General features: G+C 37.9%; 3 protein-coding genes, 1 long non-coding RNA gene and 1 pseudogene across 5 annotated transcripts; 2 read left to right on the top strand and 3 right to left on the bottom strand.

Moving 5' to 3' along the window:
* Positions 1-13,154: 13,154 nt before the first annotated feature.
* LOC141632537 (protein FAR1-RELATED SEQUENCE 5-like) lies at positions 13,155-17,101 on the bottom strand. Its single transcript, XM_074445078.1, has 7 exons — positions 17,065-17,101; positions 16,902-16,973; positions 15,590-15,706; positions 15,404-15,500; positions 14,784-15,277; positions 13,462-14,544; positions 13,155-13,222 (listed from the first exon to the last, which is right to left on the bottom strand). The coding sequence occupies exons 1-7, from the start codon at positions 17,099-17,101 to the stop codon at positions 13,155-13,157; spliced, it is 1,968 nt and encodes a 655-aa protein (XP_074301179.1).
* A 9,061-nt stretch (positions 17,102-26,162) lies between these two features.
* Positions 26,163-27,507, bottom strand: LOC141632536 (uncharacterized). The gene is made up of 2 exons (XM_074445077.1): positions 27,471-27,507; positions 26,163-26,851 (listed from the first exon to the last, which is right to left on the bottom strand). Exons 1-2 carry the CDS (start codon positions 27,505-27,507, stop codon positions 26,163-26,165), a joined length of 726 nt encoding a protein of 241 aa, XP_074301178.1.
* A 29,514-nt stretch (positions 27,508-57,021) lies between these two features.
* Positions 57,022-57,671, top strand: LOC141626690 (uncharacterized). The gene is made up of 3 exons (XR_012536280.1): positions 57,022-57,163; positions 57,289-57,381; positions 57,467-57,671. It is a non-coding gene; the product is annotated as an uncharacterized LOC141626690 (long non-coding RNA).
* A 9,449-nt stretch (positions 57,672-67,120) lies between these two features.
* On the top strand, positions 67,121-84,642 carry LOC141633212 (pentatricopeptide repeat-containing protein At4g39620, chloroplastic-like). 2 transcript variants are annotated; one of them, XM_074445662.1, is made up of 3 exons: positions 67,121-67,576; positions 81,977-83,376; positions 84,415-84,642. In XM_074445662.1, exons 1-2 carry the CDS (start codon positions 67,226-67,228, stop codon positions 83,201-83,203), a joined length of 1,578 nt encoding a protein of 525 aa, XP_074301763.1. In that variant the 5' UTR covers positions 67,121-67,225; the 3' UTR covers positions 83,204-83,376; positions 84,415-84,642. The 2 variants fall into 2 exon arrangements, with proteins under 2 accessions (XP_074301763.1, XP_074301764.1); XM_074445663.1 differs by having other exon boundaries at positions 84,372-84,642.
* A 2,461-nt stretch (positions 84,643-87,103) lies between these two features.
* On the bottom strand, positions 87,104-104,774 carry LOC141632535 (uncharacterized; annotated as a pseudogene).
* Positions 104,775-144,179: the final 39,405 nt, after the last annotated feature.

Below are 144,179 nucleotides of genomic sequence, written 5' to 3'. Positions count from 1 at the left end.
AGTGTGATAACGTATATAAATCTCTTATAGGTTCACAGGGTATACTTAGTATTTTATCAGTTGATTAACGTTTATTAATAACGGTTGGCTTGCTAGAAGTTTGACGTTATTATCATACTGATGGCGGTGATCAACTGGTCCCTAAAAGTCACACCTAAAGGATGTGTTTGAGAGATGTGATTATATGTAAATATAATCACATTGATGCCTTATATGACTAAACGGTTAGTCCACGTATTTGACTAAAAGGATAGTCAATGTGATGATGACACGGTTATTTAATACAATTAAATAATATCAGCTGAGACGAATTAATTGTTAATTCGTAAATTGAATATAAACAGTTATTTTTAATTAATGTATATAATGTTAGCTTAAACGAATTAAGATGTTAATTCGTAATTAAACGTAACCAGTTATATTTAATTAGCAAATTATAAATATGCGATATTTATAGTTAATGTATATATTATACGAAATTGTCATATTAAATATTGACAGTCCGGTATTAATAAATCGACTACAAACTGTTGTGTGTGGACTTATTAATACATGACGACACAAATGACAATTGAGATATACACATTTTATACATATTGATAACAACCGAAAATAAGAAGATATTCTCCTTATTTCTTTCGGTTGTTACATGAAAAAAAGGAAGAAAATATCTTCCCCTTATTCTCCTCCTTTTACACGGTTAAGAGTAGAGAAATGGGATCATTTTTCTCACTTCCTTTTTGACCTAATTCTCTCATCACAAAAAAAAACCCTAAAATCATTAGAAATTAGGGATCTCATTCTAGCAAAAGGAGAGGCATTTCTTGAAGCATTTTGGGTGCAACGATTAGAAGAATATCGATCTCGATATTTATTCTTAGGCCTAATTGCTAGGACCGAAGGTTGATTATAATCTCTATTCTTTTTGTTTATGCAATTTCGTTTATGACTCGTAATTTCATAATTATAATTTAGTTATAATCCGAATTTCTTGATGAAGTGTACCGATATTTCCTACAAGAGGTATCAGAGCATAGGCCACGAAATTATTTTTATATGATTTCCATAAATGAATTTAAACAAAAAAAAATTTGAGAAAAAAAAAATTCGGCCGAATAATAAAAAAAAATTTGCCGAGACTTTTTTTTTGGTTTTTGATGTTTTGTTTTCATTTTGATTTATTGATATTGTTGTTTTAATATGTTAAGATGATAATATGATAAATTTGTAGATGTTTTGATTTAATAAGAATTAAATTAAAATGGAAATGGAAATCGCTTTGATTGATCTTGTTCATTTGTTTTGCTATATAGTTTTTTTGGCATACATGGTTTTAAATTATTGTTTAGAATCATGAATCATTAAATTTAATAATGTTCAGATCAATTGTGATGAATCAAATATTCGGATAATCGATTTAATCATAATTTGGATATTATTTTTAAGAGGTTAAATTGAATCATCTAGTTTGAATCTATATTTAAATTAAAAGTTGATGATTACGCCAATCTTGTTATATTAGCAACATTAAACAAATTTGTTCATAAAAGGGGTCAATTTTCGAAAAGAAAAAAAAAACTGTTTTTTTCGATTTTTGGGCAATATGCCGCAAGCCATAAAAAAAATTGTTTTTGTTTTTATGGTTGGAATGCCGAGGGCATTTTAAAAAAAACTGTTTTTTTGTTTTTGTTTTTTTTTAGCAATGCCGAGAGCATTTTTTTTAAAAAAAAAAATTTGTGTTTTGGCCATTAATAATTATACATTAAATTTATAATGTATGATTATTTGTTGTGAAAAAGTTCACAAATTTTAGATACCCAAATTATTTTAAAGAGGTTTAAAATAATGTTAGATTAATTCATATTATAAGTTAATGTGAATCAAGATTGGAATTATTGTGAGTAATTGAGGAATTATCACATAATTTTGATCATTTTAAATAGGTGGTTTGGATAAATTACTCTACATAATTAAGGAATTATGTCTTGAATGATTAATTTATAGTTGATGCATTTTTATTTAGTTGAATGATTTGTTGAATGGTTTATTTTACGTATTTTTGCAATCGGTTGTAATTTGTATTACCTAGTGTGGCCTTAGTTGATTATGTTTTCGTAATGATGGAAACATAATCTTAATGTAATTTGGAGATCTCGAATCTCCTTTTGGTTTTCTTTAGTATTATGTTTTTGAAATTAGAATTAAATAGGTTTATTTTGTAATTTTATTGTAATTTTGAGAAGACTAAAGATGGAGATTGGATTACTCACTCCCGCTACATGGACCAAGATGGAACATGAAGACAAGCTTCTCGGGTCCAAGGATGGATTCCAAAGTTGTATTTATGTTCATTTTGGTAGATAGGCCACACTAGGACTTTGTTTTTTATTTTACGTTTTTCCTTTCATGTTGCTTTTCATCGCATGATAATTAGTGCATCATATTCCGCCTAAACCAAACCACCTACTAATATGCATGAAAATTGACTCATATAGATTGAATGTTAGTTGTCATGGACATAAAGATGTCACACTATTTTAAGCCATCATCTTAGTTTATTCATTCTTGCATGCTAGATATTAGTTCACTCAAAATGAATTAAAATAAAGTTGATGAGATCTTCCTCTATAACTAAAATTGAGACTAGTCTTTATAAGGGCAAACAACTATGAATCCCTTCTTCGTCGGTAGGCATATAGGACCTTATTCTCCATGTGACCCCTTCTACGCTGGGTAAGTAGTTTGTGTTGACTTATTTTACCTCAACATTATAATCCGAAGAGTTTCTCGTGATTATGATGGACTAAAGATAGAATTTACAGAAATTTATCAACCAAGAATTCTAACAGTAGAATTAGCCAAGAGGTTGGCTTATCAATTTACAGATAATTGAGTCTTGGGATCATTTATATAATTCTTGAGGGAGGTTAATTGTATAAATGCCTGAGTCTTCGCTTATAACAGTTTTGCATTAGACTTAAATCATAACGATGAGTATGCTTATTATGTTTTTATTCTTCTTTTCGCAGTGTAGAATTCGTTTTATATTGATAAGACTGCTTACAACAAATGGCTGGAAATAATGATATCCCTATGCCAAGTGCCACACTTGCACGCGAGTCCTAGCTCAAAACTTTCATGGACCACATGAATCAGTCCACCCGACTGAAGAATGACGGGTCCAACTTTGCGGACTGGGAGGCATCATTAAGGAATGCTGCCATTGCTGACGGTAAGCTCAAATACTTAACTGTAGGAAAGCTAAAGTTTAAGAAGTCAGGAAACGGTAAGAGTGGGCCTGGTGAGACTAGTGGATCAGAAGGCAAGGCAAATAGCAAGGACGGTAACGTTGAGTGCCACCATTGTCACAAGACTGGGCATTGGAGGAGGAATTGTCCCGTGTACCGTGAGGACATAAAAGCAGGCCGCGTCACTCCTGTTGGTATGTCATATTATATTCATAAGATTGAGATTAACCATGCAACTTTCGGAACTTGGGTACTTGATACTGGTTGTGGTTCTCATCTGTGTAATCATTTGCAAGGCCTAAAAAACATCAAACCCCTCGCAAAGGGTGATGTGGACCTGCGAGTCGGGAATGGAGCAAGAGTTGCTACAATCTCAATGGGAACATACGTAATCCAGCTCCCGAGTGGTTTTGAGTTATATTTATATAACTGTTACTATGTACCCAGTTTATCTAAGAATATTATTTCTGTTTCCGTACTTGACAAAGACGGTTTTTCATTTTCAATAAAGGACAATAGCTGTATTTTCTCTTTTAATGAAATGGTTTATGACAAAGTAGTTTCCATGAATGGAATTTATATCTTAGATCAAACCACAGATATATTACATGTGAATAATAAGAAATTAAAGGTTGGTGACAAAGATCAAATTATCTATGTCATTGTCGAATGGGACACATAAATGAAAAACGTGTAAAGAAACTCATTGAAAGTGGAACAATCTCCACATTTGATTTCGCATCATTTGGCACGTGTGAATCATGTCTTATCGGAAAAATGACTCGAATTTCCTTTAAAGGTGTTGGAATGCGCGCTAATGACCTGTTAGGACTCATACATACTGATGTATGTGGACTTATGTCAATTACCGCAAGAGACGGCTATAGATATTTTATCACTTTCACGGACGATTTGAGTAGATACGGATATGTCTACTTAATGAAGCATAAAAGTGAGTCTTTTGAAAAATTCAAGGAATACCCGAATAAGGTTGAGAAACAACTAGGAAGAAAGGTTAAAGCACTCCGATCAGATCGGGGTGGCGAATATCTTTCAAATGAGTTTGATCACCTTAAAGACTGTGGAATAATTTTACAGTTAACTCCACCTGGAACACCACTATTAAATGGTGTGTCCGAACGGATAAATCGAACACTACTTGATATGGTTCGATCCATGATGAGTCACACGGTAGTACCTGATTCATTATGGGGTTTTGCTCTTTTGTCAGCTGCTCTTATACTTAACCGAAGTCCGTCTAAAGTTGTCGACAAGACTCCATATGCAATGTGGAAGGGAACGGTCCCTAACTTGTCCTTTATTCGGGTTTGGGGCTGCGAGGCTTATGTCAAGTGGAGATACGAGGATAAGCTCGGCCCGCGATCGGTCAAGACATACTTTATTGGTTATCCAAAAGGAATGTTTGGTCATTACTTCTATTCACCTACCGAACATCGAGTTTTTGTTGCGGCTAGTGCGAAGTTCTTAGAGAAAGAATTTCTCGAGAACAAGTCAAGTAATAGAACCTTCGAGCTGTCGGAGATTCAAGAACCAACAACCGAGGAATAGATGGAGGAAGATGTTCCTTCAACTAATGATACAGTTAATATTCCTTAGGAACCTAGAAGGTCGGGTAGAGTCTCTAATCCTCCAGACAGATACATTGGTATGGTCGAGGAAAATGATGTTTTGGTCCTAGAGAGTAATGAACCCGCTACCTATAAAGGTGCCATGACCTGTTCCGACTCTAAGCTATGGCTTGAAGCCATGCAATCCGAGATGAACTCCATGTATGAGAATGACGTATGGGATCTTGTTGATTTACCTAACAAGGTAAGACCTCTTCAGTGCAAATGGCTTTACAAGATAAAGCATTCTGTAGAGGGGCAACCAGATACATATAAAGCACGACTAGTGGCAAAAGGTTTCACTCAAGTGCACGGATTGCATTATGATGAAATTTTTGCACACCTAGTTATGCTGCGTTCCATTCGGATAATCTTAGCGATTGCCGCTTTTCATGACTATGAAATTAGGCAAATGGATGTGAAAACCGCCTTCTTAAACGGTTATTTGGAGGAGGAGTTGTACATGGTACAACCCAAAGGTTTCATAGATCCTGAAAATTCTAAGAAAGTGTGCAAGCTTAAACGTTCCATTTATGGACTTAAGCAAGCTTCTCGGAGTTGGAATCATCGTTTCGACCAGGTGATAAAAGATTATGGTTTCACTCGATCGGTCGAGGAACCATGCTTATATATCAAGTCGAGTGGGAGCAAGATTGTTTTCTTGACATTGTATGTCGATGACATACTCTTGATTGGGAATGACATTCCTCTCTTATCTTCGGTAAAAGGATGGTTGAAGAACCATTTTCAGATGAAAGATATGGGTGAGGCACAACGCATATTGGGAATCCGTATCTATCGAGATAGATCACGACGGATGTTATCATTGAGTCAGGAGTCTTATTTAGATAAGATTCTTGAAAGGTTCAGCATGACCAACTCCAAGAAGGGGAACCTTCCAATGATGTCTGGGATGCATTTGAGCAAGTCTCAGTCACCTAGACACCTGAAGGGGTCGAGCGCATGAGTCGTGTTCCTTATGCATCATCCATAGGATCAATCATGTATGCCATGATATGCACACGTCCAGACGTGGCATATGCATTGAGTATGACAAGTCGGTACCAAGGCAATCCAGGTGAAACACACTGGATAGCTGTTAAAAATATCCTTAAGTACCTACGGAGGACTAAGGATTGGGTATTGACTTATGGAGGAGATACTAAGCTATGTGCAATCGGTTACGCAGATGCTAGCTTCCAAACAGATCGAGATGATTCGAAATCTCAGTCTGGATTCGTCTTTACTCTTAATGGTGCTGCGGTCAGCTGGAAGAGTTCCAAACAGGATGTTGTAATGATTCTACTATCGAATCCGAGTACTATGCCGCTCGAAGTATGGGAAAGGAAGCTATATGTATGCGTCAATTCTTACAAGGACTAACCATAGTTCCTAGTTCGAATAACCCAATCACCATCTATTGTGACAATAGAGGTGCCATCTTCCTGGCCAAGGAGCCTAAGTCTAGCAACAAGTCTACACATGTACATCGGAAGGCTCACCTGATCCGTGATTACGTGGAGCAAGAGGAGATAGTGATTGACAAGATTTCTTCGGATGACAACATCGCGGACCCTCTCACTAAACCATTGAAATATTATAAGCATGAAGGGCATGTTATTTCCATGGGAATTAAACGTGTTCCTGAGTTGTACTAGTTGCTTATGTATTCGATACATTTTCTTTTTCCATATGCTATTTATAACTTCATCGTATTATTTCATATTTTGTTTTTCATGTGGATTGTACGACAACATTGAACGCCACAAAGTGAACTGAATTACATTATATTTGTTTTGGTCCGTAATCGCCTACATGAGTTGATAACTCTGGCTATTATATTGTGAAGTTGATTGATGGTGGGTTCAACGAGCCATAAGTCAAACGGTTGGCTGATCGATCACATATGCGAGTTATAACGATACCTCGTAGGACATTGTGAGCACGTAATGGAGTCCTAAATGTTTAATAACATTCGGTGCCAGGACGTGGATTGGACGTCCATTGTGTTCCTAGAGTCGATTTCTCAGGGCCACTCGAGGAGTTGTAACTGAAATGCATGGCTATGCTCGAATGATGATTCATTTATCAGTTAAGTTAATCTCTAGTCGGGAAAACCACTCTTGATATTGATCACTTGTAAAGTACGATCTTTGTGAATACAGATTTTGCAAATTGTTTTACATTGAGTGGGAGAAATTTTAGGATATGAGAATCGGTTATCGCACATACACTTGTGAGGACAAGTGGGAGATTGTTGGAGCTTGTGTCCTCCACAGTTAGTGTGATAACGTATATAAATCTCTTATAGGTTCACAGGGTATACTTAGTATTTTATCAGTTGATTAACGTTTATTAATAACGGTTGACTTGCTAGAAGTTTGACGTTATTATCATACTGATGGCGGTGATCAACTGGTCCCTAAAAGTCACACCTAAAGGATGTGTTTGAGAGATGTGATTATATGTAAATATAATCACATTGATGCCTTATATGACTAAACGGTTAATCCATATATTTGGCTAAAAGGTTAGTCAATGTGATGATCAGACGGTTATTTAATACAATTAAATAATATCAGCTGAGACGAATTAATTGTTAATTCGTAAATTGAATATAAACAGTTATATTTAATTAATGTATATAATGTTAGCTTAAACGAATTAAGATGTTAATTCGTAATTAAACTTAACCAGTTATATTTAATTAGCAAATTATAAATATGCGATATTTATAGTTAATGTATATATTATACGAAATTGTTATATTAAATGTTGACAGACCGGTATTAATAAATCGACTACAAACTATTGTGTGTGGACTTATTAATACATGACGACACAAATGACAATTGAGATATACACATTTTATACATATTGATAACAACCGAAAATAAGAAGATATTCTCCTTATTTCTTTCGGTTGTTACACAAAAAAAAGGAAGAAAATATCTTCCCCTTATTCTCCTCCTTTTACACGGTTAAGAGTAGAGAAATGGGGTCATTTTTCTCACTTCCTTTTTTACCTAATTCTCTCATCACAAAAAAAAATCCTAAAATCATTAGAAATTAGGGATCTCATTCTAGCAAAAGGAGAGGCATTTCTTGAAGCATTTTGGGTGCAACGATTAGGAGAATATCGATCTCGATATTTGTTCTTAGGCCTAATTGCTCGGACGGAAGGTTGATTATAATCTCTATTCTTTTTGTTTTGCAATTTCGTTTATGACTCGTAATTTCATAATTATAATTTCGTTATAATCTGAATTTCTTGATGAAGTATACCGATATTTCCCACACCCAATCCAACCCTAAACCCTTTCCCGTCTCGTTTTAGGATACCCGCCCCCCGTTTAATCCCTTTTACGTACTAGGTACGTTTCGAAATAGTCTTAGGTTCGTTTTACATATATTGTGGGTACGTTTCGTCTAAATAACCCATTCCAGATAACAAGGGAAAGGGTTTAGGGTTGGCTTAGGCAGACTAATCCAACCCTAAACCCTTTCCCGTCCAGTTTTAGGATACCCGGTCCCCTCGGAAAGGGGTTCACCCTTCCCCTTATAGGGCATAGTTTACGATTCCCGTTTCGATAACAATGGAAAGGGTTTAGGGTTGGACTAGGCGGACCTGCGTTAGGGGAACGCCTAATCCAACCCTAAACCCTTTCCCATCCCGTTTTAGGATACCCGGTCCCCTCGGAAAGGGGTTCACCCTTCCCCTTTTAGGGCTCAGTTTACGGTTCCCGTTTCGATAACAAGGGAAAGGGTTTAGGGTTGGATTAGGCAGACCGCTAACGCGGGTCTTCCTAATCCAACCCTAAACCCTTTCCCGTCCCGTTTTAGGATAGCCGCCCCCCGTTTAATCTCTTTTACGTACTAGGTACATTTCGAAATAGTCTTAAGTTCGCTTTACATATATTGTGGGTACGTTTCGTCTAAATAACCCATTCTTGATAACAAGGGAAAAGGTTTAGGGTTGTTGGATTAGGCGGACTCGCCTTAGTGGTCCGCCTAATCCAACCTTAAACCCTTTCCCGTCCCGTTTTAGGATACCCGGTCCCCTCGGAATGGGGTTCACCCTTCCCCTTTTAAGGCTCAGTTTACGCTTCCCGTTTCGATAACAAGGGAAAGGGTTTAGGGTTGGATTAGGTAGACCCGCGTTAGCGGTCCGCCTAATCCAACACTAAATCCTTTCCCGTCCCGTTTTAGGATACCCCGTCCCCTCGGGGAGGGGTTCACCCTTCCTCTTTTAGGGCTCAGTTTACGGTTCCCGTTTCGATAACAAGAGAAAGGGTTTAGGGTTGGATTAGGCGGACCCGTGTTAGAGGGCTGCCTAATCCAACCCTAAACCCTTTCCCGTCTCGTTTTAGGATACTTGCCCCCCGTTTAATCCCTTTTACGTACTAGATACGTTTCAAAATAGTCTTAGGTTCGTTTTACATATATTGTGGGTACGTTTCGTCTAAATAACCCATTCCCGATAACAAGGGAAAAGGTTTAGGGTTGGATTTGGCGGACCCGCGTTAGCGGTCCGCCTAATCCAACCCTAAACCCTTTTCCGTCCCATTTTAGGATACCCGGTCCCCTCGGAAAGGGGATCACCCTTCCTCTATTAGGGCTCAGTTTACGGTTCCCGTTTCGATAGCAAGGGAAAGGGTTTAGGTTTGGATTAGGTAGACCCGCGTTAGCGGTCCGCCTAATCCAACCCTAAACCCTTTCCCGTCCCGTTTTAGGATACCCGCCCCCCGTCTAATCTCTTTTACGTACTAGGTACATTTCGAAATAGTCTTAGGTTCGTTTTACATATATTGTGGGTACGTTTCGTCTAAATAACCCATTCTTGATAACAAGGGAAAAGGTTTAGGGATGGATTAGGCGGACCAGCGTTAGTGGTCCGCCTAATCCAACCCTAAACCCTTTCCCGTCCCGTTTTAGGATACCCGGTCCCCTCGAAATGGGGTTCACCCTTCCCCTTTTAGGGCTCAGTTTAAGGTTCCCGTTTCGATAACAAGGGAAAGGGTTTAGGGTTGGATTAGGCGGACCCATGTTAGCGGGCTGCCTAATCCAACCCAAAACCCTTTCCCGTCCCGTTTTAGGATACCTGCCCCCCGTTTAATCCTTTTTACCTACTAGGTACGTTTTGAAATAGTCTTAGGTTCGTTTTACATATATTGTGGGTACGTTTCGTCTAAATAACCCATTCCCGATAATAAGGGAAAGGGTTTAGGGTTGGATTAGGCGGACCTGCGTTAGCGGTCCGCCTAATCCAAATCTAAACCCTTTCCCGTCCCGTTTTAGGATACCCCGTCCCCTCGGAGAGGGGTTCACCCTTCCTCTTTTAGGGCTCAGTTTACGGTTCCCGTTTAGATAACAAGGGAAAGGGTTTAGGGTTGGATTAGGCGGACCCGTGTTAGCGGGCTGCCTAATCCAACCCTTAATCCTTTCCCGTCCCGTTTTAGGATACCCGCCCCCCATTTAATCCCTTTTACGTACTAGGTACGTTTCGAAAAAGTCTTAGGTTCGTTTTACATATATTGTGGGTACATTTCGACTAAATAACCCATTCCCGATAACAAGGGAAAGGGTTTAGGGTTGTATTAGGCGGACCCGCATTAGTGGTCCCCCTAATTCAACCCTAAACCCTTTCCCGTCTCGTTTTAGGATACCCGGTCCCCTCGGAAAAGGGTTCACCCTTACTCTTTTAGGGCTCAGTTTACGGTTCCCGTTTCGATAACAAGAGAAAGGGTTTAGGGTTGGATTAGGTAGACCCGCGTTAGCGGTCCGCCTAATCCAACCCTAAACCCTTTCCCGTCCCGTTTCAGGATAGCCGCCCCCGTTTAATCTCTTTTACGTACTAGGTACATTTCGAAATAGTTTTAGGTTCGTTTTACATATATTGTGGGTACGTTTCGTCTAAATAACCCATTCTTGATAACAAGGGAAAATGTTTAGGGTTGGATTAGGCGGACCCGCGTTAGTGGTCCGCCTAATCCAACCCTAAACCCTTTCCCGTCCCGTTTTAGGATACCCGGTTCCCTCGGAATGGGGTTCACCCTTCCCCTTTTAGGGCTCAGTTTACGGTTCCCGTTTCGATAAGAAGAGAAAGGGTTTGGGGTTGGATTAGGCGGACCCGCGTTAGCGGGCTGCCTAATCCAACCCTAAACCCTTTCCCGTCCCGTTTTAGGATACCTGCCTCCCGTTTAATCCTTTTTACCTACTAGGTACGTTTTGAAATAGTCTTAGATTCGTTTTACATATATTGTGGGTATGTTTCGTCTATATAACCCATTCCCGGTAACAAGGGAAAGGGTTTAGGGTTGGATTAGGCGGACCCGCATTAGCGGTCCGCCTAATCCAACCTAAACCCTTTTCCGTCCCGTTTTAGGATACCCCATCCCCTCGGAGAGGGGTTCACCCTTCCTCTTTTAGGGCTCAGTTTACGGTTCCCGTTTCGATAACAAGGGAAAGGGTTTAGGGTTGGATTAGGCGGACCCGTGTTAGCGGGCTTCCTAATCCAACCCTAAACCCTTTTCCGTCCCGTTTAAGGATACCCTCCCCCCGTTTAATCCCTTTTACGTATTAGGTACGTTTCGAAATAGTCTTAGGTTCGTTTTACATATATTGTGGGTACGTTTCGTCTAAATAACCCATTCCCGATAATAAGGGAAAGGGTTCAGGGTTGTATTAGGCGGACCCGCATTAGTGGTCCGCCTAATCTAACCCTAAACCCTTTCCCGTCTGGTTTTAGGATACCCGGTCCCCTCGGAAAGGGGTTCACCCTTCCCCTTTTAGGGCTCAGTTTACGGTTCCCGTTTCGATAACAAGGGAAAGGGTTTACGCGGTCCGCCTAATCCAATCCTAAACCCTTTCCCGTCCCGTTTTAGGATACCCGCTCCCCGTTTAATCTCCTTTACGTACTAGGTACGTTTCGAAATAGTCTTAGGTTCGTTTTACATATGTTGTGGGTACGTTTCGTCTAAATAACCCATTCCCGATAACAAGGGAAAGGGTTTAGGGTTGGATTAGGCGGACCCGCGTTAGTGGTCCGCCTAATCCAACCCTAAACGCTTTCCCGTCCCGTTTTAGGATACCCGGTCCCCTCGGAAAGGGGTTCACCCTTCCCCTTCTAGGACTTTGTTTACGGTTCCCGTTTCGATAACAAGGAAAAGGGTTTAGGGTTGGATTAGGCGGACCCGCGTTAGCGGTCCGCCTAATCCAACCCTTTCCCGTCCCGTTTTAGGATACCCGCCCCCCGTTTAATCCCTTTTACGTACTAGGTACGTTTCGAAATAGTTTTAGGTTCGTTTTACATATATTGTGGGTACGTTTCGTCTAAATAACCCACTTCTGATAACAAGGGAAAAGGTTTAGGGTTTGATTAGGCGGACCCGCGTTAGCGGTCCGCCTAATCTAACCCTAAACCCTTTCTTGTCCCGTTTTAGGATACCCGGTCCCCTCGGAAAGTGGTTCACCCTTCCCATTTTAGGACTCATTTTACGGTTCCCGTTTCGATGTAAGGGAAAGGATTTAGGGTTGGATTAGGCGGACCCGCCTAACCCAACCCTAAACCCTTTCCCGTCCCGTTTTGGATACCCGCCCCACGTTTAATCCCTTTTACGTACTAGGTACGTTTCGAAATATTCTTAGGTTCGTTTTATATATATTGTAGGTTCGTTTCGTCTAATCCCTTTACGTACTCGGTACGTTTCGAAATAGTCTTAGGTTAGTTTTATATATATTGTAAGTTCGTTTCGTCTAATCCCTTTTACGTGCTAGTTATGTTTCGAAATAGTCTTAGGTTCGTTTTACATATATTGTGGGTACGTTTCGTCTAAATAACCCAGGTACGTTAAGTAACGACTTTAAATTACCAACTCAAAAGCTGGCATCTTAGGCAATGGTACAATTTATCCACCGAAAATGAGAATACTGATTCAAATTGAAACATAACTAATAGACGTTACAATATACGCCAACAACTAACATCAACAAAATACTATATTCATTCAAATTAAAGCTTCCTCCTACATTTGGACAGTAACAAATGTAACAAAATACAATATCAAGGTCCCTAAGCAAGACAAACTAACTCAGAAGCTCGCATCTTAGGCAATGGAACAATTTATCCACCGAAAATGAGAATACTGATTCAAACTCAAACATAACTAATAGAGGTCACAACATACGCCAACAGCTAACATCAACAAAATACAATATCCATTCAAATTAAAGCTTCCTCCTACATTTGGACATTAACAAAATACAATATCTTGTGTAGTCAACTGTTACACCCTTCTGCATACAATTGTTGCGCATCCCAGTCCACAAATGTTTCATTGACAATACCTACATCATCAAATCATGTAAAATATCATTAATACTTTGTATATATGCCCTCTTCCACTAATATGTAAATTTTAAAAAAACAAGCAAATAAAGTACCTGATTATGATTATGAGATTACTTGTTAGCAAGTTGACTCTGGCAATTTCTACTATCATGGCGTGCCATTTCCCCACAAGCACGACATTTTCTAAGAGGCTTAGCGTGCTCCTCCATTGCCTTTTATTTTTAAGAAGTCATACTTCTACCAGATCCCTTATTTTTTGCTTGATTTGGAGGAAGAATATGAGCTTTAGTAGGTATTTTAGACCCAAGAAGTGTCTCGATTTGAGTTTTCTTACTTTTTGACTTCCCACCACTACTTGAAATCATTAACTTCTCATTGAAACTCTGAAGCAATTCGAGTAACTCATTCTCCTTCTCCTCATCATCCTCCACAAGTGACACTGCAGTGAACACCCCTGACCATAATTCACTGATAGTGTTTTGTCTTGTGTCAATTAACGCACAATCAGCTTCTAAGGACGTCCCTACAACATTAAACATAGGACGAAATGTTGCATAATTGCTCCACCTCGGCAATAGATATTCAGAAGGTATTTCATCAAACCCCTTATTATGCAACACCCATACACAATGTCTACAAAGTATCCCAAATCTCTGAAACCTCTTGCATGAATACACAAAAGTTTTCCCATCAACATCAACTTCATAGACTTTCTTGCTCTCACGATCCATAACAAATAAATGCTCCACGTCACTTTCCTTCGTGCTTTTGTTGGCCTCATTACAAGAGTAGCATGCACCTTTTAACTCTTCTTGAAAATCATAAAACACCGGTGGTGTGTAAAATTCAGCACACTTCTTTTCTATAGAAAGGGGAGTTAACAAGATAGGAGAAGAGTTTTTAGAATCAGCAGTTAGCTTAGAATACTTCCAGCGTTGAGCATCCCTTGCTGACTGGAAGCGCATCCAAAACTGAACAAGTGACAGGTTGGGGTTGGTGAAGTTGCCGAAGAAACTATACTCTGATTCTGACCTTGAAGTTGTCCTCAGAAGCCCACCCATATATGTTTCCCGAAAATATGCAGGAATCCATAATTTGCGGTCCTCAAACATGGATTTCAGCCACTCATTTCCAGTCAAATCATGTTTTTCCATAATTGAACACCAGCTCGACTCAAATTCAGTTGGCTCAATATCTTCATTCCAAACAATAGAACTTATTTCTTTTAGAAAGTTTATGTCTTTGTAAATGGTTGAACCAACTTTGTCAGGCAATTTTTTCATGATATGCCACATACAGAATCTGTGTGTTGTGTTGCCTGAAAACACATTTTTAACCCCACTTTAATACCAGACATTGGTCAAGAATAAGAGTAGTAGGATAACACCCACCCATTGCCTTCATAAAATTGTCAAAAAGCCAGGTAAAAGACTCTTCATTCTCCCGCATTATCAAACCAAACGCATAAAAAGTGACACATTTTTTATGGTTGTCAACCCCGTAAAAGGACAAAACACCATACGATATTCATTAAAATCGAATGTGGTGTCAAAAGACACAGAATCACCAAAGAGTGCATAGTTCTTAATTGCAATTGGATCATTAAAACCTTAGTGAGTCTTTTGTCCTCATCAACATCAAAATCAAAGTAAAATGAGGGACACCTAGCTCTTTTTTGCATGAAGCCCTCTATCAGCATTTCCGCATCATATTCTTTGATGTATTTCTTTACATCCCTTGAAAAATTCTTAAAATCTTCTAAGGAAGCCCCTACGTTTTTATATCTCCTAACATACTCTTTAAACATTCGAAATGTCTTCACAGGCCCCTTGTTAACACGTGAGTTATCCATTATCATTTTCTTATGCACAAGGTTGAGCTTCCTAAATGACTTTAAGTGAATCATTCTGGCTGGAGTTACCATTGCATGTGAGTGCACCTCGATAAATTCATACACCTCATACTCACCAGTAGGAAGTCTCTTAAACTTAATCTTGGCAGCACACCCAACTCTTGTTATTGCCCTCCTCCTTTTTTGCCCACCATGTTGCCTATTACCTTCTTTGTTACACACACAGCACTTATGTGTAGTAACTCCGTCAATGATTTTACTTGAATCCAATCTCGGACTAAAGCCACAAGCTTTGGCATATGCTTTGTAGAAATCCAAGCCTTACTCCAAATTCTCAAATTTCATTCCAACAAATGGTTTAAGCTCTTCTGAACAATGAGGCACTCCGTGAATCTCACTACTAGAAACAACTTCCGGGCTATCTGGAACACTCAAATTAACAACAATTACTTATAAACTGCCGTCTTGCTTCATGCTAACAAAATGCAATAAATAAAACTAAATGATTTACCTGGCACATCATTCGCTAATGGCACATCATTCACTAATAATTGATCTGGACAATTAGTAAGCAATAATATATCTTCTTCTGGATTTGTTGAAATATCCATGTCATTAGTATCACCAACTATAGTCAGTAAACAACGAATGGCCAAATGAGCACTTATTCGCTAATAATTTTGAAAAATGATGATTGTCCTAGCTCTAACTAATGTAATTCAACAGCTAAAATTGTCACAAGGGAAAGGGTATTAGGAAAAGTAACGAGGGAAAGTGTACGAAACAACAAAATTGCCAACATTGTCATATAAACAGGCAAACACCTAACTTTAACAATCAATCAAATAATCAATTGTTCAATTAACACAGCAAAAAAAATTAAAATTTCGTATGTGTCATGTCTATTCATGAACCCAGTTCTTACACACAACCAATCTAAGCCCAGGTGACCCTTTACAGTACAACAATCTAATATCAGAAGTAACATCAAATCCTCTACCAATTGCTTGAATTGCATTACATCAAGTTGTTAATAATGCATCATAATTTCCACATTTTGTTAATGGGTTTTCCATTAATTAACAAGATTTATGCAAATAAAGTTTTGATCTTTTTTAGGATTTGGGATTAGCAAAATTCAGATTTTTGCTGAATTTTTGAGTTTTATTTGTGGGATTTTATTAAAAAAGTGTGGACTGTGAAAATGAAGGGAGATTTTGTCTAAAGTGTGAAGCTTTTGACTGTAATAATAACCAACTTATCATGAACCCAGTTCTTACTCACTTAAGAACCATGAAACCCCAAAAGCGTTTGCGCTCCTCAAAGGTTGATAGGTTGAGTGAGATGCCTAATCAAATTGTTCGCAGTCGTATTTTGAAATATTCGACCAAATTTAGTTCAACAATCAACAACATATAGATTAAACCTTAACCTAAAACAATAATCGCTCCAAATTCATCTTGAAATTGTTCAATTAAATCACAGAAAACATGATCAATTAAACATACATTAACCTTAACCTAAAGAATTTTTCAAGTAATTCACACAACGATTGTTCGCAGTTGTATTCGGAAACATTCGATCAAATTCAATTCAACTTATCAACAACATATCGCTTCAATTAAATCACTCCGAATTGTTCAAATAACATCTCCTAGAACAACAATCGATCAAATTAAATTAAATTCATCAATCAACAACATATACATCAACATCAACCTCAACCTAATAAGAAAAATTGTTTCAAATTCATCTTAATCAATCAAACAAATCAAACCTTATAAAATGCAGAATCAATGCAAAAAGAGTGAAAGAATTCATACCATCTACCATTTGGGAATCATCTTCATCATTTACGGTTTCAGTTACTAAGGCATGTTCTTGAGTACAAACATCTGCAATTAAAATCACAATAGTATCTTAGTAAGTGTATCTAAAAATCTGCAATTAAAATGTTCATCGCACAAAAAAATGAAGAATTCGTACCTGAAGTTGAAGAACAATTGGTTGAGACTGTTACCATCTTTGAAGAATTTAACCCAATTGAAACCCTAAAAAAACGATTTGAATTTTTTGGTTATTACAAACCCTAATTTATCAAACAATTTGAAATTTCTGCATAAAATTAACCTCTTAAACTACTCTACAATCCATATATGTGCATTGATCTAAAATACCAAACCAATTAAATGTAAAATTTTCAATTAAATTATTTTATGAAAAAATAACAGTAATTGAAGCTAACCTTGTTTGATGAATTAATGATGAGCTGAATGTTGTAAATCTAGAAGCTTGTTTCGTAGAGGATAGTGATGGTAGAAACTAGTTTAGCAAGAAGAGAATCGCGAGAGGTTGAAGAAGAAAACCATGGAAGCTGTTCTTCTTTTGTGGAAGAAGATAGAAGCGCGTAAGAAGATAACGATGTATAATGGGTTGGTTCGTATTTGGTTGCATCGTAAGTTAGTTCGCACGGATCCCGCCCCTATATATATATATATATATATATATATATATATATATATATATATATATATATATATATATATATATATATATATATATATATATGTATATATATGTATATATATGTATATATATTATCATAGTTGTAGAGGCAAGACCAAAACATGAGGACAGACGGAACACTCAATTCCACGGAACAAAGCACACAAATATTTCGAGATCGACACATATTAAAAACCAAATTTAAAAATTCTACTCATATACACTGTCTCAAATATACTATTCCAGTTTTTAATCTAACCATACAATAAAATTGTCCCAGTTCCATATAAGTGCATAAGAACCGTTAATTTACGATAAAGTCGAAATTCATTAATAGTCAACATCCAGATAGGCCTGAGGGTACCAATACTAAATAAGTTTTTCTTTACTCTTTCTTTTTATTTAATTCTTTTATTTTGTCTCTTATTTAGTTTCTCTATTTTATTATAATTTGTATAGCTAACTTTCTTTTCTTTATCTTAATTTCGTCAAATATATAATATTATACTCCCTCCATTCAACTCCACACTACACTTAACCTTTTTACACAAGTTTTAAGAACAACTTAAACAATGAATAAAAGGACATCTACTTGTGCAAAAATCTGCTTTATTAGTGAAAAGTGTTTTGTATTAAGAAACTAATTAGGTGGTAAAATTCCCACCAAAAATTACAACACTTCAAAAACCTCACCAAATGGGTTGTGTTTGAGAGTTTCCCCCAAAAAAAACATCATGTCCAAAGGTGGGTCCTTTAGAACTAGATAAACCTTCCCTAAATAATTACATACTCACACAAAATTTTAGATGAATAGAAATTACACACTACACTTGCTGAGTTTATTTAAGCCAAAAAAAATTACAGAGTGAGGTAAAATCTTACACACCATTAAGGCAAAATTACATAACCTAAACCAAAAAATTACAGCAATGGGAGCCAAGTGCCTCTCTGAAGATGGAAGGCATGAAGTTGGAATCTATCTACTTCAACGATCGCACAATGGCAAGATATGACGAGGTGTTATGAGAGAAGAAGCCACCAAATGGAGTATCAGCACAAGATTAGTCGGTAACATCTGGAAACTAGCTAGTAAACCAAGGTTAGTGGGACAAAAGTTTGATGTCAAAAGCAAGAGAATGGGTAACCATAGCAGGAAAAGAATTTTACCTGATGTAGAGTTCATAAAAACCATTGATGTTGAACTCAGGGATACCATGTACAGAGTTTCAAAAGCTACCGGTGTGTCTGTTGGGACAGTTCATTCATGGATTAAAGTGGGCTTACTTAAACCTCATTCAAGCCCATGACATCCCCAACTTAATGAAGCAAACAAAATTTAAAGACTAAAGCATGCATTAAAATCATTAGTCATTGAAGAAGTTCAACAAGATGCATTAGACCTTAATGTCATACCAGCCACTGAAATAAAATTCAGTGAGATGAGCCACATTATCCATATGGATGAGAAGTGGTTTTTATCACATATGACAACAAAAAAATTTATCTGGTCAGCGGAGAGGAACTTCCATACAGAAGTGTTCAATCAAAGAGGTACATCACCAAAGTGATGTTCATGTGTGTAGTTAGTAGGCCCATAAACTCACAAGAAGGAGAGCTATTGTTTGATGGGAAAATATGAATGTTCCCTTTCACAAAACAGCAACCAGCAGCAAGAGCAAGCAGAAACAGACCAAGGGGGACTTTGGAGACCAAATCAATTGACTCAATTACAAAGGAAGTCACAACAGCTTGCATTATTCAACATGTTACACCAGCTATTAAGAGTAAATGGCAAGAAGGAGTAAGTAAACACATTCTTATACAACAAGATAATGCAAGGCCACATATTAAAAATAATGAACCTGAATTTATGGCTGTTGCAAACACAGATGGTTTCAATATTGAGTTGGTTTTCCAACCTCCTAACTCACCTGATTTGAACACAAATGACCTTGGGTATTTCAAAGCCTTACAGTCATTACAAGCAACAAAGAAAGCAAATTCAGTAGATGAACTTGTGAACTCAGTTATGTAAGCTTTCAATGATTACAGTCCAACAAAACTGCACCATATTTTCTTAACATTGCAATCAGTAATGGTGGAAGTGATGAAAGTTAAGGGTCATAATAATTTTTCAATCCCCCATATGGGGAAGGATCATCTTGAAGCCATTGGGGAGTTGCCAAGAAATTTAATGGTTAATGAAGAATTAGTTAGAGAATGCATTAAATATTTGCAAGAGATAGGGCAAGCACAGGGTTTAGAGTACCTAATTACTCAATTAGGATACAATGTTCAGCCTATGGTAGTTTAGGTAATCTGAAGAATGTATTACAATGTTTTATGTTTTGAAAAATTGATTACAGTATAAACATTTTCTTAGTTCAAAAAATGTTTAATTTGTAATCACATTTTGATCAATAAAATGTATGAAAGATTAATGAAGTGTTAAGTAATGCAATGTTTATCAAATTTTATAACAGTCTAATGAGTTTGTAATCCCATTTTATAACAGTCTAATGACATTGCAGAGTTACATCAACTCTCAGGCCTAAATGGCCTCATTATTGAGTTGTGTCGAGTCCTACTAAGGCCTCCTAAACACACCAAATATGGTAGACCATGATGAGTACATCAATTCAAATGAGATAGCACACACACCAATAAATTGGTAGACTATGTGGTGCTCTCAGTAGTTATATAAAATGGCCTAGTCTTATTAGGGTGGGTTCATTAAGGGAATACAGAGTGAGGCAACAAATCAGAAATGTGAAGTGTGGAGTTTAATGTATAGATGCTCTCAAACCAGTAAAGTATATCATCACTGAGCTACATCTCACTCCAACAACAACAAATTGACATTGAGTTGTGTCATGTAATAGGGCCTCCTACACACACACCAAGTAACTTGGTATACCATGTGCTGGCATCATAACACACACAACAAGCTCTCAAACCAGTAAGGTATTATCATCACTGAGCCACATCTCAGTCTAAAATATGGACCATCATTGATGTACACACAACAATAGCAAACTGACATCAACTCTCAGGCCTAAATGGCCTCATCATTGAGTTGTGTCAGGTACTAAGGCCTCCTACACACATACCAAGTAAGGTAAACTATGCAAACACCATGAATACAAATGACTTAGCACTGCACACACACCAAATATTTGGTAGACCATGCTCAGTACATGAATACAAATGGCTTACAGAAGACACCTATAACTTGGTAGACCATGTGGTGGCCTTACTACCTTGAATCAATGGCCACCTACCTAATGTAAATAGAATAAGCTCTCAAACCATTAAGGGTTTATCATCACTGAGCCACCTCTCAGTCCAATATGGACCTTCACTGAGGTACACAGAACAATAATAAACATTAAATAACCAAAAGCAATGACAAGTACAGAAGCCACCATAAACTAACAAGAACATAATCAACCAACTACAACACCCAACTGAACTCAAACAACAATATACCATCAACTAGTAGACAAAGCCTAAAACAAAAAAAAAGAGGCAATTTAACAGTAGCAAAACAGAGGCAATTTACCAGTAGCAATATAGGCAAGTTAAGGACTAATCAAAACAGGGGCAATTTACCAGAAGCAATAGATGCAATTTACCAGTAAGAACAGAGGCATGACAACAACTAAAAAACTTATACCACAACTAAAAATTACAGCAAACATGCCCAAACAGATAGCAGAATATGTAATGGAGTAGCAATAGACTATAAAAAAAAGCATAAAAGTAAATCAGTCAGAATTATACCTCCCTATTTAGACGATTTATTGAGTATTGCCAAGAATCTCTCCTCATACTGTCTCATTCCAAATGAGCTTCGTGTTTCAGGGAGTGGCTCAAATTTTTCAGGCGATTTCCCAGAAGATGTACAACCATCATCAACCCGTTTTCTCTTTTCAAGTTTTGCTAAGAATCTGTTAGTATAGCTCTAGAATTTAATGGTGCTATTTGATTCAGGAGCAGAATCAACGTCTTTAACATTTTACCCACCAGATCTGCAACCATCATTAACATCGGAAATGTCATCGTACTCAGGAACCCCATCTTTAGGCTCAGGAACCACATACGAAGAGCAAGCGTCATCAAACTCAGTTTCACCAACCTGAGTGCCTAAATCAGACGGTGATAGTGATTCAAGGACAATCGGGTAAAAAGGTGCTGAGATCTGGCCTGGCGATTCTTCTCCTTCATCAACATCAGATGACCCAAGCCTATACCAATCGAGAACACACTGAAGACACTCTTGGCCGCAGTTTGCATGCGGAGGAGCCATAAGTTTGTGAAGATACAACGAATACAAGAGTAAATATAAGATGATGATTCTCAGAAAAACAATAAGGTTCTTTCAGAAAAGAGGGAGATGTTATTAGGAGATGAAGATATTGTAAAATGGCGAGATGTTACAGAGAAGGAGACGAGATCCAGAGAGATGGAGAAGAGGAAGGCGGCAGTGTGAGAGAGAGATGGACTTAGGGTTTGTGAGAGAAAGATCTAGAGAGTAAGGTTTTGAAGACGGTTGGTGGAAATTGGGAGGAAATGAGATAATGAAGACGGGTTGGTGGGTGATGGGATGAAATGAATGAAAAATTGAATGTTAATTTTGGGTTGGTTCAATAATTTTGGAGGGAGTCATTAGTAAATGGATTGGGTTAGGGGATATTTAATTGGGCTGGTGAGTGATTAGGGTGAGTTTTGAGTGATAAATATAATGGGCCTTCAATGGCATATTGTGTAAATATGTGGTTTTTGTTAGGATAGAGTTGTCATTTTTTTTCTTTTATAGAAAGGTGTAGTGTGGAGTTGAATGGATGAATATGGTATAAGTATAGTGTGGAGTTGAATAGAGGGAGTAAGTAAATAGTAAAGGCCGTCAGTTTGATGGGCGATCTGGGTGCCTAACACCTTCTCTAATCGTACCTTTACCCCTGAATCCGCAATCTTTGGTTCAGACCGGAGTGACATATCAATCCCCATTCCAGGGATCAAAAGGGGCTTTTTCTGTTAAACTTATTTTTGTATGTTTTTTTATAAAACCTACTGGCGACTCCTCCATATTATTTATTTCAAAAAGGGAGATTTTTTCAGGAATCTCACAGTGGCGACTCCGCTGAGGACTTAATAAGTGGGTAAGACTTGAAATTTATTTTTAATATTATATAATTGACTTTTTTTATTTGTAATAAATACGAGAACCGTGTGTTTGTTATGAATCATATTCACCTCTTAACCATACCATGCGTCAAATTTCAATTAACTTGGTCGTCGCATCCGTTGTGCACAATAGTTTGAGAAAAGCAATTTATAACAAGGATTAAATAAGCCAAACTTAGTGGTTTTACATGGTATCGGTCGTGCATGCTACTATGCTAGTACTGTTTTCTTTTGTGTATTACTAGATTATATTCTAACTTTTTCTCTTCGTGACTCCGTATCATTTTACTAATATGCAAGCATCAATGTTACGATCTATTTTCTGCACTATGTCTCCTTATATTCTCTGTTTTGTATATTATTCGAGAAAAAAAAGGTATAGGCTCTCCGTAAGTCAATATTATGTCATCTTAAGCTACCCTAATTCACACTCGGTAAAGTACGATGTATACTTAGAAGGTTCATTCGACTGACTAGGTCTTACACGTATTTTCCACCTCATGACGTCGTGTTTTGGCAACTCGCCTGGTCCATATGACTGGGTGAGCACAAAAGCGAGAGATACCCTCTGGTATTTTAATGTTCTGAGTACCCAGTTTCCAACCCGTAAACCTAACCAAAGCCCCCGTAGATCCTTTGTATAGGTCATGTTATCATGTGTGTCTTGTTTGTTAGTTTGATCGAGAGATAGAGAAGTGTATTAAGGGTAAATTGTGATTGATATTCATGAGGAGATTGATAGCCAATATATAATACAATAACAACTTATTGTTGACAACTAATGCCTAAGAATCAGGAAGATATATTGACTAATAATGGGTCAATATAACAAGCTGATATTTGGCCTAAAATATGGCTTCGGCGGAGGAGAGCGAAACAGTGTGTTGCTTTTTCGTCTTCCAAGAGACGGGTGAGTCCCCTAGAAAAGCAAACCAACAACGCGGAGCTTGACGGAGTCCATATAAAGATTTTTTTCAGACGACAAACCTTCCCATCATGGCCACGGCTGAAACCCGAAGGAAGTTTCTTGTATACCTCTTCATGCAGATCACCATGCAAGAAGGCGTTATGCACATCCATTTGATGTAGCTCCCAATTTTTTACGGAGGCAACGGCAAGAAAGGTACGGATGTTGACCATCTTAACAACCGGGGCAAATGTTTCCCCATAATCAAGTCCTTCTACTTGATGATTACCAAATACAACAAAACGGGCTTTCAACCGTTCAACGGAACCATCGAATTTATACTTAATTTTATAAACCCAACGACAACCAAGAGCTTTTTTATCGGGTGGTAAATCAGCTAATTCCCATGTCCCATTAGATTCAAGAGCATTAATTTCATCTTGCATAGCTTTACACCACCCCTCATCACGAACCGCAATATTAAAAGACGGAGGTTCAATGCATGCGGTTATAGCAGCAAGAAAGGTGCGATGCCTACTAGAAAATTTATTACAATTTACATAATTAGCTAAGGGGTGAAGAGTACCTGAGAGGGATGAGGGAGATTTTGGTGAACTTGATGGAGATGGATTGTTTGTTGTGTCGAGAATGTAACCGCGCAAACGTGAATTTGGAAATTTTAGCCTATGACCTCGGCCCAAATCAACAGGAGGCTCGACAACCGTTTCAGTAGCATAGGATCCGTCGGAAGCAGGAGTAAGGGTCTCAACAGAAGCCTCGGTGTTAGGTGATACGGATTCTGGAGTACGGGACCCGTCAACAATAATAGGGGACTCCGTATTTGGTGCGGGTATGGTGGGTGTAGTAGAAATTAATGGGTCTGAATCATGCTGGGAAGGTGGAGTATCATCCATATATATTAAATCATTAGGATCCATGAAAGTAGTGATGTCACCCGTCTCAGTGAAAGGAAAAGAATCCTCATAAAATGCCACATCCCGAGAATAAAATATCTCACCGGAATTAATATCAAATACTCTCCAACCTTTTTTATTGTGAGGGTATCCTAAAAAAATGCATTTACGACTCCTTGATGCAAATTTATCACCTTGAGTTTTTTGATTATGAACAAAACAAAGGCACCCAAAAACCCTCAAATTTGTATAAGACGGTTGGACTCCAAATAAGATTTTCATACGGAGTTTTATTATGAAGAATGGTCGAAGGTGTGCGATTAATTAAATGAGCAGCTGTAAGAACACACTCACCCCAAAATTTTGTGGGAAGATGACCTTGAAATAATAATGCCCGTGCCACATTAAGAATGTGACGGTGCTTACGCTCAACGCGCCCATTTCGTTGGGGCGTGCCGACACAGGAAGTTTGAAATTGTATACCCTGTTGTAAAAAAGTCAGCCATGTGATTAAACTCGCTCCCATTATCACTGCGCACCACCTTGACCTGTTTAGAAAACTGAGTCTGAACCATCGATAAAAAATGCATAAAGAAACCCGTAACTTCTGTTTTAGCAAGTAATAAATATACCCAGACGGAACGTGAACAATCATCCACAATGGTCAAAAAATATTTGGCACCACATGTAGAGGGAATACGATAAGGTCCCCAAAGATCACAATGTATCAATTGAAAAATTTCAGAAGCAATATTATCACTAGTATGAAAACTAGTTCGTGTCTGTTTAGCAAGATGGCATACATCACACGCCATATTATTATGAAAAGAAATTGCGCGAGCTAAAGGAATTAATTTAACCGTATGATCTCCCGGATGACCAAGTCGACGATGCCATAAATGGTACTCCCCTTCCGTGTTAACAGAATTCACCAAAGGAAGGGATTTTATTGAAGAAATTAGAAACAGTCCATCATTTAGTTCACCGGCTGCAATCATCATCCTCGTAGAACGGTCCTGTATAAGACAACGATCTTTAGTAAAATGCAAGACATAATCATAGTCAGCCGTTAATTGTGACACGGAGAGCAAGTTACGCGTCAAGTGAGGAACAAATAAAACCCGACGTAGAATTATTGTATCATTAATATAAACAGTACCCATTTTAGAGGCTAGTATTCGCTTCCCATTAGGCAAACCTACCGCCCGTGGTGGAATGACCATGGTGTCAGAAAACAAAGACAAGTCACTTGTGACATGATTAGAAGCACCAGTGTCTATAATCCAAGGAGTGCACGTACCAGACAATTGATCCGAGGAAGCAAGTGAGGCAGTCGTTTGAACCGCATTAGCATGAACGATGGGTTCTTGTTGAGAACCTGACCCACTTATGCTAGGTCCTGCCCCACCCCTGCTACGACGGAACTCGGCCAAAGTCCGAGGCCGACTTCCCCACCATTCCAGGAATTTGTTCAATTTAAAGAAACAGTTTTTAACGGCATGACCATTTACCTCGCAATGAGAACAGAACAACTTACGCTTCTCCATTTTGTCTGCCTCACGAATTGCTTTCTAGTCAGTCATAGTGCGCGGAGCCCCAGAAACAGCAAAAGCCGCCACATTAGTAACTTCAGTGGGTGGAGCATCGTCCTTAAGAAGACGCTCAGCCTGTAAAACCGCATGGTACCCGCGATTGAGGGAAGGCAGGGGAACCAATTGAAACTGTTGATTCCTAAGAGAGCCGTATAAGCTACGATCGAGACCCATAAAAAATTGATGGAGTCTCTCGTTATCTTGCCGTTTAATCGCATTAGACGATATATCACACAAACAACGACCACACTTACAAGCAAAAGGAGGCTCGTGAATAGCGAGAGCATCCCAAAGAGTCTTTAATTTGCCATAATATTCAGTTACAGACATACCTTTGAGTTGCTTGCAATTACCGAGATCCGTCTTGAGCGAATGAATAGAAGTGCCATCAATTACAGCAAACCGTTCTTCTAATTCTCTCCACAAGACAGAAGCATCTTCAACCAAGGGGACGCTGGAAAGAACAGAGGGTTTGATCATATTACGAATCCAACGAACCACTGTACAATGAACGACCTCCCATTGTTCGAGCATCTTTGCTTCAGTCGGTTTTTGGATAGAGCCGTCACAAAACCCGAATTTGCGACGGGATTTGAGCGACATCCGAATATCACGACTCCAATCTTCATAATTGGAACTCGTCAGAGAAATACTAGAGATTTTAATCCCTGGAATATCATGGGAACCAAGGTAAAAAGGAGATAAAGGATCGATTTTGAATTCGGGGGTAGTGATTAGAGGTTGTTCACTGGGGTTGTTCAATGTCGTCACCAGCCATGGTGATTGATTAATTTGATTTTTTTTTATTTTTTTTGAAAGGCAATTTTAGAATTTGTAAGAAAAAATTATCTGGCTCGATACCATGTTAGTTTGATCGAGAGACAGAGAAGTGTATTAAGGGTAAATTGTGATTGATATTCATGAGGAGATTGATAGCCAATATATAATGCAATAACAACTTATTATTGATAACTAATGCCTAAGAATCAGGAAGATATATTGACTAATAATGGGTCAATATATCAAGCTGATATTTGGCCTAAAATATCTCATACAATATCGTCTAACATTGTTTGTTATAATATTTAATTCTAGGTATGGTCTTGTATCTGATTATACTGATCAACCCATAAGCGTTAAAAAAAAATAATAGATCTATGCACTCTTAGTATTAATAGGTTTTGTTTGCTTCTGTGATTGCGGATGGAAGATAGGCTTCGTCTATTTGTGTAGAATTAGTGTCAATAACAACTTTACAACTAACCCAATGTACACTACTAATATTACCTAGTGGCATATAGAATATCACCATTGCATCATGCATTTACTTCAGATCTCATAGTATAAAAGTATGTATTAGTGTCTAAGTTGTATATAGAGATCATCTAATATTGTCTTGTCTAAGTAGGAAAACATATTAAGATAACCACGTATATAAGGTAGAATGCATTAATAACTTCGTTACCTTAGTCATGCGTTAGCCGTCATACATATAGCATCTTAAGCATGTAAATTTCAGCAAATCTTTCCAGTTAACAAAAACTTTTTTGACTTGATGTATAAAATACGTTTTTTTTTTTTTTTTTTCCAAACAAAGGGGTCAATTTTTGCAATACTAGTAACCACAAACCAGTAGATGCATGCGTTAAAATTGTACGTGGGTCTCATCTATGCTACTATAGGCTTTTTTCACATTTGATCATCTTACATGTTATTTTCAAAAAAAATTTGTACTCTTGCAATTTATAAAAATTCATTTCTTTATGATAATTTTCCATTATTTTTAAACTCATTTGTGATACATGTAGAAACTCGTATAAGTTGTCATCACACATTGAGTCTTTCCATCAATTTCCAAATCTCTCCCAGATTTTTACTTTTAAAGTCATGTCAACCGGTCTAAAAAAAAAAAAGAATAAGCATAAACATGTCAATAAAACCAGAAAAATCACTCTTACAACCAATTTTATAACTCTGTTGCTCGCATTAACAAATAAACGTGTAGTTTATATCAAGTGTCTAATTGAATGTAGGACTATCCTAGTCCTTTTTGAGTTGCATAAATGAAAAAAAAGAGAGCATATGTCATTTTTATTAGTCACTTGTTCTACATTTTACCCTTAACTAGTAGAATAGACTCGAAATACTTTAGGGCATATCTCTTTAGTGTGGATCAATCGGCCTCTTAGAATCAGCCTGAATGAGGGCGTGCATTTGACCATCTTTTCAACCTTTGTGGTGTGATAATTCCTTGATCGCCGTGTCTCTAGCTAGGTGACCTATAGGTTTGGAGACTCAATATTTCTACCTGATCTGTCAATTTTCCATATTTCAAATGATTACCAAATGTGCACAACTTGCTTTCTTCCAAATTTGTCAATTTCTCATATCTTAAATGACTACCAGATGAGCACAAACTCATATGATCGACCATTTTATCAAATATTATCATTCACTCCCATTGGTGCTAGGAAACTAGCTCGAACATATTCAAACCAGATTCTCAGTACACCCGTGTCCAAACATACCAAATAAGACACGGGAGCGCGCTTTCCGTCTCCCGTGTCGTTTTATAGGACCACTAGTCCCTTAGAATGAACTTAAAATGTGAGTCCAAGTACCAATACAAGCTCAAAATACTCATACTAAAGGCTCACAAGTCAACAAAAAATCCAGCCAAAGTTGCAATCAACTTTAGTGACAAAAGTCTCAAAAATTCACAAGACCCAAAAAATAGGATCTCTAATAGATACAAATCCAACGACAAAAGTCTCAAAAAGTCAAAGACAAAAGCATATGATCTCAAATATATACAAATCCAGTCTCAAAAATTTTCAGTCCAAGTTGCAATCAAATTGTAGAGTAATCACATTTCATTTCTCAGAAATTTACAATTCAAATTCCAGAGTAGTCATTTTCCCTTTCTCAGACGAGTCAATCCACAGTTTCATTGTCTCCATTTTTCTTGGGACGATCCTTTCATTCATTTAGGTGAGTGAGAGAGATGCATAGATCTCCAGTGTCTTCTAACACCATAACACCTTCCCTGATCGTACCTTTACCCCCACAGACCGGAGCGACGGATCAGTCCCCATACCAGGGATCAAAAGGGGCCTTTTCCGTTTGACTTATTTTTGTATGTTGTTTTATAAAACCTCCTCCTGACTATTTATTTATTTCAAAAAAGGAGATTTTTTTCAGGGATTTCACAGTGGCGACGCTGCTGGGGATGTACACTACTCCAGTGGCACCTTTTACTCCATTTGTCACCCTCGTTTAGCATTTAAGATTTCGGGGGATGTACACTAAATTTATACGGTCACATAAGTATTTTGTTTCTATGGTATTAGTTTTGCTTAACTAATAGAGCTTGTTACTTTAAAGAGGACAAAACTCATCAAAATATGACTCAAATTAACAGGTCAAATAAAAATGAAACATATTCTCCACATCAGAGATATTTCCAAAGTAAAAATGTCCAGTCAGTGTCCAGTCTTTCTACTTGGATCACATTTGGGTCAGACCCCATCTTTTTCAAAAAAATCTTTTCAAAAATTCGATAATCATTTTAAATGTTATCGAAAATACTCCATTTTTGCATTAATCATACATGCATTATGTCCAAGACATGCATTTGCATTTTAGGTGTCATATATTTGTCACTAACTACTCCCAGTTGACTACTTTATTATTCATCTTCCAGATTCATCCAAAGTGGGGGTTTCTCATAAAGTCTCATTTTCTTGTAAAATAAAATTTTGCCAAATTCAAATTCAATGATTGTGAAAAGTACATCCAGCCTAATCTTTATGCGAAATAAAATTTTGCAAATCTCCAGCCATTTCGTGAAATAAAATTTTACGATTCTCAAATCTAACTTTTTCGAAATAAAATTTTGAAATTAAACTTAGTCGGCAGGCCCTGACATGCATTTTGAGTTCTTAAAATAAAATTTTCTGAACTTGCGTTTTTGCGAAATAAAATTTTGCAATTTTCAAATCAATTAGTCGGTAGGCCCTGACATGCATTTAAATTCTTAAAATAAAATTTTCTAAACTTGTCTTGTTTGCGAAATAAAATATGGCAATTTTCAAACTTATCGGTCGGCGGGCTCTAACACGCATCTAAATTTGTATAATAAAATTTTACGATCTTATCCATCCTTTTCAAAATAAAATTTTGAATCATTTGGTCGGCAGTCCCTTACATGCATATGAGTTCTTAAAATAAAATTTACTGAATTTGCCTTTTTGCGAAATAAAATTTTGCAAATCCTAGTTTGTAAAATCAAATTTTACATTTTAATCCCTTTTCAAATTAAAATTTTGAATTCCTCAGTCGGCGGGCCCTGACATGTATTCGAGCTTGTGAAATCAGATTTTGCGGGTTCACTCTTAAGTAAAACAAAGTTTTGTTTAACCAGTTTCCAAACCAGCTAAACAAAGTTTGGCTATTCCAGATTCCAGATCAGCAAAACAAAGTTAAAGTTTTGCTTTACCAGATTCCAAACCGGCGAAACAAAGTTTTGCCATTCCAGTTTCCAGATTGGTGAAACAAAGTTTTACCAGCTTCATTCCAGATTAGTAAAACAAAGTTTTGCTAAGTCACTCCCAGTTAGTAAAACAAAGTTTTGCTAAGTCACTCCCAGTTTCCAGCTACTCTAGACAGGTAAAATAATAGGCTCAGGTACGTTTCTTATCCTTTATCTATCCCGACCGGACTACTTTGACCTTCGTCTTACTCAAACTCGGTCAAAGTGGGGGCTTCTGTAGACACCTCAAAGTTGTCTACTAGCCTTACGCGTATCCGATGATGAGGCTCAAATTTAATGACTAAATGAAAATTTACAATGTCATAATTAATGGTTCTTTACGCTTATTTTCCGAGAAACCACTAAAAATGGCATAAACCACTTTTATACCATCCACTGTTATCTGCCTAACCGACTTAATTCGTATAAATAAACCAAGCCGACAATACACCACTTATCGACTCGAGAGTTAGTTGCGTGTAATCATGGACGTTTTACTGATGACAAGGATAATAATTCACTACTGAGTTGGTCCAACAAAGTACGATTACTTGAAAATAAGCCCAAATTAATGCCCAATAATGTACGGATATTGCGGCCATCTCAAAGCCCCAAGTGTAGAAATCAATTACGAGGCCAATTCCTAGTCTTAGCTGAGGAATTCCTACGTGTAAAAGAATTTGTGGCTCATTATGATTCAGAGGAAGAAGCAAACAAGTGAAACCGAATAACAGAGCAAGCCTTAAAGTCGATCTTTTTATGACCTCATATATACTCCTATTTTATCATAGTTGTAGATGCAAGATGAAAACATGACAGACGGAACACACAATTCCACGGAACAAAGCACACAAATATTCCGAGATCTGACACATATCAAAAATCAGATTTAAAAATTCTACTCATATATACTGTCTCAAATATATTATTCCTGTTTCAAATCAAACCATACAATAAGATCGTCCCAGTTCCATTGATAAAGTCGAAATTTATTAATAGGCAACATCCAGATAGGTCTGGGGTACCAATACTAAATAAGTTTTTCTTTACTCTTTCTTTTTATTTAATTCTTTTATTTTGTCTTTTATTTAGTTTCTCTATTTTATTATAAGTAAATAGTAGAGGCCGTCAGTTTGATGGGCGATCCGGATGCCTAACACCTTCCCTGATCGTACCTTTACCCTCGAATCCGCAATCTTTGGTTTAGACCGGAGTGACGGATCAGTCCCCATTCCAGGGATCAAAAGGAGTTTTTTCCGTTAAACTTATTTTTGTATGTTTTTTATAAAACCTACCGGCGACTCCTCCATATTATTTATTTCAAAAAGGGAGATTTTTTCAGGGATCTCACACCGAGGTAGTATGCATCAAAGATACCATAATGAAACAAGAAATGTAAATAATAAAGTTTAACCAAGGTTATAAAACCGAAACCTCAAAGTGAAAGTAAAATACAACTCGTCTCAAACTAGCCAAAAGATAGTCTATTAAACAACAGCAGAAGCTAATGTGAAAGTGTCGACATCGTCCAATCCAAACCTGCAAGTAAGCTCAAACATCAACACCTGCTAGCCTCACTGCTCACCATTTGCCGGAAATATGAAATGGATCACCACAATTTTGAAAACATTGAAAAGTCAGTACAATTGCACAATTAATCACAACCACACACAAAAGTAAGCAACATAAGATAACACAATCAATACTCCAATAATTAGGGCTGAGCAAAAAAATTCGTACCTCTTTTTTAAACCGAAACTGAACCGAATCCCGATTTTAAGGACCCAAAAAATAGGGTTTTTTCCGGTCCGGGTGCCCGAACTGCATTTTTTAAAGTAAAAACGGTTCGGTTTAGGGTCTGGGAAATCGAAAACCGGAACCCGAATTGTAAACCGGTTTAACTTTTACTAAAACAAAGAAAAAAAATGAAGAAAAATATACGACTTAACATTCTCTCAAAGTTCAAAACCCTTTATTTTCTAAATCTTACGCGCCTCACTCACTTGTCTCTCACCATTGCACTATCTTTTTCTTAGATCTATTCATCAAGTATCAAGATATCACCAACTAAACTTCAAGATATCACCAAACAAGTTATATCTATCTTACTAATTCATTTTTACTGTTTTTCCCTTTATATTTATTTATTTTTCGTTTTTTTTTTCGTTTGAATTGAATTTATTTAGGGCTTTTTTGTTTTTGGGTTGTAATTTTTGAACCTTATTTAGATGTCTTTGGACTTTGTTATGTATGTATGTATGTATGAGGACTATCACAGTATCAAGTATATGTAATTTTTCCCTTTGTAGTTTTTTCACATTTGACAAGAACGAAGCAGTTCAAGAATCAAATTGGCAGAATGGCAGAAATTTAAAATTTGCCTCTGGAGCATTAAAGCAAGAACCGGGTCAAAACCCGGTTCGGTTAAACGGTTTTCGTATCCGGTTTGAAAAATCCAGAAAAACCGGTTAACCGGATTAAAGAGGTGCGGTTCCGATTTACGAAATTTAAGGTTTTTGAAACCGGGTACCCGATCCAGAAAAACCGGCTAACCGGATTAAAGAGGTCGGGTACCCGGTTTTGCTCAGCCCTACCAATAATCCTCCAACTCCATACTTACAAATGCCTCTCATCACAACGAGTAGCCGAGTTCCTATTGCAACAGGTAACCCACCCATGCTGATGTCAAACCACAACGTGGACATCGAATTCCCGCTCATCGCAACGAGCGAACCCAAGGTCATTAATGTGCCCATCCTCCTTGTGACGGGAGTCACAAAGAGGCGAAAACAAGGAGGTGAAACCATCTCCCGACATGGCTCATAATATCCAACCAACATCTCCGATAACCACATCACAATGCACAATACTACAATCACAATAAACACGGTGTAATACCCCCATACTCTAAGTGCCTTACTGATACCGACGTCAGGTACCAAAAATAAATACCTAGCTACTACTAACAGAAGTCAGCGGTAAGTAGGGTCAATCTCCACAGGGAGGCGGTCACTATCTACTCGTCAATTCGGTCTGTCTATGGTCACAGGATGGGGGTTTTAATTGATTTAACTAAACTAATTAGATTAAGGCAAGAGAAAAGGTTAAGAGGAATTAACAAGAGAGAGAGAGAAAAAACTATGATTATCGGTTCATCAATGAATGTCAGTTAATTGCAGCTAAGGTCACAGATCAGTCGATGTGTCGGTCTAAGGGGAAACGAATATCTCCTTCCGGTCTCAATTCGCCCTAAAATACTATTAGCTTAGCTTCCGCCCTCACTAAAGCATCATATTGTTCACTGTGGGTCTCACCCCTTCCAACCTTCCGGTCTAGGTCAAGGCTTACCAAGGTTAAAAAGGTTAAATGCATCGATTCAAATAGCTAGATACAGTTTAAGGCAGTGATTAACAACATAGACTTAACAACAACGAACGATCTGTAAATTAATTAACAATTAATAACAATTCATCGACTACCCTGAATCCTAGCAGGGGAATTAGCTAGACATAGTAAATAAGAAAGGAGCAATACAAGGGATAAAAGAATAGCAAGCATTAAATAAAGAGAGTAAAAGGGAAAGGAAAATTACAGAGGAAGATCCGGAAAATAAAGAGAAGGAGAGAACAGTTTTTAATGATAAAGATGTGTTAAGATATCCCCCTAAGTGATTGTCGTCTTTCCTATTTATAGGAAATACATTTTTATTTGACCTAGAAACGAAATAAAGCTAAAAAGCCCGAGCCCATTAGGAAACTACTCGATCGAGCCATTTGAAACTGCTCGATCGAACAGAAACAAGCTCAAACCTTTCGATCGAGTAGAAAACCTACTCGATCGAGGAATCCCAAAATAACGCAATTCGATCGAGTAAATATAGTACTCGATCGAGGTCTTCTTCCATTCAAAAGCACTCGATCGACCTCAAAAGCCTTCGATCGAGTGATATCTGACTCAGCCAGCTACTTGTTTCATTAGTTTCAGCCTCGACTTGTTTATTTAGCTTTCGAAATGACTTCACGCATCCCGTAACAGCAGTATTTCCGCTCCAAATCTACTCATCCTCCAAATGCATGCAAAACAGGCGATAAAAGGCTTGATTCTACCACTTTCGGGTCCATTCCTGCAAATAAGGCAAAACAAACCAAAGTAGCATATTCGGGGCATTTCGTAGCATAAAAATACGAGGATAGCATAGAAATACGTGCAAAAAGTGGCCTAAAAAGATTATATAAAATACACGTATCAAATCTCCCCAAACCGAACCTTTACTCGTCCTCGAGTAAACTAAATGCAAACTAAGGAACGAATAAGAGAACTCAGAGCTAGCTACAAATGCCCACTTTAACCAATTTAATGCAGCAAACTAACATCTATAGCAAAACAGTCCAATGCAAACGAGTTATATGATGTTTATAATAAAGCTGAACCTTCGACCTTGCGAGACCTTTAAAATTGGACTCTCACGGGTCACTCTTCTTTCATGAAGCAAAGGGTGAACATATGAATGTAAGAGATAAAGAAATATAGTCGCTCCCTAAACTACGACCCACATAAACATGCATGCAATCTAATATGATAGACAATTCTAGCTACCGTACACACATTCCAACCAAACAAGGTCTGTCACAGCCGAAGGCTTACAAAAGTATGGTAAAGTGAGGCAATGGGTAAGAAAAGGCAAAACATTTATGGGAATGTGGAGGTATAGGCGGCCAAGTTAGTACCTAAATAGAACCATGTAACAACATCCGATTCTCACTCAATTATAGAATTAAGCATATATGCTCTTCACCCGGCACCAAAACTCACCAAACCGAACTGAACATACTCCTCAATAGATATAAATAAAGCATAGGAGCAAAAACCGATCTTATAATCAAACATCTTTTTTTTTCTTCAATTTTTTCTTCCTTCTTTTTTTCGGTTTCTTTTCCTTTTTTTTTCCTTTTTCTGTTTTTTTCATTTTTCAATTTTTTTTCATCTCATCCTCCTTCTTTCCTTTCTACCAACTCCAAATTGATATAATACAAACCAAACTTGGCACGATGAAATATATACCACAAAACAATCTAAACTAGCTTGACAAGGCAGGCTAAATTTGGGATGTAGTTAAGGGTCAACAGGCAAATTTGGCTAAATGTGGAGTTAAATGGGTAAAAATGAAAGAAAAGGGAAATGTAAGCACCTCCCTGCATGTGACACCAACCACTAACCCGAATGTGTGTAGGCAATAAGCAATTGAATTTCATATACGTGCAAATTAATGAACATGTTATGCAAGGAGTAACTACTCACAATCCTACATGAACTGGTCATAAATGACACCAGTTTATACGGCTCTAATTCGTTAGAAATTATAAGTAGGTTGCCAAAATTATCAGGTCAAGTCTATATGTTCAGCTAAATTTAACATTAACTCGTAGATATGCAATAAGACAATGCTAAAGATATTAATGTGTGCAAGGCTTAAGCAAAAGGACAAATTATAGTGCAATTTCATCATTGAAATCGACCATCCCGACTCAACCTACATGCTAAAATAAACATGATTTTTTGATATTTTGATATTTTTAAATTTTTATGAGATTTTTGAATTTTATAAAAATGAACAACAATGCATACAGAAATTAAACGTGACAACATAAATGCAGTGAAAACAATATGCAGACACTGATATGGATGCATAACCTCCCCAAACCAAACCGTACAATGCCCTCAATGTACCTAAAAATAGGGAAAGGAAATGCAAACTAAAAAAAAGGAGAGAGTAGAGATGCAGAAACTTACAAGATAACGCGAAGTAGGGACCTCCCCAAACCAGCCAGCAACGTGGGAGGTCGCTAATAGCTGCAAAACAGCGTCGTAGGAAGAGAATCAAGTCAAAAGCACTCGATCAAGAGAGTAGATTACTCGATCGAGTGACTTGGGCATCTAAAACAGTTCGAACGAGGAAGTATGACTCTCGATCGAAAGATCATCTTTGGCAGGTACTCGATCGAGAAGAATATATGCTCGATCGAGTAAAATCAGCAGCAAAAGGGTTCGATCGAGTACATAAGATACTCGATCGAGCCATCCGTGATAGATTCCTGCAAAAACGCAATAAAACAACCCGCGAAACTAACAAAACAAGCTTAACTGATCCAGTCTATGGTATGTTAACCAATTATTACAACGCAATTGAAATGTTTATCAAAGCAACTAAAAATAAATATCCGGGTTGCCTCCCGGGTAGCGCTAGTTTCAGACAGGTCCCAGCTCGACCTTCTTTTCTTAAACCAATCGCTCCAGTTAGTCAGAAACAAAGCAGTTCAAAGCTCCAAGCATTAGATCATAAATCTGCGCATGTGCTACACAAGAGCATAAGTAGCACCATAATATGACAATAATATAGGAAATTAAAATGTAAAACCGTTTAAGCCTAACAAATTTCCTATGACAGCTCCTAAATTTGTCCACAAAATATAGGAGCTCAAGAGCAATTAAGAATAATCTAAGGCACCGTTTCAGTTTAACGAATTTTTGACGACAAAAATGGTGAAAATTTAGTAACTTATTCGTCTATACGGGAGGGGGTCGAGCATCGGAAGAAAAAATAGGAGTCATATGAGATAGCGTATTAGTAATACCAACAATAATGAAATTATCGTTAACTACCTCAATTTGGTTGCTCTCACTATCGGAATCGTTGATAAAAGAATGTATTACCTCTTCCATGCTAGGAGCAATTACTGACTCAGCTGTCTTCTCATTCCCCTTCTTCGTGGGTTCTATCCCATATATCGCAGCCTCTAGCGCGTCCAGCTCGCCTTTGAAAAGGGAAGATTCACCGTAGCCATTGTCGTCGTCAAAATTGTCATCCAAAACGAACCAAGATGACGTTGCATTGCTCTCCATGGCCAATATTGTCGATCGAGTAAAGATAGGACTCGATCGAGGGCATTCCTCAATAATTTTACTCGATCGAGTACATGAAACAGCTCGATCGAGAACTTCCTCAAAACAGCTGTTCGATCGAGTGGTAAAATCAATTCGATCGAACCTTTCCTCAGATATTTCGCTCGATCGACCACTATAATCAATTTAATCGAGTACTAGTCGTTGTTCAGTGCAGAAATCTTCGAGTGGTGCGTTGTTTTCTGATAGATCTTCGTAATCCGAGTCATCCAAATCATCAGTAGCATCAGGCAACTCGGGTCCTCCATGGGAAAGACCACTCTCGGTGTAGGTAAAGTATACCTTCTCTGGTTGCCTAATCTTCGACTCAGCAACTAGCTGAGCTATTTGAGACTCCAGCTCAATGAGTTGAGCTTCTTTACGTCTATCGTCTTCTTGCAGTCGGAATGCAAGTGTCTTAACCAAAGATTTCAGCTCAACAACGGCTTCTTTCTGTTTATCAAGACGAGGAGCTTGTTGTTACGGTGGCCAGACAAACAGAGGCTTTTGATAGCCTCGTTGATAAGGTAGGTGTGGTGGCACAACTACAGTGGAATGGCTAGCTTGTCTATGCTGCTTGAACGCATAGACCTCGTCATTTCCCGCTAACCAAACAGCTGCATTGTGCCCAGCAGCACCATATCTCCCACAATAAACCACCTGATGCGCCATAGAATGGAACATAGGTGGAAGGTCAAAGGTATTCAAGCCTTCCCTTTGACGATCTTTTACCTAGAACTGTCTAGGTAGGACCTATCAAAATAGCACTAAAGAAAAAGATGAGAACGGCCTCAAGGGATAAATCCCTTGAGGCTAAAGACAGACAAAAATAACAAGCAAATAAATAGTTGCCTCCCCGGCAACGGCGCCAAAATTTGATACCGTCGTCAGGTACCAAAAATAAATACCTAGCTACTACTAACAGAAGTCAGTGGTAAGTAGGGTCAATCTCCACAGGGAGGTGGTCACTATCTACTCGTCAATTCGATCTGTCTATGGTCACAGGATGGGGGTTTTAATTGATTTAACTAAACTAATGAGAATAAGGCAAGAGAAAAGGTTAAGAGGAATTAACAAGAGAGAGAGAAAACTAGGATTATCGGTTCATCAATGAATATCAGTTAATTGCAGCCAAGGTCACAGATCAGTCGATGTGTCGGTTTAAGGGGCAACGAATATCTCTTTCCGGTCTCAATTCGCCCTAAAATACTATTAGCTTAGCTTCCGCCCTCACTAAAGCATCATATTGTTCACTGCAGGTCTCACCCCTTCCAACCTTCCGGTCTAGGTCAAGGCTTACCAAGGTTAAAAAGGCTAAATGCATCAATTCAAATAGCTAGATACAGTTTAAGGCAGTGATTAACAACATAGACTTAACAACAACGAACGATCTGTAAACTAATTAACAATTAATAACAATTCATCGACTACCCTAAATCCTAGTAGGGGAATCAGCTAGACATAGTAAATAAGAAAGGAGCAAGAACAAGGGATAAAAGAATAGTAAGCATTAAATAAAGAGAGTAAAAGGGAAAGGAAAATTACAGAGGAAGATCCGGAAAATAAAGAGAAGGAGAGAACAGTTTTTAATGATAAAGATGTGTTAAGATATCCCCCTAAGTGATTGTCGTCTTTCCTATTTATAGGAAATACAATTTTATTTGACCTAGAAACGAAATAAAGCTAAAAAGCCCGAGCCCATTAGGAAACTACTCGATCGAGCCATTTGAAACTGCTCGATCGAACAGAAACAAGCCCAAACCTCTCGATCGAGTAGAAAACCTACTCGATCGAGGAATCCCAAAATAACGCAATTCGATCGAGTAAATATAGTACTCGATCGAGGTCTTCTTCCATCCAAAAGCACTCGATCGACCTAAAAAGCCTTTGATCGAGTGATATCTGACTCAGCCATCTACTTGTTTCGTTAGTTTCAGCCTCGAATTGTTTATTTAGCTTCCGAAATGACTTCAGGCATCCTGTAACAACAGTATTTCCGCTCCAAATCTACTCATCCTCCAAATGCATGCAGAACGGACGATAAAAGGCTTGATTCTACCACTTTCGGGTCCATTCCTGCAAATAAGGCAAAACAAACCAAAGTAGCATATTCGGGGCATTTCGTAGCATAAAACTACGAGGTTAGCATAGAAATAGGTGCAAAAAGAGGCCTAAAAAGATTATATAAAATGCACGTATCACTTACCAGGACCACTTAAGGCATGGAAGGGCTACCATCTCGGTTACCCGAGGTAATGTATATCAAATAGACAATAACGAAACGTACTTTCTTAAATATAATTAAAGTGATACAAGTCCAAAACCAAAACTGTTCAAAGAAATACAACTGTTCCCAAAAGCTAATTCAAATGAAATAAATAAATGTTTAACACACAGCGGAAGACTTCTAGACATCTCGTGGAACTCAACCCAGCTATCTCATGTGCATCATCTCATACGTGCTCAATAATTGCTCACCATCCCCGAATGGATCACCACAGTTTTCAAAACATTTAAATGGGGTAAGTTACTGATTACACAAAAACAATACAGAAGATACAGTACATAATCATCCAATTCTCCACATAACTCCACATACCTGACTACACACTAAAGTGTGTAGTCCTGCCATAATACCCGTCGCAACAAGTATTCCACACCGCCAGTGGGGGACCGCAGCCGTTCCCACCTAAGCCTCGCTCATCTCATCCGAGCGATAACGCATGTTCCTTAATGTGCACATCCCCTTCTGTGGCGGGTTCCATAGAGGGCAAATCAAGGGCGTGAAACCACTCCCGCAAGTGACTCCACTCAGCCGAGGGTGCACCTCGCGAACCACAGTCAAACAATCACAACCAACTATAAAATCAACAATCACCAATTTCAATTCCAATATAATATAAATCAACAACAATACACAACATTATGTTATCAATAACCGAGTAGGAAAACCCTACCTGGAATAGCAACCACAAGACCGTCACAAGCAGCTTATCAAAAATGATCCTCTACGAAATCTCCTCCTATAACCACATATAATTATACAATCATCCTCTAAACAACATAATACTCCCAAACCCCTAATCTACCCAATTAGGGTTTTAAACAAACTCAATGAAACAATATAAAAATTATACAAGAATCTTACCCTTAACGCGACGAACTCAACGGCGTAAAGAACAAGACAATCCGACGATCCTAACCCTTGGGATTTGTTAACAACGCGAAGAACAATGCAACGTAACTCTTTTTCTCTCTTTGAAAAGTTTTAGAAAGTGAAAAGTGATTAATAAGAATGACGAAACCCTTAAATATTAATCACGCGTTATTAACAAAACCCGGCTAAAACAGCCCGTAATACAAACTTACTCGACTTACTCGATCAATGACCCTTACTCGATCGAGTGCCCAACATACTCGATCGAGTATCCATCAGGTAGCCTACTGTTTCTTATAAAAACATACTTACTCGACAGAGTAAGCCCTACTCAATAGAGTACCCATAGACATAGAAAACCGTAGTATTACAGTCTTCCCTCCTTAAAAAGAACTTCGTCCCCGAAGTTCAACCCAAACACTAAAACAAAACATACTAACTCAAAACACGACACAACAACTCAACTAAAACTCAAAACAAAACTCCCAACCACAACTCAACCTGACTCAAAGCAACTACTAACTATGCAAAACCAACATAAACCATACCAAAACCTTATGCGATCACCTCCTACCCCCCCTAAAAGAAACATGGTTACGTCCCCGTAACCACATATACCTGATCAAAAAGAGACGGATACCGCTCCTTCATAGCCTCTTCCGCCTCCCAAGTAGCTTCCTCAACCTCATGGTTAGACCATAGAACCTTAAGCAACACTGTTTCCCCGTTCCTAGTTTTCCGAACCTTGCGATCAAGAATTTGTTTTGGCACCTCAAGATAAGACAAAGACTCATCCAACTCTATGTTCTCCACCTCTAACACATGTGAAGGATCGCTCACATACTTTCGTAACTGAGACACATGAAACACATTATGCACCCTATCTAAAGCCGCTGGTAACGCTAACCGGTAAGCAACCTCACCCACACGATCCAAAATCTCATATGGTCCGATAAACTTCTGGCTCAGCTTCCCTTTCTTACCAAACCTCATAACCCCACGCATAGGAGACACTTTCAAAAGAACCTTGTCCCCAACCTGAATCTCTATGTCACGGCGATGTAAGTCTGCATAACTCTTTTGTCGATCGTGGGCCACTTTCATCTTTTGCCTGATCAGCTTAACCTGTTCTATCATCTCCTGTACCATCTGTGGTCCTAAAACCATGGCCTCAGCGCTATCATCCCAGCAAATCGGACTCCTACACCTCCTCCCATACAAAGCCTCAAACGGTGCCGTCTCAATACTCCTGTGATAGTTGTTGCTATAAGAAAACTCAATCAGATCCAATCTATCCTCCCAGCTACCACCAAACTCCATCACACAAGCTCGCAGCATATCCTCCAAAGTCTTGATGGTCCTCTCTGTCTGTCCATCTGTCGCAGGATGAAAAGCAGTGCTCATTTTTAAGGTAGTCCTCATCAAATCCTGCAACTCTCGCCAAAACCGTGATATAAACCTCGCATCTTTGTCTGACACTATATCCTTAGGCACCCCATGTAAACGAACCATATGTTTCTTATAGGCCAACGCTAACTGTATCTTGGTCCAAGTATCTTTCATCGGAACAAAGTTAGCTGACTTAGTCAGACGGTTCACTATTACCCATATCATGTTGTTACCATGCTGACTCCTCGGTAAACCCACTATGAAATCCATAGAGATAGATTCCCACTTCCACTCAGGTACCTCAAGAGACTGAATCTTACCTTGTGGTCGTCGCTGCTCTCCCTTAACCCTCTGACATGTCAAACATCGAGCCACAAACTCAGTTGTTTCCTTTTTCATCCCAGGCTACCAGAAACTCTTCTTCAAATCTTTATACAACATGTCACCACCTGGATGTACTGAATATGGTGTACAATGAGCCTCTGTCATGATCATCTTCCTCAACTCCTCATCACTAGGAACACACCATCTCCCATCAAATCTCAAACTACCATCTGTATGAATAGAGAACCGAGACACTGTCCATTTCTCTACTCCAGCTCTCCACTCCTCAATCTTAGGATCCAAAGCCTGTTTCCTGCGAATATCATCATAAAGATCTGGTTCCACTGTCAAGTCACCTCTAGCATCCCCTTTCTGTAGCATATGTATCCCCATCTTCCCCACCTCATCTCTCAACCTCATTAAAGACATAGCTATGCATAGAGAATGCACACTCTTCCTGCTCAGCGCATCTGTAACCACGTTTGCCTTCCCTTCATGGTATATAATATCCATGTCATAATCACCGATCGGCTTCATTCACCTCCTCTGTCTCATGTTCAGCTCCTTTTGAGTGAAGATGTACTTGAGACTCTTATGATCTGAAAACACCTTAAAGGTTGCTCCATAAATATAGTGCTTCCAACTCGTGAGAGTAAACATAACTGCACCCAACTCTAGATCATGTGTCAGATAGTTCTCCTCATAAGGTTTCAATTGCCTAGAAGCATAGACAATTACTTTCCTATTCTGCATCAACACACATCCCAATCCATTCTTTGAAGCATCTGTATATACCTCAAAGTTCTCACACCCTTCAGGTAATGCTAAGACTGGAGTTGTGGTCAAACGCTCCTTTAATGTTTGGAACGCCGTCTCACAACTTTCGTCCCAACGAAACCTGTTCTCTTTCCTCATCAACGCTATCATAGGTCTGGCTATCTTAAAAAAAATCTTTCACAAACCTACGATAGTACCCTGCCAAACCCAAGAAACTCCTGACCTCTGCCACATTCTTCGGTGCCTCCCACTTAGACACTTCCTCTATATTTGTCGGATCCACAGCTAACCCATCCTTTGAAATCACATGCCACAGAAAGGCAACTTCCTCGAGCCAGTATCACACTTAGACAACTTTGCATACAGCTGATTGTCACGCAAAGTCTGCAACACCAACCTCAAGTGCTCCTCATGCTCCTCCTTAGTCTTGGAATAGACTAAGATATCATCTATGAACACCACCACAAACCGATCCAAAAACTGACTAAAGACCGGGTTCATCAAATCCATAAACACTGCCGGTGCATTAGACAACCCAAACGGCATTACCACATACTCATAGTGACCATATCTCGACCGAAAAACTGTCTTTGGTATATCCTCATCCCAAATCCTCACCTGATGGTAACCTGATCTCAAATCAATCTTTGAAAAGACACCTGCTCCACTCAACTGGTCAAACAGATCATCTATCTTTGGCAAAGGATACTTGTTCTTCACTGTAACCTCTTCAACTCCCTGTAGTCGATGCACAACCTCAAACTCGCATCATTCTTTTTCACAAACAGAACTGGTACTCCTAACGGTAATACACTAGGTCTAATGTACCCCTTATCAATCAAATCATCCAGCTGCTTCTTCAGCTCCTCCAACTCCTTAAGACCCATGCGGTACGGGGCCTTAGAGATTGGTCTCGTCCCTGGTTTCAGCTCCACACTGAAATATATATCCCTCTTCGGTGGCAAACCTGGTATCTCCTCCGGAAAAACATCTGGAAACTCTCCTACCACTGGTATCTGATCACCTGTCGAACTCACCATACTATGGTCTCTTACATGGCATAGAATCAAAGGACACCCCTTTCCTCAGATAAGACTTCAATGTCACCGCTGCAATCACTTTGACTTTGGGTTTGACAACAAACCCACGATAAGACATACTAACTCCCTTAGGACCCCTCAAAGAGACTCTCTTTCGGTGGAAGTCTATCCTAGCTTTATACTTACCCAACCAATCCATACCAACTATCATCTCCAAACCATCCATGGGAAACTCTAACAAATCTACTGGAAGGTTGATACCCGTCGTTGTGAGTATCAAAGATAAAATTTATAATTCCTATTAAGACTAACCTAGGCTAGTGGTAACAGGGTCGAACCACAAGGAGGCAGATGTAAATTTTAGTTGATTTATGTTGATCCGAGGTAACTATTGTGGGGGTTGAATTGAATTGGTCTACAACTAAAAGTGAATAAAGATAATAAACTAAATAAACGATTTAAAAGAGATAAAAGAAGGTTACTAGGATGGTCGGTTCATTATAGCTTCGGCGGCAGCAAACTAAGTCGGTCTGAATCAAACACAGGTAAGGCGGGAGATAAAGAGGTCATCTCGGTCCACTCTTAACAAATAGCATCTTTCGATCTCGCTATAGGTCCCTAATGTCACTAATACTAACTTTCGTCCTGAAAAGTGACTAATGGTCTAAACTATATCTATCTTTCGATCTTAACACAGTTTAGTCGATTTAGTTGATGGTCAAATAACTTTCCCTATCTTTCGATCTAATGGGTCAGTCATAAAAAAGGTATCTAACTGGTCGCATGCATTCGATTTCTTAAATACAACATTAAAACAACTAAAACGAATATAAAACCCTACGAGGTCAGTCGATCGACCTACAATGTCAGTCGATCGACCAACACGCGAGACAGCCCGTGTATGATCTATTGCCGCCTATGCCATAAATCGCCTACATCCTAGCACTATAGAATTAGCTACTCATGCTAAGGGTAAAAACAACAATAAAACTAATAACGATTCATCGAATTCATGCTTAAAGTAGATAACGAATAGCGATAATGCGATAATTGGCTTTGGGATACTAACTAGCAAATCTATACTAATGATGAAAATAAAGCAATAAACTGTAATTAGGGCAGAAAGAATACCGAGATTTCAGAGGAAAGATTACGAACAAGAACAGAAATCCAATGCTAAAACGATGTTCCAAACCCTAATTACTCGAATGAACAAAAAGCGAAGGTTTCTTGTATGAAACTTAGATAAAAATTCGATCCCTAAACTGAAAGTTTGTGTTACGTTATATAGCAAACAAGCGTAACAATTATTCCAAAACCTAAACTTCACGGGTTTCAAGATTCACGGTCTTTTAATTCACGTCTGGAATAGTAATCTGGTCGATCGACTGATAGGACTGGTCGATCGATCGCTCCTCAAGAAACAAGAGCTTCTGGAACCCGAACATTGGTCGATCGACCGAGGGTGATGGTCGATCGACTACTTGAGCTGCTACTTGACTTCTTAAAACACGTGGACTTGTCTTTTGGGCCTTGGAGTGCGCACCGAGCTCGTTCCTTAAGCAAATACTTCTCGTCACATGCAATGCAGGATACTCGGGGACGGATTTAGCTTGATTTCCGCTGGATTCTTCACATTTCTGCAATAATGTACAAAATACGGAAGTAGACGGAAATAGGGAGAAATGCAGCATAAACTACATGAATGAGCTCTGAAATGCGTGTAAAAAGGGATGTAAAACATCATATAAAAGACACGCATCAAATTTCCCCAAACCAAACCCTTGCTTGTCCCCAAGCAAGAACTAGACTCGATCTAATGACCTAATGGAACGAGTTCAATCTCAGAGCGAAATGCAAACTGTTAAGCCTAAACCAATTTAATGCACAACCAACAATCAATTAGTAAATGAATCATGCAAACGAGTTATGAAGCCGTCAAAGACATACTGAACCGCCACTGCAGAGACTTATCAAATTGGACTCTCACGGGTCGCTCAAATCACTCAATAAGTACAGGTGAAAATATGTAAGATAGAAAGAATTAATTTTTGTAGTGACTCTCACCTAACTACGACCTATGAAAACATGCCAGTAATAGAATATGAAAATGATCTCTATGACCGTACATATGCATTCCACCAATAAAAGACCATGACACATGCCGAGGTATATATGGGATATGTGAGGTATGGGTAAGAAGAGGCAAAACATTTTATGGTAAAGTGGAGGTACAGGTGATCAAGCTAGTACCAAAATGGAACCAAGTGGCAACATCCAACTTCTTGCTCATAAACAAACGAAGCGGTGCTATATCAAGCACAAATCTCACAGTCTCCAAAATACTAAATCAATAAACTCCCCATAAGATATAAATGAATCATGGGAGCAAAAATCGCCAAAAGATAAGGATTGAATTATGCGAATTGACTTTTTTTTTTCTTTTTCTTTCTCGAACTTCAGTCGATCGACTATATTGGGCAGTCGATCGACTGCTTTGAACAGTACAGAACTCTTTTTTTCTTCTTTTTCGAATCTTTTTCATCTTTTTTTTTTTTTCTATTTCTTTCTCCTTCATTTTCCAATCACCATCTCAACAGAGCATATGCCACCAAAAATGAGTAACAATCCCAAAAACTAAACTACTAGCTTGACAAAGGACAGGCTAAATGTAGGATGTAGTAAATGGGGCAAAAAGGGATATTTCTGGCAGTGTGGAGCTTATAGGCATAATGAATAAGGGAAACCTCTACCACATGTGTCGATAACCACAAACCGAATGCATACAGGTATTAAGTAGATCAAATTCATACTTATGCAAATTAAGGAAACATGTCTCATAAGGAGTACTACTCACATTCCTAAATAAACCGGTCATAGATGTCACCAGTTATAGGCTCTAAATCTCAGAATGTATGATGTAGCTTGCCAATTATTAAAGTCAAGTCTCAAATCCAGCAAGAAATTTAACGAAAACTCGTAGATATGCATAAGTGATTCTACTAATAACATGTTAATCTAGCAAGGCTCAGGCAAAACAGATGCAAATGCAAAATCATCATGGAAATACTACCGTTCCGACTCGACCTATATGCTAAGATAGACGTGCATTTTATTGAAATTTATGAAATTTTCCAATTTTTTTTTTTTTTTGAATTTTGATGAGTATAGGAGAGATGAAATGAAACAATGCAAAACAAAATGTAAACGTGAATGCAAGCAAATGATATGCGACGCAAAACCCTTCCCCAAACCAAATCGCACAATGTCCCCATTGTGCAAAATCATGTAATGAAGAAAAGAGAAATGGGAATTTGCGAGAAATGAAATAAAAATATGACTTAAAGTAGACGCAAGGAACTCACAAGACTTTAAGCGCAGCAAAGGAAACCTCCCCAAACCAGCGTGAGCTAGGAGGTTTCAGTAGCCAGCAGTGCTACCATTAAGTACCTGAAAGACAGACAAAAACCACGTATAAAACCGAGAAAGACAATCATGAAGCAGTAAAATTGTGCACAAATGGGAAAATCAGAAGAAATAAATAAAACGACGGAAGATAAAGTGGAGTAGAAAACTCCCTTAAGTCCGCATATCGACCAAACACAACAGGGGAGAGGTCGTGAACAAATACAGCAGTGTCTATGGTCGATCGACCTACATGGGCAGTCGATCGACTAGATGAACAGAACGAAGCTCTGGAAAGCGCAACTCGGTCGATCGACCATGATGGCCGATCGATCAAAGAAAATCTTCTTGTACTCCTTATTTCTTTGTATTTGCTCAATGATTTGAGCTAACAAGCTCTAAATACCTGCAAGTACATAATAATACGCGCCCAAAATTGCGCAAAACCCAGAAAAAAGTCTAAGTGCTTAAAATCCTAGATAAACAAAAGAAAATGCGAAGTTTTCGCGCACACAAAAGCAAGAAAAGTTGTTCGAAGGCAATAAAATGTTTGTAAAGCCTTTGATCAACTAGTAGTTGATCAAGAAAGGCCAAGGTATGGCCCACTTCGTCGGCTTCTGGCTACTAGAGGTAGCCTCAATGGTGCTTATATTATCAGTTGCACCCTTCTCAGCTTCAACAGTTGGAGAGCTCGATGGATCAACTTTGTCATCTCCTCAATCAAGGACTTCCTTGGAATCGTCAGAATCCAAATCAGCCCATCTCACCTTGGCTGGCTCATCTTCCACTTCCTCATCAATCCCATAGCTTAGACAACCAAGACCTCCTCTTTGAATGATAGGCTTTGTCGCGGCAAGAGTGACTGCAGACTCATCCTTCCCCAAACCAGGCTCCGCAATGTCTAAAACAACATATTCTTCCTCCATTTTGCTCCCAATCTGGGGCGGAGGGGTTAGCACAGGAGTAGTAATAGAGATAGGCAATTTAGGAAGCACAAAGTACGATTTCTTTTCAGAAACCGTATTACATGTAACAGGCCACATGGGGTCCTTCTTTTTAGCGAGTTGGCGAAAATGATAGAATGTTTCCCAACTTTGAAGGTCAAAGTTCCAGAGCCAACGTCAATGACTGCACCAGCAGTGTGCAGAAATGGCCTACCTAGGATGATCGGTATATGGGCATCCTCAGGCATGTCAAGGACAACAAAGTCAACAGGGAAGAAAAACTTCCCTATTTGGACGGGTATGTCCTCTAGGACTCCTATAGGCTCGACCGCAGATCGGTCAGCCATCTGAACTGTCATGTCTGTGATAGCAAAACGGGTCAGCTTAAGCTTCCTAGCTAAACTCAAGGGCATGACGCTTATGCTAGCCCCTAAGTCACACAATGCCTTCTCAATTGAGAAGGTACCTATTTTCCAAGGGAGAGAAAAGCTGCCGGATCCTCTAACTTATGGGGTGCGGTGTAGAGATGAGATAGGAGCAAGACTCCTTAGTAAGTGCGACAGTGTGCACTGTCTCAAGTGACCGCTTTTTGGACAAAAGTTGTTTCATAAATTTAGTATAAGCGGGCACTTGGTTAACTAACTCGAGAAAAGGAACCTGTACATTCAGACTACGGATAACTTTTTCAAATTTGCTGAAAGATACCTGTTCCTTGGTCGGCACTAGCCTCTCCGGGTAAGGGGCTGTAAGAAGTACCTTAGCCCTCTCCTCCAAATCTCGCGCCAAGCATCCTTGGACTTAGGTGAAAGTCCGTCACCTTCTCTTTGTTGAAGCTAGACCCCTCCTCGGATCGTCTCAAATGAGAACCATTAACCGTCATTGGGTCGAACTTCGGGACCGGGAGGCGACCCATCAGCACTCGGGTCTTGTCCTAAAGTCTTCGGGATCGGTACCCCGAAACAAGTGGTCTCGAGATTATTTGGCATTAAAGGACGAAATTCCAAGATCAGCCGATCTCGTCGATCGACCATTGTCCTCGATCGATCGACCGAGATGTGATTCGAAGCTCTGTAACCCGTGCTTCATCGATCGACTAGGTATATCAGTCGATCGACTGCAATACCTGGCAGACACCTTTTTCTTTGATTTGTTCGTTGAAGCTTTCTCTTGACTTGTTTCCGGCTCATCTTTTTCAACAGTGTCCTCGACCATGGCAGGACCATCAAGGGTGGACCCGCTTCTCAAAGTGATGGCATTTAGGGTCTCCTTTTGTTCAGGTTGAGTCGGTAAGTGTCCAGGGGCTCGAGTGTTACTTTTGCTAGCCAATTGAGCAATTTGGCTCTCTAGTAGCTTCATCCCGGCCTCTCTTGCTTGAGACTCCTTTAGCAACAAGTTCTTCAGCTCGGAGAATTCAGAATTCTGTGATTGTTTTCGCTGCGGCACATAAGGAGGTTTCGATATTGTTGTTGCTTTTGATGAGGGGGCACATAGGGTTCTTTCTTTGCGGAGCTTGGGTTAGATTTAGGACATTTTGGCTTCTCCAACTCAAGTTTGGGTGGGTTGGCTCGTAGTAGGTGTTGGTCCGCCTATAGTGTTGAAAGGCAAAGACAAGATTCAAAGGGGCTAGGCGAGTTTTTCGAGACATGGCCCTCACCTCCACACCTTTCACTGACGAAAGGACCGTCGACACAAAGATTGACTTGGTACATCCCACCTTTAGAAGCTCCTCATAACTCATACTTGTCAAATCTCGCAGTGAGAGCCTCAAGCGCAGCGACAGAGGAGGATTCAGCAGCTCTCCTCTGGTTCCCTCTAGAATTTCCATACTCGGCCTTGTGGGTAGCTAGATCGTCAATGATCTTCCACCCCTTGGTTGCTCCCAAATTTTCAGCGAATCTTCCATTGGCTGCAGCATCCAAAATGGCCCTCTGATCGTCGTACAACCCATTGTAGAAATGATTGCACAAACTCCACTTTTCGAACCCATGGTGAGGTATGGTTCGCACCAACTTCTTGAATCGGACCCATGCTTCATGAAAATTCTCATCTGGCCCTTGTTTAAAGCCCGTGATTTGAGCTCTAATAGCGATCGTCCTTGAAGCAGAAAAGTACTTCTTGTAGAACGCCAATGCCAATGAATTCCAATCGGTAATCCCATGAACGACTCGGTCCAGATCTCTATACCACTCCCTTGCAAAGCATCACGAAGGGAGAAGATGAACATGGTCTCCTTGATGCGGTCCCGGGTCACACCATTTGGTGGGGGAATGGAGCGATGCAAGTAATCAATAAAGGTCTTCATGTGTTTAGCTGCATCCTCATTCGCAGCTCCCCCAAACTGGTTTTTCTCAACCATGTTGATGTAAGAAGGCTTTGGTTCGAACTTCCTGGCATCTCCTGGTAATTCGAACCCCTTGTATAAGTTTTCAGCTGTCGGCTCAGAATGACTAGCTATACTCGCTTCCTCGGCCATGACTGGAATTTCAGGAGAAGTAACTGTCTCGGCTAAAGAAGTGGAAACGGGTGAAGACTGTGGGTCTTCTTCGAACAGATTGTGCTCGTAATAGCTTGACAGAGTACTCAGCTCTTCCTCTGTCGGTAGTACTCTTTGTGTTCGTCTCAACTCGCGCAAAGATTTCTCTATCTCAGGGTCAAATGGCACTAGTTTACCACCCTGTGACCTGCGCATAAGAGGAAACTACAAAAAGAATATAAGAAAAGTTTAAGGAACAGAAGTCCCTTAAACTAAGAAAGACTAAAAATAAAAACAACTAAAATTAGGACTATTGCCTCCCTGACAAGAACGGCGCCAAAATTTGATACCCGTCGTTGTGAGTACCAAAGATAAAATTTATAATTCCTATTAAGACTAACCTAGGCTAGTGGTAACGTGGTCGAACCAAAAGGAGGCGGATGTAAATTTTAGTTGATTTATGTTGATCGAGGTAACTATTGTGGGGGTTGAATTGAATTGGTCTACAACTAAAAGTGAATAAAGATAATAAACTAAATAAACGATTTAAACAGATAAAAGAAGGGTACTAGGATGGTCGGTTCATTATAGTTTTGGGCTGACAAACTAAGTCGGTCCTGAATCAAACACGGGTAAGGCGGGAGATAAAGAGGTCCTCTCGGTCCACTCTTAACAAATAGCATCTTTCGATCTCGCTATAGGTCCCTAATGTCACTAATACTAACTTTCGTCCTGAAAAGTGACTAACGGTCTAAACTATATCTATCTTTCGATCTTAACACAGTTTAGTCGATTTAGTTGATGGTCAAATAACTTTTCCTATCTTTCGATCTAATGGGTCAGTCATAAAAAAGGTATCTAACTGGTCGCATGCATTCGATTTGTTAAATACAACATTAAAACAACTAAAACGAATATAAAACCCTACGAGGTCGGTCGATCGACCTACAATGTCGATCGATCGACCAACACGCGAGACGATCGTGTATGATCTATTGCCGCCTATGCCATAAATCGCCTACATCCTAGCACTATAGAATTAGCTACTCATGCTAAGGGTAAAAACAACAATAAAACTAATAACGATTACTGAATTCATGCTTAAAGTAGATAACGAATAGCGATAATGCGATAATTGGCTTTGGGATACTAACTACCAAATCTATACTAATGATGAAAATAAAGCAATAAAGCGTAATTAGGCGAGAAAGAATACCGAGATTTCAGAGGAAAGATTACGAACAAGAACAGAAATCCAATGCTAAAACGATGTTCCAAACCCTAATTACTCGAATGAACAAAAATCAAGGTTCTTGTATGAAACTTAGATAAAAATTCCGATCCCTAAACTGAAAGTTTGTGTTACGTTATATAGCAAACAAGCGTAACAATTATTCCAAAACCTAAACTTCACGGGTTTCAAGATTCACGGTCTTTTAATTCACGTCTGGAATAGTAATCTGGTCGATCGATCGATAGGATGGTCGATCGATCGCTCCTCAAACAAACAAGAGCTTTCGGAACCGAACATTGGTCGATCGACCGAGGGTGATGGTCGATCGACTACTTGAGCTGCTACTTGACTTCTTAAAACACGTGGACTTGTATTTTGGGCCTTGGAGTGCGCACCGAGCTCGTTCCTTAAGCAAATAATTCTCGTCACATGCAATGCAGGATACTCGGGGACGGATTTAGCTTGATTTCCGCTGGATTCTTCACATTTCTGCAATAATGTACAAAATACGGAAGTAGACGGAAATAGGGAGAAATGCAGCATAAACTACATGAATGAGCTCTGAAATGCGTGTAAAAAGGGATGTAAAACATCATATAAAAGACACGCATCAAAGGTCAACCTGCCCAACTATCATAGATACACCCTTATATAACCTCCCACAAGATACAGACTCACCCGATGGTATAAAAACTTCATCTTTTACAAACTCAAACTCTCTCAAACCCAAAAGCTTAGCATGACTCGATGATACAAACAAATGTGACGCCCCCGAATCAAACAAAACAAAGGTAAAGACTCCATTAACAAGAAAGGTACCCGTGATTACATGAGCATCATCCTCAGCTGCCTTCTTATCCATCATGAAAAGCTTACCACTGGTCTTCGGTCCACCTCCCTTGACAGTACTAGCAGAAGTAGACGGCTTAGCAGCCGACCCCTGGTTGTTATTCGTTGCCGGTCTCTGATATGAATTACCGCCATTGCGGTTAGCCCCAGCGTTGTTGTTACTCTGACCACCCTGATTGTTCAATGACCCAGCCGGCCTGTTACTAGCATGACTGTGAGACGGACCCTGAGAGAAACTCTTCTGTGATGGTCTCTGGAAACCCCTGCCCACAGCACTGGAGCACTCATATCTCTTGTGCCCCATACCGCCAAAGTTAAAGCAAGATATCCCTCAGCTGATACTGCCACCACCTCGTCCACGGCCAAAAGAAACTCCACCACTAAAGCCCGATCCCGACGAATAAGCCCTTGCCTGGTTATGGCCACCCCTCTTATAATTGGACTGACCACCACCCTCACTCTCAGCCTTCCTCTTCTCGGAACCTCTCTCCCTATTCTCCTTAGCCATCTCCACCAATCTCCCAGTTCTTCCCGCTCTCTCATACACCTCCTTAACATCTGTAAGGACCCTAGCCGGTAACTTTTCCATAATCTTATATGTCAGACCCTTCTCAAACCTCAATGCTAAGTTCTCCTGACTCAGCCCCATATCCTCTGCGTACCTAGACTTCTCATTGAACTTGTGATAGTACTCAGCCACTGTCATATCCGAAGTCATCTTGAAATCATCATCAAACTCCTATCTCAACTTACTACGGACATGTTCCGGCACAAACTCTCGACGCATAGCTCTCTTGAACTCATCCCAAGGTATAGCCGACTTCCCCTGTCTCACATACAGATCTAAGACACTCTCCCTCACCTTATCCCACCATTCCCCGACCGCATCTCTCAAGTAGAACACAGCTTGTTCTACTCTAAAATCCTCAGGGCAATGCACCACATTCAGAATATTCTCCATCTCTTTGTGCCAATTATCAAGCAAGATTAGCGCACTTGTACCCATATACTCTTTTGGGTTGAAACGAGCGATGTTGATGCTTATCTTAGCAAAATCCACCCCAGCCTCCTTATCCTTCCCAAACTTCTTTAAGGCATCTGTAAGCGCGTCTTGATGCTCTAGCATCTTAGCTATCTCATCAATACTCATCATCTCAGCCCTAGCATACAACGCGGTTCTCTTCGGCGGCATCTTTGAACTATATAAGAGAAGAGGTAAACATAAACACACATCCCATAACTCAAACACGTAAACGACCTGAGCAGAACATACTCGACCGAGCTCTCAATCCACTCGATCGAGTTGCCCACTTACTCGATCGAGTGCCTCGACTCCAGAACCTGACCAGAATGCCTCAAAAACCTCACTCGATCGAGCCATATACTTACTCGATCGAGTTGACCTCGCTCGATCGAGTCCCTCTACTTACTCGATCGAGTGCCTAAAAACAACACATTGTCCAGAAATGATATACACCCCACTCGACCGAGTTACACCCACTCGATAGAGTCCCTCACCTACTCGATCGAGTGCCTCCCACTCAATCGAGTCATGCTGACTCGTATACTACCCGCCTGCTCAACTCAACTACTTTCCACCACAATTATATATATGTAAAACTATATGTATAATATATATACCACAAACAACATCCTATTTCACATGTTTCTATTAAGCCACATCATAAATTAATTACCATGCAATTCCGTTTTCATAGCAACATATAATCATGCTACTTACTCACCTCTCGCCACCACATTGACCATACTCCACATGCATTCATCCACCGATTCATACAACACATTCTAACATAGATATGCAACGTAACTTAAATAAACACATAGCGATCCCCAGACACACCCCATAATGACCGGTTCAAAGTTGTAGGGCGAAATCGCGACTTTAGGACGTCTCCTAAGTCTTTGCATTAGCTCCTAACAACTCCTACCCGGGTTCATTTTATTTTGACTCTCTAGATTCATTAGCTTCATTAGTTACAAGTTTCAAAATCGTCGCTCTGATACCACTTTGTAACATCCCCATACTCCAAGTGCCTTACCAGGACCACTTAAGGCATGAATTCTACTACAAAATAAACCTAATGCAACATTTCGTGTGCAACACTTACGGTTTGTGTTGCAATTTTCAGTTAATTAAGCAACGCTTAATTTATAAATGTTGCTTTTACTTACATAGAGCAACACTTTAATATAAGTGTTGCAATGTATTACCGTAAATGCAACGGTCTTATACAAATGTTGCATTTTGTAGCAACACTTGAGCAACACTTTTGTCACATAAGTAATATATACCCTAAAAATTTTTTAACTTGTTGATTTTACCGCTTAAGTATTGTGAAATGAAAAATGAAAAATGAAAAATTAAAAATTAAAAAACACATTTTGCGGCGCCAACACATTCATTCATTCACTGTAATAGTTATCCATCACCGCCTCAATTCATTCATTCATTCAATCTCACAAGGGCGCTCTCTTCTTCATTCATTCGATGGTCTCTTTTCCTTTCTCATTCATTCGTTCAATTCCACCCTCTCTTCTTCACTCAATCTCAACTTTGATTGGATTCTGTCGAAACCCGGTGAAGTCATATTATTTGGATTGAAGTCATTTTCTGATTGGGATTTGTCGAAAGGTATGATACAACTATTTCAATTGTTTTTATCATTTTTAAGCTAACAAAAACCTAGGTCAGTGACTAGATTGAGAAATCAATGTCAAGCTAACAAAAACCAACAACTGTTCGAGCTCCGGCAACACCTTGACAAAGATCAGACAGGGGAAATCAATGTGAGGAGAAACATGACTATGGCTGACATGATCTTGATGAGAAACCAGATGCAAAAAGAAAAAGAAATGATTCGATTTTGGTCAATCATCACATTTCACCCCTACCAGAGAAGACTTAAACATTGGCTCAAAGACGCATGAAACTTATATCCAGCCTTCGCCTACTCAGGGAGATACGATAGGAGGTAACTGTACCATATCATAATGTGTAGGGTAAGATATTTTAATTTTATAATTATCATCCTTTACACTATTTAGTTTTTTCATTCAACTTATTAAAAAAATGCAGTTCACTACGAAAATTCATCTCAAGCCGAACGAGATGAACTTATAGCAGCATGTTTTGGAGGAGATCCATTAACTGATAGTAGTACTGAAGGCGAGACACATAGCTCTGAAGAGGAATATCCTGAAGATGAGAGTGAGGAAATAAACTTGGATATTCAAGATCTTGAACTAGATGGTAAATTAATATTAGTTTATTTCTTGTATTTTTTTTTATATTACATATATAAAAATATTTTGTATATTATATGGATATTTAATTATATATTGCTTGTAGCTATCTTGGAAGGCGGTACAAGAGGACCAACAATGTTACACCATGTACACACGCGACCGTTGGAGAAAAGGGTGGCCATCATTCTAAATGAGTTTGGGCAACCAATTGGTCCCATATTGGAGAAGCAAGACATTGTAGGTGAATTTTCTCGTTTTTTAGGTACATTAGCTCGGGATTATGACTATGTACCCTTAGTCTTTGACTCTTGGCGGAAAGTCCCTAACAAAGATAAACTGTGGGATTATATCTTGGTATGCCTCCTTTTAATTATAGCTTACTTGAATTCAGTAGCGCCTTCATTATTTTATTTTTCAAAATTGTACAAAACCGTTATATTCTATGCAGGGAAAATATATAGTACAGGATGAAGGTAAAGACGGGTAATGAAGACTATTAGAGATGCATGGAGAGTCCACAAATGTCGTTTCAAGAGAAAGCATTTCTACCGCTATAAAGATGATAAAAGTAGGTGGCGAAATAGATCTAAACTAGTTCCTGATGAGGACTTTCTAAAATTACTTGCCACATGGAAAAAAAAGTCTGAGAAGGTGATATTCATCTCCTTATACTTGAATTTATAACTCATAATGTTCTTGGCTGTATATATATATATAATTCGTCTTTAATTACGCAAGTGTGGTTCACTATTTCTATGCATTTATCTAATGTGCAGCAACGATGCTCTCGTAACCGTGATCGTCGGTTGGCTCAAAAAAATATGCACACGGCTGGGCCAAAAAGTTTTGCAATTATACGAGAGGAACTGGTAATTTAAATAGATGTCATCAGTTATGAACTATAGATAGATCATTTTTACCGAAGTATATATTATGCTATTTCTCATTTTACAGAAAAATGAAAATCCAGACAAAGAGCCACCTTCTCTTGCTAAATTGTTTGAGCATACTCGTGCAAGAAAAATTGGAAAAAAGTATAAAGAGCCGTATGATGATACAGAAGGAAAGATAGTAAGTTAATTAATTTTCTGGTTGGCTCATTATAATTATTCTGATGCATTCAAAATTTTTTTGACGAGTGAAAGTCTAATCATAAGTCTAATTATAGGCAAACATGAAAAATTATGTACCTGATGATGGAGAATGCCCAATGACCCCTTTTTGCATGTCATGGGCAAGGAATATGACTACGTCGAGATTATTTGGTAGTGGTGTGTCTAATAAAAGGTTGAAGGAGGTGAATGGTACACAACCCTCTTATGTGGTTCCAGTGGAGGTTTTGGAGTCTTTGAAAACTACTCTACGTGAAGATTGGCGAAAAGACATGGACTGCGAAATGAGTAAACGAATCAAAGAACATGAAGCAGAACATCTCAAGAAGAAGGCGGAGTTAGAAAGCATGCAAAAAGATATTGAAAATGAAAGAGAGTTAATGAGAGACCAAAATCGACAAAGATAATTGGAAGACTACCTCCGGATGTTGTCAAGGAGTACTTAACATGAGGTATATATATTCCTTCATTGTTCATTCGAGCGAGTTGGTGTGCATACGGGTTATTGTTGCTTTAGTTCAATTTCAACTTCTAAGCAATTTCACTTTCTGTTTTATCTGTCTTTGTTTCTTAATTTAACTTTTCTAGGGTTTGGGACTCTTTGTAATGGTATAATTAGGAGTAATTTTATGTTCACAGCTTCAAAATTGTGAGAAATGTGCTTGTGATTGCTTTGTTTAAGATTTCGTGGTATCTTTGTGCTGTGGGCATTGATTTATCCTATGCTACCTTATTTGGATTCGGATATGCGTGCACGACATAGGTACATATCTTAGTCTCAAAGACTTGGAGTTTGCTAGATTCAAATTTTGAGAAATGGAAACTATGTCCTTAAATGAGGATGTGGGTTTTGAGACACATCTTCATAACAAAATTTTGATTAAACAAGTGTGAAAGGTTGAGAGTAGAATGGAGAGATATTTGTCACACAAGGGTTAAAATCACAATATATGCCTTTTCATGTACTCGTCTCGTCCTCTGCTTTGTCTTGCAAGTTTCGCTTTGTCTATGTTAGGAGAAGTGTGAGATTGGTTGGTCTGATATGGATTCGATGATTCGTATCCTTAACTGTCCTGTTACTCTGTTACAGTGGTGGAGCTAGGGTATGGCTCCAAAAGTGACGGGTCAAACTAACATTTGGTTTATCCGCATTAGTGTTTTCCTGTTAGACAGATCATTTTGCTATTTTTGAAATCTTTGTATAGTCATGGACGTTTGTATCGGCTTTGGGTGGTCGGACATATTCGGGCTCTTTGATCATTATGTTCAGGGAGTATAATAACATTGTTGGTTCAAGAGCAATCTCACTTTTGGAGAGAAAACTACCATCTATGTCTGTGTCATCTTTATTTTCTTTGTCTTTGCCATCGATTTAGCTTCTTAAAAAGCAAATTTGGACTGCAAGGTGCAAGTATAGGGTAACTGTTGTGTAATGATATAGTCAGTTGAAGTTCTTAAGTAATTTTCATCTGCTAGAATACTATACCAGCGCTAGTGTTTTTTAACATTTGAATCCTGAAACTAATTTCCTTTGTTGATCTGTTTGTGTTATCTGTTTGTCTTACACAACTCGTTATGCATTGATAATAGCTTCTTTAGCCTTGAAGTGCAGTATTTACATCATAATATGGGTTTTAATCTTTCGGATAGGTATGTAACTTACGACTTGTCCCCTTGTCCACTTAATTTTCTTTTTGTCTCTAATTTTCTCCAGTAATAGTTGCTTTCTTAAATTGTTGTCGAAAAATGCGTTCTGCTGGATACAGTTAGTAGTTGCTGGCTGCAGTAGGTTTAGGATAGTTTATCCAGACCCCCATCTATATAAAACAACATGTGTATATATATTCCTGCAGCTGGTGTCCCTAGTGCGTCGGCTGTGAGTGTGTTTACTGGAAACCTCAAATACAACTGTTTTAGCTGATGTGAATTCTGAGGTGAACATGTGTATATATATTCCTCTTAATTTTGTCACAACTACAATTTACTCCAATTTACTCTGAGGCATGCTCGGTAATATCTAGCATCTGCTTTGTCGGTCACTCTTCTTTGCTTTTGATGCAGAAATGAGAGCGTTGTTTCCTACTCACTTACTGTTTAATGTGAATATAATTTTGATAATATAATTGAAACTTGGTAGTTATGTGCATTTAGTAATTGACAGGACACTTGTATTTCAAAATTGACGTAATTGCTGAACGCTTTGGTTTGGTTTCTTCCCTGCAATTTCCTTACATTTTCTTTGAATTTCTATGGCTTATTATCTTATTCTTTGTGAGTGTGTTTACCTAATAATTGTGTTGGTTGACAGTGGCCTAGTAATAGCTTTCTTTAGTAATGCTCTTGCCCATCGCAGGTCGTCCCTTGTGACGGGTCGGATCTTGCGACGGGTATTTTGTGACGGGTCCTTGTTAATTAGTTGTTCTTTAATGCATTATTTATTATTTCGTGATAATTAAGTGTGACGTATCATCTATGCTTATTGAGCCTTTGAATCCTCAAATCTAATAATGTTCTATTTTTTATGTTACAGGTTGCATTTGAGGTATTAACAATGATGATGGGTTGATTTTTGTCGGTTGGCAACATATATATGCTCACAATACAAGAATGAAGACTTATAATTAGTAGCTTTCAAATAGTCGTTAACAATTATTATTTGTTCTATTTAAACATTTGTTATATTTGTTTTAGTTAAATAATTGAATATTTGCGATCGAAGTTCTACTTTTGATCCTTTTTTGAAATGTAATTGACATATATTTTTGAGACTGAATCAATTGAATGCACAATTAGAGAGAATTACAATTGTTGCGTGCCTTACAAGTCCTTATGTCGTTGCACTTTATTAAGTATTGTTTTTGAATAAATTAGTGTTGCATTTGTTTATTATAAGTGTTGTTTTGGGACGTAACCAGTGTTGCGTTTCCAAATAAAAATGTTGCATTAATTTCATATAAGTGTTGCTTATCAACATGAAAAGTATTGCATTACTTCAGGAAGTGTTGCTTTTTTTACATAAGAAATGTTGCATTAGAAGATATAAAATGTTGCCTTTGCAATTGAAAAAGCGTTGCATAAACATGACCAATGCAACACTTTTCAATAGTGTTGCTTCAGATTAAAAAGTGTTGCATTAAGCGTTGCAATGACCTAATGCAACAAGACCTGATGTAGCACTTGATTAAGTGTTGCATAAACTCTATTGCAACATTTATATGACATTATGCAACAATAGCAAAGTGTTGCTATAGAATCTAAATGTAGTAGTGGAAAGTGCTACCATCTCGGTTACCCGAGTCAATGTATATCAAATAGATAATAACGAAACGTACTTTATTAAATATAATTAAAGCGATACAAGTCCAAAACCAAAATTGTTAAAATAAATACAATTGTTCCCAAAAGCTAACTCAAATGAAATAAATAAATGTTTAAGACACAGCGGAAGACTTCTAGACATCTCGTGGCAACTCAACCCAGCTATCTCATGTGCATCATCTCATACCTGCTAAATAATTGCTCACCATACCCGAATGGATCACCACAGTTTTCAAAACATTTAAATGGGGTCAGTTACTGATTACACAAAAACAATACAGAAGATACAGTACACAATCATCCAATTCTCCACATAACTCCACACACCTGACTACACACTAAAGTGTGTAGTCCTGCCAGAATACCCGTCGCAACAAGTATTCCACACCGCCAGTGAGGGACCGCATCCGTTCCCACCTAAGTCCCGCTCATCTTATCCGAGCGATAACGCATGTTCCTTAATGTGCACATCCCCTTCTGTGGCGGGTTCCACAGAGGGCGAATCAAGGGCGTGAAGCCACTCCACAAGTGACTCCACTCAGTCGAGGGTGCACCTCGCGAACCACAGACAAACAATCACAACCAACTATACAATCAACAATCACCAATTCTAATTCCAATATAATATGAATCAACAACAATACACAACATTATGTAATCAATAACCGAGTAGGGAAACCCTACCTGGAATAGCAACCACAAGACCGTCTCAAGCAGCTAATCAAAAATGCTCCTCTATGAAATCTCCTCCTATAACCACATATAATCATACAATTATCCTCTAAACAACATAATACTCCCAAACCCCTAATCTACCCAATAGGGTTTTAAACAAACTCAATGAAACAGTATAAAAATTATACAAGAATCTTACGCTTGACACGACGAACTCAACGGCGTAAAGAACAAGACAATCCGACGATCCTAGCCCTTGGGATTTGTTAACAACGGGAAGAACAATGAAATGTAACTCTTTTTCTCTCTTTTAAAGGTTTTAGAAAGTGAAAAGTGATTAAGAAGAATGACGGAACCCTTAAATATTAATCACGCCTTATTAACAAAACCCGGCTAAAACAGCCCGTAATACCAACTTACTCGATCGAGTGCCCAACATACTCGATCGAGTACCCATCAGGTAGCCTACTGTTTCGTATAAAAACATACTTACTCGACAGAGTAAGCCCTACTCGATAGAGTACCCATAGACATAGAAAATCGTAGTATTACACACGGAGTCACCCAAAACAATTAACCACATAATTGTACTGTGTAGGAAACCCTACCTTATTCGCGAAATCCAAAAGCAACAATAGACGATCTAGAACTGCTCCTCTACGAAATCGTCACATATACAATTGACACGGCTATCGCAACCCTATCAAAGATAAAACCTAACGGTCTCAACTAAAATGTAGCAGAGGCAGTCGAGTATCGAATCCACATGGAGGAAATGTAATTATAGCTGTCTATTCTAATCCTATGGTAACAATTGGGGGGTTTGATTAAAATTGATTCTAAACTACGAAGGTTGAAGGGGAGAGAAATAAGGCGAAGAGCAAATAAGCAATAAAATACGATTAAACTATCAAGAAGAGAGGGGCATGTCGGGATTTCGGTTCACTACGGTAGTCCAACAACTCAAAGATAAATGACTCGCATTTAACTAATGTGAGACGGATGTTAGAAGGTCCTTTCGGTCCACTTCCTACCCTAAAATACCACTAACTTAACTTTCGTCCTCATTAGGGTAATCTACTATTTATAGCAGGCCTATTTAGTCCAATCTTTCGATCCAGGATTAATTGTAGCCAGTTTAATGGGTGACATAGAAGCGTGCACTCAACTAGGTCGGGAATTACAGTTAAATTGCTATAGTGACAGGGTCTCTTAATCAATTCGTCCAATTCATTCACTACGTCGTCGTTTTTCTACCGTAGATTCCCTAATCCCAACATGAAGGGGGTTTAGCTACTCATGTTCGTAATTAATCTAACAAACAAATAAATTCCCAGAAGACATAGTGAAATAACAATAAAGTGCAAATACGGAAATTAGGGCAAAGGAGAATGATAACATGAACAAGAAATAAAAGCAACAAGTGATTATTATTAATAAAGAGAAAGTAAAGATTACAATCTGAGCGAATCCGGCGTAAAGAACACTGAATCCGAGCAACCAATAATCCGAAAAATGAAACAACAGTCAAGGCAAAAGCTACGTACCAAGGGTTTGATAGTTTTCTAGTGTAAAAGATAATAAAAGAGTTCCCCTAATAACCTAGTAAATCATAGGTTAAATAGCCAAAACAACAAAGTGTTTATGCGGAAATAAATAAAACACGGACTGATTAAAGCCCATAATGTCGAAAACCTCTCGATCGACCATCAGGTTAGCAGAAGTTCCTTGATCGACCATCAGGTTAGCAGAAGTTCCTTGATCGACCATCAGGTTACTCGATCGAGGACTTGGTCTTGTGCAGCCTGCTCGATCGAATGAGGGGCAGCTCGATCGAGCATCGGGGTGTAGGAACCACTCGATCGACTAGAAAGCGCTCGATCGAGTGGTTGTGTCTTCATTTCAGCTCACGTCTTCACCCAAGTGCCTCGTAATACGTGCCACGACACTTCCAAGTGCAGTATCTCACTCTGGGACAGTCCCGTCTCCTCTAAATGCATGCGAAAAGGACAAAAAGGGATATGGTTCCACTACTTCCGCGATCATTCCTACAAAAAAGGACAAAATACACCAAAGTAGCCAATTCGGGGCAAAATACCATAAAAACAGTATAGAAATGCATAGAAATACGTGCTGAAATAGGCCAAAAAGACTATATATTAGGCACGTATCAACAATGATACTAGTTTTAAGCCCGTGCAAATTTGCACGGGTTTGCTTATCTAGCAACTGTTATTATTAGGATTGACAAAATAGATAAATATCAAAATTTAAATATACAAAATATAGTCTAAAAACCAATTATGTACATACAATAATTACTATAAAGATACAATTTATATCGTGAACCTAATAACATTATAAATTTTGGAAAATTTTGATATAATTATATTACGCGTTTTATTAGATATGCACTTAGTAATTTACGAAAAAAAATTGTATTTAAAATATTAACGTTCACAATTCTACTGTTATATATCGTAAAATTTCATTATATTTCTACATTTATTTAAAGTTGTCACTCCCAAAGTTCAAATCTATCCACGGTTAAACTTGCTCTTCGTATGACAATATTTGTCGTCAGTTATCAAAAGTAATTCATTATGAAAAACTAGATGAAACAATTTTTTTTCTAAAACAACTTATAAAACAAATGGTTAGAAAAATAAATATATTATATGGTAACAAATGTATATTATTTGGTTTTGTATAATTTCTATAAATAATTTCTATAAATTTAGGGATTATAAGATGAGTGTAACAATAAAATGATAGAAAAGTAATTAAATAAGGTTAAAGAACATAGGGGGTCCCACACAAAAAAAAAAAAATCAATCCTAAAAAGAAGCAACCAATCAGAACAACCTAAATAACTCAACTTTTATACTACTTAGATATAAGCAACACCAATCAAGATCTATACTAATTACTCAAAATCCCCCAATTAACCTAAATTAGGGTTTACATAAACTTCTAAGTTCTAACAACGATAAATAAACTAATTAGCGTTACTAAAGACTTACAAAAGCGATTGACACAAAGAATGCGAAATTCGATGAACAAAATGCCAGATCCTTACTTGGTATATGATTAGAGTGATTAGGGAGTATTTAGAGAAATGTTTTTAGGTTTATAAAATAATTAGCGAACTGATTATAAAATTATATAACTCTCAAATCATTATAATCAAACCGCGTAAAACACGGTCTCAGGAACGGGCACTCGGTCGAGTAGCCCAGGTACTCGGCCGAGTACACCCCACTCGACCGAGTGTCACCCACACTCGATCGAGTGCCCTCAAGTCAGAAGCCTGCCCAAAAACACCCGAGGACACACATGGTCGAGTGCAACCTACTCGACCGAGTACTCTATGCTCAGAATTGAGTAGTATTACAATAATTAACCAAGTAATTCATATTACAATCAAGTCCTACAAAAATATAATACATCTAATTACTTATTACAGCCAACTACTTACTAAATCCCCAATCAATTTACCAAAATAACAAAACCCCCCAACTTCCTCTAATTTCTAGGGTTAGAAAAACAATTAAAAAGATAAAGAGAATAATGCTTGTCTCACAAGATGAAAAGGTAAAGAAAGATGAAAGATGTTTTTAAATCTTCAAATCCCAAGCTAAATCCTCTTGAAAGATGATAAGGGATGCTTAGAGAGGTTTGAGAGAGTTTAGGGTTTGTAAAAATAAAGAAGAAAATTGAACAAGGAAATATATAGAAAGGCCCAAAACACGAGCTCAATTCTCGCGAGCCGAGTGACTCGATCGAGTGCTCGAGAGCACTCATCGGTCAAGTGCACCAGCCACTCGGCTGAGTGCCACCTAGTCAGGCTCTAGGTTAAACTCAAACGTACTCGGACCACTCTACTCGGCCGAGTGAGTGTCACTCGGCCGAGTACTCTGCTGTACTCGACCGAGTGAACAACTAGAAAATCAGGGGTGTTACATACTCCTTCTATTTTTTTTCCTTTCTTCCCATTTGTTTCTTTCCACAGTCCCTATGAAAGAACTTTGACCATATTTTTCGACACGTAAATGTTACTTTTTGTGTTGAGGGTAATATTTTGTGATAGATGATTTGATAATAATTTAATTTTTTAGTTTTATGTATTAATAATTTTTATTTTTCACTATATTCACCGTAAAAGTTTGGTATGATCCCAAAAAGTAAATGGGAAGAAAATTTGAAATGGTGATATTAAGCATAACAATGAGAAAAATAAAAATGGAAAATTTACGTGGTACCCTCGAACTTTGTCATTTTGCACGTGGTATCCAACTTTTTAAGTTTGTTTACATGATACCCTTCATGTTTGATTTTCATGCACAACATGCCCTTTTGTCGCTATAAAAAAACTCAAATGCGCATAATTCATCGATCGAAATTCAGAATCGGCCAATTTTTTTTCCTAAAATGATTTTCTCGTCATAATCTACGATTTGAGAAAAAAAATTGTCGAATGACATTTTATAGGGGTTTTTTTTAACGAAAATCTCAAATCAACCATATATTTGATCTTAAATTTTCGAACGACCATTTTTGTATTATCAATTTATAGATCTCGAAAAGGTAATCAATTTGAAAAAAAAAATTAGTCAATTCCGATTTCTGGTCTATGATTTATGCTCAATTGAAAATATTAAGAACGATCGAAAGGGCATGTTGTACTTGAAAATCAAATCTCAAGGATATTTTGTGTACAAACTTAAAAAGTTGGATACCACGTGCAAAATGACAAAGTTCGAGGGTATCACGTGAATTTTCCGAAATAAAAATTAAGAATATTAGGCAAATCAATGAGAAAATTTGAAATGATGATAGAAAAACATAATCTTGAAAAAATACTTTTATATAATAGAACAAAAATTTATCGGATCACACAAGTTAGAACGAGTTAACGTTAACTCGGTTTGACTCTTTCTCGAGCTGACCCTAGACTAAAACGAATTAACAGAAACCAAGCTTTAAGGGTTTGCGTGGGATGAGAGTAATTATTAAGGGAGTAATAGGAGTTAAAATAAGAAGAAATGGGAGGAGATTAGAAGAAAAAGGATCACGCATCTGAGATAGTACCTCAGACTTGTAGTTTTTGAGCATATACACATTTTTTTCTAAGCATATTACCATTTATAAATATAGTTTTTGAGCAATATTATATTTTTTTAGTGTATTGTTTTAGTAAATGTGCTCAAAAACTTTATATTAAGGCAGAACTCAAAAACTTTAAAATAAAACTCAGAAAATAAACAATAAGAGGTACTACCTCAGATGTATAGTCTATCTGGGAGATTAGTGCTTTGTGGTGGTTATGGAGGGTGGAAAGAGGAGGTGAGAGAGGAACTATTACCTCTATATGGAGGTAATAATTACTTAGAGGTAGAGAGGTGTGTAACAATTTACTCTCTTGATAGAGGGAATATTACACTATATTCTCCATTTTTATCTTAACCCTAATTCCTTCCCAGCATTTTTAGCTCATTTTATAACCATGAGTCAAGGTGTTTGGACGGGTCTTTCCGAACCAAACAACACTATCCTGTAACCTCCCAATCTGCCAATCTTTCTTCCTCCCAATTCCTCGACTTCAAAAATGGCAGCAAGTATAGCAATACAACACCCAACATTCCCAAACTACTTTACCCACTTTCACTTTTCTCCTTCTCAACATCCCCAAATTACTACTTCCCTCCCATTTCTTGCTAAACAACACAAATCCACTTTCAAAATCACTTGTATTTCATCAAAACCCACCAAAAAATCTGCCTCCAAAGGCGATAATTCTGAAGCAAAGGATTTAGTTCACTCTATTTTGAGGAATTTCAGTGATAAAGAGCCTATCGTGTCAACACTTAACAAGTATGTTCGGTTCATGAGGGTTGAGCATTGTTTTCTGTTGTTCGAAGAACTTGGGAAATCTGATAAATGGCTTCAATGTCTTGAGGTTTAATTCTCTTTACATCTTCTGTGCTTGCTTTTTCAGTGAATTTGCTTGTTTCTGATTGTTATTGTTGATAATGTTTTCTTTATCTGAGAAACATCATCTTTGTGTCGCTAGCACATGCCCCGTTTACTCAATTCGCGAGAGACCTTGAGACACCGGTTAATGTTGTTGTGTATTGTTATCAATATTGATGGTTTAAATGTGTTGACGGTATGTTAAACGATGTATTTTGTGTAGATAATTTGTGTTGCTTTCTCATTAGTCACTTAACGTATAAATACAATTGTTACTCGGTCAAAGCCCGAGATTACATAAGCTAAGATGAGCCGGCCCTAATACCCCCCTCAAACTGGAATTTGCGGGGAAGAAACATAAACTGAGATGCGGCTAATGGCTTTGTAAAAATATCAGCTAACTGTTGTTGAGTGGAAACATGAATCGGCTTGATAAGCTGGGCGCTAATAGCATCACGAATGAAATGACAGTCGATCTCAATGTGCTTCGTGCGCTCGTTGCAGACTTACTGTCGGAATAAACATTAATAGGACAAGAGAAAGACACTCCAAGATTCGCTAACAATCCCTTTACCCATTTCAATTCACATAAAATAGTAGCCATAGCACGATACTCGGCTCAGATGACAAGGAAACCGTGTGTTGCTGCTTTGTTTTCCAAGAAATAGGAGAATGCCCGAGGAAAACAGCCCAGCCAGACACGGACTTGCGCGTAGTAAGACAACCGCCCCAATCCGAGTCACACCACCCACTAACCGTGAGTGCACTATCCGCTCTCAACAAAATGCCTTGACCCGGACTGCCTTTTGAGATACCGCACAACACGGAGTGCGGCGTTCAAGTGTTCTTTTCGGGGTTTACTCAAAAAACGAGATAAAATATGCACGGCGTATGAGAGATCAGGCCGTGTGACTGCAAGATAAACCAAGCGCCCAACAAGTCGATGATATGCTTTAATATCATCCAAAAAATTGCCCGTGGCCGCCCCTAGAGTATGATTTTGTTCAATAGGTGTAGCCACGGGTTTAGCACCCAACAAGCCAGTTTCGGAAATAATGTCAAGAGCATATTTTCGCTTATTTAAGAAAATACCCTCCGAATTACGAGCCACCTCAATCCCTAGAAAGTACTTTAACACTCCCAAATCTTTCATGTGAAAGCACTTACTAAGGTATTGTTTAAAGGCCAAAATAGAAGCCGAGTCATTGCCAGCAACAATGAGATCATCCACGTAAACTAGGACATGAATACATACCTCGTCGCGAGTGTAGCTGAAAAGAGAATAATCAGAATAGGATTGACGGAACCCATATCCACGCAAAGCAGCAGCCAATTTAGCAAACCAACATCGAGGAGCCTGTCGAAGCCCATAAAGAGATTTACGCAAGCGACAAACCTTACCCTCACGACCGTTGCTAAAGCCCGGGGGTAATTTCATATAAACCTCCTCGTGAAGATCGCCATGTAAAAAGGCATTATGCACGTCCATTTGATGTAATTCCCAATTTTTGACAGCCGCGACAACTAAAAAAGAACGCACAGTAACCATTTACCATTTTAATCACGGGCGCGAAAGTCTCACCATAATCTATGCCTTCGACCTGATGATTTCCAAAGATGACAAACCGTGCTTTGTATCGCTCAACGCTGCCATCTGAGTTATATTTAATTTTGTAAACCCAGCAACAACCGAGAGCTTTCTTACCAGCCGGAAGATCGGAAAGCTTCCAAGTAGCATTATTCTCAAGAGCCGTAATCTCGTCTTTCATGGCCTTACACCAATCGGGGTCGGAAAGGGCAGCCCGGAAGTTGGGCGGTTCGACACCCGTGGAAATTGCTGCAAGAAAATGAAGGAAATGTAGATCTATATACACTAACATACTCATATATGTTGAAATTAATTTGTCATAAAATTAAATACGGATTTTATGCATGCAAACAATATGATAAAATAGAGGAGAAATCATGTTCTTACAATGGGTATTTCGGTTTAATGGGCACAAAAGAAATCTCTTTTTCTTTTGTTCTTGAGCTTTCCTTTAATGGAAGAAACAAGATCCAAGTATAGGATCTCTCCTTAGGAATAATACCTAAAGCTAACTCTTAATCTAATTAATATTATTTGAGCTAGTATAATATTAATCTTGTGAAAAATTGAACCAAAAATTGTTTGGTTTTGGCTCCTAAAACCGGGTAGGAGAAGAGGTGAGGAAGAGTGTTATTTTTATCTCTCTAAAAATAATAATATGAAGTGAATGAATAAAATTCTCTAACACACACTCCATATGGTGAATGATAAAGATAATAAGTAAAAGAACCCTTGTTCTTTCCAAGGGAAAACCGGGTAGGGTGAAGGGAGATGGCCAATGCATGGTCTTTGTGCTCTTACACAAAAGACACTAGGTATGCATGCCTAAATTAGAGTAATAATCATGAATTCCACTAATCTTAATTAACACAATACAATTTGTTAATCACACCCATATTTCGGTCCATTTGAAGATAAAATGGAATCCATTTTATTTTTGTCAATTGTCAATATGTCACATGTCATATGTGACATAAATTTGTTATGTATTTTTATCATATAAAAATCAACGTATTAATAAAAATACGTCATATACAAAAATCGACTTAGTAATTCATAATTACTTGTACCAAAATATTTTACCGTTTATAAATCGCATTTATAATAATTCATTCAAATCCAATCGTTTCTTTAAACAATAATTTCATCCGAGTAATGATACAATTCGATTACTCGGATCGTATCTCATTTAATCACATTTTAATTTGATACGTAAATTTTACTTCCAAAATCGTCCGTCAATTTTTCAAGTAATTTAATTAACTCGTAACATTATACGATTAATTAAATGATCAATTAAGAGTGTTGCCCTATAGGTATGACCTAGGGGTCAACTGATCACCACCGTCACACGACTGTAATGTCAAACTCTAGTCGACCCAATCATTACCGATATATGTTGATTGGATTAAAGATAAATACTTCCCAATTGTATTCTTTAAAATGAGATTTAATAATGATATTTAAATCATATGATCGCACTATTGTTGAGGACACATTTCCAACAATCTCCCACTTGTCCTCGACAAGTGTGCGCCAAGGCCACCAATTCTCTTGTCCTATTACTATCTCCCACTCAATGCAAGGTGTCTTTCGGATCGTACTTGCAAGTGATCATATCGAGAGTGGTTTCCTCGATCTGGAGAATAACCGATTGGCCAGGACTTATCTATCATAGATACTTTCGAGCGTGGCCACGCATTTCGATTCATTACTCCTCGAGTGGCCTTGAGATATTGTTATAACCACGACTAGGGGTGGACAATTCCTATCGCACTCATTCCTTCAACTAGCCACAACCATCATAACCCAAAATATGCCCATTTGACCCCATTTACGAAGGTCGTAGTAACACAAATCAAAGTTAATCAAACTGTGCCATCTTAGGTGAATAGTCTTTAGTCAAAAGAATCGACTCATTTGAATACTATAGTAGCTCTCGCCACGACCGGGCTATATAAATTTGCGTAACTCTATAAGCGGTTATAAGGCCCGACAAAATGTTCCTAACAGATCTGCTATGTGATCGACTAGTCATCTCACATGACTCTATGACACTTGAACTTGCCATCAATCGCCTCACACTCTAGTCACTTCGAGACGTCACCTCATACAAGTGACTACGGGCAAATACTATGTTAATCCGTGTTCACTTTAACGGGGTTCAATTGTCTCTACAACCCGTTTGGATGTAACAATGTATAAATTAAAGATAAAAGACAAATGTGATTATGAACATGAACAAAAACAACACTTTTATTTCATTTCAAAATCTAACAAAAACTTGGTACACGTTTAAGTCCCATGGACGTAACATGTCCATCATGCTTAGCCTGCGATAAAGGCTTGGTGAGCGGATCGGCTATGTTGTCATCCGTCCCAACCTTACAAATCGCAATTTCCTTTCTTTCAATGAAATCTCTTATTACATGATACTTTCTAAGTACATGCAGATCTATTACTAAACTTTGGCTCCTTAGCTTGGAAGATCGTCCCACTATTATCAGAATAGAGAGTGATGAGATCATTGGCGGTAGGTACTACTTTTAGACCTTCCGTGAATTGCACGATCCAAACGACTTCCTTAGCGACTTCCGATCTTTGCGATGTACTCAAACCTCCGTTGTAGAATCATGATTCTGACTTCCTTGAAGCTTCTCACTTACGGCACCACCATTGAGCATAAACACGAAACCGACTTGTGATTTCAAGTCATCTCTATCTGTTTGAAAACTTGAGTCCGTGTATCCATTAACACGCAACTCAGTGTCTCCTCCAAATACAAGGATAGAATCCTTAGTTTTTCTCAAGTACTTAAGGATGTTCTTGACAAAGAATCCAATGACTCTCACCTGGATTTCCTTGATATCTACTCGTCATTTTCAAGGCATACGAGACATCAGGACGTGTGCATATCATGGCATACATGATTGATCCAACAAACGAAGCATAAGGGATCAACTTCATGTGTTCAACATCACGGGTTCGGAGGGACATTGAGTCTTGCTCAATATCGTCCCGGTTACCATAGGTACCAAACTCCTTTTGGATTTGTCCATGCCGAACCGTCAAGAATCTTATCGACATAAGACTCTTGACTTAGTGCCAATATCCTCTTGGATCTATCTCTATAGATCAGGATACCTAATATGCGTTGTGCCTCTCCTAAATCCTTCATTTGGAAGTGGTTACCTAACCACTTCTTAACGGAAGACAACATTGGAATATCATTTCCAATGAGTAGTATGTCATCGACATACAAGATTAGGAACACAACATTGCTCCCATCAATTTCATGTATAAACATGGTTCCTCAACACTTCGAGTGAAACCATTTTCCTTTATAACATGATTGAATCGATGATTCCAACTTCTAGATGCTTGCTTAAGACCATAAATGGATCTCTTAAGTTTGCACACTTTGTTAGGATTTTTAGAATCAACAAAACCTTCGGGTTGTATCATGTACACCTCCTCTTCTAAATGCCCATTTAGAAAAGCGGTTTTGACATCCATTTGCCATATTTCATAATCATGAAATGCGGCGATCGCTAACAAAATCCGTATGGATCTTAGCATGGCTACGGGGCGAAGGTCTCATCATAATGGAGACCTTGGACTTGGGTAAATCCCTTTGCCACTAGCCTAGCTTTGTAGACATCGTCATGTCCTTCTATGCCATTCTTGACCTTGAATATCCATTTGCATTGGAGGGGTCTTGCCCCTTTAGGCAAATCTACCAAGTCCCAAACTTGGTTTTCATGCATAGAATCCATTTCGGACTTCATGGCTTCAAGCCATAAGGAGGAATTTGGACTAGAGATGCGGCCTTGAGGTGGCGGGCTCATCACTTTCCATAAGCAATACATCGAGTGTTCCATCTTCCTCGATAAGTCCCACATATCGATCGGGATGGCGAATTACTCGGCCCATCCTTTTTAGTGGAGGAGGTACAACCGCGTTAGACGACGAAGGAACATCTTCTTGCGTCTCTATCTCAGTTTGTGGCTCTTGAACTTCATCAAGTTCAAAATTTCTCCCACTCTGTCTCTTAGAAATAAATTCTCTTTCTAAGAAGACTGACCTCATGCAAGACACAAACACTTTATGATCTTGAGGTTTGTAGAAGTAATATCCTCGAGAGGTCGAGGGTTAACCTACAAAGATGCATTTTTCGGATCTTGGGGCAAGCTTGTTGTCGTTCTTAGTTTTGACGTAAGCATCACATCCCCAAATCTTCATATAGGATATATTGGGAACCCTTCCCGTCCACATTTCACATGGAGTTTTCTCGGTGGATTTGGTGGGACTATTGTTTAAAGATCTAATTGCGGTTTGAATTGCAAATCCCCAAAACGAGTTCGGTAACTCGGTTTGACTCATCATGGATCGAACCATATCAAGTAAGGTTCGATTCCTCCTTTCAGCAACACCATTAAGTTGTGGTGTTAGGGTGGAGTAAGTTGTGATATAATACCACGACTTTTCAAGTGTGAATCAAATTCAAGGCTAAGGTATTCACCACCACGGTCGGATCGTAGTGCCTTAATCCTTTTGTTCAATTGGTTCTCTACTTCGTTTTGAAATTCCTTGAATTTCTCAAACGCTTCACTCTTGTGTTTCATTAAATAGATATACCCATATCTACTCAAGTCATCGGTAAAGGTTATAAAGTAGTCATAATTACCACGAGCGGTGATACTCGTTGGTCCGCATACATCGGTGTGTATGAGTCCCAATAGCTCACTAGCTCGTGTCCCTTTACCACTAAAAGGATTACGAGTCATTTTGCCAAGTAGGCAATATTCGCATGTACCATATGATTGATAATCAAATGGTGTAATCACATTAGTCGAAATTAATCTTTTGATGCGATTCTCGTTTATGTGACCTAATCGACAATGCCAAATGAACGCTTCACTTGGGTCACTTGATTTGAGTTTCTTTGATTGAATGTTATAAATATCATTCGTCGGATTTGAGGTCTCTAAAATGTAAATGCCATTAATGGAAGAAGCTTGACCAATAACCAAATCATTCCTAGAAATAGTACAACGATTGTTCTTAATGACAAAACAAAAACCGTCCATGTCTAGCATGGCGATTGAAATAATGTTTTTAGAGAGCGTAGGCACATAAAAACAATTATGCAAATACAACTCAAATCCATTAGGCAAAGATAAAACATAAGTTCCTTGGATTGGCCGCTACCCGAGCTCCATTTCAAGGCGTAGATCCACATCTCCCTTGCTAAGCCTCTCCACATCTCTTAAACCCTGTAAATGATTACAAAGGTGAGAACCACAACCGGTATCTAGTACCCATGTCGTAGTGGAAGTATAATTTATATTAATAACATAAATTTCTTTAGGAATTGTACCTTTTGGAGTAATGAGTCCTTCCCTTATATTTCGCAAAAATATACGGGACAATTCCTAAGCCAATGTCCCATGCCATAGCAATAATGGCACTCATCATTAACTTGCTTGAAGTTTTTGATTTTCTTTCCTTTCTTCTTGAACCTTTTGCCCTTTGAAGCAAGAGCTTGATTGCTTGAGCTCCCACTAGCTTTGGCATCTTTATCTTCCAGAGACAAAGACCCTATAGATTGTATGAGGTAGTCTTCCTGAGACGGACTCACACGAGGTCTAGTAGTAGTAGGTGGTTTAGAAGAAGTGATGTAGTTAAGGTTTTCATCCGAACCTATCCCGAAATGAAGTTCTCTAGTAGTATCGAAATCATTGTTGGAGCATACGTCGTCAAAAACATTGTGACACGACTCAATAGTTATTGGTGCGGTAGCATTTGATGGTTTCATTGTAAAGAACTACAAATATGGAGGAAAAAGGAAATATTAACATTTGTCTTTTAAAATCATACTTGCAAATTAACAAGATATGAACATTTATATAGTGACCTCTATCCAACTATAATTGATTCCAAGACCCAAATTCATATCGACTTAGGCACGGTGGGGCCGATACATCCTTTATCAATATAACTCGGTGGATTAACATTTAATCGATTCTACTTTTAGAACTCTTGGTCGATAATATTACATTAACAATTATCTTTAGCCCAAAACACATTCGACAAGGGCACGGTGGGGCCGATACATCCCTTATCAAAAACTTTTGTTGAGTTCAATCCAAATTTCGAATAAATGTGTCCATGATCCAAACCCACATTAACTTGGGCACGGTGTGGCCGATACATCCCTTATCAACATGAATTCGGTGGATTAACATTCATCACCCACTTCCCCTACGTAACAAGGTTTGTACCCCGGTGGGACCGAGCGCACTCCCTCGCGAAATAGGTTTTCATGGTTTCTACTATTTGGTAAGGCTATGTCTCAATTAATTGTTTTAGCGAGAGGTCATGTCAATTTATTATCTATCACGTTTTAAGTGAACTAAAGCGGTGAACTACGATAATTCTAATTGACACGGTCGATAAACTCGATAAAATGACAATGCATGTTTAGTTATGGCGATTTAGCAACGCATGTGACATAAAATAAAATGCAAGCAAAAAGATAAATAAATCCTAGTATGGCCTTTCCTAAAATAGAAAAACTATTTAACTATTACATATTCGGAAACCAACTCCATTGGTCCCTTGATCTTGATTTGTGGCACGCATCTCGAGGTAACACCGTCTTTATGTATCGCCATTCTTGAAGAAATCCGTCTTTGGGAACTCCGGAATGAATAAAATTACATAATAAATTACATAATTACCTATTATACATTTGTAACTAAAATAAAATAAATCTATTAAATTACAAAACGGTGATACGAGATCACAATAAAATTACAACCGAATCGATATTCCCATACATTTCGGGAAATACCAATTAAAACCTAAGGCCATACTAAGTAAAATTACATAATTCAAAATTACATAAATTAAAATTATGACAATCATAAAGAAAATGCAGCATTATAATATGTATGAACATGCTCAATTTTATGCTAAATCGCCTTTAAATAGCCAATATCGTATATTACTCGGTTTTTACGGATTTGCGTGATTTCAACATTTTTATAATCACAAAAATACATAAACTCATATTTATGCATAAGTTAATTACCCTAACCTCTTAGGACTCAAAATTTAGTCTTCACTAATAATTTGACCATAATTAACCCATATTTATAAAATTGTTCATAAATGGACCAAAAATTACAAAAATAAGCTATAAACTTCAAATAAATCACAAAATTTCAAATAAATTTAAAATTTGAAATTCAAATTCATGAACATTCTGGAAAAATACCATGACACTCATAATATTCAAAATCTTAGGTTAAAAATTTCGAAATTTTTCCCGGAAAAACAATGTTGCGGTTTATCGATTTTTAATAAAATAATCATAAAAACATGGAAAAATTATATTCATTAACTTTTCAATTTTAGATCTGAAAAAGATAATAAAATGCAACATTAGACGTTTTTCCTAAGTCATAGATTATGTTTTATTAATTTTTCACTAATAATGTTACTATTTATGCTATTTTTCTTCAAAAATCCATAAATCATGCAAAAAGACTTCTTTATAGCCAATTATTTTACACACATCTTGTAAAATTGCATGTGACAACATATTAATTTTCTATGACCAGATTCGAAATTTAACTCATATTAACCTATTTTTCACCTAAATCCGAATTTAATAATGAAAAATTCATTTTTCGAGCATAACAAGTCAAAAATTATGAAAATTTACAGGTTATCTCAAAATAATATATGTGACAACATATCCAAAAATCAATGGAAAATTCGAAGTATAGCTAATTTTAGACCAAAAATGACATTTTTACTCACAAAATCATATTTAAATGCCATTAATGTATAATATGAACAATAAAATCCGTAAAATTAACCAAAATATCCTAAAACATTTTAGGACCAGAAATATTAACATGCATGGATTAATTTCGTGATATCTCATAATAACACAAATTTTACAAGTTTTATTTGTTATTCTTATAACTCGGAAAAACTTTTAACCGATTTGCATGCAAACAACCGTGGCTCTTGATACCGATTGAAGGAAATGTAGATCTATATACACTAACATACTCATATATGTTGAAGTTAATTTGTCATAAAATTAAATACGGATTTTATGCATGCAAACAATATGATAAAATAGAGGAGAAATCATGTTCTTACAATGGGTATTTCGGTTTAATGGGCACAAAAGAAATCTCTTTTTCTTTTGTTCTTGAGCTTTCCTTTAATGGAAGAAACAAGATCCAAGTATAGGATCTCTCCTTAGGAATAATACCTAAAGCTAACTCTTAATCTAATTAATATTATTTGAGCTAGTATAATATTAATCTTGTGAAAAATTGAACCAAAAATTGTTTGGTTTTGGCTCCTAAAACCGGGTAGGAGAAGAGGTGAGGAAGAGTGTTATTTTTATCTCTCTAAAAATAATAATATGAAGTGAATGAATAAAATTCTCTAACACACACTCCATATGGTGAATGATAAAGATAATAAGTAAAAGAACCCTTGTTCTTTCCAAGGGAAAACCGGGTAGGGTGAAGGGAGATGGCCAATGCATGGTCTTTGTGCTCTTACACAAAAGACACTAGGTATGCATGCCTAAATTAGAGTAATAATCATGAATTCCACTAATCTTAATTAACACAATACAATTTGTTAATCACACCCATATTTCGGTCCATTTGAAGATAAAATGGAATCCATTTTATTTTTGTCAATTGTCAATATGTCACATGTCATATGTGACATAAATTTGTTATGTATTTTTATCATATAAAAATCAACGTATTAATAAAAATACGTCATATACAAAAATCGACTTAGTAATTCATAATTACTTGTACCAAAATATTTTACCGTTTATAAATCGCATTTATAATAATTCATTCAAATCAATCGTTTCTTTAAACAATAATTTCATCCAGTAATGATACAATTCGATTACTCGGATCGTATCTCATTTAATCACATTTTAATTTGATACGTAAATTTTACTTCCAAAATCGTCCGTCAATTTTTCAAGTAATTTAATTAACTCGTAACATTATACGATTAATTAAATGATCAATTAAGAGTGTTGCCCTATAGGTATGACCTAGGGGGTCAATCGATCACCACAAATCACACGACAAAGTAATGTCAAACTCTAGTCACCAATCATTACCGATATATGTTGACCAGTTGACAGTATAAATACTTCCCAATTGTATTCTTTAAAATGAGATTTAATAATGATATTTAAATCATATGATCGCACTATTGTTGAGGACACATTTCCCAACAGAAAAGCTTGGTGTTTCGGAGAAAAATTATTACTAGACAAGTAATTAGCTAGAGCATAAGGAGTACCCGAGGAACGAGGAGAGTCGGGAGAGGAGTCGGAATCGGAAGACGTGCTCGCGGTGGTCCCAACAACATAACCTTGAAGAGGGGTAGATGGAATTTTCGTCCTCTTGCCACGACCATGTCAGTCGGACCAACAGGAGAACCAGGAGAACTAGGGGTATTGGTATCAAAGCCCGAGAGGTCCGAATCATCACCATGGACAGCCGTGGCATTATCAGCAGCTAAAGAACCCGAATTCGGAGAATTGTCGGGTGCAACCGTGGGTACCTCAGACGGGTCAGGAGCGGCGGCTGGAACAGCAGGCTCGGGTTCAGGAGCCGTAGGGGTAGGTGATACATCCGGAAAATAGGGAAAACTATGCTCATAAAAGTAGACATCCCGACTTACGAAAATTTCCCGAGTAGTAAGATCAAGAACCTTCCAACCTTTTTTATTGTGAGGGTAGCCAAGAAATAAACATTTGCGACTTCTTTTAGCAAATTTATCTTCTTTGGTATTTAAATTATGGGCGAAACACAAACATCCAAATGTTCGAATGTGAGTGTAATTTGGTGCGGATCCAAAAAGGAGCTCATACGGTGTCTTATTTTATAACAAAGGAGAAGGAATGCGATTGATCAAATAGGCCGCAGTTAAAATACATTCACCCCAAAAATTGATCGGAAGATGAGCTTGAAACATCAAAGCCCGAGCAACATTCAAAATATGTCGATGTTTACGTTCGACACGCCCATTTTGTTGAGGCGTGCCGACACATGAGGTACGAATAAAATCCCATTTTCTCGGAAGAAATCAGCAATGTTAAAGAATTCCGTTCCATTATCTGATTGCACATGTTTGACGACCGCCCCAAATTGGGTTTTAACCATAGCAAAAAACTTTAAAAACATATCGGTGACTTCCTTTTTATCAAGAAGTAAGTAAACACAAACAGTTCTAGAATAATCATCGACTATCGTTAAGAAATATTTGGCACCACACGAAGAAGGTGACCGATAAGGACCCCATAAATCACAATGGATTAATTCAAAATCATAGATGCCTTATTATTATTCGAATCAAAGCTGATACGGCTATGTTTAGCTTCATTGCAAACATCACAAACAATGTTTGAATTGGAACGTAAATTACTAACACAAGGTAAAAGTTTCACTACTTTATGAGACGGATGCCCAAGACGTCGATGCTATAGCAACTAATTGAGAGACCGACAAGAGATTGCAAGTAAGACTAGGAACGTATAAAACATTCCGTAAAACAAGAAACTCATTTAATCGAACCGTGCCGGCTAGCTAGAGTGGCCGTGACACTATGGCCATTGGGAAGCGTAACCGGATAAGGTGGAATAGGATGCGGATCAGCCAGCCATGTTTCATCTCCGGTTACGTAATGTGAGGCTCCTGCATCAATAATCCAATGAGGAGACATACCACTAAGACGATCCTGAGACGAGGTAGAAGACGAGCCACCACCACCGAGGAAGTTCGCGCGGGCTGGTATACGAGAAGAAGTAGCACGCTTGGCTTTCAGTTCTTCCAAAGTACGGGGACGATCGCCCCACCAGCCGGGAATTTTTGAGATTTAATGAAACAGTTATTCACCTCATGACCCGTTGAATTACAAAACGAGCACTTGAATTTCTGCCGTTCTTGTCTCTCGGCATCTCGAAGTGCGCGCCAATCCGGGGCAGGCGAGGTAACAGCAGCAGCGGGACCACGAACGGCGAAGGCCATAACATCCGAGACCTCCGACTACACCGTGGGAGCAGCAAGAAGCCGTTCTTCTTGTAAAACCGCATGATAAACCCGACTAAGAGACGGGAGAGGATCTAGTGCTAGTTGATGATTACGAATGGGACCATAAAGAGTGTTATCCAGGCCCATAGAAACTGATGGAGCCGCTCCGAATCTTGCCTAGCGAGAGCGGCTTTAGTAACACCACAAGTGCAGCCATTGGTGTTACACGAGAAAGGCGGCTCCTGTGCAACAAGGGCATCCCACAATGTTTTTAAATTTCCATAATACGTAGTAACTGACATACCTTTCGTTTGACGGCTCTCACGTAATTGTGTCTTCAAATGATGAATTTTTGCTCCATCAATAACAGCGTATTGATCGGCTAACTCCGACCAGAGGAGGCGAGCGTCTTCGGTATCAGATACGCCGTCCCGGATAGAAGGATCGATCGAGTTTAGGATCCATTGAACCACGGTACAGTGTAGAACCTCCCATTGGCCGACCATAAACTCATCCGTTGGCTTGGAAATCGACCCGTCACAAAAACCGAAGTTTGACATGGGTAATCGATTGTCCCGGTCCTTCTTGATTGACGAGAGAAAATGGTGATGAGAATCGATTTTGGTGTTGGTAGAGATAGTATCATCCTTGCCTGCCATTGTTGATCACAAAGGAGGAGGAAGCAGCAATGAATTTTAGACGGCAGAGAAGAGGAGGAGATGGTAGGGTTTTCCTGCTCCTGATACCATGTTAAACGATGTATTTTGTGTAGATAATTTGTGTTGCTTTCTCATTAGTCACTTAACGTATAAATACAATCGTTACTCGGTCAAAGCCCGAGATTACATAAGCTAAGATGAGCCGGCCCTAATACGGTATGCTGTGACTTGTAAGCCTCTAAAGAATGGAACTTTAAGCTTGTTAGTAAACTTAGACGATTGAGTTTGGCATGTTTTGACTCTTGAAACCTGTAGACAGTCGTCTCATTTTCAGTTAAGGGTTGGTTTGGGAAGAGACACTTTGTTTTTACATAGGAAATATTGCGTATGTTCGACTCCGTTAAACTGGTTGGAGAGGAGGCACTTGGGAGGCATTGGGGTGATGATTATGGTATAATCGAAAACATTGGCTCCGTGGAACTAAAATCCGAGGATGATTTCCCTCACTCTGGGCAAGTTTAGAACTTTTAGGCTTTACAGTGCACAAAACACTGCCGAAGGAATGCCTTCATGGGAGAGGTTGTAGGAGACTGATGGGGGGGGGGGTGGTTTATTTGGCATCGGAGGTGATTTTTTGTTGGTCTGTTTGGAATCATGGGTAAGACTGCGTACATCCGACCCCTCCTTACCCGTAATTTGCGGGAGCCATTGAGGCACTGGGATAATGTTGTTGTTGAATGGAATCATGGGTTGCCCTTTGCTAACCCCTCTGGTTTGAACTCTCGGATTGCGCTCTACATATTGCTGATGTTACAATTTTTGTCAAACTTAAGATTAAAATAGGCCAGTGTTGGTATTTTGAAGCCAATGATGGGATGTGCGCTATATCATGGTGAATGAGACAAAAGGGGGTAAGTTTTTGTAATCCTAAGGGAAGTTTGATGCCGACTTGTTTCAGCTTTTTGTGTGTTTTGACAGTACTTAAGTGGCATGCTGATCAGTATAAACATGGTAATAACCCTTTTTGCTTTATTTAGGTCTTTAGATGGATGCAGAAACAAAGGTGGTATCTTGCGGACAATGGTATATATTCAAAATTGATATCAGTCATGGGTAAGAAAGGTCAGACTCGAATGGCAATGCGGCTTTTCTCGGAGATGAGGAATAGTGGGTGCCGGCCTGACTCTTCAGTATATAATGCACTCATAACAGCCCATCTTCATTCTCGTGACAAATCAAAGGGTTTAGAGAAAGCTCTTGGGTATTTTGATAAGATGAAGGGTACCGAACGGTGTAAGCCAAATGTTGTAACATACAACATTCTCCTGAGAGCTTTTGCTCAGGCCAGGAATGTTACTCAAGTTAACACACTGTATAAGGATCTCGATGAGAGCATAATTTCACCTGATATTTTTACGTTTAATGGTGTGATGGATGCTTATGGGAAAAATGGTATGATTAGAGAAATGGAAGACATGTTGGCCGTTATGAAAATAAATCAGTGTCAGCCCAATATAATCACTTTTAACCTTCTTATTGATGCCTATGGAAAGAGACAAGAATTCGAGAAGATGGAGCAAGTTTTCAAGAGCCTGTTACAGTCGAAGGAGAAGCCAACACTTCCGCCATTTAATTCAATGATCATTAACTATGGTAAGGCGCGTCGTAGGGAGAATGCCGAAGAAGTTTTTGAGAAGATGAAGAGTATGGGATGTGCTCCAAACTTTATTACATACGAGAGTGTTATCTTGATGTATGGATTTTGTGATTATACTTCGAGGGCAAGAGAAATATTTGATGGATTGATAGCATCTAAGAAGGAGATAAAGGTTTCCACACTAAATGCTATGTTAGAAGTTTATTGCATGAATGGCATACCTATGGAAGCACACGCGCTATTGGAAAGTGCTCGGGGTTTTGGTGTTCGGCCCGATTCTTTAACGTATAAACTTCTTTACAAAGCCTACACTAAGGCAGATATGAAAGAGCCTTTGCAGGAGTTGTTAAGGCATATGGACAAAGATGGTATCGTCCCAAATAAGAGGTTTTTCCTAGAGGCATTGGGAGCATTTGGTTCTTCAAAAACTACAAAATTTGCTGCCGGAACTGCAGATGTGAAAAAACAAACATCTACAAAGAGAGATATGAGTAAACCGGGAACTGCAAAGATAGAAATGAGTAAACCAGCAATTACAAAGAGTGATAGGAGTAAACCAGAAAGTGCAAAGAGAGATATAAGTAAGGCAGCAACTACAGAGAGATAATCAACTACAATCTGGGATTAATCATATGATTCACATTGACTTAACTCGTAGGTGCTTTTGCCAGCTTGACTTTTGTCGAGCAGACTTGCTGCACACCGGAATGATCTGAACCCTAGAACCATTGACCTCTGTTGCCACTGCAGCATTGTCCATTCACTGGCAGGGTTATTCAGGTATGCACATATAATTCGTGGAAGGCTATCCGTCTTTTTCTTCATCAACATTTCACTAACCTTTTAGTTTGTGTGGTTCATTCAAGAGTTCATTCTTTTTAAAAAAAACAAATTTGGACTAGAATGGAGTAGAGATGGCAATTGGTCACTGTGTTATATGTCGGCGTCAATGTGCTTTAGGTCATATCGAGAATTTGGGTTAACTGTGCCAATATTGAATTTCTTAAGAAGTGTTGTTCGAGTCGGATCAGTTCTTATGGTAGATTGGATTGTGTTCAGTTGAGGTCATAATTAGATGATGTTACTCAAATTCATTCCGTCTTGTCTTTTCATGTTCAGAGTGATAATTGCATGTTTTGGTGACATTAGGCCATTTATTTTATTTTTGAAGTTAAACTTGTTTAGTACGTTATGTGTCAACCTGGTCTTATTTGGATCTTTATTAAGCTAATACATTATCGGAGTATCAGCCGGGTTTAGTCATTATCAGGATACTAGTCATTTTAGGCCAGCTTCGATTTGATTTCGTGTGAGACAATCGGCTTGTACTTGCTGGGGGTTGGCCTCGACGTCGTGCCATGTTGGTTATCGTTAACTTATTTTGAAGGTTTATTAGGCAGGTTTTGGAGGCTCCAGGTCGAGTTATTGTCAGCTCTTAAATGGGGTAGTAAAGATCTCAATCACTGTATCCACTTTTTAGTACACAAAAGAGTAAACTTTTCAATTGTTAGAGTTTTTTTTACTAATCGGGCAAGTGGTAAATGTCTATTTCCATTTCTATTTTTCGAAATGTTCCCTTCCGTGAACATAATTTCCAAGCACTTGGAATGGTTTTTTTTTTCTTTTGGATGTAAAAGACCTAAAGGAGCCATACGCGCAGTATGGATGATGGATGATTAGCTCGCAGAATATCACCAATTAACGACCTAAACAACCAAGTAGCCTACATTTGTCGTGTACTGATATCTGATATTAACTTATTACTACGTGTTAAGGATTTGAAGTTGAGTTCCTGATGCCCGACTGATCTGCCTTTAGGTCCTGCTGCAAGACCGCTAGTTCGATGAGAACTTTGAAATTCAATGCATCTCTTGTACTATCAAGCTTTCAGGGTGACAACTCCTCCACAGTTCCTAGGTGCCCTTGTTTATATTTGCACATTATTCGCTAAATCGTGAAAACTAGCTCATCAATCATGTTTGAACATTATTCAGAGTTTTATTGTCTTTTACTCCGCAAGATTTAGGTCTTGTGCAACTAGCTTAACCGGTAAACTGTGTGAATTGTGTTTCTAGAGGATAGTTCTATACTTTTATGTACACACTAATCTGTTTAATGCAGGGGCAAATCTACAGGGGGTGATGGGGGTGAAACCTCACCCCCATTAATTTTAGGAAAAAAAAATAAAATAGTTTAAAAAAAAAATATTACCAATTGTATTTTAGTCATGAAGACTAGCAGATGATAGAGGAGATGAAAGGATTTTATTTTAGTGATCATTTTTTGGATTGGATCGGGAACTTTTCTGGGTTGGAGATAGGGATGAATGAACTGATGAAGATGAATGAACTAATGAACCTGTTGTGGACCGTGGAGACACACAGTAGGTTGAATTTCTTTTGTATTATTTTACCAATTGTTAATTCATGGGACCATGTTTATGAATTATTTATTGTTTAGTGGTATGGACTGTGGACCGTAGAGACGTGGGTTTGATAGTTTTTTTATTATTATTTTTTTACTCGCTTGTTTTTGACATTTTCATTAACTAGTATTGGTACCCGGACTTGTTCGAGTTATCTTAATTTAGCATTAAAGTTTATTTTTAATTGAATAAAACTACTTTAATGTTGCATAACTTATAAATTTATCATTAATATATTGACAAATTCATTACTCTCGCTATTAATATTTTACTTAAATCGATTGATTAGCTAATTATTCATATATACCTTCTTTTGTTGTTAGTAATGTTACTTTTATTCCTATCGTTATTACTACGGTTATTTTCACTACTCTCACCGTAATTATTGTTATGTAATTATTGCTACTTTCACTATTGTCGCATTAATATTGATAATTTCACTATCTCATCAGAGTAATGAAACAATTCGATTACTCAGACCGTATCTCATTTAATCAAATTTCAATGAGACACGTAAATATTACTTCCAAAATCGTCCGTCAATTTTAAGTAATTTAATCAACCCGTATCGTCATACGATCAATTAAATATTCTATTAAGAGTGTTACCCTTTAGGTATGACGTAAGGGGATCAACTGATGACCACCGTCGCACGACAGTAATGTCAAACTCTAGTCAGCCAATCATTACCGATATGTGTGGACCACAGTTGTGATCACATTATTGTCGGAGGACACATATTCCAACAATCTCCCACTTGTCCTCGACAAGTGTGCGTCACCAATTCTCTTGTCCTATTAATATCTCCCACTCAATGCAAGGTGTCTTTCAGGGCGTACTTGCAAGTGATCATATCGAGATTCCGTGGTTACATCTATCACTTTAACTACTTTCGCTCGCTGCTAATATTGTTACTTTGACTATTCAAATGAGTGATTACTAATATATTACTATATCCAATGTTACTACAATTTTTTTTCATTAGTAACGGAACTACCAATTACTTTTACTATCATATTACTATATCGACCGAGATTTTCATCATACTATTAAGGATTTTTTGTCAAAAGGTATTTAACATTTAGGTCACTTTGTGCGCAGATACCTAACATTATTTTTTTTGCCCTAAAATACCTAAAGTTTATGTTTTGTTTGTTAACAAGTACCAACTGACTTTTTTCGTCAAAAATGTCTAGATTTCGTCTTGACTTAACCCTAAAACATGATTTTTTTTAAATTAAAATCCTATAATTACAATTAACAAGCACTTTACATTTATTATTCACCAGCTTTAACTAGACCTTTTAAGAGAAACTGATGAGGTTGGGAGTTGGTGGAGAGGTGGAAAATGAGTTAAATTATGAGATTAATCCGTTTTAAGGAAAGGAATTAGGGAGAAAACTAAACAAAACATTTTCGTCAAGTCAAACCCCAAATTTGACTTTTTTTTACGGAAAACATTGGTTAATACACTTGTTAACAAACAACATACAAACTTTAGGTACTTTTGGGCAAAAAAAATAATGTTAGGTACCTCAGTGCAAAGTGACCTAAATGTTAGGTACCTTCTGACAAAAAATCCTACTATTAATAACGTTGTTTTCCCCGTATTTAGACATAATATAACATTAGAAATATATATATAAATAAAAAATATAGCCAAAAAACATTGTAAAAAAAAATCAGTCGCGACTAGCAATTTTGGTCCACGACAAGCGATTTGGTACCGATTCCGTGAAACCGCGATCGCGACCGATACCAAGATTTAAAACTCTTGGCACCAACCGTCACCTCTATTCCATAAATCCTAGATTCGCCACTGGTTTAATGTAACTGAGAAATGAGGATGGACGTTTTTTTTTGTTGGAAAGAGCAATTACATTAAACAGGGGCAAATAAACCGGTGTAAAACAACATTCCAGCAAAACTAATACACTGAAGGTTAAAAAAAAGAAGACGAAAACCATTTTAAACCCCTTTCTCGTTCCTCACTAAAATGAGCTCTTACACTAATTCAAATTCTAATTCTCGACGAAAATATGAAGCATCAGGAGTGATGAACATCCATGAAAATATGAAGCATCAGGAGTGATGAACATCATTAGGTAGCTCAAGAGGTGGATTGTGACGGTCAAATGGGAGCTGAATTTTGCCAAGGGAACCAACTGGAACAAGCTTTGTTTTCACAGTTGCAAATCTCGAGCATGAACCCGTCTGGATCGTTGATGTTACTATTGTTTGACGGATTAATGTGATGGATTGTATTACGTGCTCAAGGCATAGATATATAGTTACATAAGTTGGGCTCATATGGGCCATAACATAAATTAGCACACTAATATCTCTAATACCCCCTCAAGCTGGAGCATGTAAATCAAGAATGCCCAGCTTGCGGAGAAGAAATGTAAACTGCGGAGCGCCCAATGCTTTGGTAAAAATATCCGCCAATTACGCATGTGTAGAGACGTGTGCGGGGATGATCAAACCATCAGTAACGGCATCACGAATGAAATGACAATCAATCTCGATGTGTTTCGTTCGTTCATGGAAAATGGGATTGCGAGCCAAGTGTATTGCCGATTGGCTATCACAATAAAACTTCATAGGCATGGGTATCGTGACATCGAGTCCAAGAAGCAGCCCCTGAAGCCATTTCAATTTGCAAAGAAGAGCCGACATGGAGCGATATTCCGCCTTAGCAGAGGAGAGCGAGATAGTGTGCTGCTTTTTGGTTTTCCATGAAACGGGAGAGTCACCAATAAAGACAAGCCAACCTGTAGCGGAACGGCGAGAGGTAGAGCACCCGGCCCAGTCGGAATCACACCAACCAGAAACAGTAAGAGAGCTATCAGAGCGCAAAAGAATACCTTGACCAGGGCTTCCTTTAAGATAACGAACAACACGGAGAGCGGCTAACAAATGATCCTGATGAGGTTTGTTCAAAAACTGAGAAAGAACATGAACCGCGTAACAAATATCCGGGCGAGTGACAACCAAATAAACAAGACGGCCAACAAGATGACGATAGGATTCCGCATCAGATAAAAAATCACTAGTATTATCACCAAGTTTATGATTTTGCTTCATTGGTGTAGCTGATGGTTTGGCACTGAGTAAGCCGGTCTCTGAAATAATGTCCAATGCGTATTTGCGCTGGTTCAAATAAATGCCTTCCTTACTACGAGTAACCTCGAGACCCAAAAAATATTTCAGAGCCCCAAATCCTTCATATGAAAACAATTCCCCAAGTACGACTTGAACAGAAAAATAGCAGAGGCAGAATTGGCCGCAATAACAAGGTCATCAACATACACAAGAACGATAAGGCGTACCTCGTCACGAGAGTAAGAGAAAAGGGAATAATCATAATAAGACTGGATAAAACCGTATTCCCGGAGAGCAGCACTGAGCTTGGCAAACCAACAGCGAGGTGCTTGTCGGACGCCATATAAAGATTTCTTCAAACGACAGACCTTTCCCTCTTTTCCTTTACTAAAACCAGGAGGTAACCGCATAAACACTTCCTCGGATAAATCACCATGAAGAAAAGCATTGTGGACATCCATCTGGTGTAAATACCAATTTTTAATAGCCGCAACAGCTAAGAAAGCACGTATAGTACCCATCTTGACAACCGGAGCAAAAGTCTCTACATAGTCTAAGCCTTCCACCTGATGATTGCCAAAAACAACAAGGCGCACTTTATAGCGCTCAATTGAACCGTCAGATTTATATTTTATTTTATAAACCCAGCGACAACCCAGGGCTTTTTTATCAGGCGGAAGATCAGTAAGTTCCCATGTCTCATTTTTTTCAAGAGCATTAATTTCATCACGCATAGCCAAACACCAAGACTCGTCTCGAATGACTTCCTTAAAGGAAGGAGGCTCGACCCCAGCAGTAATAGCTGCAAGAAAAGTACGGTGTGTTTCCGAAAATTTATTACAATTAATATAATTGGCTAAGGAATAGGGTGTACCTGAGGACGACGTAGGAGAATTAGGTGAGCTGTCCGGCGGGGATGGAGCGTGTGTAGTATCGAGAACATAACCACTCAGTCGTGAATTGGGAAATTTGAGCCGTCGACCACGACCAAGAGCAACATCGATGTCCACTGTACCCGTCGCAGCTGCACCAGCAGCACCCGTGCCACTAGTAGCAGCGGTGGCACCGTCATCAGTGCTACCAGCAGCGTCTTCCGTGGCAGAGCCCGTGCCCACATCAACCTCGGTACCTGTGCCCATATTAGCGGCATCAGCAACAGTAGCGGGGTCAGGCATATCAGACTCGTCAGACCCATTAAAAGGTTCATTCAAAGGAGCATCTTGAGTGGGCAAAGCTTGCGAGACAGGAGCAGCAAAAGGGAATGTCGTTTCATGAAAGACAACATCACGGGAGACAAAAAAAGACTCGCTCTTAATATCATATAATTTCCATCCTTTCTTATTATGAGGGTACCCAAGGAAAACACATTTACGTCCCCGTTTCGCAAACTTATTCCCTCCCGTATTTTGATTATGAGCAAAGCACAGACAGCCAAAGACTCTCAAATTGGCATGAGCTGGAGAAGACCCAAAGAGAAACTCAAAAGGCGTTTTATTGTCAAGTAATGCAGACGGAGTGCGATTATTTAAATAGGTAGCAGTAAGGATACACTTTCCCCAAAAATATAGTGGCAAATTAGCCTGAAAACGCAATGCTCGTGCAACATTCAAAATATGGTGGTGCTTACGTTCGACACGCCCATTTTGTTGAGGCGTTCCAACGCATGAAGTGTGGGAAATAAATCTGTATACTTCTCTTAAACTAGAAGGATTATAACGATTTAATAAAGATGATCTAAGGTCATAAAATAAAATACATAAACATAAGTAAAAAGATTTAGAATTAACCTTCGGTCCTAGCAAATATGGCCTAAGAACAATATCAAAATTGATATTCGCCTATTAGTTGCACCCAAGACGATCTGAGATATGCCCTTTGATTATGCTAGAAATCAATCTAAAATTTTCTGTAAAATTTAATTGTCTTTGTGTTCTTGTGATGAGAAAGAGGAGGCCATGTCAAGAAAAAGCATTAGGGTAGAAATAATTCTCTACCTTTCTTTTTATACAGACCGAAACTTGGAGTCAATTAGAAAAATAAAAACTTTCCCTAATTTCGGCCAAGTGAACCGAAATAAGGAGTATTTTTCTCCTTATTTTGGTCTTTCCAAAAATATATAAAGTGTGTTAAATTGTCATCTAGTGAGGATCGAACCCATGACCTCTTGGCTTGTGTACCCTCACTATTACCACTATGACACATTCAACTTATTGATATTAAATACAATTGATTATATTTAACTACGAATTGCATTAATTCGTCCAAACTAACCTTATATATATTTAATTTAAATATAACTTATTATATTTAATTTACGAATTGTGATTAATTCGTCTCAACTTAATATTATTTAATTTTCATTAAATAATTATCTCATCAACACATTGACTAACTTTTTAGTCATTTTGGGCATCAATGTAATTATATTTCTATAACCACATTTCTCAAACACGTCCTATATGTGTGACCTTTAGGGACCAGTTGATCACCGCCATCTGTACGATAATAACGTCAAACTTTCTAGCAAGCTAACCGTTATTAGGTAAACGTTAATCAACTGATTAAATATACGAAGTATACCCTTGTGAACCTGTAAGAGATTTACAAATGTTATCACACTAATTTGTGGAGGACACGGCTCAACAAACTCCCACTTGTCCTCACAAGTGTATGTGCGATAACCGATTCTCATATCCTATAAAATTTCTCCCACTCAATGTAAAACAATTTGCAAATCCGAACTCACTAAGGTCGTATTTTACAAGCGATCGATATCAAGAGTGGTTTTCCGACTAGAGAGTAACTTAAGCGATAAACGAATCAACATTCGAGCATGACCATGCATTTTGATTACAACTCCTCGAGTGGCCCCGAGAAATAACTATACCTGATAAAGGTTGGATATTTTCCTCAACTCAAATCTTGCAGATGTAAGCACAGTATGAAATGACCCAGAAAAAAACTACTTAGCCCCAGTTACGGTAGACCGTGAGAAAGAAACCAAAGTCACCCAAAGACTGCCTTAATCTCAAGAGACAGTTGATAGTCAAAATAATCGACTCTAGGTACACAATGGATGTCCTATCCACGACCTGACACCGAATGTTATAAAACATTTAGGACTCCATTACGTTGTCACAAAAAGTTGTCCTACGAGGTATCGTCATAATCTCATATCTGTGATTGATTAGTCAACCATTTAACTTATGGCTCGTTGAACCCACCATCAATCGACTGCACAATATAATAGCCGGAGTTATCAGCTCACATTGGCAATTACGGACCACAACAAATATAATGTAATTCATTTCACTTTGTGGCGTTCAATGTTGTCAGTACAATCCACATGAAAAACAAAATATTATATATATAAAACGATGAAGTTATAAATAATATATGAAAAAGATAATGTATCAAATCCATAATCAAGTACTACAACTCTGGAACATGTTTAATTCCCATGGAATTAACATGCCCTACATGCTTATCATAATTCAACGGTTTGGTGAGAGGATCCGCGATGTTATCATCCGTCGCAATCTTGTCAATCACTATCTCTTCTTGCTCCACGTAATCACGGATCAGGTGAGCCTTCCGAAGTACATGTCTAGATTTGTTGCTAGACTTTGGCTCCTTATCCTGGAAGATGGCACCTCTATTGTCACAATAGATGGTGATTGGGTCATTCGAACTAGGAACTACCGAAAGCCCTTGTAAGAATTGACGCATCCATATCGCTTCCTTTGCTGCCTCCGAAGCGGCATAGTACTCGGATTCAGTAGTAGAATCTGCTACAACACTCTGTTTGGAACTCTTCCGCTGACCGCAAAGACACCATTAAGAGTGAAGACGAACCCGGACCGAGATTTTGAATCATCTCGATCCGTTTGGAAGCTAGCATCGTGTGCAGGTTGCGCATAGCTTAGTATCGCCTCCATAAGTCAATACCCCATCCTTAGTCCTCCGTAGGCACTTGAGGATATTTTTGACTGCTATCCAGTGTGTTTCACCTGGAGTCTTTTGGTACCGACTCGTCATACTCAATGCATATGCCACGTGCCGGGCGTGTGCATATCATGGCATACATGATCGATCCTTGCGGATGCATAAGGAACACGACTCATGCGCTTAATCCCTTCGGGCGTCGTGGGTGATCGAGACTTACTCAACCGCATCCCGGTCGTCATAGGAAGGTTCCCTTCTTGGAGTTGGTCATTTGAACCTCTCAAGAACCTTATCCAAATAAGACTCGACTAAGTGATAACGTCCGTCGTGATCTATCTCGGTAGATACGGATTCCCAAAATACGCTGTGACTCACCCAGATCTTTCATCTGGAAATGGTTCTTCAACCATTCTTTAATCGAAGAAAGGAGAGGAATGTCATTCCCAATCAAGAGTATGTCATCGACATACAATATCAAGAATACAACCTTGCTCCCACTCGACTTGATATATAAGCATGGTTCCTCGACCGATCGAGTGAAACCATACTCTTTTATCACTTGGTCGAAACGATGATTCCAACTCCGAGAAGCTTGCTTAAGTCCATAAATGGAACGCTTAAGCTTGCATACTTTCTTAGGATGTTTAGGATCTATGAAACCTTCGGGTTGCACCATGTACAACTCTTCCTCCAAATAACCGTTTAAGAAGACGGTTTTCACATCCATTTGCCAAATCTCATAATCATGAAATGCGGCAATCGCTAAGATTATCCGAATGGAACGTAGCATGACTACAGGTGCAAAAATCTCATCATAATGCAATCCTTGCACTTGAGTGAAACCTTTTGCCACAAGTCGTGCCTTATAGATATCTGGTTGTGCATCTACAGAACGCTTTATTTTGTAAAGCCATTTGCACTGTAGAGGTTTTACCTTATTATGTAAATCAACTAGATCCCATACGTTATTCTCATACATGGAGTCCATCTCGGATTGCATGGCTTCGAGCCATAGCTTTGAGTCGGAACAGGCCATAGCACCTTTATAGGTTGTGGGTTCATTACTTTCTAGAAGTAAAACGTCATTCTCCTCGACCATACCAATGTATCTGTCCGGAGGATGAGAGTCTCTACCCGACCTCCTAGGTTCCTCAGGAATATTAACCGTATCAGTTGGAGGTACAACTTCCTCCATCTGTTACTCGGTTGTTGGTTCTGGAATCTCTGACAGCTCGAAGGTTCTATTACTCGACTTGTTCTCGATAAATTCTTTCTCTAAGAACATTGCACTAGCCGCAACAAAAACTCGATGTTCGGTTGGCGAATAGAAGTAATGACCAAATGTTCCTTTTGGATAACCTATAAAGTATGTCTTGACCGATCGCGGGCCGAGCTTATGCTCGTGTCTCCACTTGACATAAGCCTCGCAGCCCCAAACCCGAATAAAGGACAAGTTAGGTACTGTTCCCTTCCACATTTCATATGGAGTCTTGTCGACTGACTTTAGACGGACTTGTTAAGTATAAGAGCGGTGACTGAAAAGAGCATAACCCCATAATGAATCGAGGCACTATGGTGTGACTCATCATGGATCGAACCATATCAAGTAAGGTTCGATTTCTCCGTTCGGACACACCATTCAATTGAGGTGTTCAGGTGGAGTTAAGCGCAAAACGATTCCACGAGTCTTTTAGGTGTTGATTAAACTCATTTGAAAGATATTCGCCACCACGATCTGAACGGAGTGCTTTAATCTTTCTACCCAGTTGGTTCTGTACCCTATTCTGGTATTCCTTGAAATTGTCAAAGGACTCACTTTTATGCTTCATTAAGTAGACATATCCGTATCTACTCAAATCGTCCGTGAAAGTGATAAAATATCTATAGCCATCTCTAGCGGTAATTGACATAGATCCACATACGTCCGTATGTATGAGTCCTAATAGGTCACTAGCGCGCATTCCAACACCTTTGAAGGAAATTCGAGTCATCTTGCCAATGAGACATGATTCACACGTGCCATATGCAGAAAATCCGAATGAGGGAATAGTCCCATTATCGACGAGTTTCTTTACGCGTTTCTCATTTATGTGTCCCATTCGACAATGCCATAGATAGGTTTGATCTTTGTCACCAACCTTTAATTTCTTATTATTCATGTGTAATATTTCCGTGGTTTGATCTAAGATATAAATTCCATTCATGGAAACTGCTTTGCCATAAATCATTTCATTAAAAGAGAAAATACAACTATTATCCTTTATTGAAAATGCAAAACCGTCTTTAGCTAGTACGGAAACAGAAATAATGTTCTTAGATAAACTGGGTACATAGTAACAGTTATTTAAAGATAACTCAAAACCACTAGGGAGTTGGATTACATATGTTCCCTTCGAGGCAGTAGCTAATCGTGCTCCATTCCCGACTCGCAGGTCCACATCACCTTTTTCGAGAGGTATGATGTTATTTAGGCCCTGCAAATGATTACACAGATGAGAACCACAACAAGTATCTAGTACCCAAGTTTCGAAACTTGCATGGTTAATCTCAATCATATGAATATAAGATGACATACCAACATGAACGACGCGGCCTGCTTTGATGTCCTCACGGTAGACGGGACAATTCCTCCTCCAATGTCCAGTCTTGTGACAATGGTGGCACTCTATGTCACCGCCCTTACTCTTTGCCTTGCCCTGTGAGCCACTAGTCTCACCAGGCGCACTCTTACCATTTCCTGGCTTCTTAAACTTTGGCTTACCTACAGCTAGGTCGCCATGAGCCTTGCCCTTACGTTTACCCTTGTTGTAAATCGTGAGAACATCCTGCTTCATGCTCCCACTCAATTTCATATCCTTCTCGGTCTGTACGAGAAGAGAGTGTAGCTCATGAGGACTCTTTTTCAAGTCATTCATGTAGTAGTTCGCCCTGAAAAGGGCAAAACCATCGTGAAGAGAATGAAGCATTCGGTCAATGACAATGCTCTCACTGATTTTGCAATCAAGTGCCTCCAGCTTCTCGACATTCTCAATCATGTGAAGAATGTGTGGGCTAACCGGTTGGCCCTTCTGGAGTTTCGCATCAAAGAAGCGACAGGTATGCTCATATGTAACGATTCTCGGTGCCTTTGAGAACTCGTTAGTGAGCGTGGTGAAAATCATGTTTGCACCTTGGGCAATGAAGCGTCTCTGCAAATTGGTTTCCATTGCAAAGATGAGTACGTTCTTTATCGCACCCGCTTCCATAACGAAATCACTATAAGCGAGTGACTCGTTGATTCCTGCATTTGGGCCTGGGTTGACCGGTATTGGCTCAGTTAAATACCCGAGCTTACCGTCGCGGTGGCGCATTCCGTAGTGCCGCCTCCCGATCCATAAAAATTGGACCCATCATTCTTCAGTCGAGTAGACTGATTCATTTGGTCCATGAACATTTTAAGCCAGGACGAACGATATAGTGTGGCACTAGGCATTGGGATTGTGTTATTTCCAGCCATTTGTTGTAACAGTATTATTGATAATAAGCGTGTTCTACACTGCGAAAGAAGAATAAAATAATAAGCATGTGCATCGTTTTGATTTTAAGTCTAATGAACTAATGTCATAACGCGAAGATTCAAAACATTTATACAATTGACCTCCCTCAAGAATTATATAAATGACCCCAAGACTCAATTCTCTGTAAATTGATAAGCTAATCTGTTAGCTAATTCTACCGTTATAATTCTTGGTCGATAAATTTCTGTAAATTCTATCTTTAGTCCATCACAATCACGGGAAACTCTTCGGACTATGATGTTGAGGTAAACTAAGTCAACACAACTACTTACCCAACGTAGAAGGGGTCATATTAGGCCTACCGACGAAGAAGGGACTCATAGATGTTTGCCCTTATAAAGACTAATCTCAATTTCCGTTTTAGAGGAAGATCCCATCAACTATTTTTAATTCATTTTAAGTGAACTATAATCTAGCATGCGAGAATGATTTGAACTAAAGTGATGGCTTATAAACTGTGACATCTGCATGTCCATGAAAACTAACATACAACTATATGAGTCAATTTTCATGCATTTTAGTAGTAGGTGGTTTGGTTTTAGGCGGAATATGATGCAATTACTAGCATGTGAATGAAAAGCAATAAAATGAAAAACGTAAAAAAAACAGTAAAAGTCCTAGTGTGGCCTATCCTATCAAAATGAACAATAAATACAAGTTTGGAATCCATCCTTGGACCCGAGAAGCTTGTCTTGATGTTCCATCTTGATCCATGTAGCGGGAGTGAGCTTGAATCTTCATCTTTAGTCTTCTTTGAAATTACAATAAATAAAATTACATAATTGACCTATTAATTACATTCTAATTTCAAAAACCCAAAACTAAAATAAAGGAGATTTGAGATCTCATAATTACATAAAATCCATGTTTCCTTCATTACGAAAACATAATTGACTAAGGCCACACTAAGTATTACAAATTACAACCGATTGCAAAATCAAATACGTAAATAAAATTCATTCATTCGATTCATTCAACATAATTAAAAGCATCAACTAAAATAAATTAAACATACATAATACAATACATTAATTATGTTGATTAATTTATCCAAACCACCTAATTAAATTAAATTAAGTGACAATTCCGCAATTTAATCACATTAATTTCATTTCAATCCATATTAAACTTGTAATATGAATTCTATCCGTCAAAATTTTAAACCGCTTTAAAATAACTCGGTATCTTTAAATTGTGAACCGATTCACAATAACTAATTGGCCAAAAATAAAAAAAACAAAAACCAATTAAAATTGGTTCGGCTGAAAAAAAATAAACCAATTTTTTTTTTTTAACAGCTACTTCACGGCTGATCATAAAAAAAAACAGCCCCTTCCCCTTTATTTTTTATTCGGCAATTAAGAAAAGAAAAAAATTTTCCATAATTTTTTTTTTTCCGGAAAAAAAAAACTTTCCTTCTTTTCTTTTTTTTTCTGATTCGGTAATAGAGAAAAAAAAAACCTAAAAACGTTTTTTTTTTCACGGTATACCTAAAAAAAATCGAGCCGTCAAAATTATTTTCCTTTTGCGGCAAAAAGCCTTAATACAAAAATTGATGAAGAACAAAGTTTATAGTTGCTAATAGAACATGGTTTAGCAAATGAATTAACAATCATGATTAATCTTATATGCTAAAACTATATAGCAAAAACAAGTTCTTGTATCAATGACATGATGATACTATATCTATTCTAACTTAACCTGCATTAAATCAAAATTTCCCAATAATTCATATGATAATTTTAACCGATTAAAACAATGATATGATCAAAAGAAATTGAATATAAATCATCAAACAAAAGGAAAAACGAAATAAAAAAAAACAGGCCGAAAGGAAAAAGGTCTCGGCTAAAAAAACATTTTCAACCGAAAAAACAACAACGAAACCCTAATTTATTTTCTCGAAAATTAGGTTATAGTTTACATACAAAATTTATGAAAATCATCAAAATTAAAATCGTGGCCTAGTGCTCTGATACCACTTGTGGGAAATAAATCTGTATACTTCCCTTAAACTAGAAGGATTATAACGATTTAATAAAGATGATCTAAGGTCATAAAATAAAATACATAAACATAAGTAAAAAGATTTAGAATTAACCTTTGGTCCTAGCAAATATGGCCTAAGAACAATATCAAAATTGATATTCGCCTATTAGTTGCACCCAAGACGATCTGAGATATGCCCTTTGATTATGCTAGAAATCAATCTAAAATTTTCTATAAAATTTAATTGTCTTTGTGTTCTTGTGATGAGAAAGAGGAGGCCATGTCAAGAAAAAGCATTAGGGTAGAAATAATTCTCTACCTTTCTTTTTATACAGACCGAAACTTGGAGTCAATTAGGAAAAGAAAAACTTTCCCTAATTTCGGCCAAGTGAACCGAAATAAGGAGTATTTTTCTCCTTATTTTGGTCTTTCCAAAAATATATAAAGTGTATTAAATTGTCATCTAGTGAGGATCGAACCCATGACCTCTTGGCTTGTGTACCCTCACTATTACCACTATGACACATTCAACTTATTGATATTAAATACAACTGATTATATTTAACTACGAATTAACAGATTAATTCGTCCAAACTAACCTTATATATATTTAATTTAAATATAACTTATTATATTTAATTTACGAATTGACAGTTAATTCGTCTCAACTTAATATTATTTAATTTTCATTAAATAATTATCTCATCAACACATTGACTAACTTTTTAGTCATTTTGGGCCTCAATGTAATTATATTTCTATAACCACATTTCTCAAACACGTCCTATAGGTGTGACCTTTAGGGACCAGTTGATCACCGCCATCTGTATGATAATAACGTCAAACTTTCTAGCAAGCCAACCATTATTAGGTAAACGTTAATCAACTGATTAAATATACGAAGTATACCCTTGTGAACCTGTAAGAGATTTACAAATGTTATCACACTAATTTGTGGAGGACACCAGCTCCAACATGAAGTTTGAAATAAAATTCTATTTTTGAAGAAATACCCAGCCATACTATTAAATTCAGTACCATTGTCGCTACGAACAATTTTAACAGTGGTAGAAAACTTTGTAGAAACCATATTGAGAAAGCTATGAAACATATCGGTAACTTCCGTCTTATCAATAAGCAAATAAACCCAAGTAGCTCGGGAATAATCATCGACAATTGTCAAAAAATACTTTGCCCCACAAGAGGAAACAGTACGGTATGGGCCCCACAAATCACAATGGATTAATTCAAACAAAGCGGAAGCACGGTTTTCATTCAACAAAAAACTGTTACGAGTTTGTTTCGCAAAATGACAAACATCACAAATAGTGTTCTTATTTGAATGTAAATTACTAGCAAGAGGAATAGCTTTGACCACTTTATCGGACAGATGCCCCAAACGCTGATGCCAAAGAGAGAAAGAGCCCATGTCTACCACCTGATGAACGGTCGACCGAGCCTCTGCACACATCCAATAAAGTCCATCCCGCAGCTCACCGACTTCAATCGTCGTCCTCATAGAACGGTCCTGAATAAGACAAGAGCGTTTAGCAAATTCAAACACAAAATCGTGATCGGTGGTAAGTTGTGAAACGGAGATCAAATTGCAAGTAAGACTAGGCACAAATAAAACATTAGTCAATATTAAGGACTGATTGATATAAACCGAGCCCATAAGTGTCGAATCTACTCGTTGCCCATTCGGGAGACCAACGGACCGAGATGGGATAACAACCTGATCAAATAGAAAAGATAATGTGCCAGTTACGTGATTTGATGCACCAGTGTCTAAAATACAAAGACACATACCACTCAATCGATCGGAATGAGGAACCGAGGTAGCCACCATGTGAGCATGAACCTCACCCGTGGTTGAGGACGAAGAAGCAGCCGAGCCAGAACCACGTGCAACAGCTCGATAGCGTATGTAATCAGCAAGGTTTCGGGGGCGATCACCCCACCATTATGGAAAGCGCAGAGATTTGAAGAAGCAAGTAGTACCCTCGTGTCCCCGAGTTTCACAATGGGTGCACAGAAGGCGACGTTTATCACCCCTCTCCTTGTCACGTAGGGCGCGCCAGTCAGGAGGTGCGCGAGGGTTAGACTGAGCAGCAAGCGCGACCACGTCAGGAGTCGGGTCAGGCTGTACTCTCAATCGTTCTTCTTGCAAAACGGCGTGATACGCCCTATTCAAAGTGGGTAATGGGTCAAGTTGAAATTGCTGGGAAAGGATATTAGAATAAAGCGTAGCATCCAAACCCATGAAAAACTGATGCAATCGTTCATTATCAAGTCGTTTAACAGCAGCAGAACTAATTTGACAGTCACATTTACCACATTTGCAAGCGAAAGGAGGCTCTTGTACAACAATGGCATCCCAAAGGGCTTTCAATTTACCATAATAAGTTGTAACATCCATACTTTTAGTTTGCTTACAGTTGTGGAGTTGAGTTTTGAGGCCGTGAATTTTCGCGCCATCGACAACCGCATATTGGGCTTCCAATTCAGACCAGAGAACCGAGGCATCATCAACATAAGAAACCGTGTCAAGCAGTGAAGGATCAATGCAGTTACGGATCCATTGTACAAGGGTACAATGAACCACTTCCCAATTCTCAAGATTGAAGGCATCCGTTGGCTTTTTAATGGTGCCATCAACGAATCCGAATTTTCGGCGAGACTTTAACGACATTTTCATAGACTGTTTCCAATCCTCCCAATTATCATGTCAGAGGATAACATTTGAAATTTTAGCGCTCGGAACATCGTGTGATCCGAGATAGTAAGGGTTAGAGAAGTCGATTTTAGGTGGCGGTGACGGTACGTCATCATCAGACATTGTAGGAGCACGGAGGTGGAGTTTTTTTTTTTTTTTTTTTTTTTTTTTTTTTTTAGGGTTAGGTTAGTGTTTTCAGGATCGCTGATACCATGTTACGATTGTTTGACGGATTAATGTAATGGATTGTATTACGTGCTCAAGGCATAGATATATAGTTACATAAGTTGGGCTCATATGGGCCATAACATAAATTAGCACACTAATATCTCTAATAGTTGAAAAATAACTGATCAATCGTGCTTTTCTTATTTTATCCTCAACTGTTCTCTTCTTGTATTTGAGGTTGAAATCCTTGAGGCGCCTTTCCATTGCCTCCATGTCCTCGGCTCCTCGCACTGAAAAGAGAGATGATTATCCATATGATCCAAAACGTCCTTATCGTCAGGTAAACGATGTTGATCCTTAGATTGAACCAAATTAATACCAATACCGTAATTAAAAAGCCAAGCACCATCAAAACTTTGAAAAGCAGGTGGCCTTTCAATCACAACAAAACCAAATACTTTAGTGTAAAACTCGATTGACTCCTTAACAGACCTACATAACTTCCTTGGTCTTTGTGCCAAAACGAAAAGACAACAATTGACCGAAACGAAGGGAGTATTATATATGAGGTGGATATGAGCATGCATTGATGAAACGTGTTGTATAGATGTATGAGCAAGGTGGTGAGGTGAGACTTGGGAGATTCCACAGTGGCGGTTTTAGTCTTCGTGTATTTCCTTACCACATACACTACGTAACGTAATTATAAATAAAACGAATTCAAATACGAAGTATTAGTACATAGTGCTAATAAATAGGGCTGAGCAAAATTATACGATACTGTTTTATTATACGTATCTGATACGTTATACGAATTTAATTATACTGATTTCCGGATATCCGATACGAATTTCCGGATATACGATACGGTTCTTTAAAAACTGTATCGGATAAGGATCGGCAAAATATGAAACCGGATATACGGTATCCGATACGGTTGCCTTTTTTCTAGAATAAAATATTAAAATATATACATAAATCACAAAATATCCAATATGTTGGTGATTAAACCTTATTAGTATTAAACTTTATAAGTTATTTACTCATATAACTTTTTAAAACATTTTTAAGTTACTAAAAAAACCAACAATCACACATAAAAAAGAAAAAAAATATATTAAACTAGTTGGAAAGCCCGTGCGATGCAAGGGACTCCCATTAGGATTATCTGTAAAAATATATTCTTAAGTTGATAAAAAAGTCTTACTATGTTGTCATTGATGGAAACAAAATTCGTGATTGGTATAGATGATAACAGATGAATTATTAGTGATTTTAGCATAAACGTTTTGCCAACGATTAGTATAACATCAAGTGACATAGTTATAGCATGTCGCTAACTTTTTAATTTTTACAGGCACAACCGGTTTTTAATTAAATACAAAACGCTTTCTCTATAAACATGGTGGAGCTCATCAATATGAATCCTTAATAACGGAGACATATCTTTATGAGTTTTGCAAATTATTTTACAACTATGTAAAACTGAATGATGTTACAAAAAACAGCAGGTATCATAATTATATATATTTAGGCCCTGTTTAGTAAACGGCGGATTAATATTAGCAGAAGTAGATTTAGAAAGCAGATTTGACTAGCATAATGATTTAACATGTTTGACTAGTAGATTTATTTAGCAGAATTGTGTTACAAGTGTTTGGTAATTGGCAGTTTTAGATTAGCAGATTGCTTAGATCCTTTGTAAAATGACAAATAAGGATATGAATAAATTATTTATTAAATATATTAAAGGAAGGATAATATTTTTTAAGGGGTAAAGAAGACAATTTTTTTCTTTCTAATCCGTTAACCCAATATGCTGGTAGGAGCAGCATATTGCAAAATAGTATATTGGACCTCAATATGCTATTTCAATATGCCATTAACCAAACGCTCTAAATAGCATATTCGTAAGTCAAACATGCTAAACCTCTTCAATATGCTGAAATTTGGCCAATATGCCATTTACCAAACAGAGCCTTAGTGCGTTGCACTACAAAAAGAAATAAAACAGGCAACTGATTTTGGCGACTGAAATCAGTCGCCAAAATCAATTTAGCGACTGATTTCAGTCGCCAAAATCCAGTCGCAGACATTGGTCGCCTTTTCTAATTTTAGCGACTAAAGTCGGTCGCCAAATTTGGCGACTTACATATCAGTCGCTAAATGGGAAAATTAGCGACTGAAATGGTAGTCACCAATTTGGCGACCGAAACAAGGTAGTCGCCAAATTAGCGACTGATTTTCGGTCGCTAAATGGCTTTTCAGTCGCCAAATTTGAGTGACGTAGCCATTTTCAGTGAGGCTCTTTGGCGACTGATTTGTGGTCGCCAAATTGCAAATCAGTCGCCAAAGCTGCGATTGTTTTGGTGTTTTTTCCGTTTTCATTGCTAGCCAAATATTTACAAACCGCATACAAACATTTTGTTCCACAACGCCATACATCCCAAACTTCAACACACACAACACCATACATTTCAAATTTTAACCCAACACCACACATTTTCCCAAACTTCATTTCATATATTGAAAATGAAATGTTTACAAGCTAACATATTCTAAAGTTCAAGTCTTATTACATGCTAAATTAAACTTACTTAACTACTTGGAAGCCAACACTGGCTCCACTCCCCCCTTGTGGACCATGGGGATCAAAAGGATCGTAGTCGGGTCTAGGTCCGGGGTTACAACCTTGCCACCAAGTCTCAAACATTGCCATTTTTTCCTTCATTTGGCGGAATTCTTCATCACGTTTTCTTTCACGTTCATCACACTCTCTTACTTGAGCTTGAAGTTGACTAATAAATCCCGGTTGATATGTGTTGCTGAGAATTGTTGAAGTCGATCTCCTACGCGTGTTGTCATAGAAAGCCGGTGTTGAACTTCCGGTACCATACACCTGCCCTTTCTTGAAGCCTTTCACCAACTCAAACCATATGTCATTATCCACTTTTTCTGGATTGGCGGCTTTTTCATGTTCAAATGCATCCTACAATATTAAACAAATCATTATAAGTTAATATGGCAACCAAAATAAGACATTAAAAAAGAGTAAATTAACAAAAATTAAGTGTTAGGGAAAACTTACATATAATTCCTTGTCTTTTGGCTTAGTCCAACTCCTAATCCCTTTGTGGTCAACCCTGGAATGCGTGTCCAGAAACAGTTCCGGTACCGTGGTAACCGGTTTTGACTTCTTCTTTCCTTTATGAATGAAAAAAAACATACATGTTAGAAAATCAACAAAAAATCTAACATAAAATAAACATGTTGAAAACCAAAATTAGAGTGAAATAATAGACAAACTTACACCCAATACACGATCCCAGAATGATCGGGGTCCCCCGTAATGAGTAGGCTCGACCACGACATCTTTATTTCCTCCTTTTTTGTTGAGGGATGCTTGTTTAGATCTTTTCTAAAAAGCTTCGGTTTTAGTATGATTTATTAGGCCTTCAAACTTCTCACCTGCAATTACACATATGAAATCATAACTAATAAGTTACTGATATTATTTATAATATAAGAGAGTATATGCTAATTAATACAAATAACAAAACAAGTTAATTAAATACCTTTCATGTTGTCTGGCTCCTTCGGGCGCCTGACCGTCTTCCAGATCACGTCCCGATATCGTCGAGTACCGACTTCATTGTACATGTTACAAACATTCATTTCTTGAGATTCATTCCAAACAAATGCTTGCTACAAAAAAAGGCGACAAAATTTCATATCAGTATAAAATAAAAGTCTAACTTGGTTCTTAAAAAATTTATCAGAATTAATTATTTGGTTTCTAAAACAAAAAATTACGGAAAATATATACCCGAAAGTTATTGAACCATGCCTCTTTTTGTGCATTAGAAGCATAAGTCCACGATGTAGGAACTGGACCCACGAAATTAGTCTTCGTGCTTTTCGTTACACCTCGTATCACGCAATCGTCCATAAACATGAATTTATTTTGAACATGTAAAATTAGAAACAATTATTATTTTACAAAAAAAAAAAATAATAATAATCGTAGACTAATAAAGAATAAGACTTACCATAATCCCGCCGGGTCAAGTATCATTCGATGATCCGCAGTGTACCGTACCTGCACCTGTGGTCCTGCGTCGTCGGTAGCGCCAGGCTGATCCTCGTCACCGTCACCGTCACCGTCTGTCACCATCGGATCCTCACGCACAAACTCCTCCCCCTCCTCCTCACGCGTACTCTGTCGAGAACCTAAGCTGCCTCCACGCTTCCTACCTCGACCTGCTCTAGCCATTTGCAGTAATACAAATAAAAATTAACACAAATAATGATAAATAAAAATTATACGGACTTCTAAATTTTAATTATTTACTCTTGAGGAATACAAAATTATACCAATTTAATCATACTCATCATCGTCGTCGTCGTCCTCCTCATCCTCATCATCATCATCATCATCATCATCATCATCATCATCATCATAATCATAATCATAATCATCTTCATCTCCAAACCCCTCGTCCCTCCTCCTCCTTTACTCCTCCTCCCTTCTCCTCCTCACCTCCTCTTCCCCCTCCTCTCCTCCTCTTCTTCTCTCCTCCTCCTCCTCCTCCTCCTCCTCCTCCTCCTCCTCCTCCTCCTCCTCCTCCTCCTCCCCCCGGCAGTCTCTCTTCCACATCATAATATTATTCCTCTTCCATGTCTTCACCATCTTTATTCTCATGCTCATAGTTGATTTCATCGGGTGGAGACAAAAGTGTTTCATTTGAAACGTTTTCTTCTTGGAAAAAAGTTGTATCAACTTGTGACCGTGCCTTTGTCTTAAAGATTGCACACCACGCATTTTGATTTCTATCATTTGTTGTGCTTCGATAAGTAGCAAAATACACTTGATGAGCCTGATGTGCAAGTATAAATGGATCATACTTAGAGTATGTTCTAGTACGATTCACTTCTACAAGCTTGTATTGTTCATGTACTCTCATTCCAGCCACAGAATTATCCTTCCAGTCAACCTTGAATAAGACAGTTTTATAAGCTCGATCACGTCCATTATAACTAATTTCAAAAATATCTTCAACTATACCATAGTATTCGTTGTCATCAAGAGAAGAAATAGTAACCCCCCAATTGCCACATCATAAGTTTCCACTCCAACTTCCCACAAATATTTCAACTCCTCCACCAATGGTTGTAAATAAACATCCAAATTACGTTTCGGGCTTTTTGGTCCGGGAACAATAAGTGACAAGAAGATAAATGGTCTTTTCATACATAACCAAGGTGGTAAGTTATATGGTGTGACCATAACGGGCCAACAAGAATACTTCCTCCCAAAATTACCGAAAGGATCAAATCCATCCGTACACAAGCCAAGTTGTACATTGCGGGGTTCCTTGGCAAATTCAGGATACATCTGATCAAATCATTTCCATTCTTCCCCATCACTAGGATAACACATCTTCCCCGGAGCACGTGGGTTTTCTTTGTGCCATCTCATTTGTTCGGCAATGTTTTTGGTGGCATAGATTCTTTGAAGTCTTAGAGCGAGATGAAAGTAAAACAATTGGTTACATACTATTGGTTTCTTACTCTTTTTGGCCCTCTTACTACCCTTGCCTTTTTTCAACACCAAAACTGTATCTCCTTCACTTGTCTCATATCTATCCGCCCCATAATCTTTGCATTTGTCAAGCAAAGCATCATCTTTCCAAAATAGCATACATTCTTCAGGACATGCATCAATCTTTTCATGCGGTAACTGAAGACCTTTAACTACTTTTTTGGTAGTGTAGAAACTTTGGGTCATGATATTATCATCCGGGAAAGATTCCTCAAGGAACGAGGCAATGCCATCAACAGCAAGAAATGGCATATTAAACTCACATTTCAAGGTAACTAGCCTAGAAGCGGCTTGTAATAATGTCATTCTGCTTCCTTCATACAAGGGTTTTTCTGAGGCTTTTAACATGTCAAGAAAGGCTTTTGCTTGTGGGTGTGGCGGTTGTTCTTCACAAATGGTTGTATGGTCATCACTATTAAAAATAGTGGAATCCATAGCATCAACAACCATCTCTCTATATGGGTTCTCATCAATTTGTATTTGTTGGGTGTGAGCTTGTTCATGAATTGGAGGATATGCTTCTCCATGTGAAATTCAATTGTAATAATTTGGCTTAAACCCGTTTATAATGAGATGTTCTTCTACTACAATGTCAAGCTGGTATTTCAGGTTTTTGTATTTGGCACAAGGACACCTAAGTTTTTTGTCTACCAAGTCATATTCATCTTGTTGTTTAGCAAATTCAATAAACTCGCCAACACCCTTTATAAATCTAGCGGTATGACGTCTTTTCTTATTGGAATTGTCTAATCTTCCTTCATACATCCATGAACGTTCCAATCTCTTCATTTTAATCTAAAGAAGACCCCACAATAATTTAAACATTTTTTAAAAATAACAATAATAGTACATACAAAATTTTCACATTATACTCCACATAATTATACCCTGACTACTTACACTTAAGAGTATTTGTTCCTTATAAACAACACCCAATATCTCTCATTCTATTACATAGAATGGACGGGCACCTAGTAGTATTATCTGTGACAACATCAGTTAGTAGTTTATGTCATTTTTTAAAATAGTTGGGTTACCAAGTTAGTATAATAATGTCAGTTAGTAGTATATATTTTATGGCACCGCAAAAACATTATTTTATACATTACCATGGTCTGGTAATAGAAAACTATTAAATTTAACAAAAAGTCAAAGTGTCAAACTATGCTAAAAATGGAAGCAGCCAAAATTTCGGGGGTTGATTTAGATGAAGACAGATTAATCATGAGTTCCTATAACAAAACCGCAACGAAAGCGTTGTGGCATTTGCTATTTAACTATATCAGTTGTATACTAACATTCAGAGATATAGTTGGATTATAGAGTTACCGTTCTTATTGTTTTAGCACCTTCTATTTTTTACCGAAATAGTCTTTGACTACTTATCCTTAAAAACTTCATGCAAAATATATAATACGACATATTAATTTGGTAAATTATGAAAACTTCTTTTTAAACAATGTCCTTCTTGTGGCCTTGATACATTTGGTCTCTATCATCGATGTGACGATGTAGAACGGTAATCTCTCGGATGACGTTGTTCTTGAAACTACATAAAGCTTCTCGTTAATAAAAATTGGTTTCGGGAGGTAAATTTCAACATGATTTAGTGACTGTCCCTAACTCTTGTTCATTGTTAAGGCGCAGTATTAGAGCCGGCAAACAATGACACGACACGAAAACACCACAAGAGTCCGACACGAAATTAACGGGTTTGGGTTGGCATTTAATGACCCATTTATGTAAGTGGGTCAACACGAACATGACAAGAGATTTAATTGGGCTAGGTTTGGGTTGAGCACTCTACACACGAACCTGACACGAATAACCTATTTACTAAATTAATCCCAAGTTTTCTTGATCCTCACATAAATATACTTACACTTTCCAAATATGACATGACACGAAAAAACGACACGAAATTAACGAGTTAGGGTTGAGGTTTGATGACCTATTAATGTAATTGGATCGACACGAACACGACACGAGATTTAATTGGGCCGGGTTTGGGTTGGAGAGTTCCTGACCCGTTTAAATGTGACACCTGAACCCGACACGACCTGATTTGTTTGTCACGTCTACATAGCATGGCCTCAACGTATATTGTCTCTTTTTAAGAACGAAAAAAATATATGTATTTGAGGAAGTCATTGCTATCCTCGGGTTCAGTACCTTTTGCCGACTTTGGAACCCGTAAGTATCTTCCCTTCTACTATGAATTTTCCAGGGCGATTGATAATAAGACAGATCCCGTTAGATAATCCTCTTTCGGAGTTAATGTTCCTCTACACTGTAAACGGCATACCACGCTTGGTAGAGCATACTATTATAAGTTATATTAAAAAAATCATCATGTATACTCTCTCCCCTTCTTAAACTCTCCCACCTTGCTTCTTAGAGGTCAAACTTTTATAACTTTGACCATTAATATGTCGAAAATCACGATAATGAATCTTAACAATTGTGTAGAAGCAATACAGAAGATCATTGCGAAGAGGAAGAAATTCATTTAGTGTGAAATTCCTAAAAGATAATGAATCCTACTTCCAAAGTCTACACCAACTAAAATATTCGACCAAATCTCGCATAATGAAACAAAAGCGACGCCTAAAAGTAAGGATACCAAATGGGGAATAAGACATGATGAATGTAGGCCTTCTCATACCCATATTTAATAGAAAAATTACATGCCCCTACATGTCGCAACTAAAAATTTTCAAAATCATAATCGCTTCAACTTTGGGAGATCTTAAAATAGTTTCGTTCAATTTAAATGCCATATACTCGTCTATTCTACAACTTTCTCAAATAATTCTGATATTATTTTACCCATATATAACATTCATGGTTGGCACGATTTAAAATTCAGTTTGAGTCTAAAACTTTATTTATATTCGCTACATCCAAGTCAAATGCGATATAGTTGGACACTTGTGATAGATTTTCCTTTTTGATCAAATTAATTTGCTTTTTTCTTATTGTAGAGCTAACAATAATTTTTATTCTTATGTAGAAACCTAACATTTATTTTGAACCAATTACTTATTTATTCTGTTCCTCATGATTTTGTAATATATATGTACCTTGTGTTACAATGCCTAATTGCTAATATTTATTCTGAATAAATAGCTATAATGGAGATTATAAAATTAAAAATGGAACTTGAGATCAACTACTACTAATAATAGGGTCAAAAATAAGTAAACATTAACAAAAAACATCAAGTAGTAATTTAGATATGAGGAAGGTCGGAAGATCATGAAAAATCTCATATTTAGGCTTTATTTCAAAGAAATTGAAATTAGCTTTTGAACAAAATTTCATTTATCTTAATTTTTTTTGTAAATATTTGATAGATAAATTATTTACCAAAATAAGAGTAGCATGTGAGAAATAAGTTACCTGTTTTTTTTATTCATTCAATTTATAATATTAAGGCTCCGTTTGGCACGACACTTCAGGTAGCTTATTTGACCAAAGTAGCTTATTTGACCAAAATTTCAGCTACCTGATTTTTTTTGCAAGTGTTTGGCAAGTAACTTATTTTGTAATACTACGATTTTATGAGTGTCTGGGTACTCTATCGAGTAGGCCTTACTCTGTCGAGTAAGAGTGTGTTGCGTTTTAAAAGTAGTTTCTGACCTGTTGGGTACTCGATCGAGTAACGTTGATACTCGATCGAGTAAGGGGGCACTCGATCGAGTACCTCAGCTACTCGATCGAGTAAGCCAGGTTTCTGGGGTGATGATTTGTCGGGTTTTGTTAATAATGCGATTAAGTATATAATTACTTCCGTCACTTTTCTTTAAACACTTTTACAACCTAATTGCTTTCAAAAGAGAAAACAAACTACGTTCTTCGCATCAATCGCATTGTTGACAAATCCCGGAGCTTGGAAGGTCGGTTTTTACCTTTCTTTATACCTTTGTGATCCTTGCGTCGAGGGTAAGATCTACGTACCGTTTTTATAGTATTTCGTTAAAGTTGGTTAAACCCTAATTTGGGATTTGGGGGTTTTTGTTGTATTTCGTAATTGGTAGTGATTATATGTTTGTATGTTAGGCGGAGGATTCGTAGAGGAAGCCTTTTGATATCAGCTGTGAGACCGTCTGATTGTGTTGCTTTCCAGGTAGGTTTCCATACTCTGTATTAGTCCCATAATGCATTGTTGGTGTTGTGTGATAGTTGAATATTATCGTATTCGTATTGTGACGGTTGTTGGTTTTGATTGCTGCTTAATGGTTGTGATTGTTTGTCTCTGGTTCTCGAGATGCGTTCTCGGCTGAGTGGAGTCACTTGTGGGAGTGGCTTCACGCCCCAGTTTCGCCCTCCGTGGAACCCGCCACGGGAGGGGATGTGCACATTAATGGGACAGGGTTATCGCTCGGTATGATGAGCGGGGATTTGGTGGGTACGGTGCGGTCCTCCAGCGGCTGGTCCGGTGGACGATCGGTGACGGAGATTGATTGGAGTGGGTGTGATTGTGTGTGTGATCGTTGATTTGTTTGTTTCTTGTGTTGTTGGTTATATAAATTGTGTGATTAGTCACGACCACGTTTAATGTTTTAAAAGCGTGGTGATCCATTCGGGGATGGTGAGCGGTTATTGAGCGGTATGAGTCGAGTTCTTGGGATAATTTGGGATGTGCCACCGTCGATGATAGAAGTCTTCATTTGTAGCTTTAGTAGTTTAATAAACATTTCATTTAGGTGATTAGATAGTTGGTTTTGAGAACTTGTATTCGTATTTTGGTTTTGGCTTTGAATTGTAACCTTTCACTAAAGTTATACTATTTAAATGCTGTTTCGTTATTGTCTGATGATTATCATTGCCTCGGATCACCGGGATGGTAGCATCCTTATACCTGAGTGGTCCTGGTAAGGCACTTGGAGTATGGGGGTGTTACACAATAATATCACAGAGACGATCCTGAAACCTGTAACCAATGAATCTAATGAACATAGGGAGTCAATTAAAATGAACCCGGGGTAAAGGTTGTAGGAGCTAATGCAAAGGCTTGGGAGACGTCCTAAAGTCGCGAACTCGCCCTACAATTTTGAACCGGTCACATGGGGGGTATATGTCAAGGTCGTATGTGATGCTTGTTAGCTTGTATGTGGATGTGATGAGGTATGTTGTAATTGTTGGATGTTTGGAGTAGAAGGTTGAGATTGTGAATGAAAGGTTGGTGAAGTATATAGAACTGTTGTTTGAACAAGAAGCATGTTGGATGTTTACTATATGGCGTTTGATAATATGATATAGTTGTTTTGTTGATCATATGAAAAGCTTGGTAGAATTGCATCTTAACTATATTATAAAGTTGAGTTTATAAAGTTGCATAGAGTATGTTGGGATATGTGAGATAACATGCGAGTAGTATATACGAGTCAGCATGACTCGATCGAGTAAGGGGGTACTCGATCGAGTAGGTGAGGTACTCGGTCGAGTGGGTCTGACTCGATCGAGTGGGTATTTGGCGTTTTTACAATCAGAATCGTGTTTTTGGGCACTCGATCGAGTACATAGGGCACTCGATCGAGTAGGGGGTCATTCGATTGTGCTACTCGGTCGAGTATGTTAGAGATCAGAAGGTCTGTTTGGGGTCTGATATCGAGGCACTCGATCGAGTAGCCTCTACTCGATCGAGTAGGTTTAGGCACTCGATCGAGTGTGTTCTGGGCAGTCTACTATCGTGTTTTGAGGTTTTAGTGCGTATGTTTATATCTACCCTTTCTTATATAGTTTCAAGATGCCGCCCAAGAGAAAGGCTTTGTATGCGAGAGCTGAGACCATGAACATAGATGATATAGTTAAGATGTTGGAGCATCAGGATACTCTTACGGAGGCCTTAAAGAAAGTGGGAAAGGATAAGGAGGTTGATCACTCTAAGATCAACCTTTATATAGCGAGGTTTAACCCAAAACAGTACAAGGGAACCGGGGAACCAAACCTTCTTGACAACTGGCATCGAGAGATGGAGAACATACTAAACCTGGTTCACTGCCCTGATGAGATGAGAGTAGAACAAGCTGCGTTCTACCTAAGGGAAGCAGCTGGCGAGTGGTGGGATAAGGTGAAGGTAAGTGCTAGGGAGATGTATGCGAACCAGGGCTTACCTGCTATACCTTGGGAAGAGTTTCGGAGGGCTATGAGGAAAGAGTTTGTACCGGAACATGTGAGGAGTAAGCTGAGAGAGGAGTTTGATGGGTTTAAGATGACATCTGATATGTCTGTGGCTGAATACTACAAGCAGTTTAATGAGAAGTCTAGGTATCTTTGAGGATATGGGTTTGAGTGAGGAGAACCGGCACCGAGGTTTGAGAGGGGGTTGACCCCTAAGATCATGGATAAGCTACCCGTGGGAGTCCTTACTGATGTTAAGGAAGCTTATGAGAGGGCTGGGAGAGCTGAGAGGTTGGTGAAGATGGCTCAGGAGAGAGTGGGTGAGAAAAGAAAGGCAGAGAGTGAGGGTGGTGGCCAATCTAGTCACAAGAAAGGCAACCACAATCAAACTAGAGGGTTTTCTTTTGGGTCAGGATTCAGTGCTGGGGCTTCCTTTGGGCGTGGCCGTATGAGTAGTAGTGGTAGTTGGGGGATGACTTGCTATGGCTGTGGCGGTGTAGGCCACAAGAGACATGAGTGCACGAGTATGCCTGGAGCTTTTCAGGGATCGGCTCGGGGGAGCTATTCTCAGGGACCTGCACAGAGTTATGCGAGCAATAGACCGTCTGGGTCATGGTCTAACCGGGGAAGTCAGAGCTATCAGGGTGGAGGTAACCGCAATGGCGGTAATTCTTATCAGAAACCAGCTACAAACAACAACAACAATCAGGGGTCGGGTGCTAAGCCGACCACATGTCCAGGGAGGTGGACAGAAGACATCAGGGGTCGGGTGCTAAGCCGACCACATCAGCCAGTACTGTCCAAGGAGGTGGACATAAGACCAGTGGAAAGCTGTTCATGATGGACAAGAAAGCAGCTGAGGATGATGCACATGTTATCACTGGTACTTTTCTTGTTAACGGTATTCATACCTTTGTTTTGTTTGATTCGGGGGCATCTCAGTTGTTTGTATCTGCGAGTCATGTTAAACGGTTGGGTTTGAGGGTATATGAGTCTGTAAGTGAGAAAGTTTTTATACCTTCGGGTGAGTCTGTATCATGTGGGAGGTTGTATAGAGATGTGTCTATGATAGTTGGGCAAGTTGATCTACCTGTAGACTTGCTCGAGTTTCCTTTTGACGGTTTTGAGATGATAGTCGGGATGGATTGGTTGGGAAAGTATAAAGCTAAGATAGACTGTCATCAAAAGAAAGTGTCTTTGAGAGGTCCTAAGGGTGTTAGTGTGTCTTATCGTGGGTTTGTGGTCAAACCCAAAGTTAAGTTGATTGCAGCTGTGACCTTGAAGTCTTATCTGAGTAAGGGATGCCCTTTGATCTTGTGCCATATGAGAGATGAGCGGATAGAGAGTCCGACAGTTGATCAGATACCAGTGGTGGATGGGTTTACAGATGTTTTTCCAGAGGAGATTCCGGGGTTGCCACCGAAGAGGGAGATAGATTTCACAGTTGAGTTGAAACCGGGGACGGGGCCAATCTCTATGGCACCGTACCGGATGGGTCCTAAAGAGATGGAGGAGCTCAGGAAACAGTTAGATGATCTGATAGAGAAGGGATACATTAGACCTAGTGTATCACCGTGGGGAGCACCAGTTCTTTTTGTGATGAAGAAAGATGGTTGTTTGAGGTTGTGCATAGACTACAGAGAGCTGAACCGAGTGACAGTGAATAACAAGTATCCTTTGCCAAGGATAGATGACCTGTTTGATCAGTTTAGTGGTGCATCAGTCTTTTCCAAGATTGATTTGAGGTCGGGGTACCATCAGGTGAAGATTAGAGAGGTGGACATACCAAAGACAACTTTCACGTCGAGGTATGGCCATTATGAGTATGTGGTGATGCCGTTTGGGTTATCTAATGCAGAAATTTGTGTTTATGGATTTGATGAGCAGAATCTTTAGACAGTTTTTGGACAAGTTTGTGGTGGTGTTTATCGATGACATCTTAGTCTACTCCAAGACTAAGGAGGAGCATGAGGAGCATCTGAGGATTGTGTTGCAGACTTTGAGGGAGCATGAGTTATATGCTAAGCTGCCCAAGTGTGAGTTCGGTTTAGAAAGTTGCTTTTAAGGGCATGTGATCTCTAAGGAGGGAGTAGGCGTGGAGCGGCAAAGATTGAGGTAGTGACAAAGTGGGAAGCACCAAAGAATGTTCTTTGAGATCGGGAGTTTCTTGGGTTTAGCTTTGGATACTGAGACGGTTCGTGAAAGATTTCTCCAAGATAGCTAGACCTATGACAGCTTTGATGAGGAAAGAGAACATGTTTCGTTGGGATGAGAGTTGTGAGACGGCGTTCCAAACATTAAAAGAGCGTTTGACCACAGCTCCTATCTTAGCATTGCCTGAAGGGATCGAGAACTTTGAGGTTTATACAGATGCCTCAAATAATGGGTTGGGATGTGTGTTGATGCAGAACGGTAAAGTGATTGCCTATGCTTCTAGGCAGTTGAAGCCTTATGAGGAGAATTATCCTACACATGATCTGGAGTTGGGTTCAGTGGTGTTTGCTCTCAAGATTTGGAGACATTACCTTTATGGGGCGACCTTTAAGGTGTTTTCGGATCACAAGAGTCTCGAGTACATCTTCACTCAAAAGGAGTTGAACATGAGACAGAGGAGGTGGATGAAGCTGATTGGCGATTATGACATGGATATTATCTACCATGAAGGGAAAGCCAATGTTGTTGCAGATGCTTTGAGTAGGAAGAGTGTGCATTCTTTGTGTACATCTCTATCTTTGATGAGGTTGAGAGATGAGGTGGGGAAGTTTGGGATACAAATGATGGAGAGAGGGGATACCGTGGGAGATTTGACAGTACAGCCTGATCTTTATGATGAGATTCGAGGTAAACAGGCGTTGGATCCTAAGATGGTTGAGTGGAGAGCTGGAGTAGAGAAAGGGACAGTGTCTCGATTCTCTATTCATACAGATGGTAGTTTGAGGTTTGATGGTAGGTGGTGTGTCCCTAATGATGAGGAGCTGAAAAAGACTATCATGAGAGGCACATTGTACACCATATTCAAGTACATCCAGGTGGTGACAAGTCAGTACAAGGATTTAAAGAACACGTTTTGGTGGCCTGGGATGAAGAAAGAAACAGTAGAGTTTGTGGCCCGTTGTTTGATATGCCAGATAGTTAAAGGGGAACAGCGACGACCACAAGGTAAGATTCAGTCTCTAGAGGTACCTGAGTGGAAGTGGGAATCCATTTCTATGGATTTTATCGTGGGTTTGCTAAAGAGTCAACAGGGTAACAATATGATATGGGTAATAGTGGATCGACTGACCAAGTTAGCTCACTTTGTGCCAATGAAAGATACATGGACTAAAGGACAATTAGCTATGGCTTTTCGGAAGAATGTGCTTAAGTTACATGGAGTCCCTAAGGACATAGTATCTGACAGAGATGCGAGGTTTATCTAAGGGTTTTGGAAAGAGTTGCAGGAATATTTGGGAACACCTTTGAAGATGAGTACATCATTTCATCCTGCGATAGACGGTCAGACTGAGAGAACGATCAAGACTCTTGAGGATATGTTACGAGCTTGTGTGATGGACTTTGGTGGTAGCTGGGAACAGAGGTTGGATTTGATAGAGTTTTCTTACAACAACAGCTATCACACTAGTATTGCATGGCACCGTTTGAGGCTTTATATGGGAGGAGATGTAGGAGTCCGATTTGTTGGGACGACAGTGCTGAGGCAGTGGTTCTAGGACCAGAGATGGTATATGAGATGGTTGAACAGATTAAGATGATCAGGGAACGGATGAGAGCAGCTCAGGATAGGCAAAAGAGTTATGCAGATCTACATCGCCGGGATATAGAGTTTCAGGTTGGGGATAAGGTTCTTCTGAAAGTGTCTCCTATGCGTGGGGTTATGAGATTTGGGAAGAAAGGCAAGCTGAGTCAGAAGTTCATCGAGCCTTATGAGATCTTAGAGCGGTTTGGAGAGGTTGCATATCGTCTGGCTTTACCAGCTGCGTTAGAGAGAGTGCATAACGTGTTTCATGTATCTCAGCTACGAAAGTATGTGAGTGACCCGTCACATGTGTTAGAGGCAGAGAGCTTAGAGCTAGATGAGTCCTTATCATATCTTGAGGTACCTAAGCAGATTCTTGACCGGAAGGTTAGGAAGACTAGGAGTGGTGAGACAGTTTTGCTTAAGATCCTTTGGTCTAACCACGAGACTGAGGAAGCTACATGGGAGGCAGAGGAGGCCATGAGAGAGCAAACCCTTTCCTTTTTGATCAGGTATGTATGGTTACGGGGACGTAACCTTGTTTCTTTTAGGGGGGTAGGAGATGATCGCGAAGAGTTTTAAGAGTTTTTTTATACCCTTTTTTTGTTGTGTCGGTATGTTTGTTGTGGTTGAGTCGGGTTGAGTTTGGGTTAGTAACATGTTTTATGTTGAGTTTTGTTTGGTTGTTGAGTCGGGAGTGTTGTAGTGTGTGTCTTTGTTTTTTTGTGGTTTGAACTTCGGGGACGAAGTTCTTTTTAAGGAGGGAAGACTATAATACTACGGTTTATGAGTCTCTGGGTACTCTATCGAGTAGGCCTTACTCTGTGGAGTAAGGGTGTGTTGCGTTTTAAAAATAGTTTCTGACCTGTTGGGTACTCGATCGAGTAACGTTGATACTCGATCGAGTAAGGGGGCACTCGATCGAGTACCTCAGCTACTCGATCGAGTAACCGGTTTACGGGGTGATGATTTGTCGGGTTTTGTTAATAATGCGATTAAGTATATAATTACTTCCGTCACTTTTCTTTACACTTTTACAACCTAATTGCTTTCAAAAGAGAAAACAAACTACGTTCTTCGCATCAATCGCATTGTTGACAAATCCCGGAGCTTGGAAGGTCGGTTTTTACCTTTCTTTATACCTTTGTGATCCTTGCGTCGAGGGTAAGATCTACGTACCGTTTTTATAGTATTTCGTTAAAGTTGGTTAAACCCTAATTTGGGATTTGGGGGTTTTTGTTGTATTTCGTGATTGGTAGTGATTATATGTTTGTATGTTAGGAGGAGGATTCGTAGAGGAAGCCTTTTGATATCAGCTGTGAGACCGTCTGATTGTGTTGCTTTCCAGGTAGGGTTTCTCTACTCAGTATTAGTCCCATAATGCATTGTTGGTGTTGTGTGATTGTTGAATATTATCGTATTCGTATTGTGACGGTTGTTGGTTTTGATTGCTGCTTAATGGTTGTGATTGTTTGTCTCTGGTTCTCGAGATGCGTTCTCGGCTGAGTGGAGTCTCTTGCGGGAGTGGCTCCACGCCCTAGTTTCGCCCTCCGTGGAACCCGCCACGGGAGGGGATGTGCACATTAATGGGACAGGGTTATCGCTCGGTATGATGAGCAGGGATTTGGTGGGTACGGCTGCGGTCCCCCCACTGGCAGGGCTGTTCCAGTGGACAGTCGGTGTCGGAGATTGATTTGAGTGGGTGTGATTGTGTGTGTGATCGTTGAGCTGTTTGTTTACTGTGTTGTTGGTTATATAAATTGTGTGATTAGTACTGACCCCGTTTAATGTTTTAAAAATTGTGGTGATCCATTCGGGGATGGTGAGCAGTTATTGAGTAGGTATGAGTCGAGTTACTGGGATAGCTGGGATGTGCCACCGTCTGATGATAGAAGTCTTCCTCTGTAGCTTTAGTAGTTTAATAAACATTTCATTTAGTTGATTAGACAATTGGTTTTGAGAACTTGTATTCATATTTTGGTTTTAACTTTGAATTGTAACCTTTCACTAAAGTTATACTATTTAAATGCTGTTTCGTTATTGTCTGATGATTATCATTGCCTCGGGTAACCGAGATGGTAGCATCCTTATACCTGAGTGGTCTTGGTAAGGAACTTGGAGTATGGGGGTGTTTTATATTTGGTCAAATAAAGTACCTGAAATGAAATGCAACCTCAGGTAGCATTTGAGAAATCAGGTACCTGAAATGACTTATTTTTCATTTTTTACCCCTTTATTATATAATATTAAATAATTTTCATATCCTTTTACGTCATTTTACCAAAATAAGCTACCTTTTCATCTAGTTTGCCAAACAAATTTTGTTGAACCATATAGCTTATATGTTTATGTTTTGATGATGTCAAAGGGCTTTATAATTTATATACTTGTTGCGCATAATCGTTTGTCTAAGTGTTTTAGAATAAACTTATCTAATAAAAGCAACAAAGGAGATTGTGATGAAAGTATAAAATGTTCAAGCCTGTATTCAAGATCAAACGATATGAAGATTCATTCAAGATTTATGTGAAGACGAAGTCCATCTAAAGATTAATCAAGCTTGGATGATGACGTTGCCTATACTCGTAGATCTCTCTGAAGATTAGAATAGTATAGGTGATTATCTCGTAATGATAACAAAGAATGAGTTTCTTGAATTGGTAAAGCTATAGCTTTGCAGCTATAACATTACTAGTAAATGAGCTCAATGTTATAGCTCTCCTACTATAACATTGAGATGCTGAGTTTATTATACACGACTTATAATGTTTCAAAATTGTTTTGAAAATTGTTTAAAGTTTATTTTAAATATTTTGATAAAAGTATTTATTTAATTAAGCCCGATTTAGTGCGGAGTTCGGTTTTATGTTGAACGTTGCCTAGTAGCTATTTTGGACCAACTTATGAGTTGGACCTTGCTACTAATTAGAATTTCAACAAAACCTCTATTAAAACCTAAATTCTAACCCATATATTGAGCTAGGGTTTGCACGAGTCACGAGGCTTATGAGCCGTGACATCTCGTGTTACTTAGGGTATATTTGGTAAAGATTTTATTCTATAATAATATCTTTACATATCTTATATATCTTACTTAATATATTTGTTTATGATAAAAGATATTCTTGTTTTAGGAAATCTTATCATATTTAGAATTTATAGTAAAGATAATATTTGAATAGATTATATTCTATGTTTTGGAATATTCTTTATTATCTTTTAAGGCTTTTAGGAAAGAGATAATAGAAGATATGATTTGTTAACATATCTCTTTTAATCGGCCAATTAAGGTTCTTGTAAACCGAGTTGCCCTACTCTTTCCTTCCTATAAATACTTTACTCTTTACAACATCTAAAGTAGAGACCTTAAGCATAAAAATTGATTTTAATTTTACAAAGCAAACCGTGTGTTTTCAAGCAGAAAAACCGATTTGTTATCTTTTGAAAGGTCGTGTGTTTTAAACTCGTATACTCGTTCTTATTGTTATCTTTATAAGATAATAGTGCTTAGTTGATTTCTTACTTGTTCATTAACGTGAACCTTTGCAAGAATCATTAGTGCTTTCTTATTAGCATAAGTTAGTCACTAGAGTATTTAACGGTACTCATTGAGTTACAGTTAGAGTTAGTTGTACGAGTTGGGTTAGTAAATTTGTAATCTGTAGAAAGGTACTAAATTTATTAATCGAGAATAGTGGACGTAGGTTTCGACTTGTGAAACTGAACCACTTCAAAAACCATGTGTCTCCTCGTTCTTTCGTTTGTTTGTTTATTTCGTTTTACATTCACTAGTTGATTAGTTAAAGTTTAATCAATAAACTTTAAATAATAAATTGCATATACATAATCGAAAAAGCTTTGAAAAGTTTTAAATCCTCAATTAACCCCCTCTTGAGTATTTTGGATCAATAGACTCTTCAATTGGTATCAGAGCCTCGTGCTCTTGATTGCCTAACCGCAAAGAGGCTGATCTATCTTGTTTTTCATTTATCTTATCGTTTTATATTCCGCTGCCTATCACATGATAAATGGATTCCAAATATCTCAAGTGTCTCGTCTTTGATGGGAAGAATTATGGATTATGGAAAAACATGATGACTCACTATGTGAAGGGTCACGATTGGGAGTGCTGGAGGATTATCCAAAACGGACCGCACAAAATTCTTGTGGCATCCGAGGAAGGCACTACCTATGAAAAGAAAGAAGAGGACTATGTCGAGGCCGACTATAAGAAGGCCGAAAAGAACTCCAAAGCAATAAGTCTCCTGCAAAACGGAATGACGTCTACTGAGTTTGATCGGTTATCTTCATGCTCTACGGCCAAGGAGATATGGGATGGGCTTGAACTAGCTTATGAAGGTACTTCCATTGTTAGGAAGCACCAGATAGATTTGCTTATGCAAAAATATGAGCTATTCATTATGGAGCCTAACGAGTCCTTAGATAGTAGTCCGCAAGGTTTTCAAGCATCATAAACGAACTGAAAAACCTAGGAAGAAAATTCAGTACTGAGGACATTGCTAGAAAGGTTCTTAGGAGCCTGACTAAGAAGTGGCGTTCTAAAGTCACTGCAATGGAGGAATCCCGAGATCTTGAAAACCTATCCTATCAAGAACTCATCGGTGCTCTCATGGCCCATGAAATTACTCTTAACAAAGATGACGCTGAACCAAGCCGAAATAAGAGTATGGCCTTAAAGAGCGAAGAAGTTGACTCTGAACTAGAGGATGAAACTGTTCTGTTTGCTCGCCGTTTCAAAAATAAGATATTTCGAAACAAACAAACAAAATCATCCTACAACAACAACAACAAGTCATCCAACAAAAAGGTTACTGAATCAAAGTCGTCCTTCGCAAATAGAGGTTGCTTCAAGTGTGGAGAATCTAGTCATATGATCAAGGATTGTCCAACATGGGAGAAGATCAAGGACAAGACAAAACGTGAGAAGACAAAGAGAGAATTTAAACAGGTTATGATGGCTTCGTGTTGGGGAGACCTTGACTCAGAAGATGATGAGGAATCTGAAGATGACGAAGTGGCCAACCTTTGTCTCAGCAGCATTAGTCTTGACCTAATCTCCGACAGCGACGATGAAAGAACAAACTCTCACTCAAATTATTGCTTTCTCGGAGAATCAGACGAAGATGACGATGAAGAGGTAAGTTATCTTGAGCTTAAAAAACGCGTTAATAAATTATCTAAAAGTGCTTTAATTGAATTCTTTGAACAATCTCTTGATAAGTGTCCCGAACAGGACTTGGAATTAAAAGATCTAAAGGAACAGATTCTCGAAATTGCAGAAGAGAATCATACTCTGAAGGTCAAAGCTAAGAAGTTAAAATCTAAAGTTATAGCTGAGAAAGCAACAACATTAGATTCTACAATGGCTTAAAAGAAGGAATTACAGTCCAAAGTTATAGCTAATGAAGCTATAACTTCAGACCTAAAGCTTAACATCAAGCACCTCCAAGCCAAAGTTATAGCTAATGAAGCTATAACTTTAGAACTTAGAAAAGCCAAAGAACTTTTGGAAACTAAGGTCACATCTGATGAAGCAGTGATCTTAGACCAAAAGAAAGAGATAGATCCCCTTTCAAAGCAATTAAAGGAATCTAAGACCGACATGATCAATGTTAAGAAACAACACTCCGATGTTGTGTTCCTTCTTAACAACGATTCCAAGACTTTCGTGATAACTTTAAAAAGGATAATGATGTAGATCACACGAAATGTCAAGAGGAAATTAAAACCCTAAAAGACCTACTTCTACATGCTAGAAAGGTCCATGATAAGTGGGAAGGTAGCACAAAAGTCCTAAACTTCCTAACCGAACAATCTGACAATAATATGAAGATGGGGTTAGGACATGAGTGCTACAGCCATAAAGATCACTCTAAATGCAAATCAACACCTTCGGATTTTGATTTCAGAAAAAGGAAGTATGTTGATCTTCATGAATACCTGATTTGCAATTATTGTGGTCATACGGGTCACATTCAAATCAATTGTGTCAAAAAGGCTCATGATATACGAAAAAATGCCGACCATGCTAAAACTGTTGACACGGTTGACGAGAATGATGAAACCCCCATTAAGGAACCTAACGTAGAAAGGAACAATAAATTTCGTTGGTTCTATGATATGGCCTTCGACTATAGCAAGAAACCTAGCACCTCACAAAACCCTTGTCGTCACAACCTAGTAAACCTATTCACAAGGGAAACAATCATGATAGACCTAGAGAGATTCCTAGAAAGAGAGAAAACCTTAACCCTAGAACTCCTCCCAAGCAAAATAAACCAAGGGTTAGAAAAACGGCTATTAGACAAGTTTAAATTCGGAAAGATTTAATATATAGAGTAACTAATCATAAGGGACCAAACTTAGCTTGGGTACCTAAAAACTGTATCTAATCCTTTATGCAGGAAGTAGTGAAAGAAAACAATCAATGGTATCTTGATAGTGGATGTTCAAGACACATGACCGAAGATAAGAATTTATTTCTTTCACTCAAGCCGTTCAATGGAGGAAAAGTGATGTTCGGGGACAACAAAAAGGGAAAAGTTATTGGCGTTGGCAAAATCGGAATTTCTATGTCTCACGCAATCAGTGATGTTTATCTCGTGGATTGTCTAAAACATAACTTGCTAAGCATATCTCAATTATGCGACAAAGGTAACAAAGTAGTTTTTCATACTGATAGTTGTCGCATTATTATTGAAGGAACTAGCAATGTTATTCTAGAAGGCCACATGAAAAGAAATGTTTATATGGTAGATTTAAATGTTGTGCCTACTAACTCTTTTTCATGCATGAAAGTTACTCTTGATGATCCTTGTTTATGGCATAAACGCTTTGGTCACATTAGCTCACTAACCTTGAACAAACGCAAGAAGTGGGACTTGGTTAAAGGGTTACCTAAGATCAAGTTCAACCAAGAAAAGATGTGTGACACGTGTTCAAGGTGCAAACAAGTAAGGACATCGTTCAAACCGAAAAGAGTAGTAAGCACAAATCAAGCCTTGGAATTAGTACACATGGATTTATGTGGACCAATGAAGGTAAGGAGTAGAGGAGGATCCAGGTACGTCTTTGTTCTTGTAGACGATTACTCAAGGTATGTATGGCCTATCTTTCTTCATTCAAAAGACGAAACTTTTGATGAATTTGATTGTCTTATGAAACGTGTTCAAAACAAATGTAAGACTAATCTTGTATCTATTCGTACGGATCATGGCACCGAGTTTGACAATCAAGCTTTCATAGAATATTGTAGAGTTAATGGTGTAGGGTATAACTTTTCTGCACCAAGAACTCCTCAACAAAACGGTGTCGTTGAACGTATGAATAGAAATTTATAAGATATGGCACGTACAATTCTTTTGTGTAGTGGTTTACCTCGTAAGTTTTGGGCTGAAGCCATTAGTACTTCTTGCTAAATCCATAATCGTGCTATGAGCCGACCTATTCTTAAGAAAACCCCCTACGAACTCCTTAGAGGTCGAAAACCTAATATCTCCCATCTTCGATGCTTTGGGAGTAAATGCTTTGTTCACAATAACGGTAAAAACCGGTTAAGTAAGTTCGACCCTAGGAGTGATGAGGCAATTTTCATAGGATACTCAGATCATAGCAAGGCTTACAAAGTCTTCAATAAGAGAACTCTTTGTATTGAAGAAAGTGTCCACGTTATTTTTGATGAAGATAACGTGTTTGATAAGCCTTTACAGGATGAGGAAGAAGACTTGGATGAACCTGACTTTTGTCTTTCAAGAGACGATCCCCCGGAATTGGAATTTGAGGACAATGAGATTGAAGGAACAAGTGATGAACTTGATCGTTCCTCAAATGATAAAAAGGAGAAAGTCAAAGTTATAATTGATGATACTATAACATTGACTCAAAATAAGGACTCCCAAACCAATGTTATAGATGATGTTACTATAACACTGAATCCAAATCAAGGTGTAGAGTCCGAGGTTATAATCGGCTCTAATACAACACCCGGATTGGATTTAGGGGGAACTTCCTCCAATTTCGATCCAAATGAAGTTGGGACAAGCTCAAATAACGATGAAGAACAAAGTACTTCAACAAAGTGGAAATACAAGAGCTCACACCCAATGGACAATATTCTAGGGAATATTAAGAAGGGTGTTCAAACAAGACGATCCTTGAACAACTTCTGCTCTTTCTACTCTTTTCTATCCATGATCGAACCAACAAATATCAATGAAGCTCTTGCTGAATCTGATTGGATTATAGCCATGCAAGAAAAGCTACAACAGTTCAAAAGAAACAAGGTTTGGCATTTAGTTTCTAGACCAAAGGATCGTTCTGTCATTGGAACAAGGTGGGTTTTTAGGAACAAACTAGATGATGCCGGAGTTATTGTCAGAAACAAAGCGAGATTGGTGGTCCAAGGTTATAATCAACAAGAAGGAATAGATTATGACAAGACTTTCACACCTGTTGCTCGTCTTGAGGCTATTAGACTTCTGATAGCATTCGCAGCACACAAGGGAATGAAGCTCTTCCAGATGGACGTCAAGACAACATTCTTAAATGGATATTTACAAGAAGAAGTCTTCGATGAACAACCCCCCGAATTTAAGAATAGCAAATTTGAAGATCACGTCTTCAAGTTAGATAAAGCTTTATATGAATTGAAACAAGCACCTAGGGCATGGTACGATAGATTATCTAAGTTTCTACTTGACAGTGGATTCAGTAGAGGATCTGTTGATAAAACCCTACTTCTAAAATATGAGGGTTCTGACCTTTTGGTTGTTCAAATTTACATCGATGACATCATTTTTGGATCGACCAACCGAAGCCTATGCAAGTATTTTTCCGAGTTGATGACCTCCGAGTTCGAGATGAGTATGATGGGAGAATTGAAATTCTTCCTAGGTCTGCAAATACAACAAACCGATGAAGGCCTTAAAATCCATCAACAAAAATACATCAAGGAATTAATTCAAAAATTCGGAATGGAAAATTCCCATGCTATGCCTACTCCAATGGTCGAGAACAAGAAATTGACATTAGATGAAGACGGTAAATCAGTTGATGAAACTACTTACCGTGGTATGATTGGGTCATTGTTATATTTGACAGCAAGTAGACCCAATATTATGTTTAGCGTATGCGTTTGTGCGAGATATCAATCATCTCCCAAAGAATCGCATATGACGGTCGTAAAACGAATTTTACGATATTTAATTGGAACGGCCAAGCTGTATTTATGGTATCCGACGGAGTGTAACTTCGATCTAGTCAGTTATTCCGATGCCGACTATGCAGGATGTTCTCTAGAGAGAAAAAGTACGTCGGGTGTCGCCACATTTGTCGGACCGTGTATCATTACGTGGGGTTCGAAGAAACAAAATTCAGTTGCTCTCTCAATCGCCAAGCCGAATATATTCTTCACAGCAGGATGGTATGTACTCAACTTTTATGGCTTAAGCAACAATTACATGATTATGGAATTGACGTAGGATGTATTCCTATTTTATGTGATAATACTAGTGCAATAATTATTTCTAAAAATCTCGCACAACACTCACGTACCAAACACATTGAAATAAGACACCATTTTATTCGAGACCATGTTAATAAAGGGAATATAAAACTTGAATTTTCTAGTACTGAAAAACAATGGGCAGACATTTTGACAAAATCATTAGCTAGAGAACGATTTGAGACTTTACGGTTGGAAATTGGTTTAATCAGTGGTACCTAAGTTTCTATACACGTTCAATTTCTTTATGACTGACTAGTTAAGTTAAGATTGTATGACTGTGTCCGTATATTGCGTTGTATGAATAATTTCGTTTATAGGAATATATTTATCATAAATTTCTATTTGTTATTTAGAATTTAATTGTCTATACAAACTTAATTCCTTATCAAATATATAAGACACACCATATCTTTTATCTTTCCAAATCACATACAAATTCTCCTAAATTGCTTTCCATGTTTACACGACTCATACACTCCATATACAATTCAACTTTCTAAATTTTATCCTTTACCATATTAATTCTATCACCTAATCTCCTATACCTACCATAACTCCTATTACTATTTGCCACTTACCATAATTGATAACCACTTACCTAGACCGAGACCTACTCTTCTAATTACCCCCTCCCTTGCGTGTGAACCGTACCTCACCTCCCACTTGCACAACTTTTTTTTCTTTTCAAAACAATTACTATCATCACCATCACCTCCTTTACACAACCATCACCATCACTTCCTTTACATAACTATCACCATCATAATGAATCCTAACCATGAAAAAATCTGATCATCAACCCGCCATCAACAAAGCCGCCACTTTCACAAACAATCATCACCACTACCATCTCATGATCTTAATTCCACTAATTTTCCTTCACCTTAACCAAACCCAACTACGCCCCTGTTTCGTGGTCGGGACGAGTCGATGTCCGAGGGTAAAAGGCACCGCCTTTTTAAAGGGAAAAATAAGGTAGTTGTTGATGAAGGTGAAGATGTTGAAGAACCCGAGGTTATTATTCGAAACGGTGTTGCTCGTACCTTGCTCCGGGATGTTTCGAAAGCCGCACCAAAAGAAGGGTTAAATCGTGTTCGGCTAACTCATGACGAAAGCATCCTTGTTAATCGTGTTTTAAGGTATTCTCTTCATGGAGGAAGGTATTATCCGAAATCTTGGTTGATTAATGTTCCCGCTCTTAAGTTCTTTGTTGATTTTCTTGATTTTCAAGGGTGGAGTCACATTAGTCAATTTACGGGTCCTATTTATCCGGTTGAAGTTGTTTAATTCTTTGTTAGTGTGTCAATTAAGAAGGGAGTCTTGCATGCGGTGTTTAATGGGGTTGATGTGACGGTCTCTGTTTCGGATTTTTGCTCTGCTTTTTCAGTTCCCGATAACGGAATTGAAATTAATCCGAGTCTTGAATGGTCTAATGTGGTGAGTGAAAAGGAGATGTTAGTTAAAAGATACTTTGAGGAGGTTGGGACGGACGGAGGTAATATTGTGGTTCGTCTTCGCCGATTCGTCCTCTCTCGGCGAAAATTAAGTTCCTCTTGAACTTTCTTTGGAACACGATTGTACCGAGGAGAGGAGGTCGTGATAAAGTTATGAGTTATGAGGCTATTGTAATCTATTCATGGTTGGAGGGACAAAAAGTGAACTTGGCAAGTCTTGTGTTGCATCGTATCGTCCAAACGAGAGTCACGGTTACCAAGGAGAAATTAAGTACAACAATAATCGACCTACCATATGGGATGTGGGTGTCTTGGTTGTTAGAAATAAAATAAGTGGTGGGACGGGATAACTACGGTGTAAGTGCACGGGATTGCATGTGTGATCAATTGATCAAGCTTATGGGTCTTGTAGTTGATGGACCCGAGTTACTTCTTGTCAAGGATGTTGAGAAAAGCCCGGGTGATTCAGGTTTGGGGACTATGGAGGCAAAATTGGAAGGTTTTATGACTGGTTTAATGGAGAAGTTTGAGGAGCATTCAACCAACTTAGCTACGGCTTTGTCACATGTTGGACCATCACGGTCTTTGGAGTCGGGTTTGGATGCTTCTCGGGTTTATTCTTGGATGGATGCGATGGATAAGAGGTTAGAGGGTTTTGAACGGGAATTGAAGGCAATCCGTAGGGAAGTGTTCCCACATGGTGACCGTCTTACATTTCTCACGAGTTAAGGTGGAGCGTTGGTCATGCACGGAAAGGCTATGGCAAGTGATCAATCGCTTACCTTGGAGGCCACGAAAGCTTTGTCTTTGAAGGTACTCAACTTTGAACGGAGTATTCAAACTCTTTCTCAGCTTGTGCGGAGTTCCTTCGATCGTCTCGATGCCTTGGAGCATCGTACTCGGCCCGACTACGTGAACCCTTAAAGAACCCGCAACATTTGATCTACCTCTGCCTTACCATATTTAGCCCCTTCTATTTTTAGCTTTCTTTTTCATGGTGTGTTTTGCAAACTTATCATTCGGCCCAATTTTTGGCATGCACTTGTGGATTATGGCCCAAGTGTTTCTCTAAACATGTGTCTCATTCGGCCCATCGGCTTTAAACATGTTTTCTTAAGTTTGTTTGATAATTAATCTTCTAGATACTTATAGTTATGCGTGCTAAATTTGCTCTTTATGACGTTTTATCTCTTGTCTCGTCTTATATTATTCTAGTCATTTTTTATTTGTTCTTAACTTTTCGATGATGTCAAGAGGGGGAAAGAACGTTTATCGTAAGCATCTACCTAAGCTTACTCCTTGTCAAGACCGATTGTCTCTTAAAGTCCTTAAAGTTTCGGTTTTTGATAAAACGTCTTGATCTTGTGTTGATCTTTATTATTAAGATGATGGTATTATATTGAGGGAGAATTCTTTACTTTGTCACAAATTAGGAGGCTTGCCATCATAAAAAAGGGGGAATTTGTTGAACCATATAGCTTATATGTTTATGTTTTGATGATGTCAAGGTGTTTTATAATTTATATACTTGTTGCGCGTAATCGTTTGTCTAAGTGTTTTAGAATCAACTTATCTAATACAAGCAACAAAGGAGATTGTGATGAAAGTATAAAATGTTCTAGCCTCTATTCAAGATCAAACGATATGAAGATTCATTCAAGATTTATGTGAAGACAAAGTCCGTCTAAAGATTAATGAGGCTTGGATGATGACGTAGCCTATACTCAAAAATCTCCCTGAAGATTGGAATAGTATAGGTTATTATCTCGTAATGATAACCAATAATGAGTTTCTTGAATTGGTAAAGTTATAGCTTTGAAGCTATGACATTACTAGTAAAAGAGCTCAATTGTATAGCTCTCCTACTATAACATTGAGATGCTGAGTTTATTATACACGACTTATAATGTTTCAAAATTGTTTTGAAAATTGTTTAAAGTTTATTTTAAATGTTTTGATAAAAGTATTTATTTAATTAAGCCCGATTTAGTGCGGAGTTCGGTTTTATGTTGAACGTTGCCTAGTAGTTGTTTTGGACCAACTTATGAGTTGGACCTTGCTACTTATTAGGGTTTCAACAAAACCTCTCTTAAAACCTAAATTCTAACCCATATATTGAGCTAGGGTTTGCACGAGTCACGAGGCTTATGAGCCGTGACATCTCGTGTTACCTAGGGTATATTTGGTAAAGATTTTATTCTATAATAATATCTTTACATATCTTATATATCTTACTTAATATATTTGTTTATGATAAAAGATATTCTTATTTTAGGAAATCTTATCATATTTAGAATTTATAGTAAAGATAATATTTGAATAGATTATATTCTATCTTTTGGAATATTCTTTATTATCTTTTAAGGCTTTTAGGAAAGAGATAATAGAAGATATGATTTGTTAACATATCTCTTTTATTCGGCCAATTAGGGTTCTTGTAAACCGAGTTGCCCTACTCTTTCCTTCCTATAAATACTTTACTCTTTACAACATCTAAAGTAGAGACCTTAAACATACAAATTGATTTTAATTTTATAAAGCAAACCGTGTGTTTTCAAGCAGAAAAACCGATTTGTTATCTTTTGAAAGGTCGTGTGTTTTAAACTCATATACTCGTTCTTATTGTTATCGTTATAAGATAATAGTGCTTAGTTGATTTCTTACTTGTTCATTAACGTGAACCTTTGCAAGAATCATTAGTGCTTTCTTATTAGCGTAAGTTAGTCACTAGAGTATTTAACGGTACTCATTGAGTTACAACTAGAGTTAGTTGTACGAGTTGGGTTAGTAAATTTGTAATCCCTAGAAAGGTACTAAATTTATTAATCGAGAATAGTGGAATTAGGTTTCGACTTGTGAAACTGAACCACTTCAAAAACCGTGTGTCTCCTCGTTCTTTCGTTTGTTTGTTTATTTCGTTTTACATTCACTAGTTGATTAGTTAAAGTTTAATCAATAAACTTCAAATAATCAATTGCATATACATCATCGAAAAAGCTTTGAAAAGTTTTAAATCCTCAATTCACCCCTCTTGAGTATTTTGGATCAATAGACTCTTCACATTTTTATATAATCAGTTACCTTATCAGCTCCTAATTTTCAGCTACCTTATCAGTTACCTTTTCAAATTTCAGTTAGCTTTTCAGTTTTCAGTTACATTTTCAGGTTTCAGCTACCTTTTCAGGTAGTTTTGCCAAACAGAGCCTAAATATAGAGAACTTATTATGTCCTTTTATATCATTTTACCAAAAAAAAGAGCTACCTTTTAGTTAGTTTGCCAAACATTTTTGGCTTAATCAATTAAATTATCATCTCTTAATTTTAGTTACCTTTTAAGCTACAATTTTAGGTTTCAGTTAACTTTTCAAGTAGTATGACAAAGTAAATTTAAGATATAGTATAGTTATATTTTACCCCTTTTGAAATCCACATTTTAAAAATTACTCCCTTTTGAATTTTTTTGCTAAAATTACTCCCTTAAGTTGCATTTTTTTTCCTAAAATTGCTTCAAAACTTTAATTTAAGTGACTTATTTTCTCTGTTTTTGAACTCTCCCTCCATTTGTCTACATAGTTTTACCTTTCAAAGTATAAATTGGCTAAGGCACAAATGGAATAAGTTCAAAAATTGGGGTTTTGAAGTAATTTTAGAAAAACATGCGACTTGGGAGTAATTTTAGCAAAAATTTCAAAAGGGAGTAATTTTAAAAATGTGAATTTCAAAAGGGAGTAAAATCTAATTAACTCGATATAGTATATGAATACTGTTTATATTATATTTAATATGCCATATAATTAGTTACATTGTGTATTTTGAGTATCACCTACTTATATTTGAATAATCTTATTAAAATAAATTTAATCTACTTTTATTAGGATAACTTTATTAAAATGTTAAGAAATCTACTTTTATTAGGATAATTTTATTAAATTTGTTTCTAATTCTACTCTTGTTAGAAATTCTAAAAAAGTTGGACTCTCTAATATCGCTCGAAAAGTTTCTGCTTTATGGGTTTATGTTTGATGATATGGTGGATGAGGAGCATGTCAAGGAGAGAGCATCTCCTCCGACTATTGTTGCTAGGGACAAGGTTGCGGAAAATAAGGTTGTTGGACCATATTTATATAAGTTTTGATAATGACAAGTATTATGATTTGTAATATATTATACACTTATGCTTGTAATTGTGTGTTGAGTTGTGCTTATCTTAGTTGCAATTACTTGGAAAGCATGGTTTTGGTTATAGCATGTGATGGAATAATCATGAAGAAATTGGAGCTTGGTTATAGCTTGAGGAGGTATAACCAAAGAAGTAATCAAGTTTGGTTATAGTTGTTTTGCCTATAACCATAGAGACTATATCAAGCAAAACAATATATTATTTGATGGGAGCTCAAGATAAAGAGTTTCTAGATCAAGATGAAGAGAAGAACCTATATTTGAAGATCTCCTGAAGATAAGAGATATAGGATTTCATTCTATAAATGGTACGAACAAAAATGGTTTTTGGGAAAGTATGGTTATAGCTATTTCATCTATAACCTTACCTATCAAAGTTCATGGTTATAGCCATTTGACCTATAACCATGAATGACTCATAAGAGAGCACAATCTAAGTTTTAGATTTTTTTATTATTTCGAAAATTAAAGTGATATTTATGTTATATCTTTTCTAAATCAACTTAGTAATATAGATTATATTAATTCTACTGATTTGTCATACAACTTATAGGTTGTTATGTAATCTAGGGTTTCTAATCATATTATCTTAGTTTTATGTTTTAAAACTATTTATTATTAGGGTTTCAATTGGAGTGAAATGGATTATGGCCATATCACCTTCTAGTCGAAAATATCCTAGTAGTAATTAGGGTTTTTAAGATAAAAGGTATTTTGTAGATAAAAATAAGAGATTTAACCTAGCCCACTTAAGGGAATTTCGAACCAAGTAGGACGGCTAGGGTTTTATTTCTTAACCTAGTTTTAGGGGTTTCTACTCCTATAAATACCAAAGTATCGCATTGGAAAAGGTAAGACACTTATTTACATTTTAATTGAGAAAATCCTTTGAAAAAACCCTAAGCATATTTCGAATTTAGTTATTTCAAAATTGCAATTGTTTTCAAAACCCTAATTGTGTCTAAAGCAAAACGTGTGCCTCTCTTATTTGTCAATCATTCTCGTTCATCTCATTAATAGGATAATAGTACTCATTGTATTCATACTCGTTCATTAATGTGAACACTAGTAGAATCTAGTAGTGCTTTCTTATTAACGTAAGATAGAAATCGAGTATTTAACGATACTCAAATTGAGTTACAACTAGAGTTAGTTGTACGAGTTAGATTGATAATTTTGTAATCCGTAGGAAGGTACTAAAGTTATTAATCGATAATAGTGGACGTAGGTTTCAACTTGTGAAACTGAACCACTTCATAATTTCGTGTGTCTTCTTTATTTACGCATTTATTGTTTCATTATCACACATACGATAAATTAATTAGTCGAGTTTAATTACTAAACATCGAATAATTGGTAAACTATCAATAAATCGAAAAAGTGGGCAAGAGTTCTATATACTCAATTCACCCCCCTATTGAGTATATCTTTATATAGACTCTACAATTGGTATCAGAGCCTCGTGCTCTTGATAGCCTAATAGCTAGGGGTTGATCTATTTTATTTTATTTTTCAATTACTTTATTTTCTGCTGTCATATACGTGTGAAATGGATTCCAAATACCTCAAATATCTCGTCTTTGATGGGAAGAATTATGGGTTATGGAAAAACATGATGACACACTACATTAAAGGTATTTATTGGGTATGTTTGAGAATCGTTCAGAATGGTCCTATCAAAATTTTGGTAGGAACAACTGAAGGTCCTTCCTATGAGAAAAAGGAAGAAGACTATGTCGAGGCTGACTACAAGAAGGCAGAAAAAAATTCAAAACCGATAAGTCTACTACAAAATGGTATGACTTCAACTGAATTCGATCGCTTTTCTTCTTGTACGACTGCCAAGGATATATAGGATGGTTTGGAATTGGCCTATGAAGGAACGTCCATTGTTAAGAAAAATCGTATTGATCTTTTAATACAAAAATAAGAACTATTTTCTATGGAGCCTAATGAGACACTTGATAGCATGCCAACACGACTTTTAAGTATCATAAATGAACTAAAAAATGTACGTCGCACTTTTTCGACTGAAGACATAACTAGAAAAGTACTTAGGAGCTTAACAAAAAAATGGCGTCCCAAGGTCACTGTTATGGAGGAATGTCGTGATCTCACTAACCTCTCATATCAAGAACTCATTAGAGCCCTAATGGCTCATGAACTCACTTTAAATGCTGATGAAGCAGAAACGAGCACTCGAAAGAGTATGGCGCTCGCAAGTGAAAACAATGAGTCTGATCTAGAGGATGAAACTGTGTTGTTTGCCAAACGTTTTAGAAAGAAAATTTTCAATTTTAAACAAAATAAAACGTTCAACAACAATAAGTCTTCTAACAAAAAGTCTTCTGATTCGAAAAATTCTTTTGCAAATAGAGGTTGCTTCAAGTGTGGTGATTCTGATCACATGATCAAAGATTGCCCTACATGGAAGAAAATAAAAGACAAAACCCAGAGAGACAAAACAAAGAAAGAATTCAAGCAAGTCATGATGGCTTCATGCTGGGGAGATCTAGATACAGAGGATGATGAGAAATCCGAAGATGAAGAAGTTTCAAATCTATGCTTAAGCAATATAAGTTTAGATATTGATAATGATTCAAGTTTAGAATTCTGTCTCATGGGAGAATCCGATTCTGATGAAGATGAAGATTTGGTAAGTTAGCTTGAACTTAAGAAAAAAGTTAATAAAATATCTAAAAGCGCTTTAGTTAAATATTTCGAACAATCGTTGGATCAATGTCATGAGAAAAGTCTTGAGTTAAAAGATTTAAAAGAGCAAATAATGGACATTGCTGAAGAAAATCAATTGCTTAAGGCAAAAGCCAAGAAATTAAAATCTAAAGCTACAGTTGATGATACCGAAGCTTTGAATTCAATGGCAAATGAGAAGAAGGCTCTTGAATCTAAGGTTATAGCTAATGAAGCTATAACCAAAGAGCAGAAACTCAACATTAAGCAACTTCAAGCCAAGGTTATAGCTAATGACGCTATAACCATAGAATTGAAGAAACTTAATGAACTTCAAAAATCCGAGATTTCAGCCAAGAATGGTACAATCTCAGATCATAAAGAAGAAATTGATTTTCTTAATAAGCAACTAAATGAAAAGGAGATTAATCAAGTGATTATCTCAAAACAATATGAAGAAAAAATTGCTAAATTAAATAAGCAATTAAATGATCTATGTGAAAGTAGTTCCTCTAAGGAAATTGAGATTGATCATACAAAATGCAATGAAGAAATTCAATCTTTAAGAGAACTACTTCTTCATGCACGTAAGGTTCACGATAAATGGGAAGGAAGTACAAAGGTACTAAACTTCTTAACAGAACAATCCGATAACAACATGAAAATGAGATTAGGGCATGAATAATATGGTCGTAGGGATCATTCTAAATGCAAGGCTATTCCCTCAGATCGAGATTTTAGAAAACGAAAGTACGTTGATTTACCTGAGTACTTAATTTGCACTTACTGTGGTGATAAAGGTCATATAAAGGTTAATTGTGTAAAACATGTACACGATACTCGAAAAAATGTTGAAACCTACAAAGCATGTGAAATAGTAGTTGAAGACGATTACTCTACCGTTGATGAACCAAACGATAATGAAGAACGAAATAATGAGTTTCAATGGTTTTATGACATGAGTTTTGATTTTCAAAGTAAAAAGAATGTTCCTAAACAAAACACTAATGAAACATCTAAAACTCAAACAAATTATGTTAAGAAGCCTAGATCTTATCATAGAATGCCTCAAAAGAAAAAAATCGTTAGACAAGTTTGGGTTCGGAGAGACCTAGTTTATAGAGAAACTAACATCAAAGGACCCAACTTAGCTTGGGTACCTAAAAACTGCCTTTAAATTATTTTGCAGGTCGTGGTGAAAGAAAACAATCAGTGGTATCTTGACAGCGGATGCTCAAGACATATGACTGGAGATAAAAATTTATTTCTTTCACTCAAACCTTTTGATGGAGGCAAGGTTACCTTTGGGGATAATAAGAAAGGTAAAGTAGTAGGAATTGGCAAAATAGGTATTTCTCCTTCTCATGCAATTAGTGAAGTATACCTTGTAGAGGGTCTAAAACATAAATTGCTAAGTATCTCACAATTATGTGATAAAGGCAAAAAAGTCGTATTTCATTCATATGGTTGTCGAATCATAATCGAGGGAACTAGTAATGTTATCCTTGAAGGACAAAGAAAGAGAAATGTATACATGATTGATTTAAATGCTATTCCTACTAACTCTTTTACATGTATGAAAGCAACTTTAGATGATCCATATTTGTGGCATAAGAGGTATGCTCACATAAGTTCAACCATTTTAAACAAACTCAAAAGATGGGACTTGGTTGAGGGGTTGCCCACAATCAAGTTAGATCAAGAAAGCTTATGTGACTCTTGTGCTCGCTGTAAACATGTAAGATCATCGTTTATGCCTAAAAGAGTGATTAGCACAAACGATCCTTTGGAATTGGTGCACATGGATTTATGTGGACCAATGAAAGTAAGAAGTAGAGGCGGATCAAGGTACGTATTTGTTTTGGTAGATGATTACTCGAGGTACGTTTGGCCTATCTTCTTAAGTTCTAAAGATGAGACTTTGATGAATTTGTTGTACTAATGAATCTTGCTCAAAACAAATATAAACACAATCTGGGTTCTATTCGTACGGATCATGGCACTGAATTTGATAACCAAGCATTTCTTGAATATTGTAGGGAGAATGCTGTAGAACATAATTTTTCTGCACCACGAACCCCACAACAAAATGGTGTTGTTGAACGTATGAATAGAACACTGGAAGATATGGCACAAACCATGTTATTATGTAGTGGTTTGCCTAGAAGCTTTTGGGCAGAAGCTGTTAGTACTGCATGTTATGTACACATCCATGCTATGATTAGACCAATCATTAAGAAAACTTCTTATGAATTACTCAGAGGACGTAAGCCAAATATATCACATTTTCGTTGCTTTGGGAGAAACTGTTATGTCCATAATAATGGCAAAAATCGTTTAACTAAATTTGATCCTAGAAGCGATGAAGCAATATTTGTTGGTTACTCTAATCATAGCAAGGCATACAAAGTTTTCAACAAAAGAACTCTATGTATAGAAGAAAGTGTACATGTTATTTTTGATGAAAATAATATGTTTGATAAGGCTGAACAGGATGAGGAAGAAGATATGAATGAACCTGACTTTCGTCTTTCTAGAGATGATCCTCCAGAGCTAGAAGAAGAAGAAAAAGAAATCGAAGGTACTAATGCCGAATTAGGGAATCCTTCAAATGAGAAAAATGAGAGAACTGAAACAATAGTTGATGATACTATTGATTCTTCTCAAAAAGAAAAATTGGAATCTACGGTTATAACTAATGAAGCCATAACCACAAATGTAGATCCCATGGTTATAACTGAATCTACTATAACCCAAGGGGTGGATTCAGGGGGAACCAATTCTAACTCATTTGAAGAAGGAGAACCAAGTTCACAAGATGATGTGCCTGAAAATTCTAAAAAGTGGAGATACAAGGGATCACACCCTATGGAAAGTATACTTGGAAGTTTGAACCAAGGAGTTCAAACTCGAAAGAAGTTGAACAACTTTTGTTCATTCTACTCCTTTCTATCTACCATTGAACCCTCCAATATTAAAGAAGCTCTTGCAGAATCTGACTGGATTATAGCAATGCAAGAAGAACTTCAACAATTTGAATGTAATAAAGTTTGGCACTTAGTGCCAAGTCCAAAAAATCGCTCAATTATTGGAACACGATGAGTTTTTAGAAACAAATTGGATGATGCAGGAGTCATAGTTCAAAATAAAGCCAGATTGGTGGTACAAGGCTACAACCAACAAGAAGGAATCGACTATGATGAGACATTTGCTCCAGTGGCAAGGCTAGAAGCAATTCGTCTCTTAATTGCCTTTGCAGCACATAAGAAGATAAAGTTATTTCAAATGGATGTTAAGACTGCATTTCTTAAAGGTTATTGAATGAAGAGGTTTTTGTAGAGCAACCTCCTGGCTTTCTAAATCACAAGTTTCAAAATCATGTATATAAGCTTGACAAAGCTTTATTGGTTTGAAATAAGCCCCAAAGGCTTGGTACGACAGATTATCCAAATTTTTGCTTCAAAGTAATTTTAAAAGAGGATCTGTCGATAAAACCTTGTTTCTAAAGTAAGAAGGTTCTGATTTATTAGTTGTTCAAATCTATGTTGATGATATCATTTTTGGTTCAACTAACAATAAGCTTTGTACGTATTTTTCAGATTTAATGACATCAGAATTTGAGATGAGTATGATGGGTGAATTAAAGTTGTTTTTAGGACTTCAGATTCAACAAACAGATGAAGGTATCATGATACATCAAAAAAAATACATTAAAGAATTAATCAAGAAATTTAGTATGCAAGATGCCAATCCCATGGACACTCCAATAGTTACTGATAAGAAACTAACCTTGGACAAAGATGGTAAGTGTGTGGATGAAACTACTTACCGAGGTATGATTGGCTCACTTCTCTATTTAACTGCATGTCGTCCGGATATAATGTTTAGTGTATGTGTGTGTGAACGATTTCAGTCGTGTCCCAAAGAATCACATATGGTTGCAGTTAAAAGAATTTTAAGATATTTAATTGGTATAAAAATATGTATTTATGGTATCCACTAGAATGCAATTTCAATTTAATTGGATATTCAGACGCAGATTATGCAGGATGTTCTCTAGATAGGAAAAGTACGTCAGGATTCGCTACATTTGTTGGACTTGTATTATAACATGGGGTTCAAAGAAAAAAAATTCAGTTGCCTTATCTCGCTTGAAGCCGAATATATTCTTTGATTTGGTATGTTCTCAATTAGTATGGCTTAAGCAACAATTATGTGATTATGGTGTAGATGTAGGATGTATTCCTATTTTATGTGATAATACGAGTGCTATTATTATATCTAAAAACCCCGCCCAACACTCTCGTACTAAACATATTGATATTAGACACCATTTTCTACGCGACCATGTTGAAAAAGGCAACATAAAACTAGAATTTTGTAGTACAGAAAATCAATGGGCGGATATTTTGACAAAGGCTTTAGCTAGAAAACGTTTTGAGATTTTACGATTCGAAATTGGTTTAATTGGTGGCAGTTAAATTCGTCATAATTATTTTATTATCTCAAATGACTGACTAGAAATAGACAAGATTGTATGACTGTGTCCGTATATATTGTTGCAAGGATATTTATGTTAAGTATCTTATTATATTACGTGAATTTTCTATTTTTGTGTATAATATATTTTTATCCGTATGCAAACCATGAAATATTGTCACAATACCCTTATGTTTTATTTTTGGCCGAAAAATCAAGCAATTTCCTTTTAGCCAAAATATCTTTATCTTGTGACTTGGTAAATCTCACCATATCTTACCATATCTTCATCAAAAGAATTACCTTGCCATATCTTCACCTAACCCTAAATTCCTTTTACCATATTCTTTTTTTAAAAAAAAAAAAAGAATAACCAATTTTTAACGGCACTCAAGCACCCAAACCTACCAAAACTCCTCTTAATTAACCCTCATAAAAACCCAACTCCCTCATCTCACATCACCATCACCTTTCACAAATACCTATACTCTCAAACCTCTCAAACACTCAATCTCTCTCACAAACATCATCACCTTCATCCCCTTCTTTTCGGTCATCACCCTCACCAAACATGAAACCCACAACTCGATCAAACACCAAAACACATTCATCCAAACCCACATGCAACACCACCAATGCACAATCCACTCACCCATCTCCTTCTGCTACCCCGAAACAAAATAATCCCGACCATAACCGGAGTCCATCGAAGGTCGAGAGCAAGAAAAGGCGATTAAATAAAGGTAAAAATAAAGCAAATGTTGAGGAGGATGATGTGGAGGAAATTCAAGAGATAATCGCTCGTGACGGCACTAAGAGGACTCTGTTTCGGCAATATATGCCGAATGCTACTGTTACGGTTCTTGATCGTCTTCGTCTTACCAAGGAGGAACGGGTCTTGGTTCATCGTGTGTTCGGTTACGGTATTCATGCCGGGCGTTTGTATCCCAAGAAGTGGTATGGTAAGTATGAAGCTTTAAAGTTCTTTGGTGCTTTCTTGAATTTTCAAGGGTGGGTTACGATTAGTGAGTTCTCGGGTCCTGTTTATCCTATTGAAGTGATTCAGTTTTATGACACTGTGTCGATTAAGGATGGATGTTTGTGTGCTATTGTAGGTGGGACCGAAGTCAAGGTCTCCATTGATGATTTCTGTGCTCTATTTTCGATTCCTGATGATGGGGCCGAAATTAACCCGAGTGCAGAATGGGGTACCTTGACCGAAGATGAAAAGGTGGTTGTTAAGAACTATTTTGAGGTTGATTCTAATGGTGGTAGTCATTTGTTGGCGGGCAATTCGTCGCCTAAATTAAAGTTCTTTCTTAGTTTTTTATGGAATACTATTGTGCCTAGACGTGGTGGTCGATACAAATTATCGACTTATGAGATGGTCATGGTTTATAACTAGATAGAGGGGAAGAAAGTTAGAGTCCTACCGTTAGTTTTTCATCGTATTATACAAACTGCGATGCTAGTAACCGAGGACAAGGTATATACTACTATAGACTTGTCTTATGGTATGTGGGTGTCTCGGCTTTTGGAGCATAAGGGAGTGGTTAGTCCCGCAAGTTATGGTGTGAGTGCTAAGGATGAGATGAGTGATACTCATTTCAAATTGATGAAAATTTCAGCTTGTGGTCCAGAAATAGTATTTCAAACCAAGGGTAACTCGGGTGATAAGTCGGAGGTTTTAGAGGCCATGGAGAAAAAGCTTGATGCCTTTATGGTGTCGGTTAATGAGAAGCTAGAGGCTCAATCAAAGTTGGTTGAAAGCTTGGTCTCGGGTATGGCGAAGGGAAAAGGCATGGGATCGTCTAGTTCGAGTGTTAGTAATGAGGAATTGCTCGCTCGACTTAAAGCCTTTGAGGCCAACTTGGCCATGACTCACAAAGCTACGGATCGAACAATGCATGAGGCAAAACGACAATCGAATACGGTTGCGAATTTAGCAACTCAAGGAGAAGCAAGCTTTGTTGCGGGCTGGACGTGAGATACGAAAAGAGATGGGACAAATTTATGAAGCTACTCGAGCTTTGGCATTGAAAATTACTAACTTCGACATTTGCTTGGTCGCTCAAGCAAATAATGTGAGCTCGTACCTTGATAGTCTTAACTCTCTCGAGTATCGGACTAGACCCGGTTATGTTGACCCTACCCAAGTCCAACAACCATAAGCCCATCTCCGTTTCCCTTGTTTTTCTAGGTTTAGTACTTTGTTTTGAATAACACACCATTCGGCCCATTTTGGCTTTTGACTATTCGGCCCATATGGCTTTTCTTACTCTTTGTGGTCATTAGACCACAACTCTTCCCGTTTGTCTTTGGATAATCTTATTTTGTGTGCTTAGATTGACTATTCTCGTTTTATTCATTCGTATTTGCATGATTATTTCTTTCCTCAATTTATATTACTCTAGTTGTTTTATGTCTTGTTCTTGTCTTTTCGATGATGTCAAGAGGGGAAAGAAATCATGTGACTTGAATTATTGCCTAAGCTTGCTCCTTGTCAAGATCTTTAATCTCTTAAGGGGTTCCATGCTATAACTTTGAATATAAATATCTTGTTCTTGCGATCAACTTACTATAACTTTTGTAGTAGTATGTTGAGGGGGAACTTGACCTTAGTCACAAATCATAGGAGACTTACCAACATCAAAAAGGGGGAATTTGTTGGACCATATTTATATAAGTTTTGATAATGACAAGTATTATGATTTGTAATATATTATACACTTGTGCTTGTAATTGTTTGTTGAGTTGTGCTTATCTTAGTTGACAATTACTTGGAAAGCATGGTTTTGGTTATAGCATGTGATGGAATAATCATGAAGAAATTGGAGCTTGGTTATAGCTTGAGGAGGTATAACCAAAGAAGTAATCAAGTTTGGTTATAGTTATTTTGCCTATAACCATAGAGGACTATATCAAGCAAAACAATATATTATTTGATAGGAGCTCAAGATAAAGAGTTTCTAGATCAAGATGAAGAGAAGAACCTATATTTGAAGATCTCATGAAGATAAGAGATATAGGATTTCATTCTATAAATGGTATGAACAAAAATGGTTTTTGAGAAAGTATGGTTATATTTATTTCATCTATAACCTTACCTTTCAAAGTTCATGGTTATAGCCATTTGACCTATAACCATGAATGACTCATAAGAGAGCACAATCTAAGTTTTAGATTTATTTATTATTTCAAAAATTAAAGTGATATTTATGTTATATCTTTTCTAAATCAACTTAGTAATATAGATTATATTAATCCTACTGATTTGTCATACAACTTATAGGTTGTTATGTAATCTAGGGTTTCTAATCATATTATCTTAGTTTTATGTTTTAAAACTATTTATTATTAGGGTTTCAATTGGAGTGAAATGGATTATGGTCATATCACTTCTAGTCGAAAATATCCTAGTAGTAATTAGGGTTTTTAAGATAAAAGGTGTTTTGTAGATACAAATAAGGGATTTAACCTAGCCCATTTAAGGGGATTTCGAACCAAGTAGGACGGCTAGGGTTTTATTTCTTAACCTAGTTTTAGGGTTTTCTACTCCTATAAATACCAAAGTATTTCATTAGAAAAAGGTAAGACACTTATTTACATTTTAATTGAGAAAAACCTTTGCAAAAACCCTAAGCATATTTCGAATTTAGTTGTTTCAAAATTGCAATTGTTTTCAAAACCCTAATTGTGTCTAAAGCAAAACGTGTGCCTCTCTTATTTGTCAATCATTCTCGTTCATCTCATTAATAGGATAATAGTACTCATTGTATTCATACTCGTTCATTAACGTGAACACTAGTAGAATCTAGTAGTGCTTTCTTATTAACGTAAGATAGAAATCGAGTATTTAACGATACTCAAATTGAGTTATAACTAGAGTTAGTTGTACGAGTTAGATTGATAATTTTGTAATCCGTAGGAAGGAACTAAAGTTATTAATCGAGAATAGTGGACGTAGGTTTCGACTTGTGAAACTGAACTACTTCAAAATTTCGTGTGTCTTCTTTATTTACGAATTTATTGTTTCATTATCACACATACGATAAATTAATTAGTCGAGTTTAATTAATAAACATCGAATAATTGGTAAACTATCAATAAATCGAAAAAGTGGGCAAGAGTTCTATATCTCAATTCACCCCCCCCCTCTTGAGTATATCTTTATATAGACTCTACAAAGGTTAAAGATAAACCTAACAGGTGCGGATAATTCGAGGGCATTGATGTTGGTTGGGCCAGTGTCGTCATGAGGTCGAAGAACCTTCATGACTTGGGTAGATTTTACCTCATTAATTTCACCCTAGTCACGTTTGGGATAAGAGGTAAGCCCGACATTACACACTTCAAGATGGCTGCAAGTTGGTCAATTTTTAAGACAAATGGTTTTTGATTTATGTAAGCTGAGAGGGTTCCAGATGCAACATCTACCATGACTGTTGCATAGAATTAAATGACCTCGGACAAGTACATGGGACTATACTTGTCCAACATATTCACCCAACCTTGTGCATACATTACTTTCTTGAAATATTTGAAGGCAAGAGAGGTATCATACCAAGATTTTATGTATCTCCTTCCACTGTGAAAGCAACAGATCAGCATACCGTGGCATAGCTTAAGAATCTCCTCCGGAAGATCAAGTGAATTGAGATGGTTGAGGACATCATTCTTGAATGATTCTCCAAAAGGAGCAACAACTAAATCCATGCATGTATTGAGCGGAATATTCTCCTCAATAATCTCATCCTCATTCACACCTAGCAAATCCCGATGATAACGAGCTCGTTTAGGTGCCTTGGTCTTTGAACTGGATCCCCTTCTTCTTTGAGTGACTTTGAGTTTTGGTGGGGATGCTTCCGATGTTACATCAACGTCATCACCAAAGATCTCGACCATCTTCCTCTTAGACCGGGTTCTAGAGGCCGGTTAAGAGAATAATGGTTCCCACTTGCTCGGCATTCCCTAGATCCTCAACATTAACAATTTCTTCAACATGCACCGTCTTTGTTGCATCAATTATTGGGGGTTCATCAATTTTCTCGGTATTAGGATCGATTTCTTCTTCAACAGTGGAACCCTTTGTTGCATCCATCTCACCCGGCACATCTTCCTCCAATCTTTCATTTACCAAGTCTTTCAAGAGTATATCAACACCATCATTGTTCTTTTCCTCATCAACTTCAACAGTCTTTTCATTCTCAATAATGTCAGCACTTTTCTCCTTACTTTCTTTCGATTTTTCCCTCTTTTCTTTCAAATATTTCTTACTTTCTTTTGATTATTTCTTATTTTCTTTTGATTTTTTCTGACTTTCTCCTGAATCTCCCTTATCTTCTTTTGATTTTTCTTCATCTCCTTCTGATTTCTTCTCACTTTCTTTTGATTTTTGTTCTTCAAGTTCCCCCTCTTTCTTTTCTCTTTAATGACCTTGTTTTTCACTCGACTTCACAACTTCATTCTCCTTTTCAATTTTTTCATCTTTCTTGATTTTCTTAGTACTAGGTTCTTCCTCATCGGTATCAATGTCAAGTTCAGATGCCAATTGTAGCGAGATAGGAGGATTCCTACCACGACCTCCTCTGCCCCGACCACCACCTCTTTTGGCGGTTGTTTTCTTTCGTGCAACGGTGGTCTTGGCAGTGGTAGGGATGACATCATCAGTTTTGGCAGCGGATTTGGGAGGCATTTTCGTTTTGGCAATGTATTTTGGATTAAAGGTAATTCTAAGTTGGAGAACTTCTGATACGGTCGTTTCTGTACCAAAAATAAATACCTAAATATACTAACGAAAGCTAGTGATAAGTAGGGTCGATCTCCACAGAGAGGCAAGGTATCTATCTGTAGTCCGTCTATCTAAGTCACAAATGGGGGTTTTG

Source organism: Silene latifolia, chromosome Y, assembly GCF_048544455.1.
Source record: "Silene latifolia isolate original U9 population chromosome Y, ASM4854445v1, whole genome shotgun sequence".
Classification (NCBI taxonomy): domain Eukaryota; kingdom Viridiplantae; phylum Streptophyta; class Magnoliopsida; order Caryophyllales; family Caryophyllaceae; genus Silene; species Silene latifolia.
The sequence above is the reverse complement of the archived record's forward strand: the minus strand, read 5'-3'. Positions and strand labels throughout refer to the sequence as shown.

Excerpts from the sequence above, each read along its gene's own strand:
- LOC141632537 (XM_074445078.1), bottom strand. The coding sequence starts at position 17,101 with ATGGTAACAGTCTCAACCAATTGTTCTTCAACTTCAG. Across the intron at positions 15,278-15,403 it reads ATGAAATTTGAGAATTTGGA|GCAACATGGTGGGCAAAAAA; the intron begins GTAAGGCTTGGA and ends AGAAGGTAATAG. Across the intron at positions 13,223-13,461 it reads AAATAAGGGATCTGGTAGAA|GTATTGTCAATGAAACATTT; the intron begins GTATGACTTCTT and ends TTGATGATGTAG.
- LOC141633212 (XM_074445662.1), top strand. The coding sequence starts at position 67,226 with ATGGCAGCAAGTATAGCAATACAACACCCAACATTCCCAAACTACTTT. Across the intron at positions 67,577-81,976 it reads AATGGCTTCAATGTCTTGAG|GTCTTTAGATGGATGCAGAA; the intron begins GTTTAATTCTCT and ends TGCTTTATTTAG.
- LOC141632536 (XM_074445077.1), bottom strand. The coding sequence starts at position 27,507 with ATGCATGATGCAATGGTGATATTCTATATGCCACTAG. Across the intron at positions 26,852-27,470 it reads GATATTCTATATGCCACTAG|GGATTAAAATCTCTAGTATT; the intron begins GTAATATTAGTA and ends ATGATATTCCAG.